The 144,179-nt window shown below is 41.6% G+C and overlaps 8 protein-coding genes and 1 long non-coding RNA gene across 10 annotated transcripts; 5 read left to right on the top strand and 4 right to left on the bottom strand.

Annotated features, from left to right (window-relative positions):
- The first annotated feature begins 26,668 nt into the window (after positions 1-26,668).
- On the top strand, positions 26,669-29,035 carry gadd45gip1 (growth arrest and DNA-damage-inducible, gamma interacting protein 1). The gene is made up of 2 exons (XM_044051503.1): positions 26,669-27,076; positions 28,343-29,035. The coding sequence occupies exons 1-2, from the start codon at positions 26,700-26,702 to the stop codon at positions 28,632-28,634; spliced, it is 669 nt and encodes a 222-aa protein (XP_043907438.1). The 5' UTR covers positions 26,669-26,699; the 3' UTR covers positions 28,635-29,035.
- Positions 29,036-29,311: 276 nt separating this feature from the next.
- Positions 29,312-47,800, bottom strand: zgc:158403 (tetratricopeptide repeat protein 39A). Its single transcript, XM_044051501.1, has 18 exons — positions 47,524-47,800; positions 47,140-47,244; positions 46,574-46,705; positions 44,731-44,774; positions 41,763-41,830; positions 39,802-39,866; positions 37,695-37,794; positions 37,554-37,619; positions 37,354-37,462; positions 37,192-37,259; positions 35,665-35,724; positions 35,170-35,331; positions 34,986-35,077; positions 33,938-34,058; positions 33,741-33,852; positions 32,915-33,029; positions 31,609-31,725; positions 29,312-30,202 (listed from the first exon to the last, which is right to left on the bottom strand). Exons 1-18 carry the CDS (start codon positions 47,622-47,624, stop codon positions 30,094-30,096), a joined length of 1,746 nt encoding a protein of 581 aa, XP_043907436.1. The 5' UTR covers positions 47,625-47,800; the 3' UTR covers positions 29,312-30,093.
- Positions 47,801-51,699: 3,899 nt separating this feature from the next.
- On the bottom strand, positions 51,700-57,949 carry tspan35 (tetraspanin 35). Its single transcript, XM_044051855.1, has 8 exons — positions 57,703-57,949; positions 53,974-54,051; positions 53,250-53,465; positions 52,584-52,658; positions 52,386-52,493; positions 52,155-52,292; positions 51,983-52,072; positions 51,700-51,878 (listed from the first exon to the last, which is right to left on the bottom strand). Exons 2-8 carry the CDS (start codon positions 54,028-54,030, stop codon positions 51,819-51,821), a joined length of 744 nt encoding a protein of 247 aa, XP_043907790.1. The 5' UTR covers positions 54,031-54,051; positions 57,703-57,949; the 3' UTR covers positions 51,700-51,818.
- Positions 57,310-57,918, top strand: LOC122785864. Its single transcript, XR_006362359.1, has 2 exons — positions 57,310-57,403; positions 57,504-57,918. It is a non-coding gene; the product is annotated as an uncharacterized LOC122785864 (long non-coding RNA).
- A 4,418-nt stretch (positions 57,950-62,367) lies between the features above and the next one.
- Positions 62,368-68,631, bottom strand: znf653 (zinc finger protein 653). The gene is made up of 10 exons (XM_044051867.1): positions 68,247-68,631; positions 67,296-67,336; positions 66,734-67,054; positions 66,112-66,605; positions 65,480-65,657; positions 65,079-65,157; positions 64,835-64,952; positions 64,632-64,746; positions 63,967-64,066; positions 62,368-63,811 (listed from the first exon to the last, which is right to left on the bottom strand). Exons 1-10 carry the CDS (start codon positions 68,540-68,542, stop codon positions 63,634-63,636), a joined length of 1,920 nt encoding a protein of 639 aa, XP_043907802.1. The 5' UTR covers positions 68,543-68,631; the 3' UTR covers positions 62,368-63,633.
- A 1,432-nt stretch (positions 68,632-70,063) lies between these two features.
- On the top strand, positions 70,064-73,980 carry rpain (RPA interacting protein). 2 transcript variants are annotated; one of them, XM_044050042.1, is made up of 7 exons: positions 70,068-70,270; positions 70,416-70,607; positions 70,782-70,854; positions 71,477-71,588; positions 71,757-71,820; positions 73,257-73,397; positions 73,862-73,980. In XM_044050042.1, the coding sequence occupies exons 1-7, from the start codon at positions 70,199-70,201 to the stop codon at positions 73,889-73,891; spliced, it is 684 nt and encodes a 227-aa protein (XP_043905977.1). In that variant the 5' UTR covers positions 70,068-70,198; the 3' UTR covers positions 73,892-73,980. The 2 variants fall into 2 exon arrangements, with proteins under 2 accessions (XP_043905976.1, XP_043905977.1); XM_044050041.1 differs by lacking the exon at positions 73,862-73,980 and having other exon boundaries at positions 70,064-70,270; positions 73,257-73,855.
- A 632-nt stretch (positions 73,981-74,612) lies between these two features.
- LOC122785709 (26S proteasome non-ATPase regulatory subunit 11A) lies at positions 74,613-81,676 on the top strand. The gene is made up of 13 exons (XM_044051624.1): positions 74,613-74,728; positions 75,418-75,519; positions 76,360-76,556; positions 76,971-77,028; positions 77,158-77,352; positions 77,435-77,579; positions 77,775-77,835; positions 78,630-78,692; positions 78,805-78,930; positions 79,088-79,123; positions 79,249-79,300; positions 79,993-80,136; positions 80,413-81,676. Exons 1-12 carry the CDS (start codon positions 74,638-74,640, stop codon positions 80,133-80,135), a joined length of 1,269 nt encoding a protein of 422 aa, XP_043907559.1. The 5' UTR covers positions 74,613-74,637; the 3' UTR covers position 80,136; positions 80,413-81,676.
- Positions 81,677-84,172: 2,496 nt separating this feature from the next.
- On the top strand, positions 84,173-89,754 carry LOC122784738 (homeobox protein Dlx3b-like). Its single transcript, XM_044050064.1, has 3 exons — positions 84,173-84,751; positions 86,878-87,062; positions 89,200-89,754. The coding sequence occupies exons 1-3, from the start codon at positions 84,388-84,390 to the stop codon at positions 89,650-89,652; spliced, it is 1,002 nt and encodes a 333-aa protein (XP_043905999.1). The 5' UTR covers positions 84,173-84,387; the 3' UTR covers positions 89,653-89,754.
- Positions 89,755-108,136: 18,382 nt separating this feature from the next.
- On the bottom strand, positions 108,137-120,903 carry LOC122784839 (homeobox protein Dlx4a-like). Its single transcript, XM_044050210.1, has 3 exons — positions 120,114-120,903; positions 117,453-117,649; positions 108,137-110,150 (listed from the first exon to the last, which is right to left on the bottom strand). Exons 1-3 carry the CDS (start codon positions 120,439-120,441, stop codon positions 109,908-109,910), a joined length of 768 nt encoding a protein of 255 aa, XP_043906145.1. The 5' UTR covers positions 120,442-120,903; the 3' UTR covers positions 108,137-109,907.
- Between the last annotated feature and the right edge of the window lie 23,276 nt (positions 120,904-144,179).

The raw sequence follows: 144,179 nt of genomic DNA, 5'->3' as shown, positions 1-144,179 counted from the left end.
CTAATCTGACAACAACTAGGTGGTCCTCACATGCTCCAAGTGGTAATTTGTCGTAACAAATAAAAATAAAACCCAAAAGAATGATGATTCTGTGTGCATGGCACCATAATGGACGTGTTTTCAGAGGTTTCACCTGTAAAGTAGCTGTCAATCACCCCTATTATTTGCTTTATCATCTCTTCTCCAATAAATGGGATCATCATTTACAAGATTGACATTATGGTCTATTACAGGAGACATGGACCTAGTGATCGATGTTTACTTACATTATAAACTTATATGACTTCCATTCAAACTCCTCGTAACCAGTGCAGTCACCCTCTTATTTGCTATTCAATATACAGTATTTTCATTTCCTGGTCGGCTTCAGAAGAGACCCGGAAGACTATGTTCTTTTATTTTTTTATATTAAGTCTACGGCTTTGACTAAGAAATAATAGAAGTATATATATATATATATATATAAACAAATATATAGAAGCAGAGGAAAACAGCTGGTGAAATCCAGCTCAAAGAAATGGAATATTTCCCACTCGGAATGGTGCTCGACATGCTGAAAGGGGGACGTGTCTCCACCTTGTGTAGTGTAATTCCCCATCAGTGCTTCAAAGACAAGGACAGTAGTGAGATTAGGTTTAACTTCATATGGAAACGTACTGAACTCCACCAGTCCTGGACCTGGAGAGATTTCTGTTCATCAGAACTCAACACAAACCAAAACAAACTGAGACCCCAATGTCACATTTTCTGGACCATCGATTCAGTTGTTATGGAACGGTTTAGCGAAGATCATATCAAAAACACTGGCTCTTAATATCACGACAGCCCTCACATCCCTTAACCTTGGACACCGCTGAGGAACGACGCGACACAAACAAAAATGACGCTTTAGCTCCTGCAGATCCTGCTGGCAGGAAGTAAAAAAAGCCATCACCAAACACTGGTTCCAGAAGAACTGCCCCACTGCTGGCATGGTCGTTGATATTGTTAATTATCTACAGCTTTTAGAACAGATGACCCACTCGTTACGCCTCCAGAAAGAAACGGGAGAGGAAACGCTGGAGAAAATGCTGCAATTATTTAGCCAATAAATCACATCTTCCACAATCATGGCACGTGCGATGTGTTAGAACTGAGCTAAAAGACGTCAGGATTGATCACCCCGTGATGTCTTTGTGCATTTTTCATTGTCCCCGTATCTTGAAGGATATTCATGAATTAAAAAAGTAGAATACACTGTGTATCACAGCCATGACTGAGTCTGAAGGAAACTTTAGGAATGGTTTAAATTAGCAGTGCTCATGGGGTAAAAAAGTTTACCATGGCCTTAATAATATTCTGAATCATGTCCTCTGGTGGCACAAACAGGTTTTAATTACAAACTCTCATCCTCTGGGATACGTCCCACATATCTTTGATGAGTCAATCACTCAAATTATGCGGTGATTAGAAAACCAAGGGAAATTTCAGTCCCACTCCGAGAGCTCGAAGAAATTTTCCAACTGTACAAGCAAAAATATGTCGAAATATGTTGATATATCATCCCCCAAAAAAAAGCACATTACCGTTTCCTGTCTCATAATTTCTTAACTTTTCCTGACTTATGGTACCAAACGACAGCCATTTTCACATGCAGCGTACACAACGTGGAATCATGATGTCACAGCAGTTCAGAGGGTTATTTCCAAGCAGAACAAGAGCAAAAACACAGCAGAGGACAGAAACAGACAGACTGATCAATGAGGGGGAGAGAGAGAGACAGGGAGAGGGAGGGAGCATCTATCCTACCATCCACCATGACCTGGCAGAGAGGTCATAACACAGCTGCCACCTGTGCGCGGGGTCACTCTGCTTCTCCCACGCCATTCCACACACGCTTCCACGCCAGAATCCTCCTCCTGGGACTGCTGATAAATATTGAATTATATAAAACACGGTCAGTGACGGGGAGAAAACTTGGTCGGAGCTGTCTGATGCTACAGCATGAGTGATGGAGATGGTGTGTGTGTGTACACTGTTCGTATGCTCTGCGTGTGTGTGTGTGTGTGTGTGTGAGGACAGGGGACTCAGACACAGAAATGCCACCGAGCCCTCTCCAAGCAGCTGTGCCTCTTGCTTCACCGCTCCAACATGGCTACTGTCGCCATGTGTGGACTCACTGAGCCTCCAAACTCCGCACCAAACACACGCGCGAGGGCGCGCCGGTGCGAGACGGCGGGCGTCCTCGTATCGCTGCGCCGTGTATACGACCAAAACACTTTTCACAAGTCACATTGTCAGTCAAACACAACACTCTGGACCTGCTGTGCACTGCACTGATATACATGTTCCAGGAGGCCCCGGGCCAAGCTCAGATGTGTGAGCCAGGCGACTGAAGGGGCTTCCACAGGACACTCACCATGGCAGGTCACAGAGAGTGAAAACAACACTCGTTATGTGCAGCCGTTTTCTCCCTCACACTCCTTTTATCTGCTTCTTTATTCAATTCATTTGTTTGTGCCTGGTTACTTCAATTCATTAACTCTCCATAAAACAACAATAGACCTCGGGCAGGTTAGACCCCGGTTTGTGACTCAGTCGGAACAAGAGCCTCTCTGCGTGGAGTTTGTATGTTTTCTCTGATGGACTGGCGACCTGTCCATCAACCCTATGTCACCCCCGTGACTCTGATGTGGAGGATAAAGCGGTGAGTGAGTGAGACCTTGAGCAACCTAAACTCAGTACACAGGTCAATGAGATCTACTTTTCCCTAAGCAGGTCAAAAAACTCTCTATGTCAGTATCAGTGCTTTATTTTCAATTATAAATATTAATCCACAGTGTTGCACTTGTTTTAAAGCCACAATCTGAACCGATCTGACTTAAGCTGTGTTTCCATCACGGTACAGTCGGGTTTGGTCCACTATGGTACGGCACAGGCTTGCGTTACGACCGAGAATAGTAAACTATACTTATACGTAAGATATGTGAGGTCGTACCAGCGATGCAACACAGCAGAAAACAATGGCGGCAGTTCGTTGGAATCTTCGTCTTCTTAGTAGTAGAGCGCTATTTCAAGTTGCATCAACTGCCAATGGGATATTTACACTGATTGCAAGGGTTGTGGGAGGAGCCAAACGGAAGAGTGCCATAAATGGAACGGTCACGGCTGGATATTGTGGTTCTATTTCTAATGGAAATGCAAAACAAATATATATATATATATATATATATATATATATATATATATATATATATATATATGTATATATATATATATATATATATATATATAAGTTAAATAAACTCTATCGTATTAATTCATTCAGTGAAGCTGGTCATCTCCTAGTTGCCTAGTAACGACGGACTCAACAGGACCACGACTGTATCTGGTGTGTGTTTTTTTAGAAGCTGCATGCACGTGAACGGCCCCTTAGTCAGCCGCGAGTGAACTTGTGCAGCAGTGGTTCGACTCTAACGGTCAAAGTCCAAACACAATTTTAACAGCGCGCCTGCGTGTCAACACTACATGTAAATAAATACAACAGATGTTCTAAACACAGCGGCATGTGAAAATATACAATACATACATGCAAAGAAAAGTATAACATCTATCAGTCAATAATGCCATTGTATATCACTGCAAACCACAGAGCTCGCGTTTCCACTGACGTTATTCAGCTACACGTCCGCCCGTCTAAAATCCCATGTTGCAGAAGGAGTTTAACCACTTTTTGGCAGAAATGATCAGAAATGAGAAAATGAGATTAATGACAGTGATTCCCTGGTTAAGTTTAGGCACAAAGAAGGATCATTTCTCTTTTTCTCATGGCATTAATAACAAACCACAGAGTTAATGCGATGAGGACATCATGCTCTTCTGTGTCAGGAGCCCATCACACCCTTCATTCTCCTCCATGCACAAGCATCGCACGACATCTGTGATCTTTTAACCCCAAAACTCCGCGGAGGTCGATGGGTTAAGTCTTCAGGTCAGAATGTGACGGTGAATTAAAGTCGATATAAACGCGCGTTCCAATGTGTCACTCCTCGTTTGTGGAACGCTCTGCGTCCGACTGATTCAATTGACTCCGCTCGAGACTCTGTTATTTATTTAGACAAGCTCTTTAGTTGCCTGGTGGCGAGGTTTTTGTTTTGTTATGTTTTGTTTTTTATGGGATGTATTTTAATCGCGTTACTTTCATTTGTCCTTGTCTTGTCTTACGCCACTCTGCACTTTTATTGTGAAAGAACTCCACTGAACAGTGCCGTTGAAATAAAGTTTACTTACGTGGACATGTTATAGTGAGACATTGGCTAAAACAATATCATTCCTTTTATTTCTGAAATGAATGGATTCATTTATCATCTATAAGCAGTAAATGTGTAATAAAAGGTTTGTGTAGTAGAGCTGAAGGTAGTTTTCTTTGGTCCTCTTGTTCTCCTGCATCATTGCACACGTTGCGTGTGTGTGTTGCACTAATCATGTTTTGTTGTCGGTCAATGAGAGAAGACAAGTGCCCGAGTACAATGTGGACCCTAACCCTGCCCGAATAACAGAAAGAAAGAAAGAAAGAAAGAAGGAAAGAAAGAAAGAAAGAAAGAAAGAGTTTCCTGTTGCACATTGACATCAGGTCGTATGTCCTCTGCTCGCCGTGTCCATGTGAACCACGGCTGGATCTGCTGCTGATGAGCGGCGTAAACACGAGGGAAAGTCACTTTCTTCTGTGGCGTAAACAGTTAGTCATTCTCACATGAGGACGGCATTACTGTGGACTTTATTTAGTCACGCCTATTATGGAGAATAAAAAGAAATGTCTGAGAGTAAAATTGGGTTTGTCCCTTTGTTTGAGTTCTGTTCTCAATCCAATGGAACGGTGGGTTTTATCTGATGCATTGTATCCACTGGATCAATCCGCCTGCCTGCGGCGCTGCTGCCAACACGTGATGCCGTCTCCCTGCTTGTCTCACTGCGTTCTCTGTCTGGTGTCTTACTTTAGTACAATTTTGTGAGAAATCCCTTTCATTTCACCAGTGTTGCTTTGACCAGTTTACTTTTCTTCATACACGTCCGGCTCTATTGTTCTGTGTGAAGTGTCTTTTTTATCTCATGCCAGAAAGAGGATTTTTCCATTTCTATACAAGTTTTAGTGGACAATAAAGTAATCTGAATCTGAATCTAATTCACTAATCGGTCGACGAGCGGCGCCAGTAGAGCTGCAGTTCTCTTCAAACTTGACCCGAGCTCTAGAGAATACGAGTCGAGCCCGACCCGAACACGTCAGCCTTTCTATTTTATTTCTGTCTGAACCTGATTTAAACTCGGTGCGGTTGATGTATAAGCCACCCTGATGTTTGCGTTCCCCTCTCCGGTTATCGTGGTTACTGTTTACAGAGACGTACTGTGTAAATGACCATCAACATGCACAGAGATATAAAATATAAGTTGTGACACACGTTCTCAGGCCCAGCCGGCAGGACCTGACCAAACCCAGTCCACCAGGATGTCTATGATCTAATGCAGTGTTTCACGAACCTTTTCAAAGATAAACGACTGCGGCCTTGTTTAAGTTGTTGATGTTATTTCCATTTAAGTCTGTTTTTGCTTTCATTTATTTGATTTGATCTGTTTTTATTATGTTTTTTAACCATAATCTTTTGATTTATTTTAGTTGATTTTGATGCATCTTATTGCATCAAAATCAACTAATATATATATATGTATGTATATATATATATATGTATGTATATATATATATATATATATATATATATATATATATATATATATATACATATATATATATATATATATATATATATATACATATATATATATATATATACATATATATATATATATATATATATATATATATATATATATATATATATATAATATATAATGTATACATTATAGAGTGTCTAAGAACCTGGTTATTCTGCTGTTTGACAGAATAAAAGCTTTCTGTCCCCACCCACCCCTGCACTGCTGATGCACACACACAAACGCTCCCTCCCTCAGCCAGGTCTGATGTTCTTGCTTGACAGAGCCCATATCCTGACATGTATAAATAATGTGCCATCACTGCCGTTTCACAAAGACCAAGCGGAGGCAAAGAGAACGACATCAGCAACAAAGTAAAAGTAAAACACTGCAGCTTTGAGAAAATGTACGTGGAAATGTTTGTTTTAACTTGGCACCGTGTCTATATACAGTACACTGTAGATTTCTGCTGTGGAAACACACAAACATGACACACATGAAATAAAAACATGAAATAAAAACACTGTAGGTGCCTCAGGTCACTTTATGCCCGTGGGAGCTCTGTGTGTACGAGTTCATTACCAGGCCCTGACAGCTTGTGAAGGAGAAAGTCATCATTAATGTTGCATGTATTCCCCAGTGGTGATTCCATGTGTTTAACACACAGAGTGGGTGATTGTAGGACAGTGAGAGTGAGAGTGAGAGTGAGAGTGCAGCGGGGAAAGTTGGGGAGGTGTGAGACGAGTGGCAATCACAGGCCCAGTTAGGGTGTGATGGCCTGCTCCAAGGACACACTTGGCACCGATCCTTGTTTTAAGGGAATTTATAAAGCTCTATAGTGTGACACACCCCCCACCCACCCCCCTTCATCCGTCCGTGCCCTCCTCCTCCTCCTCCTCCTCCATCCATACATCCATTGCTTGTTTCAGTCATGATTGAGCCCTGTTTTAATCTCACCAACGGCCTCAGTGGAGCCTGAAAGAGCAGGGAGTGGGCTCACTGCCGACATGACCCCCACTTAGACTGAAACTCTCTCTCTCTGGCTCACACACACACTGGAGTTCACGCATAGAGTCCGTCAACTCTCAGCTCTTCTACCTGACACATTTCTGCCTCCTCCTCTCCTCTCCTCGTCTCCTCCTCTCCTCAAAGTGTAACTACACCAGATTCCTCGCGCACACTCACACGGACAGGTAAAGAGCTCACACGCTGGATGGTTTCCAGTGAAGAGTCTGATACAGTTACTTATTACATATTTCTTTTGTAAACACAATCAAAAAGTGAGGCCTCTCCACGCGGTCAAAACAAACATTAGCAGTCAAACTGCAGAACGAACAGACTCCAGAACTCTGCTGCTTGTTTATTTACAGTTGACTTTAAGCTCCTCCTCCTCCTCCTTGTATACAAAGCACTACACTGCCAAGTCCCTTGTTAGCTTTATGTACCGCAAAAGAACACTGCGATCGTCCACTGCTGGTTTATTAAAGGTTCTCCACAACGGTGGAAAGAAGATCGCACCACTAAACATGGGAGCACGCTATCTTAGATATCAGGGAAGATATTTTTAAAACAACTTATCTTTTTACTCTAGTCTTCAACTCGCTCCTTTTTATTCCATCCTGTGTTGTGTTTTATTTGCATTTTTAGTTGCATTTTAAAGTTAAAACAGGGTTTAAACCTCTTGTGTTGTGTTGTATTGTTGTATTAACTTTTTATTTTTTTATTGTGAAGCACTTTGACCTGCAATCAATAAAAAAAATTAAAAAGTGTATTATTCATTATAGAGCAGCCTCTCCTAACATTTACTGTTCTCTGTACATTCCCTGTGAGCAGAAAGGAATATTAATGATTCTACAAAAGGTATTTTTCCACATTTTTATACCTGTACTGTATACACTGTACATAACATGCTCATACCGTAACAATAATTGAACACATTGAAGCACGTTAGATATCTTTGGACGCATGTATGCAGCTAAATGTCGTCCATCTAAAGTTATTAGGTTTTATTTTGAAGTTGAAGACTGCACATTTAGCTTTTAAAAAAACACAAATCCATTAAACTGGTTTAGTTGTTTACAGCACACACAGCTGTCGTATGTCGTTATTTTTACACTCAGTGCTTCAATTTGAATATGAACGTGCAAATTAAAAGTACACCAAACGACCTTCTAATGTTAGAAAACACAAGAGCGCTTATTGACTCAAACTCTGCAGTAATAGAATATATAAAGTCTTACAGTCGTATCAATAATAGTCGAGTACAGGCTAATCCTAGGTGATGGGGAGGGAGCTGAAGGCCTCATAAAGGCTTGGGCCGGCCCTGCATACATACACTGAGTATAGACTGTGGCTGCACACGCACCTACACGTGCAGTCAGCCTGCAGCCCTCGTGCCATAAAGCGTATAGTTTTTCACTTTGACCTGAACAGACCTCAGTTCTCCTCGGCCAGAGTCGGAGCACACGGTGGATTTCTCATCGCCGTGCATCATTTTTCCCACTCGAGGCTAAATTTATGCTTGAGAGACAGGATACACTAAAACTCAGAAGTTTGCCCTCTCCCCCGCGCTCCCGTCGTAATTTGTCTGCCCACTGGTTTCACTTATTAAGTTTCAAAAGGTTTCTGGGCAACGTGGTTTGAGAAAGAGGGAAGGGGTGGTGGGGTGGGGTGGGGTGCCGAGGGGTGGGGGCCTGGCATTTTTTTGGCACACCGCTCTGCCTGGTTTGCCCAGACCGAGGAGGTTACCATGGCATCAGTAGGCACCTCATAAAGCAGACCATTGTTGGTCTGGTGCACTGTGTGTGTGCGTGCGCGGGTTTGTTTTTTAGTAGACACGGGGTCCCGAAACTGGTGCCCACTATACTTGTGGGATCCTCCGGCAGTGTGGGGTGAGACAAAGCGCCGCATCCCGCTCAGACATGATTGTAGGGTTCAGCCGGGATGTTAAGGTTAGGATAGGGCTCCACATTCGGTGTCAAAGTCAAAATAATTCAGGGAGGACACTTGGCAAAAAAGCTGTTAAGTTAATGTTTCTAGTTTATTCACTTTAAAATAATCCATAAATGACATATAATCTTTCTCCCTGATGTAGCAGATGTAGAGATGTACTCAGACCATGTTCTGGTCTTCTCTGCTTCAGCAGGACTCTTGTGTATTTAACGTGTGACCTTTGTTGTTTGGAATGACAGTGGCCAAAGTAGAAACCCTGAAAGTCAAAGGACTTTTTATATCGGGATTTTACAAGACACCAGCGTGCTTCAGGATTTTCCATTGACCGCCTCCTAGTGTATAACACAACACTGTGGAAGACATTATCTCCGATTTAACGGATCCGATGAGAGGCTTTGCCATTACATTTTGTCATTATCTTTCTTTCTTTTCTTTTTTTTCCTCCCTTTAGATTATTTGTCTATCATTTTGAAATCAAATGTTAACAAAAAGAAGAAAGAAAAGGAAGGTAAAAACACCCTTTTTCAAAATCCTATTCCTTGACAAGCTGCTTTATTCTGATCACTTCTCAACCTGTGTATTCATTGTTTCCTCGTGAGAAACACACACACACACACACACACACTAATTCAGTGTGCACATTGCAAATAAAGTGAACGAGCCCATTACTGTCCCTCACGTCATAATTTATTATCCTCAAACATAAAAGCAACGCCTTGCCAAAACTTCAAAAATCCAGAATGATCTGCACTTTTCCTTTCCGTGCAGATCTTTCATTGCAGCTAAAGAAACTTGCAACTCAAAGAATGGCCACCATAATTAGGAAACGAGCCCACAATCTAAAATAACCTGAGGGGGGAAAACAGAACCGTTTAATTTCCTTGTCTTTTCTACTCAGAGCCATTAACGGGCAGAGGGTAGTGGCTTTAATACACGTTTGTTTGTAATTGTTTCAGGTCCAGATTGCCCCAAACACTGAAGTTACTATGTGTGAAAATCTGGACACAATTTGTGGTTCCCTTAGAAAGAAAAAAAACCAAAAAAAAGAAGAAGTGAAAGGAGGGAAGGAAAGGAGCTATTTTCAGTTTCTAAAAGTTTTGCTGTGAGTTGAAAAACAACCTTTGACAGGTGTACGCTCTCTGGCTTACTGCGACCTTTGTGCTGGACACCAGTGAATGTGCACAGAGTTGTGAGCTGCAGATTAAAATGTGGAATTGAGACGCCACAGCCAGCGGCGAGGTGCAGCGCACTCTGCTGGTGTGTTTGGAGAACTGCACACACACTCATGCACGTGCAGCTCAGGGCAGTTTTTGGAGAAAACATGGTTTAAACAGCGCGTGTGTGTGTGTGTGTGTGTGTGTGTGTGCGCGCTTGACTAAAGTCTAACTAATGCATGACTCAGTGAGTCTGGATTAAATTAAATTAGAGCAGGATGTTTCCTGGACTTGTGTCGACAAACATTAAGAGATAATTAACACGTCACTAAAGCCCGTGCACGGTTACTTCATATAGACACGTGTTCCAAAACACACACACCTCTGATATCATATGCTCCACTGTATCCTCATAAATCATTCATTACCGTTATTAATGTCATTTAATGTGTGTGTTAATTGATGTAATTCCATGATCTGTTGTCCCCATGGATCCCAAACTTACAGTTTTAAGAAGGGGCTGAAAACATCTATTTTAAGGGAAACCTATGGTTTGTAATTAACCTCAGTGGTTGTTCCTCTTTCCTCTGATGATATTTTTTCCCATTTTCCTTTTTTTATCGCTTCTTACGTTGATGCAATTTCATGTACCCTTGCAGCACTTTATAAAAGATGCACGATAAATGAAATCATTACACTACACAGCAATAATAGACGCTCACAGCAGCCACTTTAACATGTGGCACAGGTGTTTGTGATCACATGAACCGCGGCTCCACTCCCAGCATGTAAAATGAGAACACTGTGACGGCGAGCCATCGCATACCCTGAAACTGAGGAAGCTAAATGGAATTCAGCCATCGTTAATTTGACGAGTTACACCTGTGCTGTCAAAATGTCTGCCGCGGAAAAGGGAAGGAGCGGCGCCGCGAACCTCTGTGTGCAGATCCATGTCTGTATAGCAGGGGTGTCAAACATGCGGCCCGGGGGCCAGAACCGGCCCGCCAGAGGCTCCAATCCGGCCCATAGGATGAATTTGTTAAAAATTTCACACTACGATTACAGTCTAAACGTAATGTCAAATACAATATTTTTCACTTCCAGATACCAGTGACTAAATGTTTGTGCCTTTATAGATGCAGATGTGATGTAAATAATAAGTTTAGGCTAATATTGTTGAAATTGCACTTATATTGCTCAAGAAATTTCATGTTTTGTAAAAACATCCGTCATTAAATATAAAACAAAGGAGAAAAAACAAAGGAGTTCTTGTTGTTCATAGGTTATTATGCTATTATTTTACTATTTTTACTGGTACGGCCCACTTGAGATCATATTGTGCTGTATGTGGCCCCTGAACAAAAATAAGTTTGACACCCCTGCTGTATAGGAATAAATAAACTCACTATAAAATAAATGTTGTTTTCCTCTCAGAGAGACTGATGGCTTTTTCTTATAAACTGATCACAGCTATTGAAATTGATGCATGTGGTAACCGCGAGTTAACATTTATTAACTGTCGACGACTCGCATACATTTTTAATGACACAATCATTTCTCAATGGTGAGCAGTTAATGACACATCGTGCATTAATTATCCATTGCTGTTGGTCCTTTGTTGTCAGTTGTCAGCAAAGTGAAGACGGCGACGGTGGACGTGAGACGTGCGAGCAACAAATCATGTGAACAAAAGTCGGACGGCTAATGACGCGCAATTACCCATATTATTTAGAACCAAGTTTATAATATATTACGTCTCTAATGATGACGGTTGATGCATTAGAACAGGAGCGTCAAACTCAAATTAGCCTGGTATTCATGTTGATATCTCACAGAATTTCAAAGTAAAAGCGCTTGTTTTGATAATGGAATGATGTTTTCTTCACAATAAAAACGTGAATAAATCTATTAATATTAAAAACAGAGAAATAAATTGAATTGAATAATGTAATTAAAACACCAAACAAGCTTATATATATATATGTATATATATATATATATATATATATATATATATATATATATATATATGTATGTATATATATATATGTATGTATATATATATATATATAAATATATATATATACATATATATGTATGTATATATATATATAAATATATATATATACACACACATATATATAGATATGTAATTTAATGTTACATAATGCAATAATTATAACTGAATAGTCATATTATTACTGTATATTTGTGTGATATTCTGTCTATATTCTGTGAGCTCACTGGCAGCAGTGCCTCAGTCACACTCGCTGTGTTTAAAGGAGAAGGAGGTTATTATAACATGATATTAAGTAATAATATAATAAGTAATAATAATCATTCAATAGAATGTTGAATTAAGTATTGTTTGGTCAGTGTTGTGACGACACAGCACAGGTTACAGATACTTCTGCTCAGAGCTGAGTTATAATAAACATGCCTGTGTGTGGATATGGGTTGGAGGCCACGCTCTGTTGTGGATGTTGCGGTGTAACGCAGGACATTTGCGCTGTAAACTGATTACTGACAGTTTGAGAGAAATCCACCCTGGTTGCCACAAAAAACACACACACAGTGAACAGTGTGTGTGTATTAATGTGGTTGCTGAGATTTTCTATCGCCACGACACTGTGTAATCACTTTCAACATCATAATTATGTCATGTTTTAAGGGAAAACATTGTCTAATCCATCTTCAATTACTTAAGTCATTGCGTAAATGTACTTGACCACCGCTGTTTATTTCACTTTGTTTTTACTGCGGCCTCACGTAGCATCTCGTTTGATTGGAAAACGAACAGCGATAACACTAAAACGGTAATAAATCTTACAGCATTCCTTAGAAACCACACACACACACACACATCTTGTTTTTATCCGTGCAAGCGCAAACACTACAAATCATGTGCTCTTTCCTTCGTTCTTTGGTGGAAAACCTACAGGGAAATCAAAGTTACTTCACGGTCCCGTGGTAACACAGCAGCACACTGTCCAAAATGATGAGTTCGACAACTAAAATATAGAGATGGGTACACACACACACGACAGCGGTGAAGGTTTTCTCCTGAAAGTGCTGCAATCTATTTGTCAATGAAAGTAAAACAGTGTGTTAGCATTTAAAATATGAGTTTGCTACCCCCAAACAAACGTGGTAAAAGTAATAGCATGATCCTTTGAAGGAGAGCTGATTAAAGAATGTTTTCCACTGGCGTGATGGTGCTAGAGCTATGTGAGCTTAGCAGAGCCGTGTCTGTCGTGGCTGAACACGTAGCACGAGTTGCTAATAATGCCGCTAACGTGAAAGCCATTGATGAGAGAGCAGCTCTGTCCAACCAAAACATCAGTAACGGGGAAGAACAACCCTTGTTTAGTTTGGGCCTTGTAGTGATTGAGCCCCAACACGTTTAGCTGGTGGTTTAATTGGCTCGCTCCTGTGATGGAAAGTTTGCGTCGCATGTTTTCATTGGCCGACGCTCGCGCCGCTGCTTGGAAAGTTTAACATTTCCCAACATCTAATGCATTTCAACGCAAGCACAGAAACAGACCGTCAATGCGGTGAAGGTGCGCTGACATGTCCGCGTTACTTTAGCGCTTGACGGTTGACAGGCCTGTTGGTTGGTATTGGAGCCATTAAAGGTTAGCAGAGCAGTGTAAATTAAAGCTAACTATGTAGCATGAGTTGCTAATGTTGTTTAAAGCTGAACTATGCATATTTTCTACCCTAATTTAACCGTCTGTTAGTGGAAAACCAGCCTTGCAAGATCAGGGCCACCGCCGACCCGGAGTCCTCAGACTGAGGAGGTCTTGCTAAGTCTTGGGCCAGGTTCCCGAAGGCAGTATAGTGATATTTTAGATGTTTATCATGGCAGAGCCGTGAAAACCGTTGTCATAGGAAGCAGGGAAGAGGAAACGACCACACACACGAGTCAACATCGGATTGAAGAACGCAGACGGTGCAAAATGGATGCCAAGCAGCATGGACATGGCTCCACGGCTCTGTTGAAACCAAATGCACATGGCCAGGAGAGGGGAGGGGAAGGGCAGGGGCAGGGGAGTGACAGTGAGGATAAAGTAGTAGACAATGGATGGATGTTTACGGTGCTGCTGTAAAAAAGATGTACTCCAAAAATATAGGGGGCGCTCTGGAGAGAGAAAGCCAAAAAAAAAAACACCCAGCCTTACAAAGTTCCATTTTAAGTGATGGTGAAAAAAATCTGAAACGTGATTTGATTGGCTGCCGCGTTTAAACATCTCTCAACACAAACGCGAAGCAATCGTTCCCACAATGCAGTTCGCCAGCGCTCGACGCCGCTCCGTTCAAAGCGAATGGGAAGCGCTTCAGTTGACGTGTGAATCAGCTGTAACTTGTATATGCAGCCACCTGGAACAGACTGTCTGAGGTGCCAAATACATGCCCTGTCTGGCCTGGGCAAGCCAGACTGCTCCGAGTGTCTGCATACGTGTGTGTGTGTGTGTGTGTGTGTGTGTGCGCTTGTTTGATCCTCTGCTGTTGTGCAGCATGTGGCTCACAGATTAATGCTTTAAATGAGACACTCTCCTGCTCTGAATGCCCCCTCTGTTTGCTTACAAGGCCCGGGTGAGACAGAGTGGAAGGATTTGAGAGGGTTTTTGTATCTCCCTCCTGCTCGAGGGGGGGGCATCCTATTATGCCTGAGAAGCTAAAGGGAGGGCTTGGTCACAAAGGGTTAAAACCTACGAGTGCCTTTTTCTGGCATAATGTGCAGAATTGGCTTCTTTTTTTTTTCCAAAGACATGTGGAAAACAGCTCCAAACAGATTTTTAGTTTCAGACAGGTGCCAGCACTGCCATCTGTTTTCAGTTTCACCTCCCTCTCTGTCTGCATGCTCTCAGCTGATCCCCTCCTCTCTCTACACTCCTGATTCATCCATCTCTCTCTCTCTCTCTCGCTCTCTCTTTCCACGATTCCACCAATCAGGTTTCGTTTGACACCCTCCCCATCATGTGCTGGCACTCACGCTTTATACCTGGAAGAAATCTAAAGTGGAGGGAAACCAAATCAAAGCGAAACGTGTATTAACTCTGAGTTTGACATCTTCGGAAAATACTGGGTTCTGAATGTGCAAGTACACACACACACACACACACACAGATGTATTTAGGGTGACGATTATTAAAGGGGTGAGATTGAGAGATGCAAGAAGGACGAGAGCTGGGAGAGTATGCATAAATAAAAGTGTGTATATATATATAGATATTTTGGAGAGGTTATTATGGTCGTTTGTAGTCAATGGAGGGTGAAAATAAAACGTGATAGAATATAAAACATGTTATTTTAGATTTTTATGACTCTATTTTATTGCTCTTTATTTGTTTCCTGTGCGATGCATTTGCACAGCACACACTTTGGTGAGTGTATGTTGAAATGAGTAAAGCATATTAAAATGCTGACGTCACCGTAGCTGTGAGTCCAGTGAAATAAAGCTGCTGGCAGCACACGTGGTATATTTCACTCAGCGTTCCTCGCGGTTTGTCGACAAACACGGTTAAAACAGTTCAAATGCAGTGAATGGAAGCAGCAACACTCGAGTCCACTGTTCTAAAAGTAAACAGAGTAAATTCCATTAGGAGTTTCTGGATTATGTTATGCATGTTAAAGAGTCACATTCACATTATTGAGTTTTGATCTGTTTGAATAGTACAACATTTCATTTCATTTCAATTTATTTCTATTTATAATCTTTCTCAGTCCTTATGTTAGGGAAATGTGATGTGAGCATAATTCTGTTTTTTATTATTTCATCTGGCTTTGAGAGACTATTGCACTTTATTTTACTGCATATTTTTAATTATAGGAACAAGCTGTGGCTCTGTCTTTTTTGACTACATTATTATTTAAACACCAGTTGTTTTTTAAATTTGAATTTTAGCTCATATTTAGCTGCAACTAACATTTATTTTGATTATTTTCCTGATTTATTAGTTAGTCATTTAGTCCATGAAATGTCTGAAAATGTTGATGGATTTATTCCAAATCTGAGGATGTGCCTTATTTTAAGTGATTTGAATGAAAATCAAAAAGCTTGTTTTAATTAGTAAAAAAAAAAAACAATAAAAAAACGATGAGTTGATTAATTTAGTCATTAATCAATAATGATTTTTGAATAATCGCTGCATGCCCAGCTCATATTATAAACTGTATGACAGGAGTTTGTCAGTCTGATCCTATTAGCATTTGTCTTGTGTTTCTTTGTTCTTAACATAATCTTATTATAGGATGTCAGTGTGTCTTGTTTCTTATGAGGCAAACACACACACACACACACTCATAAGTGACATCAGTCATCCTCTCCTTTATTAACTTTCTTATTTAAAAATATTTGTGTATGTGTTTAATATTTTGACGTTTGTGAAATTAAAATGAATGCAATTCTGAGTACATCTGTTTTATAAAAAAATAATAAAATATGAACACTTTAAAATAAGTTTCAATAACACAAACTCTTCCAAAAACGCTGCAGGATGAACGTCCCTGCACACGAGAGGGGAGGCAAGCTTCTCATTCTGGGCCTTTTCACATGTCATTCTGCACACAGGCCAGCTGCCTCACACACACACACACACACACACACACACACACACACACACCACAATAATGGCACTGATCCTCATACCTTCACTGTACTTTAAGTGTGTCAGGAAACTAAGACCAAAGAGCGAGAGTTGCCAGATGTGGAAACCTCCTGCACACGAATACTTTGTACCTCAGTACAAACCTGCTCCTGCATGAAATGTGCCGTGAGCACGTTGGTGAAAGTCATGTGTGCAACAGTCTCCGGTGGATTCCCAAACCTTAATAAGTCGAAGAAAAGTGGGAAAAAAACGGAATTTAATTTAAGCGCAAGCATGTTGCTTTTTTGGAAAAGATGCAACTCCTTGTGCAAAATATCAACTGCAGCGGCCAAGTGGATGACTTATGAAAATACATAAAAGTGAAAACAGATTGTTGGCTCCTCCGTCTGCAGTGTCCCCACGAGAAAAAAGGGGCCAAGGCTCATTTAAAGAGCGGCGCCTGAGCCGTGTCGCCCGGTCCAGAGATGCGAGGCCTTAACCTGGTGGTTTCTTCCTGGAACGAGGCGGCTGCTAATGAGCCCGTCAGGACAAAGGTGAGCTCTAAATGAGCGGAAAAGAAAAGTAAACAAGCCAGGTGACAAATGGCAAATCAAGCGGACATCAAGTAGCCTATGTGGAGATTCGGTCCAAACTTGCTCACAAGAAAACCAGCGAGTGTTGGTGTTGTAAAGAGTTGTTGAGGCCAAGAGTTTTTTGTTTTTGAGACTCTTATAGGGTGCAGGTGCTCTTTTCAAAGGCAGTCCACTCTGCCGGGGGCTTCTTGGCCGCTGTTGAATGTTGGCCTCCCAGGGTGTTTGTTTGGGTTCTCTTTTGTATGCTTGGTGCCTATGCCTGCTTGATACCTACTCCTCTTTTCTTCTGTTGTTTAAGTGCACGTCTCGAAGGTTTTCCAAAACTTATAGCTTGCCCGCAAAGAGTTCAGCTCAGTTTTTCCATTCACAAAACGAAAAGAAAGGCAAAGCGAAGGGAGACGTAAACACAAGTTCTCCGGCCTTTTATAGTCATGTCTTGGTTCAGGAAGGAAATGACTACATACAGTTGATTTTTTTTTTTTTTTATAAATCTATACGTTTGTGAGATCATCAGCTTATTCTCCTCGGGCAACCTCGCGAGTGAGGATCGTAATTAAAAGCAGCTTTTCCGTTTCACACTAAATTCAAATCATGTGTGCGATTTTGGCCGGCGAGCTCTCACTTTGTGCGTGTGTGTGTGTGTGTGTGAATTCATCAGCGTGTCAGACAGAGAGCCACGTTGTGCCAGGCAGCCCGGCAGCGCCGCTGCCACTCTGTGTGGTCAGGACACAGTGTGTCCTCTCAGCTGCTGTTTCAAATTCACAACTAACGTGACAGCAGCGTCCTCGCTCATTCACGGCGGCAGATGGCGGCGGGCTTGCTGCTCACGAGCGCGCGCCTCTGCCCATTTCTTTTTGGAGAGGCAGCTGTGCGAGGCAGAGCGCTTGCCCACTGCTGCGTCTGTCCGGCGTCACGTGCAGGCGACAGCGACGGCGGCAATTGAAATAAAACGTCAGAGAATCTCACAAATAAGAGAGGATGCTGCTCTCAGCCAAGGCCTGCGAATAATCTCGCATATCGCTCTATGTCACCAAGGCTAGGGCCAGTTTCATTGGAGAGTAATCCTTGAGATTATATCCCTGCATGGTGGACAATGAGCATATTGTTGTGATCCTGTTGCCGTATAAATCCAGCTCAGCACCATATGCAATAGACGGCAACGCTCTCTGGAGAGTTGCAGCAGTGAACAGCACACTGTCCAATCTCAGCAAAGCAATCTGTGCGTCTGAAAATATCTGCGCTTGACTCGGGGCAGCAGATCTCGCGGAGCGTTCTCTACGAAACGATCAGAGTTTCAGAGTTTGTTCTTAATCTCTTTCTGCTCATTGTTTGCTCCTCAGGATGATACAGAACGCTGCAGCGCGCAGGACCGCGGACGTCCAAGCCTCCTGGAGTGTAACACACGAACGCGATTTCAATTTTTATTCATAACCTCCAGTGCTTGCAGCGTGGATAGATTAAAAATGAGGATGGGGTGAAGCCATCTGTTTTGCACTAATATCAGAGAGACAGAGGAAGAAATCTGGAGGAGCCGAGGCTCATAAAGAAAACGCCAGACTCAGGCCAAATTGTCAGTCAGTCAGTAGATGAGATGTCATGCTAGCCAGACATGCTAGACAGGCGGGGCGGCGTTGCCCGAGGAGGAATCCTACCATTTAATGTTCCTCTGCAAACCCAGCTGATTCACCACTACACCATTCAGTCTAATAGGTTTTGTTCTGATGAATCACTCCAGGTTTCCTTAATGGGAAAGCCAAACACACTGCTCTAACACTGGGTGACAAGGGCACCTTGGGTTTGCAGATGTTCATGCAGATGACAGATGGCGCTGGCGCAGCTAAGGGAGCAACGGGGACGATGTCTGCGCCAGGCTGGTGCCACATGTACCAGCCCTCCCTCTTAAACGTCCCCTCTGTACCGCAGAGTCGCCCCCAATCCCAAAAATCCCGCCAAACGAGGGGGGGAGGAGCCGTGTCTGTGTGAACGTCTACCTGAATGACGACGTGACTCAGCAGCCTGCAGTTAGAGCTCAAGTCCACTGTCGAGCTCGGTTGTTACATCATTCAGTGACAAGAAAACAATATTGACATCATAACGTTCAAATTGCCAATATTTTCATCTAAATCTAAATGTAGGGTTTATGGCAGATTACCATCCATAATATGTCGTCGTTTAAGTTTGGTTTAGAGCTTTCTATGCGTCCTTGAGGTCAGGGCCTTGCTTCATTGAGGCCTCCCATCATGTTTCTACGGCAGCCTGAACGGACAAACCTGAGGCTGAGCATGTGTTTGGCTCTCTGAAGCAGAAGCCAATACACAAACAAAGAAGAACGACATGCTCTTTGGTATCCGAAGGTCACCCTACTTCTAAAATGGACTCTGAATTTCCCTCAACGAGGTAAAGAGCCAAAAGTGACACGCGGAAAATCACACAATTCGTTGGAAAAATGGAGAAATCATTCCCAAAACTCAAATTACAGCGCTAAGGAAATGCACATTTCCATATCCAAGACAAAGAACATAATATCTGTTATGTTTAACACGCAGGGCGTCTTAGAATGACACAGCACCACCTGTTGGACATGCTAATATTTGCACATTTTTCCCTGCAGAGGTCATTTTAGCCTCTTCTGTGGTGAAATGAACATGATATTTTACATACTCATGTCGCAGCTGATTCATTGTGCCAATAAATAAACATAAAAAATAATATTTGGGGAGGGCACGAGCATATAAGTCAAAGAGGAAGCAGCCTGTTTTAAGCATTAGTCACTATTTTATTTCATGTTCGGCCAATTCGGCGTATTTATTTTGTTTTTATCGGCTTTTATTGCTTTGAACTCACGTATATACCGCGCTGAGGATCGCTCTGTGTGAAGAGCCGTGTTCGACACACATCTACAGCTCGACAGGCCTGCCACATGCTAACCTCATTTTGATGGGACTTCTGTTTTTCAGGGTTAATTCCATCATTAGATCTGCCACCTTTCGGTGACTGCGGAACGAGGCAGAATGTGCCGAGATAATCTCTCCCCCCCCACCACCGAGGTGGAAATCTCTGGAAAATAAATGAAACTCCAGCCTTGCACATGTTTCTGTCATACTGTACCTCACCGCCCTATTAGTGGTCACTATACTCCAGTGATTTGGCAGCAGGAACGCATATTCACCGCCGCTGCACTGGGATTTTATAGCAACCAACGACATTTAACAGTAATACCGAGTGAAAGTGAAAACAGTCATGGCTCTGTTGACCAAGTGATAGAAGCAACACTGATACTCCAACTGTGTGTGTGTGTGTGTGGAGAAAGCAATAATCAATCTTTCACTTGACGAAAAAGAGGGATTTGATTTAAGTGTCATCTTTTCAGACCGATCGGGAGCCGCGGAGGCCCCACAGAGAAGAGGAGCGCGGCCGTGAGCAGGTACAGCTGATAGATAATTACCTCCATTCATCTTCACCCGACCCAGCCACTGTTTTTATGAAGGTGCAGGACCCAGGTTTGATGAATCTCCCCCTAAATTAGCAGTCACCGGTGGATGGAGAGCCTCCATCACGCTGTGTGCTCCCATTCATCATCTCATTAGGAAACCGGGGGCCGCGGGGCCCGACAACTTCCGCGGAGAAAGGAGAAACTACGAGCGCCGCCGCCGCCGCCGCCGCCGCGACTCAACATTTTATGGATGTAATCATGATTGTTTACAAATCTGTCAAATTGGGCACACGCACAGCTTTCATAAGCTGCAATCTGTTCAATTCCCAAGGCCGTGTGATCATTTAGGGAAGAAAAATCTTAACGTATCAGAGGAGTTTACTCTCCAGTGTTTACTACCGAGGGAATCCATCGCCATTACAGGCCGGGAACAAACGCCAAAGCTTTATGTATGTTTAAACAAACGTCTGTGTGTGTGTCTCTGTGTGTGTGTGTGTGTGTGTGTGTGTGTGTGTGTGTGTGTTCCTCCTCAGGTGTTTACATGAGCGTGACATATAAAGATTTGTGATGCAAGATAATTTGTTCAAATGCTACAGCCATTATGTGGCGGGAAGTGCAGTGGGACATCGGGGGAATCCCAGCCCGCCGTTTTTACTGCACTTTTTGCGGCAAAGTGAGCAGAAATAAAAGCTCTCTGGTGGTTACACTTACCCCCCCCCACACACACACACACACACGCGTCCATCCACCTCCACTCAATCTGCCCAGGTGGACAAATCTCCTGGAAAAAGCCACCCCTGCCATCGAAGACCAAACACAACAGCCCGGACTGGATCTCCATGTGCTACATCTATTAATGTGAAAAAAAAATCTGCAGCTCCCCACTGAACGCTCGCTATCCTCCTTTGCCCTCCACTTTCCCCTCACACACACACACACACACACACACACACATATCAACCCAACCACCACCACCAAACTCCACCACTCCAGCCCCCTTCATAAAACCGCTTACGCTGGCAATTCTGAATTGGGTTAAGTCCAAGTTTAACATTAGCGGGGGGGTTGTTGGAGTGTTTAAAAAGCAGCCTGTGGAGAACTGCAAGAGTGATCACAGCCGTGGCTTAAGCTCCAGTAAAAAAAAAAAAACACACTGCACAATCCTTATTACTTTGTTGTGAACATGACGGTCCTTTTTAAAACCGCACATTGTGAAACCAGTAATGCCACACAGACGTGTAGATTGTGTTGTTGAGGAGAGGAAGCTTAAGTTGTCTATGGGCAATTTACATCGCCGTTGCCAAGGACAACATTCGTTACTTCAGGATTATTAATTTCTGCGTGATGTTGCGGTGGAAAGCGGTCATTTATCAGCAGCACTGCAGGGACATGTCTCACCAAATTTTCTTCTCCTTTCTAGCCTTCATTCCCTCACTCGGTGGAGTATACAGCCACAGAGCGCTGCAGCGCTGTCATTACCAGGAAATGGAGATATTCTGGGGCTCAGCTCTCTCTTCTTTTTTTTTCTTTTTTATTATTATTTGGATTTCGTTCTCATCTCTTGTTCTGGGGGAAAAGAAATGCTGACAAATATTATTTTTGGTGCCAGATTCTGAGCAAAACCCCGTCATTGTTCGGGGCCAACAAAAGAGTGGTTCATTTAGACTCAATTTGTTATGATTTCTTCTTTGTGTCAACAAATAGTAACACTGGCTTGGCAAATTGCTGCAGAGCAAATACAGAACTGTGAGTGTAAGAGAGAGAGAGGGTGACAGAGTAAGAGTCGAAAGAGTCTACTATTATGAAAGGAAACCTCTTGATCATTTTTCACTCGCTTTGGTATAAAGTGTTCACAAAAAGGAACAAGTTAAAGTAGATTTCCACGTGGCATCCGTGGCTAAAGTATGTGTAAAATCTTGAAGTGTGATAACAGGATTAAAACGGCTGCAGCAAAAGAAAGGTCACTGATATGAGAGCAAACCTCCTGCAACTCCACAACAAATTCTGCCCGTGTTTATAAGAATGTGGAGACAGTTCAACTTTTATTGGATACTGGGTTTTTTGTGTCTTTAATTAGTGTTTTTTTATTGTAACGCAAATTTCCGCATGGTGGGACTAATAAACGATTCTTCTTCTTATCTTTTTCAATTTATATTGAAACGGTTTCACACATGCACAATGATAAAAATCTATATATTTTTTGATTGATTACACTTTTACACCATGAAAGATTTTTTATATTAAGCTGAACTGGCACATTTTTGTCGTCATTATAATAATTAATGATCAACTAAAATGGTTCATTTTAAAAAATGGAGGAAAAAACTGATTTAACAAAATGATGTTTCCTTTATATAGTTTAAAATTAAATTAAATTAAATTTAAGAGTTGTACAGTACTTGAAAACACGCTGCTTTAACACAAACATTTCCCAGTTTTGAGATGAATGAAGTGGCAAAAAATGTAAAAATGAATAAAGTAAAATTTCGAAAAGTGTAATATCTAGGGATCACAAAAAAGGAAAGAAGTAATTGAAAATATGGTAAATGCAAAAAACCTCAGTGAAGATTTAACAGTTATTATCATTATTGTGTTGTTTCTGATGAGAAATTGCTGGACAGTAGAAGTTTCCTAATTCACTGAGAGATCCTTTCTTCTTTCTCAGGAGGTTTCAAGTTTTCACACGACACTTTCATATTTGACCATAACTTGGACGAGACGTCTCATTCACAAACGTCTCCAACGTGATTTATCCCGGAGCACGAACTTTCCTCTGTCAGCAGACGAGTGTGAAAACAGCCACTCGGTGTCAAACTCAGCACTGAACTGTACTGTCCATCATTCTGACAGGAATGAAGCACAAACATCCACGTAAACTCCATCACAGAAGAAAATGCTGCAGGTTACTTCATGCAAGTGATCTTGAAACACATAATTGCAATTACTGCTGTTCATTTTATGGAAACTTTATTAGGGATGGGCATAAATATTTCATTATTTGCTTGATTATAAAAAGTCGCTCATGTGACTGTGACTCTTCGTAATATATTAAAAAATATGTATATTAATAAAGGCTTTTACTCAGTGGACTGCATGTGTGTTTACAAAAGTGATGAAATTTACCAGGGTCTTTGAATGCATCTCGTTAGCTGCTCGATTGAAATACCATTGAATATTTTTGAAAATTGCAATTACACATTAAGTTTAATCAAGATTTAATCATACTAATGGAGCTTTCTTTCTTTCTTTCTTTCTTTCCTCCCTCCTTCACCGTTGTTATTTAAGCCTAACTCGGATTAGTCATGCACGATGTTCTTGACACTCTCATTGAAACGTTGTGCTAACCCTAAGATTTATCTTACGTTTTACGCTCAGTAGCGCTAAAGCTCCACTCGTGCTACTAAACCACATCAGAAGTAGTGCAGTCATGATGACATCACTGACCGAGCGCCAGTCCAAAAACTATGGTGGGAAAGGAAATTGAGTGGAAGTAGTGATGGAAAACATGATGTTTCTGCTTCATCCAGCTGTTTTTACAAAGTTTTATAAAAACAGTTGTGACAATTATGCCGGCATGATTGCAGTTAGAACAAATAATCAGAGTCACATGACTGTGTAATAATTGTGACAGGCGCTGCTCTATGGACCACACCAAAACTGAAATGGCCAAGATGTTAAATATCAACACGACTTCATTTTATGGATCATGTATCAAGGTTTTTGCCAAGAACAGATGTAGCTTTGAACATCAGACTAACAAAGCTGCTCATCATCTAATGAATGTATTGTGTGACTTTTAAATAGACAAATGTGTCTTGTATTCAAACCACTGTCAAATGAGTTCACAGAATTCTGATTACGTTCCACACAACTCTGTGTTTCTCAGTATTGCAGTATTCACAGTGATTTTCCCACACTGCACACAGGAAGTGATTCATTTCATTTCAAGACAGACGGAGGCAACATTGCACTGGTAAAGTGAGACGACTGCAAACAGGTTGTAGTTTGATTGAAAACACAAAAACGTGACCAAGAAATCTTACAGAAGAGAATTTTACTGTCTTTCACACCTGCCCGCTCCTGCACTGCTGCTGTATACACACAAACGCTCCCTCGGTTAGGTCTGATAGTATTGCTTGGCAGAGGCCGTTCAGATGAAGGATGCAACATCAATACTAATATATTGAATACTATCAATACTAATATAACAATATTAAAAACACAAAAGGTTACGTGCTGCAGCTTTAAACCTGACCGCTGCAACAACAAATGTACTCTTCTATAATAATGACGAGCATCTGTGAACAGAGATGTTGTCGCAACGGAGTCATAATCCAGGTGAACATGTTCCATGTAACTTTCCTCAACACAAATTAACACACCACCCATCCCTCCTACTTACTCAGAAATAGACCTGTCATCTTGCCACCATCCCCTTATCGTCTAACTGCTAACAAGCCTATTTGCCTGTGACTGACGTTGATGCGGTCCCTAAAGCCCCGGGCTTGGCACCAGATCGCTCCTAAGCCACATTAAGCCTCTGTCATGCCCACCCCCTCCTCCAGTCTGCATGGTGCTACCCCTGCCATGGGAACCCTAAATCTTTAATGACGATGGAGAGCTCTGCGCGCTCCCACGGCACAAAAAGCGATGACATCTGTCTCTGGAAGTGCTGCACTTCAGAGCAGCCCCATTTGTTCTATCTCCGCTGCTTGAAAAGAAATTAAATATAAAAGTTGAGGGAGGGTGGAGGCTGCTTAAAGAGGAAGGAGGAGGTGGAGCTCAGGAGGTTAAAACAAAGATCCTTTCTTTCAAAGGTTTATTCCCTGTGCCCAGTGGTCCCTAAATGTTCAAAGAAGGTGTTAAAAGAGTCTTAGCTCCCCCACACACCCCCCACCTCCCCCCTTGCTCTGGCACTCTGGCTTCGTCCCACCTGCTCACAACTCCATCCAAGTCCATGAGGACGTTAAGTCAAACACATGCTCCCCAACTACTGCATCCATCTTCTGGAAGTCACTAATCATCCACGTACCCTTGAAGGGGATTAATTCGCTCGGCTGAAATGATTTTTGACCTTTGACCACCACAACACACGCATTACAACAAACAATAAATGAAAACGCAACTCACACAGAAACTATCACCGGAAGAAAAAGCATGTGTTAAAACTAGTTTCTTTCTTTCTCCATGACCCATTCAATCGATGATTAATTGATTCAGTTTGCACAAACTCGGTTGCCAGCACAACATCTTCAAAAATGTTAAGAATGTTAACCCATGAAAATAATTAATACCTCACATTAAAGAAACTGGACAATAGTGGTTGTGTATTTAAAGTGTAATACAGGACCGGCAGTCAATAGTTTTTGGGTTTTTTTTTTGGCAAATATCACATTTATGAGACTATAATACCACGACTAATGTTTATTTTGTGTTGCTATACAATATCGCTTTGATTTTGCATCCCCGATTAAATCCAACAAGAAAGCCACCAAAGCCTTTCAAATAACTGGTATATTTCTAACAGAAAAAGAAAAGTTACATATATCTAAATCCATAGATCACTTTTTGTACATATTACTTTTTGTTTGCTTGTATGTCTTTTCTATTTTATTGTGATCGCCCTGATTTTCTAACAATTCATGTATTTAATTTAGGTCTTTTTGTCTCTTGATATTACTTCACGTGTGCATCTGTATCGTTGACTGCACAAATTTAATTAAACTGAATTCTTTATGAAAATGTAATTTGTCAGACATGTTTGATTAAAGCTGGAAATAGAGGACGTCTGGTACTACAATCATTTGTAAATAGTGAATTTTGAAATAGTATTATTATTATTATTATTATTATTTTGGTGACATAAATGTATCTCACTGAAATGATCGATCGACAAATTCAGTCTTTAATTAAATCTTTCATGCTATTTTATCTAATAAACCAGGGTATGTGAAAGCGTGTAGAAAATGAAACAAATAACAAATAAATTAAATAATAATAATTAGAGTCATCTTATCTCTCGCTCCATTTTAACTTCAAGTGATCAATATTTCCTCAGGTGGTACTGGTATAAAACGTTTGAGAACCACTGCCTTATAGTATTTATGTTTTAAAGAATAAAAAGAAAGCACACGGTAAACTCACTCATTCAGCTGCCGTGTGGAGCAGGCACTGCGATAGTCACCTATGACTCTCTCCTTGGGGTCCTTCCTCTAATAGCCGATGAAGAAAGATGGCGGCATCCGTGCTGTGCAGGAGGACAGCAGCGTTACACAGAAGTTTCAAACACATTACCGCCTCTAACTGCGCAATTCTGCTGCAGACAGCCAAGTACAACCCCAGACCTTTGCGGCTAAACCTCAACGAGCCCTACGTACCGGATAAAGACAGCGCCAAGACCCCGGAATGGCAGAAGACAGCCAGGTACGACGCGAAGCTGTACGGTCGCTACGGCTCAGCTTCAGGCCTTGACCCCGCGAGACTGTGGCCGAGTCACGCACAGCTGGACGACATCATTACGGAGGAGAAAGAGTGGCAGCCTTCGTTAGAGGTGATGCTGAAGAACATAGAGCTCAAGGAGAAGGAGGAGACGGAGAAACGACAAGCAAAGTAAGTCGTGCTAACGTGGCTAACGTCAGTGCGTTCATTATCGGACAGTGAATTCGCACCAATTGCTTCTGTCACTCGTTTGAAACATTAAAAAAAGCCTCAGTTTCGTAAATATTACAAACTTACAAACGTTAAAGATCGTTTGTAGGATAAGTCAAGCCAGTTTTATTGACATAGCCCAACATCACAAACACTATGTGCTTCGGAGGGGGTTACAGTCTGTCCTTGACTCTCACACCAAGTGAGGGGAAAAACTCCACTGAAATCCTTACAGGGGAAAAATGGGCCAAACCATGGGCAGAATCAGGAGGGATCACTCTCCCAGGACACACTGACGTGCAGTAGCTGTCAATTGTACAGAAACAGGTTCAGTGGATTACAAACAAAACATCAAGAAAGAAAGAAAGAAAGAAAGACAGATCAGACCAGGAGCATTAAAAAAATAAATAATTAATGACATTTATCGTCATCATCACTGTTATCTTCACCTCTTGTCCAGGGTGTGATATCATGCCACTTGCCCCAACGCCCATCTGTGGTTGGTTCCAGCTCGTCATGTGACTCTCTTAAAGAGGGGTCAATACTTCAGTTTTGACCCAAACTATAAGGTGGTCTATTGAAGAATTAAATCACCATATCTGGTCTAATGTTTGTGCAAAGAATGGCTGTCATTGCTCCAATAACAAAACAATAACAAACTAACTCAATGATAACTCTTACTACATCTATGTTTGTCAAATGTAGAAATACTTAATGTTGCTTCATCTTCACCTGGCTTATTTTCTATGATAAAGCATTCATTCATTAATCTTCTACCACTTTATCCTCCACGTGAGGGTCAGGGGGGATGCTGGTGCCAATCCCAGCTGCCACCAGCACATTTGTTTTTAATTTCACTGCTATTGAGTCTTGATTAAATTAACTGGTTCTCTTATGTCAGACTTAAATCCATACTATCCCAATTAAACCAATCTGTAGTTTGAGAAATACTGAAAGTGTTTGTGTGTCTGAAAGAATAACAAATGTGAAGAGTTTGACCACACTGGCTGTTTGGCATTTTTTTTTTTACCTCATAGTGGCATTAGATGGCAAAGAAATGGAAGTACCAGTTACTACGGTTCATCTTGAGTAGGAACATGAATGTCTGTGCCAGATTTCATGGCGATTCATCCAATAGTTGTTAAAACATGTCTCTCAGAAGCCACAGTGGTGGACTGCACTGCGAAGTAACATCTGTTTTTCCCATCTTGTCTGTTTCCATTGCAGAGAGAGACTCATAGCAGCAAACATGGCCAAAATGCCCAAGATGGTGGCTGACTGGCGCAGAGGGAAGCGTGAAGCCAAACAGAAGCAAAAGGAGGACAAGGCTCGTCGTGAAAAGCTGCTGGCAGTAGCCAGAGAGCGCTTTGGCTACGCAGTGGACCCCCGCTCGCCCAAGTTCTTAGAAATGGTCGCCGAGATTGAAAAGGAAGATAAGAAGAAGAAGAAACTGATGAAACGCATGCTGAAAGAAGAGCAGGCGGCTGCTGCGGTCACACCTCCTGCTGCCACTTCTTAGTCTTGCACCAAGTCATTTCAGACACAAATAACAGTTGGGCCTCAGTCTGACGGTGTTTAATGAGATGGAAAGTGCATCACGTAACACAGCGGAGTGGGACAGTCGTTTAAGAGTAGATGAAGAACAGTCTGGTCCTGGTTTGGCGTCGGACGTCTAACGACCTGGATCCAAGAAAAGCTCTTGCATTTTCTTTTCCTCTGTAAAAAGGTTTATCTGAAATCGTTTTTCTTATTTTTGACACATTTGTCTGTCACTGAAATAAATTAATCTCTGTGAACTTTGCTTTTTGTCCTTAAGTTGGTTTTGAAATGAAGACAAACGTTGAAGGTACTGATTGGTGCTGTGGTGGAGACTGAAAAACATTTAATTAAACAATAAAATAAGCTGATTTTCACTTTGTAGATTTGGATATTATGATTATCCTGACCGCAATAGTTGTGCTTCATGATATTGTGATCATTTGAAAATTCTTTGAAATCTTAAAATGGCTCAAATCCAAATTAAAAAATCAAGAATCACCATAAAATAATTGGAAAGCTGCACCCGCCCACACCTTCTTATGGCCCTTCAAATTAAACCTGTCACGTTAGGAGATTTTTCACTTTTTCTCTCACTCTGAAAATGAAATATTTAGGATTTTCTCCATTCACAATTATCCTCCTTACAATGGAAATATTTAATGAAAAGACATTTACCTCATTTGCAGTTTGTGGTACGATTAAAACATAACAGACACTTGTGTACAGAATTTATTTGATAAAATGAAAGTGCACACACTTCTCCGGAACAGCCGCTGTTTTTCCACTGCATGTTTCACAGAATCGGTCTAACGGAGAGAGCGCAGGCTCATTAAATAACTAACACCAGCATCTATCTTGGTGTCTTAATATCAATATAATAATTATTTTGTATCAAATGTTTGTGCAGACGTGTGTGAAATACTATGGACATTCTTAACACCTTTAAAAAATCATATACACACACGTTAGTGAACAGTTGCTGAAGCAACAGTCATGTAAAATTATACATTTAATAAGTCTTTAAAATGACATTAATCAATCACTGATTTAGTGTCTGATTTTTAATCCATAAAATACAATGTTTCCTCTATATACACTCAAGTCTGTGTTGACTAACGGAAGACGGGTGAAATTCAAGGTGCCTTGAATTAAAATGTCTCCCTGCCACAGTTATTGTGAACATATTCCACTGCGAATATGCAGGTTGTACCTTTGTCGTGTGAGAGAGTGATAAAAAAAAAAAGAAAAAAAAAAGAAGGGAAAGTTTTAGCACTTCACCGGCACACAAGAGGGAACACCCAGTGTTCACTCGATGAAGGAGAAGGCGTACAAGTTACAGACTGGGTTTCGAGCAAGAAACAGCCTCCACTGACTGTGTGGGACGTGGAGGAGTCCAACTGTGAGACAAGAGCCTGTGCGGGGGCCGCAGAGACGTCTTCTTACAGATGAGAGTCCTCGTCTTCGCTGGGGTCGGCCTTGAGTTTGGCCAGAGCGGCGTGAACCCTGAACTGTGTCCGAGACTCCATGGAATAATCTTTGTAGTTGTGTCTGTGAGGCAAAGCAGAGGCAGTGATGGATTATTAATCTGTTTGTGATACAATATCACAACTACAGTATCTGCTGATTGTAGCTCATTTTAGACCTTTTAAAACTATGAAGCTGTTAAATTTGTGTGAAAAATATTCTCCTTCCATAAAGAAGAAATAAAAATCCCACAACTTGACTCCGCTAATCTGTGCATAGTGACGCATGCGATATGTAGGATTTTTGGATTGTATCGGATTTTATACAATTATGTGATATCAAGATATCAAGATGAGTGTCAGCTCATCCACAAATACTTCATGTCCCCACCCGCCCCTGCTCTGCTGCTGTATACACACAAATGCGCCCTCAGTCAGATCTGATAGTCACATTATTTCTAGAGGCAGAATAACAACATCCACACAGTATACACTGCAGCTTAAAGTCCAACAAAAGAACAAACAATCATCAGGTCTCCTGCCTCCTTCTGATCTTTTTCAGAACAAAAGAACAAAAAAATCATTTTGTTTCCCATAGATGCATAAAGCTTGAACAGAGGAGGACATAACAAGTGAAGGGGCTGAGCCCCCTTTACGGCCCCCCCATGGAGCTCGGTCTAAAAACCCCACAAACAAGCGTTCGTCTCCACTCGCGTGACGCTTTTCCTCTTCGCAACATATTCATAAAGGTGTATTTGCAGCTTTTATTTACCCAGTGAATTTAACGTCAAGCAATATAGACCATCATGCATTGCACTCGTGCTGAATGAAAACAAACCAGCAGACAGAAGCGAGGAAAGACAATAATGTTCATGTATGTGATGTGAAACTCTCTCCAGCAGGTGGCGTATTCTGCCAGAGAATTAAAACAAAATGATGTAGGTGCTGTTTACATTTATGTTACAGAGTTATAAATGGAAACATTCAAGGATAAATGATATAGAAGAATAAAAAGGGAATATTCTCAGATGCAGAAAAGACCTTCACTTAATAAAAAATGATATTTGTGACCGACACTACTGATATATTCATGTGCACAGTCAAGAAAGATGAAACCATCATCACCCTAATAGATGGAGGGACCTGCTGTACATTACCAGGCAGACAGCGACCTCTAGTGTTCCCTGGGCAAACTGTCAGCGTTGGCACAATAAACAGGAGCTGCGTGAAATACAGTCTGTGGTCTCGTTAAGTCGGAAAGCAGCTGAATAAGAGCTTAGTTTTCTGTCAGCAACAACATCCGCTGTCCATAAATGAGCTATAAATAAGTTATGATACAAGTCAAAGAAAATGGTTTTTCTTTAATTATTACTTTCATTTTCAACGTCATATATATGTATGTATATATATATGTATATATATACATATATATATATATATATATATATATATATATATATATATATATATATGTACACAGGAGTCACTTACTTGGCCTTGTGCAGTGCTTTAATGGCCTCGTCTCTTCTGCCTTGATCGATGTAGAGCAGACCGAGCTCCACCAGAGAGTTGGGCAGCAGGTAGTGGTCAAACTTGATCTTCTTTTCACTGAGCGCACACACACACACACACACACACACACACACACACACACACACACACACACACACACACACACACACACAGACACAGATGAACAGCTGAGTTTTCTATTTCCATGCACATCAGTGACTTGCACAAATACGTAATAATCAACTACTCAAGCACACAATAAATGACGGATGAACACAAGTTGAATAAAACGAGTGAACGAGTAAACACACACTTGAAGTGAACGTGTTTGCTGACAGAACTTCAACTGGACCTGTGTTCTAATATTCAGGCGTGCTGCTGCTGCTGCACGACGAGCACACCGGACAGAGCCAGAGCGGCACACGCTCATATTTACACCTATACTCTGTGTGTTATTCAGCATTCAGCTCCTGAACTACTGCCAAAACCTGTCAGTGGAAGCTCAGAGCTCACCTGAGAGCCTGTGGCTCACTGCTCTGTCTAAACAAACACATCATTTAGACAAGCACTGGATCATTTCCTTAACGGATAATCACCGCGTGCAGTAACAACAGCGCGTGTTTGCAACTCAGAAATCAACAACAATGAATAGAACTTATCAGTTTGGTCGAGTGAAGATACATTTGCATCCTTAATAACGGGTGATAGAACATAGAAAGAATAAGACTACATTTTACATTTATAGTATAATAAGACTTTCTGTTACACACATATATAAGCTTCTTTGGGCTTTTAATTACAATTGTCCACATTAATATTGACTTAATTTAAGATTCATTTCTTAGTTTTGTACATTCAAATATTTATTTTGCGTCATAAACTTGTTTTTACTGTGAAGGAAACGTTGTTCCATATCAAAACGAGCACTTTTACTTTGAAAGTCTGTGAAATATCACATCATGAATATCTTTATTGTGACATCATGATGGAAATTCTCTACACCCAGGTCATTTTAGTTTGACATCCATGTTTTGTTTTATTTGCAACGTGCATCAGACTAGTGCTGGGAAAATCAAACCCGACTGATCAGATCCACTTCCCCCTCTCAGTTTGCAGTTGCACACATTTCAGACATTAATTCCTTCATACATAATTAAACATAATTAATCTATTATTGTTTGTTTATTCAGTGATTACAAATGTATTTGATTTGAAAGATGTTTACAGGCTCCGTTTTTTGATTGACAGTATTATTTAACTCTGAGCAGAGTCTGCTGGAGCTCACCTGGCAAACACTTTTTTGAAGCTCTCCTCTGCATCCTGGAGCAAACCCAGGTTCCTGAAACAAAGACCCTTCAGCAGGTGGATCAGACACCGGTCATCCGCCGAAAACTCATTTTCTGTGTGAAGAGAGAGGGAGAGAGGGAGAGAAGGAGAGAGAGAGAGAGGGCGACTCCCATCATTCCATTTTCTACCACTTTAAATCACATATTTAAAGAGTGCTGGAAAACCACAATATATAACTTTCATGGCATTTTATTAGATGAATTAAATAAATCAGACTTTATTCATGTAGCACAAAGAGCTTTACGTGATGAAATCAAACCCATCGCAGCCACACGCAGACACAGACATGGTCTGTCAACTAAAAGCTGCCTCACCGTGAGTCCACAGACATGGGACATAAAACAGAGGGACATAAAAAGAGACAAGACAAAACCACAAGGAAACACTCATTAACGAGGTTGGACAAAAGGAACTCAAATCAGGGAAAAATAAAAGCTAAAAAAAAGCCAGAGGGCGTTAAAAGATGCACTAGTATTGGGGAGATTAAATTCAGTTAAGAAAATAAACAGATAAATTAGAGAATATAAAATAATAATAAATATTTTGATTGGTGAAATTGGTGAATTTTGTCAACAAGCCAGACTAAATAGGTGCATTTACTTTTGTGGGCCATGGTAACAACACGCTGTCTCACTGTGAGTTTTAGTTTCTGGGATAAAAGGAAGTCAAAGACATAAGAACCAGTGAAAGGACCATTGAATTGACTTATTATATCTGTAAGGAAAGGTTTCCGTGGTTACACGTGAGAGAAAATGTCGCATTACCGGGAGATTCCTGCAGAACGCGCTCCTCCTCCGTCAGAGTCTGCATCATGCCTTCCGTCAGCTCCGGTCGTTTCTTGATCATGCTGAAACCATTCCACATGTACATCATCTCCTGTAACAGAGCAGAAAACGATGTCCGACGGCTCCCAGAGACAAATGTGCCGCTGCAGACGGTGTGTGTGAGTGTGAAGGTTTACCAGCACTGGCACTGGTAGCCTGACCGGGCAGGCGGCCTTGTAACGTCTGGCTTTACGAATCGCAAACTTCTCAGTCGGCGGAGACTTCCCCGCTATCTTCTGCTTGAAGGCGGGTACTTGTCTAAAGACACAGGGAAATAATAACAAAGACACGTACTGTACATGAAACAAATAATACATGGACTCTGCTTCTGATACGATACCGATATTGATCCGATACAATATCAGCACGAATCATACATACTTTAATGACTTATTTTGTAGTGTGGAACGTTAGAATAGGCTTGACCAAGTCAAGTCAACGGACCTTTTTATCATTAACCAATGGGTTACATCAATTTCAACCTTCAACATAAGAATATTGGATTTTTGCCATGTTCATTTCATACAGTCTATGGTTAATTTCATCAGGGGGAAAGTACCAAGTGCTAATGTGGGGGTGTTTTCAGAGCACCCGTGTTTAACAGCGTGTCTTCAGAGAACACCCCCCTTGTTTTCACTATGTTGGATTAGCCCAACCCACACAGGGTGAGTGACTCCTCCCACAGGTAAACCCGTAGCCCAGGGACCGGCCCCGCAGACGTACTGAGCTCCGTGTGTGGGGCTTCAGGACACATTTAAAAACACACAAAGCTCTTGTCATGGCTGATTTCTGGGGTAGAATTAACAAACGGAGGCTGTTGAAAGTTGACAGGTGGCGCTGGTTTATGAAATAATGTTGTTTTAGCAGCTAGCCTCAGGATGAGCTAGCGTGGTGCTAACAGTCTATGTTCATACTACTGTCTCATTTATGCTCAAACGTTTTGATGGAGATCATTGTAGTCGGAACTCGGTATCACCCATTTTTTGGTCCACCTTAAATGGATTAAGCTATTTATTACCAACCCCTCTGTGACCTCTGAACTTCTGTGACCATTAGTGCGCGAGCAAGTCTCACCAGGTCAGTTAGCGGCTATACAGGTTAACAAAATGAAATCTGTAATATGTCAATCAACAAGTGTTTGGTCCATTTTTAACAGTGACCCTTTATGGCAGTGTGTGTATTTACCTAAAGAGTTGTACCTCGTCATCCCCAAAAGGCCTCGCCTCATCCTTAGGCAGCATGCTGAGGTATGCAGCTTTCATGTACACATACATGGCCTAATGGAGATAAGCACACACACACACTGAATTCACTCACCGTGTTTCCCAAAATACTTAGAGAGTTGTTTTGCATATTCACAGACGTGCACCTTGGACCAGTTGCTCTCCTGGCTCAGCAGGTCGGCGTAGAAGTACGCCATCTTCCACACACGCTTATAGGTGAAGCACCACATCAGCTCCCAGTAGCACATGTGGTGGAACTGCTTCCACGCCTGCTGGGCCTTGCAGCCGTCTTCAAAGAGTGCCACGGCCTGGTGAAACACGGCGTGTGTTAAAGCTGCTAGTCTCACGCTCGGGTCCTGTTCTGAGCCCCTCCCACCAGGTGAGCACCGACAGGTGACCCGAGGAAAGCTCCGCCCATACCCGCTCCATGTCAGACACTATTTTTTGGGTTGCTTGACCATGATTTACAGTTTGACACACAGCAGCTTAGCAGAACTGTGATCATTTGGTTACTTTTGGATTATATGATTATATTATTATATGAAAATAACATCATCACAGTAACTAAAGCAGGTTTTTAAAATGATAAATGTAATCAACATTTTAATCCGGAGTTTCCTGACACATTTCCTCAAACGTACCTCATCAATGTTCCCTTTGATCTCTTCAGTCCTGCCGGCAAAGAAGAGGAATATTGCTCCCTGGACAGAAAAAAAAACACAGCATTCATAAAGTCAGTGTACATGTCAAGGTAGTGTCTTCAGCTCTTATCGGTCTGTAAGAAGACTTTCTGTACGGCAATTACTCTGGACCGTGTTTGACCAAGATACTGTGCTTCCATTTCAGTCGGGTACACACTGTGTCAGAGCTGTGAGTTTATTCTCAGGGATGGGCTCTGGCATGTCGGCAAAAGGCGGAGTGGACGCTCTGAATGTACAAGAATGGGAGTCAAGTGAAGACCCATGGACTGCATATGGACATGCACATAGTCTTTACGCCGCACTGTGAAGCTTTAAAATTCACAATATGTCAGGTGTCGTGTCAAAAACAGACACCGGCTGTCAATCTCACTGGCGTGCCATTAATTTAACTTTTATAATACCAAGCGAGATGAGCCGATACCGACATGTGTCGCCACTGGACGAGTCGTGAGCGCGACACAAGAGTCAAAGCGAACAATGGCGACGTGTAGAGCAGTTCAAAAGACTTTGCGATCACGAGCGGTGAGATGTGACGTGATGGTATCAACAATGTTATATACGGCAGAAAAACATCAACCTGTCTTTCCTGCTCCTGTCACTAAGTCTTTCCTCTCAAGGCAAAGACGTTTGTACTCATGGAAAAGGCCGTTGGAAGACACAAAGCTAATATTGAACAATCTTTTCCATTTTGAACTCTCGAGCTTGCACTTCTCCCTCAGAACTGAACTGAAAGTAAGTGTTCAAATAAATCTGTGAAAAGTGATATCTACGGAGTTCCCCGCTGTTTGAACAGATCATCATTTTACAGATCGTGTCACTGAACAAAGAGGTGATCGTAATTGTTCACAGGTTTGTTCTGACTCAGCAAATCGTGAACGCCGCTGGGAGAATATTAGGTCGACCGCCGGCTCAATAAACAGCCCTAAAATGACAATTTGGCACGAGTAAATAAAATCAACACTAACCATCAACAGATTACCCTGAGGAACTTAACTATTGTGTTGACTGAAGAACAGACAAGAACCTTCTGTGGGCAAAAACCTGGCACAACAGCATCGCGCATGCTTTATTATCTAATAAATAATAATAATAATAATAACAATGATAAGCGTGCCGTCTATGTCACCTCCAAGGCTCCGTTGATATCTGATTTAACTTTCTATATTTAAAGCTAATAAATTACCTTCATTACCAGACATAAAAAGAGTCCATTCAAAAAGTTATGTAGTTCCTCCATGAATACAATTATGTTTTGTGCAATGTTGTTTTTATTTTCTGTTAAATTGTCAGCAGAAACAGACGTTTAGCTCCTGCGGTGGAATCGCACCCTAACAATTACCTAACACACATAATCCCTAGTCTCTAGTTGTGCATTTTAAGATTATTTGCCCTTGGTGGAGGTACGCACTCTCATCTGTTTGCCATTCCCGCTCATAAATACAGCACATTTTCCTTACTGACACTGACCCGTGGGTAGCGGAGCTGGAACGGTTTCAGCAGCTTCTCCGCTTCGGCGACCTCTCCCTCGCCTGTCCCTGAGAGGACAAGACAGAAGATGACACGATGGCTTCAGCAACAGTTTCTCTCTCTCTCACATGCACATAATGTGTGGCTGCGGTCCGGCTGTACCTAGTATGAACGTGAGAAAGGTGTAGTAGCAGAGCAGCAGCAGCGCACACAGCATGGAGCGCAGGTTCATTCCGGTGGCGCCGTCATGCAGCAGGGACAGACCATATTCCTAGAACAGCGGCACGTGAGCACAAACGTGAGGCGATGTGCACGCGAGCGTGTCGTTGTGCAATTTGAGACAAGAGGAACATGCATCTCACCTTTTCTCCTGAAAAACCTGCAAACTCCAACAACCGCAGTAACCGCGGAGGGAACAGAGACAGCGTCTGTGGATAAATGAGATCTAATGAAGAGTGTTTGTGTCACACGCACACACACACACACACATTTTGATTACATACCAGATTAAAAGCCCCTATTCCAAATGCTATTCCTCCCTCTAAGTGAACGTGGCTGGGTCCTTTGAGGTAGGTGTTGGATTTGACTAAGCCGTGTAGTTCCCTGGATGAAAGAAGCACTCAGTCACTATAACAACCCAAAAATCACACTTCCCTGGTAATTGTTGGGAGATTAACCCACATTTATAGGATCGTTAAGTATTTTTAACTGATCTACAGTTCAGCATTGTTCGGCTTGATTCTTCCTGTGACGACACTCTGACCAATCAGTGACCACGTCACGCACGGCACCTACTGAGCAGGTACTAAAACAAGTACCTGGTACCAGGTTACTATGCTAGTGGAAAGGCCATTATACTCTGTTGTACAGTACAAACTGTTCACATGCAGATTCTAAAAAGGCCTGAAAACCAAGGCTGCAGCAATTATTCAATTAATAAAATCCAAGCTAATGTTAAATGTGAATGTTCTTTGCTCCATATAACAAATAAATCATGTAGACATTTGAGAACATCGTCAATTCCAGGTTTGCGAAACACCGACAGACATTTTTCAACATTTTCGAGAAACTCCTCGACAGATTAATCGATTATGAAAATAATCCTTAGTTGGAGCAGAAACTTTCCATTTGGGAATTTGGGAAGTATTCCAAATGGGAAACTTTCCATGGGAACTAGTATAGGAATTAGTGTGAATTCATGGGAATCACCGAGTCTGTCATAAAACACATACATTTGGATTTGTCATAAGCAGACACGTGTGCAAAATGAAACAATTATAAAACATGACGCAGATTCCTTTGTATAGATAGAGACACACACACACACACACACACATACAAATGGATTCAAATTATTCAAAATATTGTATATTTGCTCATTAAACTTTAATACCATAGATCAAATATCTAAAAGATTATGCAACAGTATATTATTGACCAACTATATTGACTATATCCCAATGGTCAATTCCCATAAATTCTGATTTTTGAAAATGAGGTTGTGCTACAGTGGTGCCTGTCGTTACTATGGAAACAAATCCTGGAAGCTGCTGGGATGAATGAATTAGCTGCAGCTTCACTGAATTCAGCAAAAGAAAAACTAAAGAAAGAAACTCTAAAACTAAACTCTGCTAATGTGGATTGTCCCCTTCACCACCTGATTCTGTAGCTTTGTCTGGATGAGGCAGGTTGAGAGTTCATAGTTTGAGCCCGAGTAACTGGAAAGTACTGAAAGTTGAGATAGAAAAACTGGTGCATCACAACACACGGATGCAGCTGCACATTTCAACAGACCAGCGACTGTGACCTACTTCTTCAGCAGGTCGCAACGGCGTCCCTCTTGTTTGTTTCCACCTCCCCTGAAAATAGTTCATGCAAAAGACGCTGCATGTGAACAGCTCCTAAGAGCCGCTTCGATGTATCCTACATTTCCCATGATGCATCATTTAAATGCCCAGGTTGTAAGAAACAAGATGTGACTGCAGATGTTAACAAATGGAGGAGTGATCCACACACAGGGATCTACGTTGGCCTTCACACACCAGCCTGTTATTTTAATAAAAATAAAAATACATAAAAAACGCCTTTTTCTAAAGCTACGAAAACCAAACAACTGTTAAAAAACACTTACGGCTAATATATTCAATTTCTGCCAATAAAACCCTTCTAACTGTTACACAAGAGACTAGAATCGATTATTTATTCTTTTTGTTCATAAAATGTAAGAACATGTTGAATAATGCCGATCAGTTTCTCAAATGTCTTTTCAGTTTCTTTTTTTTTTTTTTGTCAAATGGAGCAAAAGAAACTAGAAAATATTCACATTTAAGAAGCTGAAAAATCACAACGCTTGTATTAACTGTTAAAAAAACCAACTCTAAAACCGATTAATTGATGATCAAAATAGTTAACGATCGATTAATCGAATCATCCTACACACTGGTGCTTTATGCCCATGTTTGTTTGGTTTTTTTTAAGCCAATATTTCAGTTTGTAACAGAATGTACAACAAATGTAACCTAACCACATTGATAAATACTGACTAAAAGATACGGATGCTCATTTCCATGTCACCGCAGCGACACTCTTGTTTCCTCGATGATTACTTACTTGTAAATCAAGTAGCTGTTTCGCACTTTGATCCCTCCTTTGATGAAACTCACCATGTTCTCATCCTGCAAGAAAAACAAACACTACACTAAATGAGGAAGTGCACAGACAGGAATGGTTTTTATTCCTTCTTTGCATTTGCTCCGTCGTATTTAAAGGTTACAGTATATGTTCAGCATTATTTGCATTACTGAGTCACTCCCTGTGAAACACTGGCCCTGGTCTCTGATCAGCAGCGCTGCAAACATGACAAACTAACACAATCTGCACTGTGGCGTCTTTTCAGAGAAACAAACACACACTATAGTGACAACTTGTGAATTTATAGTCCATCAGCTACACACACTCATTCATTCTAAAGCAGGGGTGTCAAACTCATTTTTGTTCAGGGGCCACATACAGCACAATTTGATCTCAAGGGGGCCGGACCAGTAAAAATAGTAAAATAATAGCATAATAACCTATGAACAACACTTTGATTTACATTTAATGAAGGATATTTTTACAAAACATGAAATTTCTTGAGAAATATAAGTGCAATTTCAACAATATCATGCCTAAATGTACTATTTACACAGCACACTGGATCTATAAAGGCACAAACATTTAGTCACGGGTATCTGGAGAATTTGACATTACGTTTAGATTAGTGTGAAATTTTAACAAATTCATCCTGTGGGCCGATTGGACCCTCTGGCGGGCCGGCTCTGGCCCCCGGGCCGTATGTTTGACACCCCTGTTCTAATGGCACTCATCGTGTTATTTCAGGGCTACAGTGACTTTAGTTTAAAACACAGTTACTGAGGCCAATAAGTCACAAAAACACTGCAGGGCAGCAAACTGAAATCTGAACTAGTTCATGTGAATAACCTGAAAATGCTGCCTAGCTACATATCTACCTGGAATTTACTGCCACAGGAGGTTTACTTTTGATTTATTGATTTTTTTACACTGAAATGCAAAACTATCTTTTCAAAAACTGAAAATAGAACAATTTATTGCATTGCGTCTTGATTGGGAATCAAATTAAATACAAAGACAACGTTATATTTTTTGACTCATTTAAGAATCATTTGAGTACTTCAAAATCAAAAGGAAAAACAAAGTCTATTTTTATTTTTTTAGAAATGTTGAACACAGAGAAGGAGAAGAATTCTCACCATCTCTCGACTTCATTTATTTATTTCTCTTCCTGACTTTAATCCCCAGTCTTTCGTTTCCAGTTGCACACGTCTACAATCAGCTGCCTGAGTCACACTGACCGACTCTCCTTCTCATTAAACACCATAAAAATAAAATAAGGCTTTAAAGTCGACCCTTGATTAATTCCCCTACTAAACATATCTTTTCTTTTACCATTCATTTTTAAAGACTTTAAAGCATATTTCTTACTCATTAATCCCAATTATCCTGATATGACATCTTCACATTGTGACTAATTAGTTCTTTATGTATTGTTGGCTCTCTGTAGGGCATCTTATTTCAGTTGTGCCTCTGGCTGTGTGTTTGGGGGAACTCTTTTATTGAGCACCAGTCAAACCACACCTTTCTGAGAACACAGAGGGAGGGAGGGAGGGCGGAGTAATGGCTGACAAATGCTGTATCTATTGACTTTAATGCAGTTTAAGTGTTGATTCCTCGATTTTATTTTCTACACACTCTGCTCAAAATCCCTCCGCTTCACCGTGATCACGTGCCCTGGTTTATACAGTAGAAGTACCACCAGAGCAACACCTACCACAGTTTGAGAACCATGGCTCTTGTCTACAAGCCTCTTTTAAAACCCCATTTACTGTACATACATGTTACCAAATATAAAAACACACTTTATCTTTATTCCGTAGGATATTTTCTTAAAAGTAAACATTTGAGACAAACTGGATGTGGTTGAGACTAAAAGGGTTCATTTTGTAATGTGTGTGTGTGTGTGTGTGTGTGTGTGTGTGTGTGTCAAACTGTACCTGTAGAAAGGTGAGAGCAGCTCTTTGGAGTTGGCATTCAGCGAAACACACTTCAGCGTGAAGCTGCACTGCAAGAACACAAACACAAACGTTACTTAAAGAAACACTTAGAGGGAGCAGCCATCTGTCAAGAGCTGCTCAGTTTCCCCACAGTGTCAAGAGCTGCTCTGTATCAAGATCGCCACAAAATCCCTCCTTTACTTTTATCATGTGCGATAAAGCACAACATGCATTTACATTTCTTTTCTTTGGTGTCTTCGACCTGATGCTCTCACTTTCATATGAGCAGATTATAGCTGACGTATGTCCGGAAAATATGATATCATGACGTAAAATGACCGTAATTTGTCACCAGAGATTGGGTGAACGTGTGAAATACTGGCCTCACTGATAACTAGAGCTGGGTAAAACTCCGCTCAGCAAGCCTTCCCAACTTAAGTCTGACATCTGGATTTAAAACAACACAGAGCTGGATAAAACCAAAGTGGTTTGCAAGATCTGCCAAGCGCAGGTCAGTTATTGTAGAAGTACTACAAACCTCAGAAACCACTTGACAAGGTATCACACCGCGCTAACGTTAGCTTCCGACAACAAGCTGTCCGAAACTGAGGGAATCACGATAACGGAGGCCATCGCAACTTTTGTTTGCAAAGATTTACGCCCGTACTCGGAGAGTGTAAAACGACGGCTTCTAGCAGCTCGTTCAGGCGCGGCGTAAACATCTGACTGAAACTGTTCTCCCCATGATGTTTACATCACACGTGTGTGTGTTGTGTGTTTGTATTTTGTAACACAGTTGAGCCATTTTCATTATTCAAGAGCAGATTGGATCGAACGTGATTCATCGATTCAAGACTTTATGAATCGAAATCAAACACTGATCAATACCAGACCTAAAAGACCTCAGTATCCACTTTCAAAAAGAGGATTTTCAGCCAAGGTCAGGTCTCTCTCACCTTGTCAAAATATAATAAACTAATTCAATTTCTCCCAGAATCCACACACACAGTTACAACTTACAATCATCTACAAATAACTGCAGTTAGAGGACAACTGTGTCACTGGGCACCAATGAGCTTATCTACACTTTTTGTATGTTCTCACAATCGTAGCACTTGTTCTAGACAAACTCGCCATGGCTCTAGAAGCCGTCACAAACCCGGAAAATAATGTTACAATTTTACTTTCAATCCGTGAGTATTTGAGGCGGAGCTATGAGGATATCCTGGTGTGTGTTATGGTTCTCGCCAGTGGAATTTAATCTCAGCTCCTGCAGCTTTAGGGCAGACGAGAACATAAAAGACGACACATCGCGTGCCTGTGTGTCTTTGACGTAAGATCTCCTATCTAATGAAGACGTTCGTCATGTCTCTGCGCGTAACTGCACACATGCCATCATAGTTATGCACCGGGCGCTCTGAGAGGACGGACGCAACAGCAGCAGCTATCAGAGATAACTTGCACTACAACTTGCACCACAGGGAAAGTGGAGAAAATGGGGAAGGAATGGCGGCGATCAGGAGGAAGATGGAGGGAGTGACAGTTGAAGTCAAACAGGGAACAGAGTGGAGGAGATGGAACAGCTGGGAAGACTCAATGAGGTGATTGTGACTGGCCTCAAGATTAAGCATCAGACCAACGCCAGGGCGGCTGCGGCAGCGGACAACCGGTCGTAGAAGCCTGATGAATCGGAAATCAAATCTGTGGAGAAGTTGAGTTCCTGGCCGGCAGAGACATCAACGTGGATTTCAGCAATGTGGAAGTATGTCACCTCCTACCCCGGAGGAAAGAGTCTGGAACACGGGCTGTCGTGCTGAGATCCACGAACAGCGCGACACATTCATGACGGCACTGCTGAAGCTCAAAGGCTCGGACGTCTACACCCACGGGAATCTCACCAAAAAGAACGCTGACATCGCCAGAAAAGCACGTCAGCTGAAGAAAGGGGGCACGATACAACACACCTGGACGGCAAACTGCAGAATCTACGTTAAAACAAATGCATCTACACCAGATGAAGTCAAAACAATGCAAATCAGGAGTGAGGACGAGCTGGAGGAATACAACAACTAAGGTATGGCTCACGAACACTCCATAACCACAGCCCAGCAAAGGTCAAAGGTCATTACACAGACTAAAAAGATGTGAACCACGCCTTAACAGATCCAAATGAAAGTATTGACCCGGATAATCACCTCTACTGTAGCATGACTGAGAAAATGCCAGTGCTACACTGAAGATCAATTCAACGAGTGCATTGAGATGGATGGGAAACTGTCACTCATTCACTTCAATAGCAGGAGCCAATACACCAACTTCGACCACATTAAAGAATACCGACAACACTTCAAAAATACCTTCAACATCACTGCGGTGTCGGAAACGTGGATTTAATGAAGACAAAGGCGCAGATTTTTGCCTGGATGGATACAAGCTTGTCTATGTTAACAGAAGAAACAAAGGTGGAGGAGGAGTGGCCTGTTCATTGACAATAACATCGAGTATGACATATGTACATAATATGTCTGAAGAAACGTCAGAAACGAGATACAAACGATATAGGAACAAACTAAATAGCATCCTGATTCTAAACGATGTGATCAAAAACAAAAACCTACCTGAGCAAGATAAAACTCCATACTCTTGTATTTTATACTGTTGCAATAAAGCATTCTCTTCTCCCCGCCCCGCGTATTTCGCCTCCTCACAGTTTACTCCGGTGTGGCATGTTCACATTGCTGACACAACACACAGTTTTATGTGCTGCCGTGTTTGCGTACAAACGGGAGACGTTGACTCAGCAGGTGAAGAATAACTTGTGAGTCAACAAAGGAGTTGACAACACCAAACAATCACCATTAACCCGTTTAGATGTACAGTAGGAGATAACTCACTGAAGGACAGTGGAATTCTTTCAGGGATTTGTCAACATTTGAGTGTTTGTGTGCTTTCATGAAACATCTTTTACCTTCGGTGAGCGATTCCCCCTCGGACTTATTTTTCCGTCTGAACCTGGAACATCAAACAACAGTTTGGCATCAACACATCATCCGCCTCAGTGACCACGTCTTCATAATCGCGCACAAATTACAGGCTGAGCGTTCACTGCTTTCACTATCTCCACTGACACTCGTGTCATGATGACACAGTCAAATTGGCCGTGTGATTAGAGAAGAGAGATGTAAATGAGAGGTGTTTAGAAGAAAGATATGCCTTTTTTAATTCTCGTGCACAGACTTCAACCTGTTCCAAGCTCAAATTCAAGGTCGTTTTTACAGCTTTTACAGCATTTTACACCTCGGATAAATGATAGATTTTTACAAATACATCCATACTCATCATTAAGGTCAAAATATTGATATTTTAACAAACAAATGAACAAATGAAGGCGCTCTAAAGGAAACAGTTCCTGCCAGTTTCACTCACCGAGCGAGGGAAATGATGAGGACAGACAGGTGAAAGACGAGGACAGGTGAATGATGAGGACAGACAGGTGAAAGATGAAGACAGACAGGTGAATGATGAGGACAGAAGGTGAGCACAGGTGAATGATTAGGTGAATGATGAGGACAGACAGATGAATGATGAGGACAGACAGGTGAGGACAGGTGAATGATTAGGTGAATGATGAGGACAGGTGAAAGCATGAGGATAGACAGGTGAATGATGAGGACAGACAGGTGAAAGATGAGGACAGACAGGTGAATGATGAGGATAGACAGGTGAATGATGAAGACAGACAGGTGAATGATGACGACAGACAGGTGAATGACGAGGGACAGACAGGTGAAAGGTGAGGACAGACAGGAAAATGATGATGACAGACAGGTGAATGATGAGGACAGACAGGTGGAATGGATGAGGACAGACAGGTAAAAGATGAGGACAGACAGGTGAAAGATGAGGACAGGCAGTTGAATGATGAAGTCAGACAGGTGAAAGATAAGGACAGACCGGGTGAATGATAAGGACAGGTGAATGATGAGGACAGACAGGTGAATGATGAGGACAGGTGAATGAGACAGGTGAAGGACATACAGGATGAGGAAAGACAGGTGAAAGATGAGGACAGACAGGATAGATGATGAAGACAGACAGGTGAATGATGAGTAGACAGGTGAATGATGACAGACAGGTGGAATGATGAAGACAGACAGGTGATGATGAGGACAGACAGGTGATGAGGACAGGTGAATGATGGACAGACAGGTGAATGATGAAGGAGACAGGTGAATGATGAGGACAGACAGGTGAAGATGAGGACAGAATGAAGATGAGGACAGACGGTGAAAGATGAGGACAGACAGTGATGATGACAGACAGGTGAAAGGTGAGGACAGACAGTTGAATGATGAGAACAGACAGGTGAAAGATGAGGATAGACAGGTGAAAGATGAGGACAGACAGGTGAATGATGAGGACAGGTGAATGATGAGGACAGGTGAATGATGAGGACAGACAGGTGAATGATGAGGACAGACAGGTGATGTTGAGAAAGACAGGTAAAAAGATGAGGACAGACAGGTGAAAGATGAGGACAGGCAGTTGAATGATGAAATCAGACAGGTGAAAGATAAGGACAGACCGGTGAATGATAAGGACAGGTGAATGATGAGGACAGACAGGTGAATGATGAGGACAGGTAAATGTTGAGGACAGACAGGTGAATGATTAGGTGAATAATGATTCTTTTTTTATCTTCAAAATAACTGCATCTACACTTAACACACTGGACCTTTAAGTGACTTGTTTTATTTCTCCTATTCCTGTGCACCCCTGCTCCACATGTGAGATGGACTGGACCCTCTTACCTCTGACACACCTCCTGGGCACTCTTCATGGTATTTCCCGCATTGGTGATGTCATCATGCTGGAAGGTCATCATGGCCTGCATCTCCAGCACGGTGGCGTAGATGAGCGCGTGGTACATGCTCTCGTTCACTCTGAGACGGAAACATTGAGTTACGTCGTCAGCGTCATGCAGAGCTGCTGTATTACCAAAGCAAAAACGTCATCTTTCGTCTCCCTATCTCCTCTTTTACGGCTCACTGTCTTATGTCTTAGTGTTTATTTTGCAGGGCTGCCATTTCCTTGGTTGTTCAACCAGTCGGCCTTTGGGCGTCAGCTTCAGCAAACACATAATATCCTGGAGGACTGAAAGCCTGCCTGTGACTCAACCCCTGTGTCTCGGCTGACAGGAAACGCACACTTCGCAGCTCACACACCACACAGTTTTCTTACCGCAAGCGGAGGCCAAAATACTGCTGACATCATTATATTAAAACACACAAACACACAAACACGCTGCACTGTGGATGGGCTCACAATAAAGACACCAGTGTGCAAAGACCTCTGTGGAGACCAGTCTGTGTGTTACCTTGGCTGCAGCCTCTCCAGACTCTCACTGAAGTGGTTGTTGAGGAAGAGATCCAGCGCCTCCATACACTCATCCAGGCTCTCTTTCAGGGTCATCGGTGAGGACCTGCCCCCAAAAAAATATTATTAATTAAAAGAATTAATATGAATAAATAACTAATGTGTTGATCACTGCACAGCACACTCCCTGTTTATGCATTTGTTTATGAAACTCTGTGCAGTAAGAGCTGCTGCAGGAAGTTTCATGTTTGCCGCAGAAAAACAGAAAATGATATTGCACATTATTAATGCTGCTGACACTGAAGTTTTTATTTAATATATTATTTCCTGCGACAAGGTCAGACTTCTCACGAGCCAAAGAATCCCCAGTTGTGTGTGAACTCACTTTTCTGCCGCACTTGCGCCTTTCCCATTGGACATGTTCATCCTCGTGCCTCCAACACCTGTTGGAAGCTCCGCAGTTCTCCCGGAAAAAACAAGACGCATTCAGCGCGCGCACCGAGAGGAGGAGGAAGACAAAAGTAAACTAAACAACAACAACAACACCTGCCGAGCCTCCAAAGCTGGAGCTGACATGAATTGACCAAGGTTTCTCCTCTCTGGCTCAAGTCAAGGGGGAAGTGCTCCTGTGGCGGATGACAGCGTGAGACCGCATGCGCTCGTGAGAGTTTTGATCCAGCAGCGTGAGTGTGCGCAATAGAGACGCAGCAACTGACTCCTCCTCCGTGACACCAGTGCCACGCACACATCACACAGCAGGGTCAGAGGACACTGGGCTGATAACAGAGAAGTTTGTCGTGAACAACAATAATAATAATAATAATAATAATAGATTTTAAATTTAAATTGACTCTGTGCAATGACAAACAATATGACACAAATAAATAACTACTATCAATTACATGTGTGTCAAGGTTAAAGCTCCAGTATGTAACTTCTGCTTGTGCAGTTTTTCTGTATAAATCTAATTTTAAGCTCCATTCATAGTTTTGTTGTCCACAGTGTTTCAGATGCCGCTGCCTCGTCATTATTAAAGTGGAAAAGTCTGGTTGCTTTTTTTGTTTTTGTTTTTTCTCCCCCTACAGGTCCATATTTTTATGACCCCACTCTAAACACCGTTGTGAAACCTCACGACTGACGCTGCCCCATCACTTCCCCTTCTCCAGGCCATGTGCATGTGTTTTCACAAACCATGGCGCCATGTTGGACTCCATGTTGCATGCTTCTGGGTTTTTCAAAAAAAACTGGTCTGATATTTACTGGTGTGTGTCAGTGCCTCTTCCTCACATCATTCTGTTATTTTCTGCTTCTTTTTCATCAGCTCCACCAATGACGAACATCGAGAATAACACAATCGCTGCCTTGATCTTATCGCCGGTACCTGGTTTGATACTTGATACCTGTTGTGAATGTGTGAAGTTGCTGTGAAGCAATTTCAAGACTGGAGAGCGGTGGCAGGGTTAGGGTTTAACCATCACAATGGCTGATCCAGCATAGTTCTGCTTTAAGGTCACAGAACAAAGCAGTTTCTATGAGTGTACAGTAAATCATAAAGTCATAACTTTATGATTTACACCACGTCAGTTAGGTCATAATGACGCACAAAAAAACAAGTTGCTTTAACCTTATTTAATAATGTAACGAATAGTGGTTGACGTCATCCACCATGATTTGGAACGTGTCACTTGTTGTTGGTTCACTGTGAGTTAGTGTTAGTGTTGCTCTCATCCATGGTCTTCTCCACTGAACCCTCAGAAAACACTGAAGCACACAAGCACACAGCAAATACCACCAAACCAAATAAGCCCTCGCCAAGCGCAGTGCAAACACAGTGTGCGACCAAATACGTCTGCAAACACGCAAGTCACGCAAAAAAAGTGACGAGTCACACAATCGTGTCGAAACGAAGATTTCATTTTCTATTTTCTCCGCCTCCACGTTAGCATCTTCATATACAGTACGAGTTCGTCTACTGTGTGCATGTGCAGTGTTTCGTGACATAGTTGGTGTCATAAAGTCCTTTTCCATTCATACTCTTCAGTGCATGCGCCATATTGTGCTGATGTAAATATTACATAATAATTCATTAAGTTTTAGTTTCAATATTGGAGATTAAACTGGTTTATGATTGTTTGACACAGTACCTACCTACACAAGCTGCTGCTGCTAAAGTAAATGAAAAAGATGACAATCATGTTTCATGTGTTTATTTATATTCCATAATGTTGACAGTACTTGGATTTATAGAGCAAGATGCACGAGAAATAAATGTGTAATGTAATATTGCACCATAGTTATCTGCATACAGAGACGTGTAAGGCTATTAGACATCGGGAGAAAAAGGAAATTATAAGACACAATGACGAAGAGAGTTGAAAGTTTGGGTAGAAATTAAAAATAAAAAGAGGAAGATGGAGGAGGATGGAATCCCGTTGTCATCACAGAAGGGAAAGTTCGCTGCAGGTGGAGGAATTCCTCTGTCGTCATCCTGCACAAGAAAGGGAGATACTGCTGAGACAAAGAACGACAGACCAACCAGCCTCCTGCCAGTGATGTAACAGGGTTTCTTACAAGTTCTTCTCCAAAAACATGTGCACATTGGACCATCACCTGTCAAGAGAGCAGACAGTCTTCAGGGTCAGGTTTTTCTATGAGCGGCCATGTCCTTGTTGTCAACCAACTGCAAGAAAGGGCAAACAAATCCAAGATCCCGCTGTGTTTTACCCTTGTTGACCACGAGTGGGGCTGTTAAAACCACCCTTCAAGGCACTGACAAACCAAGCGTTGATCTCATGTGTGATCTGTGCACTGGTGCCACTTCCACCCCGAATCTCCATGGGGACAGTGACAAAAAAGAAGGCGGGACAAGGTGACAACGTCTCGCCAAAGGTTCAAAGGTCTTCACCTGGTGCCTTCAGGATCCACTGGGAAAACAGAGGCATGTCAGAGGAATATCATCGGATCTTTGGAGATGATGTCATCGTTTACACAACGTAACTGTAAAACTACTGGACTGACACAGTGTGCTGTAGCGCCTCCATGTGGTTGAACTGTGACACTACAACTGTCCTGAGGACATCCGCGTGGAAAACTCTGTTGACTGATTCTCTTTTTTTTTAAACCTCTTCCATTATATTTAAGAGCATTTTAATTTTTACCAGCAAAGCTGTCAAATACAATACAACAAACTTTTTATATTTTTATATCAAGTACCACCTGAGAAAATGTTGAGCCGTATTACTAACATCGTTATCGCCAACGTTAAAATACAGTGGTGTAAACAGTAGAACAGTATTTCTAATTTTCCTCCACCAGAGGACGCCCACGCACCACCGTTTGAGAACCTACTGCAGTGAGTGTTCTTATTCTCTGACTTTCTCTCATGAAGTCAAGTACACTGACCTCAGTGAGGTCACATGACCTCGCCTGGCTACTGTTCTTGGTCAGTTTGCAGTCAGACACCGTGGTAGAATGTAAATGTTATTTATCACGACACAGGTGTTCATTTCATTTGTATCGCACAATAATGAACCAAATATGTACTGAGATCAACGTTCTTGACAGAGGTGACGTAAAATAATTTGTATTTGTTTGCATGGACTGTGTGTTTCCGTCATTGTATCATCTGTCCAACATTTGCATTAAACAAACACTGTTTCATTTGATTTAATCATGTTTTATAATTATAGTCTGTATTCAGTTCACTCCTTTGTTCATGTGATGTCATATTACTATTTATTTCATCATCAATGTATTTATTTATTCATGTTTTTACTGAGTAAACTCCCCTTTTTCAGTATACTGTACAGTATGCAACCTCTTGACTCTCATTGTCAGCTTTGTCCCACCAGGTGGCGCCCTTAGCTGCTTCTACGGGTTTGTTTGGACATTTTTTGTATTCTGAATTGTAAGTTTTGTACTTATTTAATTTGAACTGTTACTGACCAGCTGTTTTCAGCAGGTTTTCTATTATTGAAATTATTGAAGACTGATGGAAATAATTTGATTTAAATGAAACTAAATAAAACATGGCACTAAATGTGCTTTACTTTATCACACTCTGAAGGTTACACACGTCATTCTTGCCAGATTATACGCAGTGGACGTCGAGCAAATGCTCTTTTAAATGCAGTTATTCAAACATAATGATATAAAGCAAACATCTACATATCTAAAGGTCATGGAATAATGCATTCAGCTCATATTAATCTCTGATAATAGTTACAGGCAGGTATCAAATAACCGACTCACAAGTAAACAACAACACACTTTTATCATCCACGTGTTTAAATGGATTCCTCCGTTCTTCTTCCCGCTGCTAACAAAGAAAACAAAACTCACCAGCATCTAGAAATATCTTAAACTTTATTTTAAAATTGATCACCGTACAACACACACACACAAACAATCAATCACGTCTGTTGCTATTTTTTTCTTTTTTAAAGCTGCATTAAAGCAACAGTCAACGAACATTCAGTAGTTATCATGTCATTTCTAATCATTACCGTCGACTGTGGTTCAAACACACAGTGCGTAGTCTACTGTATAAAGTATAGTATACGTCATCTACTGGATTTAAATATCGTACAAAATAGAAGTTGTTATGCCGTTAAGTATCTGTGATTGCACATGATGATGAGACAGTGACTGTCTTCAGTGATGAGGGGAATCTCTTTGTTGTCAGGCACTTGTGGATTTTATTCTGCAGTAAAGGGTCATGGAGACGATCATGGCGCAGATCTGCGGAGAACAAACCCCCCCCGAAAACAAGTCATTAGTCGTCATGGAACCCTAACCCTGATGCACTTTGACCTCACTTCACATGGTTATAGACGAGGTCATACCTCCAGAGCTGCAATGCCCAGTGCCACGCCAACGATGACCACCGTGTTGTTATCAATCAGGTCCAAGATCTTTGGGAAGCAGCCGGCGATCTGAGGGAAATACAGCGACATTATTGGATCCTGCACATCTGGGTGTTGTTCTTGTTTTGACTGTACATATGAACGTCCATACCGGCAAACTTTCAGCCACTGGCAGACTGCATGTGGAATTTTTGCCTGGACAGCACTGCGGTGGGTACTGGTTGGCGTTGTTGACATAATATGGCGAGTCGGTGAAGTCTGTATGGTTGTAGAATCCACAGCACTTTAACTAACGTGGAACAACACAGAGGGAGCAAAAGTTACACGAAAGCACCGGAGCGATGGTTAAAGTGGAGATGGACTGTTCTCTGCAGGCGTGTACCGTGTTCATCGTCGTGTCCCACAGTCCTGTGACGTCCGGATTACGCCCATAGTCTGCCTTGATGTTCTTAACTGCTGCCGTGCCGAGCTTTTCGAGCAGCTCGTCGGCCTGAAATTACAAGCACGTGGTGAACCTTTGCGTCCATCCATGAGTCAGAGATTAACAGCGACAGTGATGAATTCACTGTCGAAAACCTACCAAAGGCCTGAACACCAGGATCACCACTGCACCTGCAACCTCCGCGATGAAGACCAGAAGGACGATGATAAAAAACTGTGGAACAGATCACAACGCTTTTCAGTTCATGGGAACAGGACTGTGAAAGAAACACGTGTGTGAGAGCTGGAGTTAACTGGATTAATATTAGTATGTGGAATCTACAGCCATGTGTACACTCAAAGATCTTATCAGTAAAGTAGTTCACACGTTTTTGGGGTGTGTTTTAACACAAGTGTTAAAAGCACATCCTTGTTTTAAACCTGCAACATGTTGTGACCAACATTGATCTCTTCCTGGTAATAACCAGGTGCTTTGAGGCCAAAACACGACCACATTCATGACCGGGAAATGGATGTTATCGCCCCTCATTTCCTCATTTCCACGCAAATGTCCGTACACATGTAAATAGGTAACACAGACTCACACGTGTCTGCAAATAGGCTTAGAAATACTGTCCACCAACATTTTGAAAAGTAAACTCTTGCCCAATCCCATATCTCATTTGTGGGCCCCGCCCTTGCTCTTATTTCTCTATAGTGGAGACATGTTAGAGAATGGAGTGGATCTGTTGTCTCATTTGTTTAATCTGTATGAAACAAACCCTGTGTGTGTGTGTGTGTGTGTGTAAGAGTCTCAACAACGTACCAGCAGCAGCATACACCTGCTCTCTTTAACAGCTCCGCAGCAGCCGAGGAAGCCGATAACAACCAGCAGCGCTCCGAGTGCAATCAACAGGTAGCCCACGTTGAGCACCTGACTGAGCTCTGCCGGCGCGTTTTCAATCGCCCCGAGGAAACCGAGGATTGAGCCACTGTCCACCTTCACCCAGATCCCTACAGCCAGGATCCCAACGCCCGCCAGCTGGTGTGGAGGGACAGAGGAGAGGGCACTTTTCAATATTCTGCATGGGCATGTTTGTGATAAGTCACACACTGAATATAAGATTTCCAATGATGGTTTTTGGTTTTGTGACCTCAGATTGACCTCTGTCATATAGAACTACTCACTATTTTATATAACTAGGGACGGGAATCGGTCAAAATCACTGGATCAGATATCGTTACGATAAAAATGTAAAATCTGAGTCATGTTTGGGCTGTTGATTTCTTCTTTTTGGGAGAAAAATATTAGTTTCACAGTTGGAGAATGATGTCTTTGGGATGACTCAGCACAAATGTGTTGTTAACAGCTTCATAGTTGGTCTAAAATGACTAGATACCGGTGCTCTCTCTCTCCATATATGATATAGGAGAACTTAACTATGTCACTAAATGCTACACACTGGTCATTTAAATCAAACTCAGTCTTAAACAATGCAGTGAATGATCTCATTCTTATGTCACAAGAATGAGATCACGTTAAAACTTACAAATATGATGCCATTGAAAACAAACATCATGGCTTTGAGGAATCCAAAACATCCCATTTTTGCGTTGTCTTGTTGAACCTGCAGAGGGGGGAAAAAAAAAAGAAAAGAAACGCAGTAAACCCAGGAACAGGTTTTTCTCATATACATTTATAACATGTGCCATTTTTCTCTCTTTGTATTTTTAAACCAACAACAAACACACTGCTCCACACGTGTGTTACATTCATTATCCTGCTGTCTCTGCACTAAGTCAGGTGACAAACGACTGTTGTGTTGTCTCTGTGGGGGGGGCGGGGCAGAGAACAGGAAAAACACCTGCCTCTTTTCTCAGCACTGCACCTTTTACCATCTGAAAGCCTTAAACTTATCTCGTTCAAACATTGCGAGTGCTCAGCATTTCAAATCGGAGGACGTCGACTGTTTACACACACTTGAACTTTTAATAAGGTACTAAGGTGAGAGCTGAGGAAGTAATGCTGCTTACTGGAAAGTAAGGAAGGCGCATTAGTCTGACTGAGAACTACTGAACAATAAACTTTTAATTCTACAGTCAAACTGAAAAATGAAAGTGGCTTATACAGTACGACTGAAATATAAAGAGACAAAGAGTCCAGTGAGTACATTTACATAAAAACTCTGTGGTCACCTAAAGCCGATCCCATCACTACAGATACAACAGGTGCATTATAACATGAACATGTTGTTGCTGTTGTTATTTGTGAATATTCGTGTCCCTCATTAGAACAGACTTTGTCAAACAATATCATTGAAGCATCAACCTGATGAACAACTGGGTTTGTTTGTTTTTTAAAGCAGAAGAAGAAGAAGAAGACCCGAGTTCGAGCCCCGGTTGGAGCATGGAGTTTGCATGTTCTCCCTGTGTGTGTGTGTGTGTGTGTGGGTTTTCTCCAGGTTCTTCCTCCCACAGTCCAACAACATGCAACATGGGGATTAGGTGAATTGGACGCTCTAAAGTGACTGCTTGTCTCTATGTGGCCCTGTGATGGACTGGCAAACTGTCCAGGCTGTGCATAACTGACTATATGCACCTTCTGGTTCTCAATAAGACAGTGAATGGATATCTGCAGAGTGTTTATCGAAGCGTTATAGAATGAAGCAGAGGCTGTGTACAGAGGGATGCAGCAGTGTCCTCACAACACTGTCATTTAAACGCCTTTTTCATTTTAGGCCATTTAAAATCCCTCAGGGCTAACTACTTAAACTTTTAACCACTAATGTTACCTTCACATTTCTTTAAGTCCAAGTTTCCCCCTTGAGTCTGACACTCACACAAACCTTTTCCACATGACTAATTAAAAAAAAACATCAGTAACAGGTCATCCTTCTCACAAATCCACTTTACTTCCTGGTCCTGGTCTGTTAATGGTTCCGTTCCCGTCAGAGAGACACTTTATGAATAAATCCTCAATTATAGCTCTTGTGTGTCTTGTGTTTTCTGAGTGAGACTTGGCAAAAGATCCGTGTCCCCGGTTTTGTTACGTCTGTACTTTGAGACCCGAGGGCCAGGGAGGAGGTCTCTCTGCATGGGCCTTTTTTTAGATCTTGGACAATGAGCACTTGGGTTTCTCGTTCCATTCATCAATTACACTGTGTTTCATTATGTTTTCAATGTTTTCTTATTCCCTTCATATCATTTTTCAATTGCATTCACGTGTGCGGTGCTAAACACATAAGAGCGGACACACCGCTGCCCCTGGTTTTACACATGGCTTGAATTTCAACAGACAAAAACACTAAAATGGTCTCACATCTGAAATTACACCACCACTAGAACGTTTTCTGCAGAATTTGATCAACGAGCATCGTTGCCAACTCCTGCCGACGTGCAGTCGATCACCATTCCGTCTCATTTATTACTGGATAAAGTGTCTTATGTTCCATTGGGATCCGATGGAAAATGAGTCTAGTGTAAATGTTGAAGAGCGGCGCGTTCGCCATAAAAACTTTAAAAAAATGAGACAGCTAATTCCTTTTCTCATCTCTGTTCCTCTATTAAACTAATTTAGCAGCTTCCTCTCATTCTTTGTTCAGCCGCTAGAAAAAAAAACAAAAAAACAAACAAAAAACTCTTTGTCCTTACGTCGGAACAAATACACGCCTGTATACAAATTCTTATCATTTCCAAAAATGTAACCACATAATATTTTAGCCAAATACCAGTTTGGCTTTTGTTGGGAGAGTTCTCCTAAACCGGTACGTCCTCTGATCAAAGTTTCGTTTTTCTGCTACTTTATTTAAGTTTCACAGACCACGGAATGTTGATTTTTAGGCTGTGGTCTCTTGTCATTTTCTCATTCTGTGTCAGGTCACAGGTCACCCTTCTTCTGGAGACATCAGGTCTTAGGCCCAACAATATTTACCTTGTCCATCCTTCCTTTCGTCAAGTCTATAGCAAATGAACACAACTCTGTCGCTCACTTATCAACTCTCAAACATCCATAAACTGTCCATATTGCATGGCAACCAAAGCTTGGGCGTCCAATCACTTTTCTTTACAATTAACAAAACAAAACAGAGAGACGCTCATTATTTCTCTCTAATTAATCTAAGTAATCAGCCGACATTCGTGAACTAGTATGAGGCCAGCGTCCTCGTTCCTCTGCTAATATGTTCCGGCTAACTAAAACCTCTGAGCAATACTTGTTTCTTTAGATTACAGAATATTTCAAACCTGAGATATGTGGTATTCATGATGTGAAAGCATCTTCACCGCTCTGATAAATGATCACCACGGCAGATCAACTGTCCTCATGTGTTGGGGGTGAAGAGCCACCTGGTGAACAGGCCTTTCTATCACCTCGAGTGTTTTAGTGCCTTGCGAGTACTAAATAAATGTATTATCACTATTTTACAGCCACTATTGTTACTTCAAGGCTGTCACCTCCACACATTTGTTTTCTCTCTCTCTCTCTGAGTGCCTCCCAGACGGGGAACAATGCTCTTTGTTTGGTAGAAACAAAACAAATTGTTATTCCCAGTGACAATGACTGAGCAGAACCACATAGCAACAGGTGGTCTCCCTTCATACTGCCTTTCAACTATCACATATAGAGTATCTTTTATTCATCCACTCACTTTCCTCAAATGTCTGCTCAGACAAACGTGTCAAATGAACCAAAACAGGAAGTCGCAGCTTATTTTGTCAGCTTGCACTGATCCGGTAAAGCTGCTTGTCATCATCAAGTTAATCATACATTTCAAAACTGGAATGAAACAGAGCAGTTCCTTGCCTCGACTCCCCCATACGCGCTTTCCCACTTGTCCGCGGTCAATGATTGCACTCTGACACTAACAAGTCAGCCTGGTGATGTATTAACAAGCTGGAGTCACATGCAGAGCTCAAGCTGACCAAGCAGTGACTGACAAAAGGATCCAGGTGCCCTGAAAACATCGGATTAAGCTCTTGTTGGTGGGTAACACACTTTACACCATGTAGAGTGTTGGTTCCTCCGATTAACAGAACGTCTCTGTGAATTCTCTCTGTGACTAACTTCTACTTCGAATCACAGGCAGGACACATCTCAAAGGACACCATTGAGAGGAATAATTGCAGGCAGGTCTCAGGAGAGACAAAGCATCATTGTTGGATGGATGGATCTCTCGCTGCACTGCCCCGGCACATGAAAAATAACCGCCAAGAAAACAAAACAAAGGGAAAAAACAAACTCACAAGAGCACAAGTTTCACTTCAGTTGGTCTTTTTCTTACCTTTTTTACGGGAGAAATCCAAGGATACGCTCCGATGCTGGGCAACTGTTTAGAGTCTCCACCTTCACTGTGGTGATGGAAGCTGTTGCTGTGGGAGTGGACTGACTGTGAGATAACAGGAGCACAGGGGCGTGTTCCACTTCTGTCGTCTGAAACTGACCAACACTACACTTCCCCTGGCTTTGTCACTCCGTGAGATAAAAGAGATCTGTTGCAGCTCACTGCTCTTATTTTTGGAGTCCTGGCTGGTTTATAAGTAGTGAAAAGGAGGGGAGGGAGCACAGGTGGGCGTCAACCAAAGCAACTGAGTGATATCACATATCACCATGGAGCTGTACCGGTCGCTCCTGGGGGAGCGAGGGACTGGAAAGCAAGAGTGTGAAAGGCAGCGAAATCACCTGCACGCGCCTACACCAACATGCAACTGTGCCACTTAGGTGTTAATTTGAAAATAGTTTGTAAATATGTCATGATAATGAGATGATTCGATACTCGGGAAAGCACTCGGAGAGCATGAAACGCCTCACAAAGGACGCTCAGTGTCAAAACAACACAGGGTGATCTGACTTTAATCTAATAATAACTCCTTTCCTGGGTCATAACCCTAACCCTACATCCCCACAACAGACAGACACTCAAACAGCGACAGAAACAGAACCTTCTTGGCAGAGGTTGTTAATATTTAGGCCAAATCCAAACCCACAAACCAATTAAGGAAAGAACAAGAGGGCAGAGTTTAAATCTAATCACCAGTGCCGACGCAAGCTTTTATGGGGAACTAGGCAGAATTTGATTTGGGGGGCGCTTTTCCACTACATGGTACCGGCACGGCTCGACTCAGCCGAACTGAGCCGATACTAAGATATGACAAACAATGCCGAACTGTAGCTCCGTTAAAAAGACTTCGAAATCCTGAAAACATGCGTTAATCTCCAACATTTAGCAAGGAAATGTCTAAACGTCCGGTGTATTTAGCTGCCGCCGTGTCTGCGTCAGACGGAGTCTGTGCTCCGGTCATGGAGGAGGTACTGAACAAATCTTTTTAATAAACTGATTCTAATGATTCAGTTACACTGAAAACAACCACTTCACAAGTCACTATAGTTTTTGTGTCGCGTATAATACTAAGTCACAGCAGTTTCATGCAGTCGTGCCATGATGACTCCGCCCACGTTGAGGAGGTACTATATTGTAATGGAACACGAACTGTAGAGCCATGCCGGGACTATATAGTGGAAAGGCTCATTAAAAGGGACATTTTGACAGCCCTCTTTACCGCCTCTACTTTTATGGGGTTCCACAAGGGTCAGTCTTAGGACCACTAAACATTTATCAACATTATTTTACATTTAACAAGGGAATAAATATGATTTGGTCTTTTACTATTTGAATTAAATTTACTTTTTTTTTTTTTTTTAAAGTAACCCATGAGGAAAGTTTGACTCATTTTGGACATTGATATTTGCTTTAATAGTCATATCAATAGCATTTATTAATCCAGCTTTTTATCTCTTGTGCCACAAAAGGCTGCGACCTACAATGACGGTTGTTTGACATTAGAAGGGCCTCTCTCCCCGAGCTGAACAAAGACTAACCATGACCATTAAAGCCAGGAAGGTTCAGCAGTGTTCCGTGTACCGGGCAGCAGGTAACATAAAAGAATTGGTTGTTTGCTGTGATGACGTGTTGAAGGTGTGCTCGTTTGCTCAAACCGCAGCGAGGCAGGACAATCTTAGATAATTACACTAACAAATAGGGAGGCTGCAGCTCATTTAAAACATGCCCATGATGGCACACGTGTACATGCAAAGCTCAACATTATCACTCAGAGATTCAAATAGCTTTAAAGAGTGGATTAATGTCCACATTCTATTAACTTGTGTTATAGCTTCTACCTGGTCACTGTGGTCCAGTCAGTATTCACAGATTATCTTTCGTTTTAGTTGCTGCTTGCATACAAACAATAAGTAACATATCAGCCCTTTAACATTTATTAATATCTTATTTTGCATGACCATATTCTATACCATTAACTAAGACAGTTCCCCCACAATAATCTGTTTATTGATAGTATTTAGGGGAGTTATTGTTTATGAATTATGATCTAAATAAGCTATGCTGAGTATAGGACTTCCAATAAATAAATGTGGTCTATTCTTATAGAACAAAACAAAATGACAGGGTTAATAATGTTTGAACAACTCTAGATTTAAGCGTATGCTCTCTATGCTGAAATGAGGTCTTGCTCATTTTAATTCTCGAGTAGTTTGACTCCAACATGTTCCCTTTCATATAGTTAAAAGTGATTTATAACGATATAAACAACTCGTCCTATATATCAAGTTCACGCTGTATAGATTTTGGTTGCTTCATTTCCATAGTGAAAATTGCAATTGTCAATATCTTCAATCGCTGTGAAAATACACGTTTATCATTTATTTTACGGTCTTTCTGCTGCCACCATGTGACAGGATCATCTGACATGAATGGTAATGTCATCATTTACATGCAGTCCAATCCAACATCATTTGTTAAAGCACTTCCAAGCAACCGCAGTGAACCGACGTGCTGTGCGGAATCATAAAAGACAGAATAAATCAAAGGCATCAAACCACAACAAAGTAAACAGACATAAAGCATAGATAGCAAAATAATAGGAATAATGTGAATAATTTAAACAGGCCATTGAAAAGAGAAGATGAGTTTTAATAAGAGATTTAAAAATTGTGCAAAGGCAGATAATTCCACTGTTTATGGACCACAACAGTAAACGCCTGGTCGCCTGTGAGCTTGTAGGACAGGGCAGGGCCATTCAGGGATTTAAAGACAAAAAAGAAACTGTATTGTCTTTATTTTGGCCGGCTGGCAAAAGCATGAGAGCCTTAAACTGACCGAGTCCATTTCAGTCGTATATTCGTGCGTTGGCATCGTGTTCCCTTTGTGTCCTTCTGCTTTTAAATACAAATGCATGGTACTGTACACATGCAAATAATGTTGTCACGCCTCGACTCAAACACTCGACTGGATTTCTTCATCTTCCATAACGAGAGGAGTTTTGTCAGGTGGTGTTTCCACAGGTCATTTTCACAGTTTCACAGATTCTCAGATGTTGACCTCATTTTTTTCTTCTTACGTATGATTTCTAATCTCCTTGAGAGTGACGAGTGGAAAACAGAATGAAGAAACAGCAAAATAATAAAGAAAGAGCCGATAAGAAAAGCCCCGCGATGGGTGCGTCCGAAATGTAAATAAAGAAAAGAAGAGCGGAAACAACGACTCGATTAATCGATTAGTAATCGATGACTAAATGACAAATTTGAAGCTTTTTCATGCTTAAAACAAGATTTCAGATTTTTGACGCTTCTTAAATGTGAATATTTTCTGGTTTCTTTGCTCCATATAAACAAAGAAATCATTAAAAACTGAATCATTTTGGACATTTGAGAACATCATTTCCGGGTTTGACAAACACTGATTAACATTTTATGGACCAAACCATTGAAAACAATCAACAGATGTAATCGATTATCAAAATAATCGGTATTTGACACTCTTAAAAAAAAAAAATCATCATTTCAAATATTAACTTTAGACAGCTTAACTCCGTTATCTGATGCCACTCGAGTCTAAATATACAGAAAGCGACATTCAGAGATATAGTGTGTATGGTGTCATTTCATGAGTAAGTGTCATGCCTTCTCTTACTTTATATGCACGCCCACACTTACCCACACCCAACGTGTTCAAACGCCACAGAGTACATTACGTAAGAGGCAAGAACCCATCGCATATGCATATTATTAACCATTTCTGTCACACAAATGCAATTCAGAGCAAGCAGTCAAACATTTGTCACAATCTTATAGTTGAGTGATTCATCAGACGGATGTGTATCGAAAACACAGCCAGGAAGACAAGAAAAAGGACAAGAGGGGAGTAAGAGTGAAGTCTTCCTGAGAAAAGTGTCACTGTAAACTCACAGTGTTTCTCATCAGCGCCTGTGTGTGAGTCAGGACTGCTGGAATGGTTAAAAACAAACACAGAAGAGATACACACTCAGTCTTCAGACCCACACAGCAGATGCTCATTTCTGGACTGACGTAAACGAAAGAGGCAACATTTGACACATGACGGGTCGTGTGATGGAGAGGACATCACAGACACACACACACACACACATTCCTCTCAGGACACTGCATTGTCTTCAGTCTGTTTGGACAGTGTCATCCACACGCCATAATACCTAAACCTTCACAGTTAGATCATCCTTTATTATTAAAGGTGGTAAAGGATGTATGAGCTGTAACATGGAAGTTATGACACATTTAGAAAAACTGAGCAACGGATTGTTGATTTGAGACAAGAAGAAAAAAAAAAGCTTGTTTTTTTTTATGGCAAGGTGTCGTTTGAGCTGCTGTCAGTGACATCCTTCTGCTGGATTGCGTGATAAATAACTCTCAGCGGTCTGGACTGTTTGCTCTGTGGCACGGATCGATCAATCTCACAACTCTAACAGTCGAGGTAGCAAAAAGAAGTTTGTCAAACGAGAAGCAAGAAGTCCACATAGAGGTGGTGCTCTCTGCTCGCGAGGTCCACCGTCACGTCGGATATGAGTGGTTTCAACCTGTTAATGTAAACATAGCTTGAAATAAAGTTCACACACTATTCCCTGGTCAACATTTTAATTCTTCACACTGACACGAGTTAACACAAGGACACTGTAAATGGTCATTCTGTCAGAGGTGCACATGGGCTTGGAGACTCTTTGAGTGCCGAGTTGTTCGTGTTACTGGCAGACGTCCTCTCATTAATGTTCTCAAACAAGATGCTGTGGAGACTGGTCTGGTCTGCACAGACCACAGTGGACATAGGAACGATGACATTCTAGTGGACACGGAAGAATGGCCCGGGCCTAAAGCTGCATGACCCACACAAAAGGTCAGTCTCCTTATCGAAGGATGATCCATGTGTAAGACACAGGAATAAAGACACAGCCCTGCATTTTAGCTCATATCTATATATGAACATTTGCTCCTGTGTACTCAAACACACAAGAGTGGCTGACTATTGTTAATAGTTTTAAACATCATGATGTATTTGTGAAGTTATAGTAAATAAAAAGGCTGTTGTGATGAATGTTCACTAATGCATTTGAGGAATATAATTACATCTTTGATATGATTGGTCAGTGAAGCACAACCTGTAACCAGGCACAGTTTTACATATTGGCCTCCTTTAAATCTGGCATTAAAAAGCACTTACTGTGATCCAAACACAATCTGATAGCACCTGACCACTTGTAAGTACAGGACACACTGAGGATGGATTGTTATCTGATCTGCCAAACCACTTCGGGAGGTGGTCGGAGATGGATTGTGACCACACTGAGCAGAAGTGTAAATGCAGCGAGTCTGTGACGCAGTATTCTGCTGCTGGACATTTTTGCAGAAGAAGAGGGGGGAGGTGACATAAGGGTGGGGCGATCGTGGTCAGATAGCAAAAGGATGCGGACACTGGAGACGCATGTTCATACCAGATGTGAATGCATGTGGTGAAGCACTATCTGATCACACGATGCAGTGTGAAGGTAATAAACTTCAGCACCAGTTCCTCTTATTACAGCTCCGACACGTGTAAGAGCTGCTGAGCTTGGTAATGTTTGCTTTTTTTAGCCACGATTGAACTAGCGTAGTTCAGGAGACTGGTCAGTTGGACATCATTAATGTGCAGTAGACTAAGCAGTGTCCTGCACAGCTGTCAAAGTGGCTCACTCTTGCACTTGTCCACGGTTTGGTGGACAGTCCTGGACGTCCTGGACATGAGAGGCAAGACAACCCCACTGTAGGAAAGTCTCTCCCTTCACTGGAAGTCTTCCTTCGGGTTCCTGGGGGCCAAAACTGTAGCTTCGGTCAGCAGTCGAGTCAGGCATAATCAGGTGGCCTGTTTATCTGGGTGGCTCTTCAGCTTGTGGAATTTAACACTTTCCAGCTTCTCAAACCTCTTGTCACAGAACTCACAGGTGAAGTTGTAGTGGGCTTCTGAAGTGTGTTTCTTCATGTGCCAGTTCAGAGACGCACGCTGGCGACACTGGTAGCCACAGATTTCACATCTTACAGGCGACATGGGTGAAGATGGAGGAACACAGAAGAGAAGAGGAAGTGTTTAACGTTATTATTCGAATTCAACGTTCGTCAAAGTAAAAATCCCTATTTGTGTTAACTGAACAATCGAGTGTTGTGTGATCGATGTTGATTGGTGACGTACTGAAGTGGCGTTTCCCCCGTGTGCGTCCGCCTGTGAACCTCCAGGTGATTCTTACGCTTAAACGATTTTCCACACGTCTCACAGATGAAATCTCTCACTCCTGTCAAATAAGATCCAGTTACATTTTATTTGCAGAGCACCAAACACATTATCTGAAGGACAAGTCTTATGAATATTGGATCCAAACTTTCAGTGCAGATTATGCATCGATCCGCTTTCTTTCTGAACTTGCATATCTTCCAGCACATGGGATCCATGTGACATTTGAAAGTGCGGAATTATCCATCAACATAAACAACAATTTACAAATTAAAATCAACAAATTTATTGTGAGTGCAAATACTGAAATGCCTGAATGCTGACCGGCTGACACTGGATACTTACACATAAAATAGCAATAAAATAATAATTTCTATATTATAGTAGATCAGGTATAAGAACATTAACACATAATTTACCGTAATGGCTTGGTTTCATTCCTTAAAATCTATCGTACATACTTTACAGCAAATTCAAACTTAATTACATAACTGAAAATAAAAAAACATGGTTTTATATGACCTTTCTCCCTGCAGTACTGTCAGGAACCACTAGGGGGCCACAGCTCTATGGTGATCACCTAAAACTTGCATTCAGAGAGGTGAGAAACTGGCACAACAGCTCACCTGAGTGGATGATCATATGGCGATGCAGGTGATTTGAAAGGTAAAACTTTTTCCCACAGCCTGGATGAGTGCAAACCTTGGTCCTCCCTTTCCTGTGAACTAGGTTCACGTGATTCTAAAGTGAATGAAACAAAGGAAATGTCCTTTCAGTCATCAGATCAACAAACTGAAGCATGAAGCGGGAACAAATGCTGTTATTGTACCTGAAAGCTGCTAATGGCTACATAAACTTGACTGCAGCCCTCGTAAGGACAGTGGAACATCTTGAGCATCCCGTCAGCCTCGATGACTGGGCCTCGTCTGCTCCTCTTTGACCTGACACTGGAAAAAACAAAAGACAATAGCTGGATAAAAGAGGGAAGACTATGCCTGCAGAGCTCCGAGTTCACACATCCTCAATTTCACTTCTTCTGTGACTACATTATGTAGAGTATGAGCACAACAGACCTGCTCCGCTGCAGTTCTCTGTCACTACTCAGCTCTAGAGAGTCATCTGTGGGCTGCAGCAGCTGTTTGTCACTCAGACCTGTAAAAAAAGAAATATAGCAAAAACCGTATTATATCAAGACTCAAGGAGAGACACTTGGCATTAAAACACATCCTGCATGTGTGTCTCCTCTGACCACATGAGATCAGCTTCCCACAGTCTGCGAGTTTCTGTTCTCAGTGGTCATACATTTTAATATAATAATAGGAATTAATAAATACATTCATCATTGTCCACTTGTGATGGGATCGCTCAGGACAGACCATAATACCTGGTCAGAACAGGGGCCTAGAATCCCTTTCGGGCAATTGCATTTCTATGTGCCTTTGCATTTCATAGACATCTGCTGAACGTAGCACACCTGTCATGGAGTCTTCATCCTCTGCCGTCCTGATTTTTGAGTCGCAAGCGCAAACCTGATTGTAGGCGACGCCCCCGATGACAGTGCATGTGACTTCCTCCATGTCTCCACCACCCACATTGAGCTGGATTCCCTCCGACGCGAGCGCCTCATAACTGGAGCCGGTGATGATAATTAACTGAGAAAGAAAACGAAAAAAAAAGTCAGAACATCTGAAGTGTTCTGTGTACTCATACCTCTTTTATCTAGTTCTACTGTTGACGGTAATATCACTCTACCTCTTACAACTCTAGTACGTAACTTTTAAACATAAACAAATGGCTTGTGCACACAGGAAGTGATTTTTTTTATGTCAAGACAGACGGAGGCAACAGCAACATTGTGCAGATTAAAAGAGACGACTGCAAACAGGATGGAGTATGACTGAAAACACAAAGAAGGGCCCACAAAAAGTTTCAGGAGTAAATTCTACTACTCAGTATACTCAGTTGTTCACCTTCTTGTCTCCACCTGTCCCTGCACTGCCAGGATCTCAGTCTCTGAGACACAAACTCACCTGAGTCAGGTCTGATAGTCTTCCCATTTTCAAATGAGGACGCATACAAACAATGTTAGATACTCATTCCACCGACCTGTGAGCCTTCCAAAGCCGCCCTCTGCTCAGGTATCTCACAGTTGCTCACCACCGTCTGCACAGTCTCGGGGTCAAACAGCTCACTCTGCTCCTGCACGGACGCTGGGACTGTCTGAGCACTCAGCTCCAAAGAGCCACTCAAGGTCTGTGACAGCACCGGGTCCTCATCTGTCTTCTCCTGTTTGTCAGCTAAGGCTGTTGTCATGGTAACACAATCATAATTATCTGGTGTAGTCCTTATTTCTTCCTCTACCCCAGCATCACTGTCTTGTCCCAGATCCTCAGCCTCTCCTTCTGAGGGAATGGAGTGAAATGCTGAAGAGGGGGAGCCTTGTTGTTGCTCCATCTCCATCTCCCACACAGCCTGCCCTATAAGTGGAACATCCCTGGAAGGAGCCTCTGAACTGGACTGGAGGTTTAGAGCTGCATCTTCTTTGATTGGGCTTGTGGTTGTTTGATGTTCCTCAGGAACATCCACGTTTTCATCCACATCTACAGAAAAGCAAATGATTAAAATAACATGTCAATTACGAGCAGCTGGTGTACATTAAACGTCACATGAGATTAATAACACAAGCAAAGAATAAGTCAGTTCAAGTTATAAAGTTTTTAATCTGCACCTTTGAATTGTTTGTGAGTCTCGTTTCTCTTCCTCCTGCTCTCTGTGCCTTTAGCTGCAACCAATTCTGTCTTTTCAGCATTGTCATCGCTGTTGACACCCTCGTCCTCCTCCTCCTCCTGCTCTGATTCACTTGCCTCCCTTGGAGGTGAGAAAAGGTACTGCACAAACGAGTGGTTTGATTCACATTGCCAGAGAGCAGCAGTGGAGAAATTGGGCTGAGGCTCTAGAGCTTTGAGCTGTGGCTCGTGGGGACAGGAGTGGCAGTGATCCTGGTACCAACACACCAGGCTCTGGAGGTTTGACACTCGCTCCCTCCTGCCTGGGAGACAAGACAAATTGTTATATATCATATTAATAGTTGACCCTCAGTGTAACAATGTAGTAGATATAAAGCACCTCCGTAAGACTTACTTGCATCAATTTATTCATTTGTTGATAATTTTGAGCAACAGATATTTTCTGGCTGTTAAAAATTTAACAATTTAAGTACTTAAAAGAGCCAGCTATAAAATGCCACATGTGAATGCTTTTGGGAAATATCGGTTTATGGTTCCACTCACCTTTTTTCTGTTTCACTGAGACCTCAGGAGCAATCTTCTTCCTGTAATGCACAGTTATATCATTTGGAAACATAAAACAACACAGTTTGGTGAAAAAATTGCAAACAGTAGTTGATGGTCATAATAATAATAATATAATAATAATAATAATAATAATAATAATAATAATTATGGTGACAAATGTAATTTATAGAGCACAACAGATAAAACACACAGGTCCTAAAATCAGCCGAGTAAATAAAATAATCAGTTTTCATAGAAATGGGTTAAAAGTATTTGTAAAATAAATATGGTGCAAGGGGGCAGGGATATGATGAATCATAAAAATTAGGGCAAACGTTCCAATACAGGTACAAATTCAAAAGGGACTTAAAGGCATCCCTGAGTGTGCTGACCCAATCTCCTTGGGCTGGACATTCCAGAGTCTCAAGGCCCTGACTACAAATTTTAGATCGCTATCAGTCTGATACAGTCTTTTACCCCTTAGTACCAGTGTACTGATGCATAACCAGTCATTAAAAAAATTTAATTGTCCACCAATTTTTCTGACATGTGAAGCCCTCACTCACATAAGGTTAATGGATCTTTCATTTATAACTCTTTCAAACATTCAATCCAGTGATTTTGACCCAGATACTGAATGTCAAATAAGGTCATCCCTAATAATAATAATAACAACATTACAGGAGACTACCCACATCATGTCAAATATGTGTACAGTGTATATTAAATATATATTATGTAATATATTCTACTGGTGACAATAAGATAAGAAACGTTGACATTTCAACTATAAATGAATGCAGACAACACGCAAACGTGTGCACATTTCGCTCCACCAGAAAACGTTTAAACTCAAAATTGACTATGAGAGGACCTCACATCCTGTCATTGATGTGTTCCGTTCTAATGTACAGTTGAGTATGTAATAATACAGTGTCCATAGCCTACCCGCTGTATTTCTGCTGGTATTTTTCTCCATATGTAGAGTTGAGCAGGATCAGATACTCTGCCAATCCCGCATCACTCAGGCTGGTCCGTCTGCGGAGCTCACTCCACAGCTTATGTGACTCTCCCAGGTAAACCCTCCGCACGTCGTACTTCTTTCGGGATTCGAGGCGTCTCTGAGCCCGGTCAGAGTCTGTGAGTCTGGGTCGTCCTCTGCAGCGCCTCAAAATACCTCTGACTTGTTCCCCAGCTTGGTCGGCGTCCAGGGAACTCTCCAACTCTGTCGGGCTATGCGCCATCTTGGCCACAACAGCTGGTGTTACGGAGCGGAAGTTGTATCAGACCTCACAGGAAGTAACAGTAGAAGTACTTTTGTTTCATGGTCTTTCGATCATAAGTAGACGGTTATAAGCCTTGCTCGCTGTAGCGCACAGTCTTGTTGTAAATGTGTGCATGTCGTTATGCGTCAAAACAGCGAGGAATGTTCACCGTACGAGGTGAAGACTGGCGGAACGATACAATAATGAATATGTGTGACACGGACCGCAGTCGCACGAACACCAATGTGCAACATGAAAATAGAGATGGGAAACTTGAGCCTGTTCAACTTTATCAATGATATATTTACAAAACATTGATTTATATAAACTTAATTTGGTCAAATAAAAATGTGGGAACGTGTGCCGCGGAATGTCTGTATACTTCATATATACTGTATGTTCATATATACTGTATTTTATTTTATTGTATTGAATTTGATTCAGAATGTGATAGTTAAGGTAGTGGTGGAATCACTGCATGCAGAGTCAATTGAATAATTAATTCAAATAATCAACAAAGCCTTGGGTTCATGACATGTTTTAATCCAGAAGCACACATAGTTCACTCTCCCAGTTCTTTAATATAGAAACATGAAATCTAATGGCAAGTTTAGGATAATGTGTCCTGTCTCACTGTTTTCATTTGAAAATCTACAGCACTACACCTTTGAACAATGAAAGCAGAATAATGAAGATAATCAAGATGGACAATGACTAATTTATAGAGGAATTCTACACTTTTTCCAAACAAAGGTATTTTTTCATATAAAAATATAGTATTCTCCTTTATATCCTGACAAGTGTCTATTAAGTGTGACATGTGCACCAAAGTGGAAATTGATTAAAGCTCATGAGGCTACTATTGAATGCAGTATAAATATTTGCCTATTCTGGGAAACTACAAGTGTGACATTCTTCAGATGAGAATAAATTAATGAAATAAAGATGACAGTCAGTCATGTGATTTGTGTGTGTGTGTGTATCTTCAGAAGAGATGGACAGAGATGGACAATTTACTGGAAAGACGACCATGTAAACAGCCTCCATCAATCAGGCCTCAGTGGTGCAGTGGGTGTGTGGATGAGTGACATCGGTGAGGTGTTGATAGTACATACTGTCAGTGTTTACATTTAGACATAAATGTGTAGTCTAATGTAGTCATCAAAAAGCAAAGCATCACAGCTTTAATCTTCCTGATTTTGCAGCATGTTACTACGATTAGAGGACATCAGATAGATTCAACCAGCTGCCTTATATGGAGGCGCCACACAAAAGTCACACAATCTTTGTAGTTTAATTACAAAACAAACGGGTCCCAGATGGTTTACGGTCACTGAAGTCAGTATTGATAACGTGTCAGTACCTCATACAACCCTGAACTGCACCTTTATTGGTGCCCATTACATATTTATAACTGTCTACGATGTTTAAATTAACTTTGTCAAGTTTTTACGCAGGTCAATGAAAAAGAACTACACAACCCATCATGCAATTCACGTTAGTGCTTATTAACTTCCGGGGCGCTCTGTTATAAGATGAAATGTTTTGGTTCTGTCAACTCCTCCCAACTTTAGCCTGGGTTTGGGTCCGTGTATTTGTGTATAGGCGACTTTTGAATTGTTAGCAGTGTCACCAATGGACGCAATGCACAAACACCGTGCACTTTATAAAGGAACGACACCACCATGGAAAGAAACGTATCGGAAGGTGAGACATGAAACGTAAACATGCCAGTTAGCTAGCAAGCATGTCGGGGCCACCGAAGCATTTGTGTATATTTAGCACTGAGCTGTTTGTGATCTGTCTTTCTCCCGTGTCTGTGTACGTGTCTCCCGTGGCCGTGTCTCACCAGCGCTGCGTGGACAGGTTGAAAAACAGCCGGTCCAGGCTGCTGGAGAGGTACCGTCAGACGGGAGAGAGTCCGCAGCGCAGCGGCTCCGGGGCCTCCATCATCGTCCAGGAGGTGATGGAGGAAGAGTGGAGCGCCCTTCAGTCAGAGGACCGGAGACTGCCCTCCCTATGGGGGCCGGAGGGCATTACAGAGGTCGGTCTCTCTCTCCAGTCTCTATAAACCGCTATATAAATGTCTAATGTTTTAGTACAATTAAGTAGCTTAGACACAAACAGTCCACGAATGTTCCAGTGACAAAGACTTGTCATCATTTGTAGGTTGAGGTTCCATCTCATTGTATGTCCTCCTCTTTTTCTGAAAAAACAGATGTTCAGTGTTATGAAAGAATATGACGAGCTGGCAGTCCTGGAAGAAATCCAACAAGAGCTCATGTCTCAAGGTAACATGTTTCTGTAATCTAAATCCTGTCTGTCTTTTCCATTTCTGTCAGTTCAAACGCTAATTAATTAATTGTTTACCGCTTTATCCTCCACCTGAGGGCTGCGGGTAGCTTCGGACTGGGTCTTTTTGGTGCAAGGCAACAGTGCTAGCCACTATTCCACCGTGACACAAATGTAAAAGTTGACTGCAAGGATAAGAATTCTTCCATACTCATATTGGAGTACTACGTACAAAACTGTTAGGTTCACATTCTTAATTTCTTCAAGAAAAATTGCAAATAGATATTTTACTGAGATCATTCAGCTTGTCCACATGGGTCACATAACTGTAAGGATTATATTTGGGTTGGGAAATAGCATAGGTTTATGATGATGATATCACAAGATGGCAAGAATTCTGCAATTATATATTTAAAAAATCTTAACCATGCATTTATTTCTCCCCATAAATCGTAAAGTGCAGGTGTGCTAATCACGCTCCACCAGTATCACAGTCTGATTCACTGGAAAATCTGCTTCAAGTTCTGTATTGTTAATTAAAATATTGATATTTACAGTCAATAGTAATTGAATTGATCAAGTGTGTTTTGAGCTTGATGTCATTGTTCTCCCTTTCTTTAGAAATGTCTATTATTGATGAGTATGAGAGAAACCTGCTGTTTGAACAGCAGTACATCTCGTCTGTTGTGGAAGGGATGGAAGAGATGCATATTATTTGCCCCATGTGTCGCGCGTGAGTCAAATACTTTCCTATTACTCCAAAATGTATTGACAAAGGTAGTTTATCACGTTTGTATATATGAATTAAGAACACATTATTTAAATTGAAGAAACTAATTTATAAGTCTGAACCAAAAGGTTGTCAGTGTTTATGACTCAACATGTGTTTCATGTCTTTTAGGAACAATTTAAATATCAACAGCCATTTTATCTCCTGTCCCTGTGGAGTGTACATCAACACTAAGGTATGTTTTTGTAAACTTTCACCATATGATTAAAAAATTGTTTTCTTTATACATAAAAAGTAACAGTGAAGGTGCCATAATGCTGAGTATGTACATCTCAGTTTGCAGTTAACCAGATATCTGTACCCCTCCTGGAAGCACACCTGCTGACAAAATCACACATGGAACAAATGTTTTGACATCCTGGTGTACGTTTGCCTTGGTGATCTGATATTTGGTTTGCTGAATGTTAATTGTAGTTTGAATATGTATATGTCTTTGTTGTGTAACTGTTAAGCTAAAATCACATTACAAACAGGAACTGTTATTGGCTGACATGGAGTCAGATATAGCTGTAAACAGTAGTGATGCACGATATTGGCTTTAAAATAGATTATCGGATATTGGCAGACACAGAGCTGCCAATATGACTCATGAGTACAACAGTAGGCTAAATAGGCCTCTACCTCCTTAACTATTATTTTTGGTAACGATTATTTATTTTGCTCAATGAAGAAAATGTATATCTACATCTGCTGCAGGATGAGCAGGCAAAATATTGTGTTAATTTCACTACAGAAGAGACAAAACAACCTCTGCAGTTGGGCACAGGGAAAAACGTTTATGTATTGGTATCAGTTATCGGCCCAAGCACTCCCAATATATATCGGATATTGGCAGAAGGTGTAATATTGTGCATCCTGAGTAAATGGTAAGGGATGCCAGTATCAGAACCTTGATACTTTGCTAATATCAGTCTAATCTATTGTGTTTATCTCTTTTAAACAACTCTGCTATTACTACAACATTTGTGCTGATGCATTTATTACCATCTAGCAAGTTTGAATGACTAAGGCCAAGCTGCACTCACAGCACCCTCTGCTGGACCCCAGGGGGATTTTTTAAGATGGTCTGGTTTGCTTGTAGGCTATCAAGTTAGAACTTTCCTCCCCAGGTTTGAACAGATGTCAGAGCTTGGGATGAAAAGTGACATTCCTACTACCTTCAAAAAACATGGTGCTTTAACTGACAGACATTTATCATTCACATTCTTGTCACATGATGGTGGTGCCAATATTTTTTCTTCTTTACAGCACGTTGTCTGTGTTTAGTGAAGCACTTACAGCATACTTTTGCATTGGGTTTTCCCCTTTTTTCCTCCCAATAGCCTTTCCAGTGAGTACTAGCTGGCCACTTGCAACTCATCCCCATAAACAGCTGTAAACCTCTTGCATTTATCTGTATTTCAAAACCATCTTGCATGATTATCCCAGAAATGGATGATAATGACATGACTTAGTCAAAATGTGCTATCATGATTTTTGCTTGCATTGTGTAGAGAATAAAAGATCATGTAGTGACTCGGCTTAGAGTCTGTAAACTGTGTTGAAAGAATAACATTCACCTAATTTATGGCCCCAGCTTAAATCCACCGCTGTTGTACGTCTTCTGTTTAGAAACGTAACATAACTCCAGACGTCCTGCGCCATCTGCTAGAGTCCCGGGTGTCAGAGCACATGGAAGACTGTCTCCACAACCCTGTTTTCTCTGTAGCTGCAAACACTGACAGCACTTCAAACCTGATGATCAGCTGCAAGGTACAGCAAAGTCTGCCAAGTCACCTGGGGATTTCACGGGGTGGTGGACAATATAACATAAAGGTAGAACAAACATGGAGGAGAGTTAATGTGACCCACAACCTGGTAATTTTAAACAGGAGGGGGAAATTTCTGGAGGCCCGTGATGGAACACAATTACAGCACCAGTGTGTAGGATTTAGTGACATCTAGGGGTGAAGTTGTATATTAAAACCCTCTTTCTTTTGTTTCACGCTCCCCAAGAGAAACAATGGTGGCGTTCAGGTAGCATTAGAACATATAAACCCTCCCCTTAGCCACTGTACAAACTGAACTGATTTTGAAATAAAAAATGAAAGTGTATTTTTAATTTCGTACCACTCAGACATAAATGAATAAAATTGCATTCCGCACATTTTCAGTTGCAGTACTGGTGTTGCCATTTGTCTTCACTGTCTTCACAAATCTACTTCCTCTGTTTGCAGGTTTGTGACTATTTGTCCATCGTCCTGTGAACGCACACACAGCTATCATGAGTGACTCCGCTCGTGAGATTTCATTTTGAGTATTTTGTACTCTGTATGTTTTGTTTTGTGAAATAAAGACTATATTTTTTAAATATTCGATGTGTTTATGTGGTTTATTATCAATCGTATTCATCAATGAAACATAAAAAAGCATGTATACAAAAGTGCAAATAAATTACACTTCAAAAGTAGATTATTTTGGTTGTGCTGATTTAGATTTTTGTTGTTAATGATTTTTAGAGTAGCAATGCTTTATAATTAGGTTTTTAAATGCAGAACACATGTCACTAGAACCAACTTAATTTTAACTGTCTCAACATGATCCCCTTTGATTCCACGAAAACGTGGGTATATTTTGTAGCTGCACAATTTTTTTTCCCAGGGTTGGATGTGAGAAAATATTGCTGTGAGCATTTCACACAGATGTGAATGACAGCCACTCACACATTCTGTCTCAATCTGAGCTCATCAAAGTCATAGGCGCCGTTTATCTGCAGCAGCTAAACCAAGCAAGTGGTCTAACCCTAACCCTTACCACAAAAAGTAATCTGTTACTGTAAACTCGTTACCCACAGTAGTGTTCGCCTCATTTCACCGGCTGTCGTTGTAGTAGTAGTAGGCTTTGTGAAGGATATACCCGCATTTACCTGTAGGGGTCGGTATTATCCCGAACATGTGAACAATCTGACCGGAAAACAGCCGGCCAGAGTGGAACGGAGGCTGGTAGAGGAAAGATGGCAGCCGCGGCAGTGGCTGAGTTTCAGAGAGCACAGTCTCTTCTTGGAACAGACAGGGATGCCTCTATCGACATCCTTCATTCAATAGGTAAATATAGTCGACATAATGTGGTCATAGAAAGAATAATATTTCTAACCGGCCCAGAGATGTATGCTTTACATCCCCAAACGTGGAGCAGTTGAGTTAGCAACCTTTGCTTTTAGCCCGTTAGCAGCTAAGCTATGTTAGCTAGCTCAGTGCTGGCCGACTCCTTTTTCTCGTTGCTTGCACAGTGAGTCAGCAGCAGTGGCTAGCCGGTTAGCATCATACTGGCTAGCTTGACAGCCACGCTAACGTTAGCTTCACAGGCTCATTCATTTAACGCGAACTTGACTGATAGCTGGCTAGTTAACGTTCGCACGCAGCCAATATTGTTAGCATGTACTATTCGTCTTGTTACAAGTCAGGGCAACAAGGGAATTAATGTGACACTAAATAGGCTCTCTAATGTTACTTTCTTTGTCATGGCAGTTAGCTCATGCCCACGTATCATTTGACAGTGTTTGCTTTTAGTCATCTATAGACATGGAGCTGTCATTGTCTTCTGTTGTTTAATTTGACACTTCATATATTACACGGCTAGTTTGGCTACCTGCCTGGCTGCTTGCCATCCTACCTAGCATGTTGGTGATACAATTTGACGTAACGCTAGTTGTCAGAGACGGAAGGGATGCGTGTATCATCAGCGTTATTAATGTCAGCACAAACTAGCTTACATTCCCGTGTGTTTGCTGTAGTGAAGCGGGACATCCAGGACAGCGATGAGGAGGCGGTGCGTGTTAAAGAGCAGAGCATCTTGGAGTTGGGTGCTCTGCTGGCCAAGACAGGACAGGCTGCAGGTAAGAACATGTTCATGTGCTCAAATCACACATAAAGCTATTTGTCATACTGATTATATAAATGTAATTGTTAAACTCAACTGAAGCTACGCAGCTTTTACTCCAATCACGACTCCTGACTCCAAGTATGTATTGTTCAGTGACTGATCCAGCTTTTGTATACTGTATCTTGTGTAATGACAAACATATTCAATTAACTAACAGGTGTCTTTGTGATCATAATTGCCTTAATTAAGGTTTTTCTTGTTTATAGAAACAGGAAGAGATGTATAAAAAAACAATTAGCAATGTAAACTTGCACTGTTCATCTTGCTTTTGTTATTATTTTCATCTATTTTTATTGACATGGACCTTTGTGTCTGAAATTAAGTTAACTGAATACTTCTCTTGGTAGCAAACCTGCTGCACATGTTCAGTTTCACTTTCACCAGTTGTCCTGTTTATGTGATGGTGTGATAGATAATTCTGCACCGTTTTCATGGTTGATGGTGTCACACCTCAGCAGCTGCATTCCTGCTGTTGGTGCTAGATCAAGTTTCTATTTCACTCCCCCTTTATGTTTATAATTTTAACTAAGCTGTTAATTTCTGAAGCAATGAAAGTAGATGTATGGTGATTGGCTGTCAACAGATGAAATATGGAGAGCAGCTGGTGAAACTTGGTGTCTTTTAGATCAAAGTTACGAATGTGTCAGTTATTAAGTCTTGACCCTCTTTTGACTACTCTTTGATAATCCTACCTGCTGAAACTGGATTTTTGCTTTCACCAACCATGGTGGCAGAATAACCACAAGTCTTTTTTTTAATTAATTAAATATTTCTTCTCCTGTCTCCTTCTCAGAGCTTGGGGGTCTGCTGAAGTATGTACGCCCCTTCCTCAACTCCATCTCCAAGGCCAAGGCAGCTCGGCTGGTCCGCTCCCTGCTTGACCTCTTCCTGGACATGGAGGCTGCCACAGGTCAGGAGGTTGAGCTTTGTCTGGAGTGCATAGAGTGGGCCAAGGCTGAGAAGAGGACCTTCCTCAGACAGGCACTCGAGGTGAGACTGTGTACTCGTATGATTGTGTATCAAATGATACCATCTGTCAGTCACACTGGCGTCCTCTGAATCGGAACATAATTTACAAAATTGACATAATGGGCTATTGAAGAAGACCTCAGACTAGTTATTAAGATCATTAACTCCTCAAAAAATGTTCACTCAGCCCATCAGTCTACAAATGGTCAACTCAACATTTACTGAATAACTATAAAATTCACTGTTATTAGGGGTTTTTGTAATAGTTTGCAGCCCTTCTAGTTTGTGTTAAATAGGTTTCCAGGCTTCCAACTTTGAAATCGGTTCAAACTTTTAAGTTAGGACTACTGTATATACTCTCAGTGCCAACAAGTCAAGTCCAAACAAGTTGAAGTTATGGGTTCTGATATGTTTGTTGTTTTCCTTTCCCCTCAGGCTCGTCTCATTTCGTTGTATTTTGACACAAAGTGCTACCAGGAGGCACTACAACTTGGTGAGCGTTCAATCTCTTGAAGTAGTTTTTCTTTTTACAATAATTTTTCTAATGGGAATTTTAGGGCTGAGAGATCAGTAAACATGCTGAAGTTATTATGTTAACTGCTTTCTTCCTTCTCCCTCTTAGGTTCCCAGTTGCTTCAGGAGCTGAAGAAGATGGACGACAAGGCCTTGCTGGTTGAGGTTCAGCTGTTGGAGAGTAAGACATACCACGCACTCAGCAACCTTCCCAAGGCCCGCGCTGCTCTTACCTCTGCCAGGACGACCGCCAATGCCATCTACTGCCCGCCCAAACTACAAGCAGCTTTAGACATGCAGTCAGGTACAATATAAATATTTTACATTAAATGGACATTTATGTTGCCTGTCATTTACCGTGTGTGTGTGTTTGGTTGTGTCCTCAGGGATCATTCACGCAGCAGAGGAGAAAGACTGGAAGACCGCATACTCCTACTTCTATGAGGCCTTTGAGGGCTACGATTCTATTGACAGCCCCCGAGCCATTACAGCCCTAAAATACATGCTGCTCTGCAAAATCATGCTCAATGCGTAAGTGGAGTGTATACACAAACATGACAATCTGTATGATGACTACAACACTGCCAGTATGATCATTTTATTCTCAGAATGTAATGATAGTGGTTATGTTTTGTAACTGTTGTGTAACTTTTTAACAATTTGCCAGTTTGAAGTAAAATAAGATTTCATTATGAATGACCCTTTAACTGTTTGTTTTTTTTTCAGGCCAGAGGATGTACAGGCTCTCATCAGTGGAAAGTTAGCTCTCCGGTATGCTGGAAGACAGGTATTATTACCCTTCATTTCCTTAAATTTACATTTGAATTTTAAGTTTGTGACTGTGGTTGTCCAGGTAGAGTATCTTGGATTATGTCCACATTGTTGTCATTTCATAGGACACTCATGAAACAAAAGACAGGTGTCAGTGTGAGACAAATATAAACATGTGTTTCCAAAAAGCTTATGATTACAATTACCTGGCATGTCTTTAAAGGCAGAGGAGCCTCACTATTGATGTTACAGTGTAAAAAAAAAGAGTTTATTACAACCACATCCACTGTGTAGTATTCCCCCAATTTATCCTGGACTCTGTCAGAATGGATGGCTCTCTTCTCTGGCATTAAATCCATCAATTTTTTGTGGGCATTGAACTTAAGCCTCAGTCTTTTAGAAAGTGTACAATGAATCAATGTATATTTAAGGGTTTTACCTAGATGTTGTTTTAAAACAAGTCATTTTGAAACACTTAGACAAGAAACTGGCATGAAATGAGAAGCCTGCTCTTATTTTTCATTTCCTCAGATTTTTGTTTTGCGATTTTTGTTTTGTTGTTGATGATGAAAAAACCAAAAATACTGGAGGAAAGGCGTTCTTAACACCCTGTAGATCATAGAGGTTGCCATAGAAATGGAATACACTTCTGGCTAGTGAGCTATGTGGAAATGTATAAGCATATTATCTGTAGCAATAGGAGCTGAGAGCTAGAGCTCACAATAAAAGGGTAGTTTTGATAAATTCAGATTCTTTTGATGAAAGTGTTCATCCACTGCCATACGGTATAACCCTTTTTCTCTTCTACAGACAGACTCACTGAAATGTGTAGCACTAGCCAGCAAGAACCGGTCACTCGCGGACTTTGAAAAGGTTTGTGTCTGGAATTTGATGCCTTATGCTCTCATTGTTGACTGTGGCCAAAATATAGTTGTTTAGCAGCACAGAATTTAACTTGTAATGTTCTGTTTCCGCCATCTTCAAGGCACTTACAGAGTACAAAGCTGAGCTGAGGGATGACCCCATCATCAGCACCCATCTGACCAAGCTGTATGACAACCTGCTGGAGCAGAATCTCATCAGGGTCATCGAACCTTTCTCCAGGGTCCAGGTAAACTTCCTCCCACCTGTTTGTAATCAACGTGGTACAAAACTTTACTCAAAATATGGAGATCCGTAATTATAAGTGCACACACACGTTTGCTCAGAATACTGGTATTATACTTGTGGGCTTGATTATTGTGCTTGTCCATCTTTTTTCCCCGCAGATAGCACACATTTCCTCCCTCATTAAACTTTCTAAGGTAAGATTTTGCCCTTTTCATTTCATGTTTCCTTTTTTTTTAATCATACATGAGCTGCTTGGTTTTAGTCATTCCTAAAAGTTTCTGCTGTAAAGTACAGTACTTTACTTGTGTCTGACTTTCAGGGAGACGTGGAGAGGAAATTATCACAGATGATCCTGGATGAGAAGTTTCACGGTGCGTAATCTGCAGTTCAATATGACCAGTGTGCCAGCTTTACTGCACATATAAACACTTCATGAAGAGTTAGGGTTCTTTGTTGTAAATAATAGTGTTTATTATAGAGCTCCGGTAGCTGACGCCACAAAATCCCATCATGCAACATCAAGAACATCATGGACGTGCAAGCACACTGGACTATAATGTAAAGCGTTGCTGTATTTTCAGACACACTATGACATTCTATTTGACAAAGTTAGGGGCACGATCCTTGTAAGATAAGTTTCTGCCAACTTGGAAGCGAATGTGGGTGTCAGCTTCAGCATCATTACAAACTCCAATGCTAATTAACTTAAAGATGTTGTTTATTTTATGTGCTTTTATTGTGACGTGTAAGTGTTCCCTGGAATAGAGTTGAAGATGTCGTAATGCAGCATGTCTGGAATAATGTCCATACTTGTGCAAAGCACCCCGGGGGTGTTGTAAAGATCACATATATTCCGTCTGTCAGGTTATGTCATATATTGCACAATCTCATTTTCTCTTCTGCTCTATAGTAACTGCATTCCACTCAGCTTGAAATGTCACTTATATTTAGAGGTTTAGTTGTAGTTGCTTTGTGCCATTAGACTTCAAATGCTGTGTTCTGACGTCTATGATATGACTCTTGGCTTTCCCTTCACCTTGTCTTGCTTTATCCACACTGACAGGTATTTTGGACCAAGGTGAAGGCGTGCTGATTGTTTTTGATGAGCCAGTGGTGGACAAGACATACGAGGCAGCTCTGGAGACCATTCAGAACATGAGCAAAGTGGTAGACTCGCTCTACAACAAAGCCAAGAAGCTAACATAAGGTAAGCCGGACACAGAACTAATAGTGTGTGTGTGTGTGTGAATGCGATGGGTTGGACTCCCATATTTTGTCAAGTTGGCATTTGTTTTGTAGTAAAATTGATGGAAATCATCACCAAAATCTTCTCCCTTGGGTCATAACCTACAGAAACTCCCCCCAGAAAGTTATTTATGAGCTATGCTGTTCAAACCTAAAACGTACGCTCCTTGATGGAGTTAGGGAAGCAGAAATTCTGTGAGGATGAGTTTTCAACCCGTCTTCCGTCTTTCTCCTGCAGAAAGAGTGAAACCGCCTGTCCTCCTGTTCAGTGTGACGAGGGCCAGTCTGACCTCCGTCAATCTTTCACTTCAACCCTGGGAGACACAGTGGGCGTGTAGGAGAACGTGGAGATTACAAACACTCAACAATCCAGCAAGCAAATAAACCAGCTGACCAACTGAACTAACAAACCAACAGGACAACAAAGTGACAGGGTGGACGACACACGAAGCTCCTCCCACTCCTCCCTCAGCCCTCCACTCTCCCTTCCTCCTGTCACTGTCGCCTCCTTCCCATCTGACTGGGGGTTGATCTGGCACAAAGTGCTCCCCCCATGGACAAATCCTGGCACTGCGCCCCTTCTTCTCTTCTCCCACCACTGGTTTCTGTTGTATGTAAAACTGGACAAGCAACCCCTTCACCACCACTACCTTCCCCTCCCCCCCCCACCCGTTTCTGCACTGGCCATCAGGGAATCTTGTAAAATAACAATAAAGAATACATATACAGTACTTATACATACATGATATTGTAAAAAAAAAAGAAGAAGAAAAGAAAGAGAAGATCCGCTGTCACTTGGTTGATTTGTCCCTCACCTGATTCTTTAATTGTTCTGTTCAACGTGCCAACAGGCCTGAATGTGAATGTTTGAAAGTCTCTGGTTTTCAGCGGCTCTGAAGTAATCAATCAACAGACAGACTAGACTCCCCCCACACACACACATAGGCGACCACACGCCCCTCCCCTTCCCTCCCCTCCCCTCCTCATCCCAACCTTCCGGCGACCTTTGTGGTCTCACCCAAATCATAAGGCATTCTGGGATTTGTGGACCATACAGGGAATTTGCTCTCTATCCACTCGGGACCATGCCACAATGAGCAGAGGGCACTCATCACCACACGGGGGGGACTCCCATACACCCCTCCACCACCCCCTTTTTTTCTCCCACTTCCTGTTTGTACATAACAGTTGCCAAGCATCATCCAAGGCCTGATTATAGTCACACTGCCCCCTCACTCTGTCTTTCATTCTTTTTCTCTTTTGTAACGAGTAAAGAACAGAATAAATCTTGCCACCGAGAGCTTGGTCAGTCACACAAAGTGCTTTTTGATGCTCGAGGTGTGACTGCAGAGAGAACTCTTGTTCTGGGAATTGAGAAGGGTGGGTTTCACTGAAGAAAACCAAGCTGTACATTTTTGGGAACTTAATTTTGCAAGGACTCAAGGGTTTACTGTATATGACAAGAGAGAAAAACAAACGCTAATAAAAAAAAATTAAATCTGCGAGTGTTGTGATTTAAGGATCCTGGAATTGAAAACCAGTTAGGAAATGTTTCTTCCTTTTTTTTTTTTTATTCTTGCAGCTCAGTTAAACAGTTTAGTTTCTCTTGTACTCGGTTGCCTGTCGATGCTCACATGCTAGATCTTTGATTACCAACCAGAGACACGTCATGCGTCGAATGGATTTAAAGTAATTCAACTCATTTAAACTGAAGTAACTGATTCAAAAGGAAAAGTCTACATATGCTGAGTCTGGTGGGACATCACAACAACAGCTGCTTTGTAAAGAATCTTTAACACACATTTATAGATTGGTTGCAAAAACAATTCCTCTGGTTTCAGCATCTTAAAAGCGTGTTAGAATCACTGTGGTGGCCTTCAGACACCAGAGAGGATGTTATTTTGTTTGCATAGTAAGATTTCACACTTCTGTAGAAACATGACAGAAGATGGCAGCCTTCATAAGTCCCTTGCCTAAAACTCTTAAAAATATTAAAAACTTTTTTTATGTTAAGTTAGTAAAGACAAATATACTCATGGGTAATATTGTATATAAAAAAATTGCAAAATAAAACCCTCCTAAATGTTACACACTGGACCTTTTAAAAGTTTTCTTTTTCTTTATTTAATAGAGGAACAAGTTACCCAATAACTGGTTTGTAGTAAAAATAAAAATAAGACACTCAAGGGCAACTTGATCATAAGATTTGGGAAATAAAATACATTTTTCTACTAATTGGTTAACTGATAATTAAAAAAAAGGTTAATAGTTTCAGCTCGAGGTGAAAATGTTTGAAAACTATGGAGCAAGAACGGAAGGCTCAACCACGACATTACCTAATCATGTTTTTCTGCTAAATCTATGATGCAAAGTTAAAGCTGTGGTACGAACATGTGGTGATTTTTTGCTCTGCCTTTGTTTAGTCTTGGTGAAAAGGAACAATGTTGCATTATTTTAATGCCGCGTCTTTCATCTCTCTCAAGCAACATCATGAGACTCGTGTGTGTGTGTGTGTGCACCACAGACAAGACGGTGCAGGGGCGTTGATCCTGTCAGACTGCCGAACCACTGGGTCGTGACTGTGTTTTCAGTCGCACTCCCACCTGTTTACAGTCGTCTCACTTTACCGGCGCTATGTTGCTGTTGCCTCCGTTTGCCTTGACATAAAAAAAATCGCTTCCTGTGTGCAGTGTGCGAATGATGACAGGTGACACAAGACGTAAACACTACACTAAACAGAGAGAGTCCTGTGAACCTGACAGGCTTAATCAGCATTGTGTGAACTCATTTGACAATAGGTTTGAATAATGGACACTTGTTTATAATAAAATAAGTGATGCACTAAAAGTTTAAAGATAAGACATGTGACATTTCTGCACTTCAGATCTATTGCACAACTCAAAAACATATGGGACTAATGTCATATAGTGTACTAACGTGTATTTCTGTAACTGATGGCATCGTTTTGGTCACTTTTTTATGATGTCATCTGCTTTAACGTTTGGGGCAAACCCCCTTAAGTCACGTGGATAGATGTTCAGTGGCTATTAATGTGAAGGGAACAATTCCCATGATCCCGCACAGCTTCCATGTGGGATCATCAAACGAGACTTCCGAGGTAAATGGAACGCAGCATTTCGTACTGTGCCTTTAAAGGCTAAAGAGTCCAGTGTGACAAGATTTAAGTGAAACTATTTCCATTTGGCAGAAAAGGAACAATAATGTATTTATTAGATGCTTTTTTTTGTTGTCTTCTCTATCGAGGCCACCATGTTGAACCAACAACCGAACACTATTTGAGTTTTAATAATAACTTTAAGGCTACCATTAGGTTCTCCTCTACGCTTGTGAGGGCGTGGTGAGATGATATATTCGTCTGCAACAACACACTGTACCTTTAACAGCAGATCTTATACAGTTTTCACAGAAACTAAAGCTGCAGAACAACACACTTCAAGGAAGTTTTGCCTGCGTGGGCATCACAGAGTGTTTTCTTTATCTGTGGTCTCTCTCCAGTGGGTTCTGCCTCTTTTGCCTGGTGCATGGTGGGAGAAGCCCGAGGCCCCAACAATCCTTAATTCACTGTAAATAACTATAACACTTGGCTCTGGCATCTGCATTTGAATGGGCGCAAAGCTGATGCGTAAACACTGCTTATCACGACACCATTATGCGCAGCTCTGCGGCTCCATGGCGAAATCTCTGTTTTGGGGGAAGATTCCCGGAAGTTATTTAAAGGATTCCACATAACACTTATGTCCAAGTCGATGTTAGCAGGACCACTTTATGGCTTTGCCAAGAGTTCCAAGTGTTGGAGCGATCTGGTTCATGAGGAGAGGCTTTACATGGAGGTTAGTGTGGGGAGCAGAGGGAGCCAGACAGGCGACAGTCAGCGCTGTCTTGGCCTCAGGGCAGAGGCAGGGAGAGAGCGGGCGAACCAATGAGAAGGAGACATCCACTCCCCTCAGTCCTGCCCGGCTTGGCTCAGCTCGGCGCACCCTGTAATTAGGAGCTCTAGTTGGGTTGGGCGCCGCCACCGTGGACAGCCTGGCTGCTGCTGCTGCTGCTGCTGCGTCAAGGGAGTTTGGGAAAGCCAGCAGCTCCACCACTGCGTGAGGATCTCTGAAGAGCAAGCTCCAGGCGAAGCAACGAAACATCAAAGACAGAAAGGAAGGAAGGAAGAAAGAAAGAAAGAAAGAAAGAAGTCGAGAAAATGAACGGGCAGCCCTCACCTGTCTTCGAGGACAAGAAGCCCGCGCTCCCCGTGGCTGTGAACTCCTCCATCTCAGCGGCTACCAAGGATTCCCCGACCCTGCCGGAGTCCTCATCCACAGACATGGGCTTCTACAGCGGCCAGAGCGCGCTCCACGGCGCGCAGGATTTTTACGCGGCGCAGCAGCCGTACGCGGCCCAGCACATGAACCCGTACGCGTACCATCACCACTACAACCTGAACGGGATGGGACCCGGCGGCGCGTACCCCGTCGGCAAAGCTGAGTACGCGTATCCGCACGCAGCGTACAGGGAACACGCCGCGTTCAGCAGCAGGGAGGCGCAGGCAGTCATGCAGGACAGTGGTGAGTTACTATGGAACTGTTTGAACGTGTTTTGTCTTGGATCAGTTTCACTGGTTCATAATTATTTAGTTTCATTGAATGAAGACGCACGCGCACTGTCACGCCGTCACCTCTCCATCTTTGTCTGAAAGCTCCTCTTACACCTGAGGGTCACTTTTTTTTAATAATTAAAAGATTATATAAGCAAATCAATAAGTTGTTTTTTTAGGATGTTTAGAAAGTCACAATCAATTAAAACACAAACTCACTTTTATTTCTTATTTCTACTAAATGTATTTTTATAGAATAAAAACATAAATCCTTCTGCCTTGTTAATAATAATAATAATAATAATAATAATAATAATGATATAAGATTCACAAATATTAAATACTTTATGTTCTTAGGAATATAAAACCAGGGTTCAGTCACAATCACAATCATTTTTAAAACTACATTTTTTTTTTAAAAAAAAAGACAGAACATTTTTATTTTGGATTTTTTGCTGTCCATGTGATGTTTATTCTCTCTCTCTCTGTACTTAAAAAGTTCAAAAACTGAATGTGAACTTTGAGAGGATACGCCTGTGGTGCCGCTTCAGGTTTTATGTGACACAGAGACAGTTAAATGTCTGTCATTTCTAAATGTGTCTTTGCATCCAAGAAAAGTCAAGACTGGAGAATGTAACGCGTCTGTTAACACTGTTGATGTTTTTGAAATCTTCTCTGAGATTTCATTATGACAGATCAGGTCTCAAAAGCCTTGAGGATTAATTCTTAAGCTTCACCTCAGGACGACTGACAAACTGATTTATTTACACTCACGTTGCTCATGCACACTATAGATTATGTCAAAATAAATATACTAATGCCATGTTTAGGGAAGGTAATCCCCTCAATATTACAGAATATCAACACTGTAAAGGTGTTACAGGAAGAGAAAGGTCAACGCCGTGGACAGCAGACATTATTTTGACTCTTACTTCCCCTTTGAGAACGGCCACACTTTGTTTTTTTTCCCCCTTCTTCTCCTTCTTCTTCTCTTGGCTCTTTTTAACCCGAGCTTGGAAGGTGTCTCTGTGCAAACCGCAGAGGGAAAAAACAAACTCGACAGACTGGTGTGCTGTTTTTGACATTCCAGTTGGGAGTTGACTCCTGGAAATGGCCTCGGGGGACTTTGGCCCACAGCCACGCACATCAGGTGTCATGACACGTCAGTCAGCCTTGGCCTTTGAATCATCCAACACAGGACGGCTCCTTATCACGCAAGGCCCGTGGCCACGCCCTGACAAACACATAAATAAACACAATGAACACGATTTGCATAGCTATTCTCGTTGGACAGATTTGGACAGAAACCTTACCCGTTACATGAGCCGCAGCTCGGTCAAGAGCCTCAAAAAGGAGGATCTGCCTCATTAGGACCAAGCTTTAGTCCCATGAGGACTACTGTTCCTAACAAGGTCCTTGTTTATACCAGAAAAGCTACTAGAGAGGCAACAAAATGAGTACATTCACACACACACACACACACTAAAACAGAAGCTCTTTACTTTTACAATTTGGTATTGCTTGCAACTCTTGTAATGTTTATCTCTTAACACGGCCCTTAACCCCAATAAAAATATGATTTAAAAAAAACATATATATGTTACATATTCAGTCAAAAATGAGTGCAAAAACACTGCTCAGTGAATAATGTATGTGATGGAAAGGGTTGGTTGTATCTCCAAAGGAAGAGGAAAAAAGGGTTGGATACAAGAATAACAACATAAAGAGCATAAAGAGGGAAGGATGTATACAAGTGGGCCTCCAGGCTACATGAAAAGCACCTATAAATCTCTGTCTCCCTCCCCGGCTGTGGGAGACACTCTGACCAAAATTATAAGTTCAGAGTGCTGGCGGAATTTCTTTGAAATTTCGGGGTTGTAGCGGCCGTGGCTATTTTTACGCTGCGTCTGCGCACAGACGTGCCCTGTAGGGACTCAACACAAGTTCACGCCACTGCTTGCAAGGAAAGTGCTGCCGTTTGTTTGAATTGTGGACGACTGGCAGCACGGAGGGCAAAGTTCTGGCCGTGAAGTCTCCACAAACACCACAGGGTTTTTGTCGAGGTGTAACATGGTTTCCTCCGTTTTCCTCTCGCAGTGAAAGAAGAGCCAGAAATGGAGGTCCGGATGGTGAATGGGAAGCCCAAGAAGGTGCGCAAGCCCCGCACCATCTACTCCAGCTACCAGCTGGCAGTCCTGCAGAGGAGATTCCAGTCCGCCCAGTACCTGGCTCTGCCTGAGCGAGCAGAGCTGGCAGCTCAGCTGGGCCTCACGCAGACGCAGGTGAGACTGCAGGGACACGGCATCCTTCTCTGTTCAGTGAAAACGACGCGCTTAATTAAAGTGTTGCTGTACAGGATTCAAATGAAGAAATGAAGTCGCCACCAAAGGGACTTGGAGTGACGAGAGCTGGAAGCAGATGAAGTGTAATCACAGCGAGCGTCTTTATATTTAAATGATATCATTTCACAAATACGTCAAGCCTGTGCGCACGATGACTTAACAAATAACACGTTTAATTGAGTTGGCACCGAAAGCGGCCGAACTAAGATTTCAGGCACCCAAAGAAGCCCGAGCACCAGCTTAATTGGTTTAATTAAACGAGATGAAAGCGGCTGAGGTTTGTGTCTCAGACAGTTTGAAATGCAGTGTCTGAAAGGTTAAGATGGGACTTTCAGTGACAGTCGGAGCCAGCTGTCGCCTCGATTTTAAATGTTAGTTTTAAGTGTCACTTGATGTGGAAGGTGTGTTTGGTGGTAGTCAACTAAACTGCAACGAAACATGACAAGTTTGATTGTTTAAATAGTGATTCTTATGGTTTTAGAGGGTTTTTTTTTTCAATAATGAAAACAAGCTTTCGGATTCTTCAGCCTCTGAAATGGGAACATTTTCAGATTTCTTTGCTCCGTTTGACAAAGAATTCATTAAAACTGAAAAGTGTTGGTTCGCCTGAGAACATCATTTCCAACATGCATCAAATCAAAGCACTTTACATAGAAAAGTCAGGTGACTTGAAGTGAAACTGCCGCAAAAAACTACATGAGAAGCTGAGGGTACGATACGATAACATACGAAGGATTGAGTGTGTTTTTAGTATCAGACTTATCAGTTTGGACATTACAAAGTACCTTAGATTAAAGATTATAATACTGTATAATCTAAAATACTTTATGATCTTACTTTTGGCACAAACAGCCGTGTAGGTCGTCTTGACTGTGTTGACACGGATCAGTTATTCGTGTTAACAAGCATTTGCACAGGCGTTCCTAATAAAGTGGCTGTGAGTGAAAGACATCCTAAAGACATTTAAGTGAGTCAACGTCTCTTTTACGGATTATATAGAAATATCAGAATAACACTTGTGTACAAAGCAACGCCTTAAATATCTAATTGGAATATATTTAATTAAAGCAATGACAAAAAAGAAGAGGGTGAATGTAATTTGGCAGAGCTGTGAGCAGCTTCTATTATGTCATGCCAGTTTACACAGTCATGCTTTTATAATTTCCCACCACAAGAATTACCTTGGCTCAAGTGGTACAAAAATCTCGCTGCGCGGGTTGTTTTATCGCCGCTGTAAATCATTGCTCAGTATTGTGCTTAAGAAAACAAAGGCAGCAATTATGTCACTTATTGTGAGGCACTTGTCAGTTTGGTATTGTTTATACAAATCGTGGCATCATGATCGCCGCGTTTCAAGGAGATCATTCGTCGTGTTGCTGCTGCTCATCGACTGTAATGAGATTATTTGAAACGTCACAGTTAAATAAATCAGTGTCATCCTTCGATGTAACCTGTCGATGAAACAGCGCCGTTCATTCAGGGATTGATGATGAACGTTTGTCCAGTTTTCAGTCAGCAATGACTTCTGGGGGAAAAAGTGTGTCATGTTATTCTATATAAATATAAAATACTGAGTCTTTTCACTGCACATGGCTGATAAATGTGTAGAAACCTTTGCTTGTCGCAGATTCTTCACAGTGTGCAACCTTTGGTGATTTTTATGGCCGATGTCCCGTTCCTCATGTCCACGGGCTGGCATCTTTGTGGACAGAAATGATGTCACATTTGTGAGCTCAGTCCTCTGTCAAGCAAAACTATCAGACCTGACTGAGGGAGAGTGGCCAGGTTTTCGTAGCAGGAGAATTCACTTCTGAAACTTGACATGGATTCTTCTTTCAGTCGTACTCCAACCAGTTTGCAGTCTTACTTTGTTAGTGCGACGTTTCTGTTGACATAAAAGAATAAGTTCCCATGTTTAGCACAGAAATGTCAAGATCAAGACACCATTATACTGAAAAACCACTCGGCTTAATCAGCTTTATGTGAATCATTCAACAATGGCTGGGATGTAAGAGGCATTGTTTAAGATTAAAGGCAACACATTACAGTTTTAAGGTGATGTATTTCTTCCCTCCAGGTTAAAATCTGGTTCCAGAACCGTCGCTCCAAGTTTAAGAAGCTCTACAAGAACGGAGAGTTTCCACTCGGAGAAATGTCTCTTGAACACAGTCCAGACGCCAGCGATTCCATGGCCTGCAACTCTCCTCCATCCCCAGCTGTGTGGGAAAACAGCAGCAACAGTAACAACAACAACAACAGCAGCGGCAGCAGCAACAACAACAACAACAACAGCGGCGGCAACACAAACAGCAACGGCATCAAGAATACTGCAATGCTGGAGCCTGCCAGCAGGGTGCAGGCTCCCTATCAGCCTCCAGTTGAGTCCTCGCCCACCTACATGGGGGAGTTTACACACCAGAACTGGTACCAGCAGCAGGCTACGCATCTAAGTCTGCAGCCTTCGGGGCCGACGCACCACGCGGCATCGACGGCGCCGTCAGCCGCACAGAGCATGGGCGCTGTTTATTGAAACACGGACTCAAGCGGAGCGGGGGCGGAGCAGGGGCGGGGTGTTTCCGGGACCAGAGTCGCGACAGTTATCGTCAGACACGAGACACGTGGCTGTAAAAAACAGGCTTTTCTACAGTAAAAAAAGAAGCACCGGCCTCATTTGAAGCAGCGTAGAGTGAGCGACGTTAGGTTTTTTTTATTTGAAATCACTGATAATATTTTGTATATTTAATATTTTAAACATGACCATATTTATGTCAAAAATCCGAGTCCGTTTCTCTCTCTCTCGTGTGTGTGTGTGTGTGTGTGTGTGTGTGTGTGTGTTGTAGGACGGCCTCCTTTAAACTGAGTACTACTGAAATCCACCAGTACATGAACGCAGCAACACAGCAGCATGGGAAACCTCTTAAGACGTGAATGGATTAAAGTAGAAAACATAATGTGACCACTAAACGGTTTAAGCTTTAAAGCATCAGAGAGTTTTCTCAATGCCACATTTTAACTTCCACAAATAAACATTATTATGAATAACACAAACAAACAGTGTTTTTATATATATTTATTTATTTCCTCTCCCAGACAGTAGCAGAGTTAAGGTTAAACTGGGACTGGTGACCTTTCCATTCCATTCACCCTGTGTCAGCTGGGATTGGCTAAAGCGGTAGACAATGAATGAATGAATGAATGAACAAATGAATAAATGAAAAGGGGAACTCTTAACGATCTTTGGGGAGTTGCTTTAACACTTTGTAAATCTCTGAAGGTCCAGTGTGTAACATGTAGGAGGTTTCACTGGCTGAAACTGAATATACAACCTCTATGCATGTTTGTATAAGTTTATAATAACTTATAAATAATAATATAAAACTATAACTTATAAAATAAATAAAAATCATTTGGGATCTCACCTCTTATATGTGCTTTAGGCAAAGGCCTTGGCTTTACGGAGGCGGTCATGTTTCTACAGAAGCCCTGAATGGACAAAACTACATCAGCAACAACTTTCTGCTTTGGTAAAAGGCCATCGTAGTTTCCTGGGGGAGGAGTCTCAACATCAGTCACTCATTCTTACACACTGGCCCTTTAAGTGCTTGGTAAACTGGAGCTGAAGCCTGCAAACAAATGAGTTTACCGGGCGCTAAACTCTGCTAGCTGTAGTTGCATTGCATTGTGGGTAACGTAGGCCAAGGTGTCATGCAAAGGACGATGCAGAAGAAAATACATTTGTCAAAGTGCAATTCCAGTAATGGCACAAGAGTGTGTTTAACGTCTTTCACAGCACACAACAACACCGCTCACACGTGTCCATTGTCCTCAGTGGGAAAGATTACTGTTGACATTCATCTCATTGAAGGTAGTGACATAAATCAACTCCACCTTTGATTGGCAGTGACAGGGATGAGACACGCAGGTTTGTACGTGAATACTCTGGATATAACACACACCACAGAGGCCAGGAAGTGTCCTCTGATGTCCCGTACGTCTCTGTCTGAGCTCCAACAGAGACTGAAGACAGAAATATGAAAGACATCAGTGTGCGTGCTGTGTTCGACTCTTTACTGACACTGTTGTCCTGACAATTAGAGACATTAACTGTTAAATGAGTCAAGAAAAGTTGCTCCTGGCAGGATTTTGTTTTTTAACCCACATTTTAATTTAATTTACCTTTTTTTTTTGTAGATGATTAGACTTTAGAGGTGGACTTTACATTTTTTATGACGACACTACGTGAACATCTGTTACAAAACTATATCCCAGGGCCAGTGACGTGCATCTGACGTGCATGTTGTTGGGGTTGCAGTAGAGAAGGACAACGACATCTTGTCTGATTTACACACGATATACTGTACGTTTAACAAAATGTGATCATTCTCTTTCTGTCCCTTTGATTTAAAACATGGATTACATCCTCAAATGTACCTATAACGATTCAGCCTGAGCAACTCATTGTCTTCAGTCAATCATTTACAAAAAAAACATTAATTATTATTATATTTAAGTTTGTATTGTTAGTTTTTTTTTTTGTATTATTTATTTGCTTTTAAATGTTCAAAATTTAGTCAAAAACTTTTTTATCGAACACTCGGCGCTCCCTCTTTCTTAACTGTGTTCCCCTAAAGTGACAGAACTCAGGTTCAAGACAAGCCGTAGAACAGTCTTCATTTAAAGTAAATCTGATCTTCACGTTTAAAGTTGTTGCCGTGGCCACAGATACTGTAAGAAAGTGACTGTAAACGCTGGAAAATAACGTTTACATGTTGTGATACTAACGCGCTTGTACTCAGGTCTTTTATTTATGGAGTCAAATGTAAATCCAGAGCGACGCAACAGCCCTTCAAGAATTTGTGTTTGAGAAAGTTGTGCAACAAAAAACACCAATAAAATGTCTATATTTGAATTGGCTTCCAAGGTATTGCTTCCTGCGTGTATTGACACGCAAACACAGTAAACACACACACACACACAGAGTTGATAGTGTGCTGACGGTGCTTTTCTGGAGAGCTTGTCACAGTGAGTCAGACAACAGATACAGGTTGCACCCATCTATATATTACACACACACACACACACACACACACACACACAGTGCGTGTAAAGGAGTTTGTGGGAGGTGACAGTGCAGCAGACACTCTGGAGTCTCTGGATACTAATAACACACCGCTGACACTGAGAGAAGGGTGTACACTGCTTTCATGTGGCACACGGTTGGAAAAAGGAAGACAAGTGTGTGTGTGTGTGTGTATACACAGTCACAATGTGGGGACATGTCCTCCTTATGGAGGCAAAACGCAAATCCCCACTATGTAAATTTACTGCTTATCCGGAGTGAAGCCATGTTTTGGAGTTAGGTTTTGGTTCATTTCGAGTTAAAATGCTCTGAAGACCGAGACAGTGTGTGTGTGCTCTTTTCTCTTTCTCTTCAAGGCTTCACACAAAGTAAAAAAAGATCTTGGTCCAAGTTGGTTAACATAGCGAGCTGGGCCAGAGCTGCTCAGACACATGTGCAGTAAAATGTGGCTTTAAAATGATAACAACTTCAAATAAAATGCTAATTAAAATGTGAAAAGAGTATATTTTAACACTGCCTGGGTTAATGCTATCAAATCCATGGACTTAAACCCGGGTTTGATAAGCTGGAATGTGTTTAATTGGCATTCACTCATAAGACAAATTACTTTGCACAACACATGGATATTTATTTTTCTCCAATCACAATAACTGGGGATCCAATTCCTGGGTGAACATGTTTATGTTGTTTGTCCTTTGGAATAGTTAGAATTAGAATTACACTTGTTTTATTTGCATGCACATAACAAATAACGATTATTTTCATAATCGATTAATTGTTTGGTCCATAAAATATCAGAAAACCTTACAAAATGTTTGTCAAACGTAGAAATGATGATGTTCTCAAATCTTCTTGTTTTTATCCACAAACCATAATGATTCACTTTTAATGATTTCTTTGTTATCCAGAGCAAAGAAATGAAGAAAATATTCACATTTAAGCTTAACACCATCGGAAAGATTGTTTTGATCATGAAAAAAGCTTCAAAATCGATTGTCAAAATAGTTGTCGATTAATAATGGATTAATTATTTCAGCTCTACTGTACATGCACACTAATTAGCGATTGTGAATGTGACCTCTGCATTTAACCCATTCTTTTCACACACACACAAACCGGGCACAGGATCAGTGGATATTAATTATCTGTGCCTTGCTCAGGGGCGCCCAAGCCCTTGGCCTGTCCAAGGATTTAAAGCGGTACAAGCCCAATTCCTTCCCACTTGGCCACAGCTGATGCCCTGGCCATTAGTCAACACATACATGTTTGTAGTGAACCTTTTACAACTTGGAGCAATTAATTGTGTTGTTTTTTCTGCCTTCAATTTATCTTTTTCAGGACCATTTTTGTGGGTTCACCCAGATTAAAAAAAAATCCCTGACAGAGGCTTAAGTGAATGTAATGTCCTGAAAAGTCCTGGACTCACGTGTGTGTGTGTGTGTGTGTGTGTGTGTGACTAATTGCACTCCAGGCTGTGTCAACCAACCAAACCTACAGGTTTGGTCACAAAACATGAGATAGATACCAGGATGTTCACGTCTCTTTGTGACCTTGTTTGAGCTCAGCGTGAACGTGCAAACCCAGCAGTTCAGGTGACAGAAATCCTACGCGACATCCGTCTGTCCCTCCTTTATGTTGCCCATTCTGAAAATATCTGCGAGTCACAGTCTGAAATGCTCGGGAGACTCCGATCGTTTCAAGGTTTCCGGTCGCAGCTGTAGCGCGACAGCTTCACTCAGCATCTCTTACATGGGGAGTAAACTCCGACTCCAGGTTCGTCCGGCCCCATCTCTCCGGAGTTTGAGTTTCTCCTCCCGCTGAAAGGTTATAAGTTAATGTTTGTGTGTGATCGTGTTTCATGTCTAGATCCACATGAGTCACTGGGGATTGTTCATTTGTTTAAAGGAAAAAGCAATCATCACGTCTGTGCACAGTCACTTGTATGGATGTGGCACTTTTTGGTTTTCAATGTATTTGTGTGACTTAAGCAGAAAAGAACGCACAGCTTTCAAAACCCTTTATTTTAGCTACTGCATATTCTACCGATATTTGCAACGATAGCCTTGAAACTCTCACAAACACCACATAGACTTCAAAAAATTGACGTTAAACATTACTTATTCAATCTATATATTACCAGGGTGTGGTGACTCGTGTGGATTTTATATTATGACTTTAATTTGTCCTCAAACTACTTCCGAGACTGTGTCACCCAAGATGTGGCGTCACCCGGCTGTTGACCCAGTCTGCAGCAAAATAATCCACAGAAGCTTCACTATATAGCTGCATTCAGGCATGCTATGACCTCTGGAGATCCTCCGTAGATCCTTCCTGGTCCAGATTACTAATCTAGTCTTCGGTTAATGTCGGAGTAATCTGGTGTTTAAACACACAAGGAGGAACTCCAGAGGATCCACAGCGAGTGTCCTTCCTCCCAGACGTCCAGAGGTTCTCTTGCTCAACCACCATGTTCATCATATGTGAACAGAATGTTACTTCACTCACTTTAGAAGTATTTTTAAATGTCACATTGAAACCTTTTCTGTACAGAGAAGTTTACGGGAAAGTAAAATAATCCATAACAAGCTCTGTCAGATTATACCCCCAAAACAACAAGAGTAACACAAACCTTACTCTTCAATGGAACTTGTTCTACTTTGGCCATGAGCACATAGTTTAAAGCGCAGCACACAGCTGTGGACTGATGTTTCCTGAGGGTTTGTAATTTACAGGGGCTTGTAAATTACTTAACAGGAAAATGCAGTTTGACGAGTAAAGAAATCTGACTTTGGAACATTATCATATTCAGTTTACCTGAAGTGAGCAGAGTGTGGAGCCACAGTAGGACACCTTCCATGTTTGTTTAGACTCTTCCCTTCCTGTGCTGAGCCCTCAGCTTCCAGGTGTCAGAGAAGAATGTATGTGAACATCACAGAGAGGCAGACAGAGAGGGCAACAGGGGCTTGTAGCGACCTGTGACTGGCACAACACAGGAAAAAACGGTTTTCACCTACACCACAGTGGGTTTCTAACAGATTAACCGGTATCCTATAATCACACAACAAACAGCAGTGCCATTAAACACACACACACACACACACCAGACGGATTGTGTGACTTTGAATCGTACACGGGTTTGATTCCTGTTATGACTGCTTCAGTCACTGTGTCCAAGCATGTGGCGAAAAACAAACGCCCGCTCATCTGTATCACGGTGAGACGTCGGATGACATATGGACGAGGGTGAGCTGAGGCGACAGTTTTACTCCTCTGCAGACTGAAGTCGGCGAGACGAGGCGATGACATCAACTGCCGCAAGCTGAGTGGAGAGGAAAACTTAGCACAGGGAGGAAAGTTAATAACAATGTCATGAAAGATTCGGCGCTGACGTTAGCTTCCTTTCGCTGCCTCCAGCCATGAGCTGCACAACATGCTCAGACCGATACTTGTTTTTGATAACCGATACTAAGGCCAGTACCTGGATTTTGCACAAAGGGAATGCCAACTGGGAATGTTTCGTGTCATGTAAAAGGCCAAATTACATGCCCCTAATTAATGTTAATTACTCAACATCTCCAGTCTGATCAAAAAGGCTCAGAGGCATCTTTTCCTATTGAGGACGCTGGAACTCGACCAACTCCCACAGACGCTGCTTATCAATTTATATCTCTCCCATTGAGCGTTTTCTGATTTACGGCTGTATAGTCTTGTTCTCCAGAGAGGGAAAGAGTGACATCCACTTGACAGAAGTCTTCCCATTAGTCCCTGAACTGAACTTAGACCCCATTCAGACCTGGTATTCAAGATTCAAGACCATGTAAGTAACAATCCAACATCCAAGTGCAGGTTTAAATTCTCCCAATCCGTCCTGAGATCTGATCACAAAAGACCACTATGTGAGGTGGTTTGAAAAGAGACCGCCTTGTCAGCTGACGTCCTCTGAGCCACAGACGTTTTTGTAGTCACCCCTGCGATAATAACACAGTTGATTAAAATCTTCCATGTTATGTTCATGCTTTCAATTTCATGTTACTGTAGCGCAAGTGGAGCTTTGATTCACACACTCTCTTTTTTCCCCCCTCTCTCTCTCTCTACCTGTCACTCACACACACACATCGCTAACACATCTGTACAATCAGACTCCTAACAACCATGTTACAGACATTACATCAGTGTGTATTTGAATAAAGGGCGAGGGAAGCCGTCTCCTACCTCATGCGTTGGCAGGGGATTATCCAGAACACATTTCATTGGCAGGTGTGGACAGTCGTATTTGTTCCCTGTCCATCAGCTCACTGAGGACGGATGCTGAACGAGGTCCATGGTCACTTCAGTGGTTGTTGCCTCATGGTCATGATTGTAAAGCCCATCGAATTTGTGAATTTGGGCTGTAGACACAACAGGGTAGTGGCTAGCACTGTTGCCTCACGGCATGAACGTCTCTGGTATGAATCCCGGTTCTGTGTGGATGGGTTTTCTTCAGGTGCTTCACCTGAGACTGAGTATCTGTTTGTCTGGATGTTGGTGACTTGTCCAGGATGTACCACACCTTTCATCCTCTGTCACCTGGGATTGGCTCCAACTCCCTGCAACCCTCATGTGGAGAATAAAGAAGTAGGCAAAGGATGATTGAATGATTTTTGTTTTGTCTGAGAAGGATCTCAGTCATGCACGACACAGTATCTTCAGGAGTGTGTGGAGCACCGTGATGTCACAGGAAACGGTCTCTATGAACCGCCTTGCTGGCAGCCTAAAGATAATTGGTGCTGGACTTAACTGCACACTTTAAATCCAGGGAGAGGACATTATTCTGGACATCTTCAACCTCCTGAATACTCCAGAGAGCCACTGAAAGGACTCAATCTGGCTTTGTGACATACATTCAACTCTAGGGTCTAGAGCTGTTGTCACAGGCACAACGTTCCTGATACCAAACCCGAGTAGAGTCGAGCAGTGCTAGAACTGTATAATGACTTTCCCGTGGGTTCCCATCGCTCCGTCTTCTTCTGGTCACTGTGACCATGTTTCATAGCAGCGACTCACCTCCGCTGTCTCTCTGGATCTGTGGGGTTCTGGTGAAATGTAAAATTCTGACCAGTATCACCAGAATATATCGGTCGTGCTGTGACGTGTAGTGTATCATGCATCCCCACATGTGCATGCTCGTTCCCACACACACACTGGCAGAGCCCCGCAGTACCTCAGTTGCACTTAAAAACTAAGCACGTATGTGTTTTCGCGCCGCATGGGTCGACTTTAACGAGCAGATTTAAAGTGACCCCCACTGTTCACGACTTGTTTTAATTAAGGCTTTTTCTCCATGTGTCTCTGTCTCCGTCTCTCTCTCTCTCTGTCTCTCAATACGTTTCATTCTATGGATGTCTCGCTCTCTCAGCTTTCTTCTCGTCAGGGGGTCACATGCTGTCATCTGCCCAGTAGCAAGTTGTGAAGTCTTAGGTTTTTATAGTTTTGGCATTTTTGTCCTCACGCAAACTCCAACATCTCCTATTCAACTTCCATATGCCTGCTTTTAATTTGTCTACATAAAAACAAAAATGCACTCTGAAATACACGGATACACAGACCCTGAACGTCGCCTTTCACCTCGGTATTCTAAATATCAGAATGTGCATTAACACTGTTTATGAGCATCTTGAACAGGCGTAAAAGTAAATGAGTTCAGATATTAAAAGACATACAGTGTGTATGGATAGGTCGATGCTGTGTATCGGTCTAAAAACAAGTTATATAATAATACGTTAATAACAGGGAACTGGTTTTACTGTTGGGGTAGATCTATGTGTTTTGATTTACTTAAGCTATGAAACACCTTAAACTACAAAATGACTTTCATAACACATTACTGACCGCTATAAATCTTATATAGGTAATTATTATAGCACTAGTATGTTGAATTAAGGGTGGCCTCTATCACCAGAAATGCAATACACTGTATGCAATTATGTTTTTATGTCATTATTTTCACTTGAAAATAAACAATTATTGTGTTTTCTTTACTTAAGAACAAACTCTTTACATTATGTTTGCAAAAATATATTCAGTTCACCGCAACTTAACTCCAGATCACTGTAAATCAGCATCACACACTAGTAACTAGTAACTGCGCTTTGATTATAGTTGTGACTGTTTATTTAATGACAATCACAGAGACCAAAAAATCAATGCTCAACTGTCTAAGAGTCATTTATTTAACTGAAGCGAGCAAGGTTTGCATCCACAGACAGACCGGTTCAAGAACCCAGAGAGCACGCGAGGCAAAAGCCAGCAAACATGAAACAAACCTGGAACGGAATGTTCAACTGTAACTTCACCTCTCAGTGTGACAGAGGCTGGAGGTGAACGCCGCGTTTACATGGCAGTTGGTTGATGAGCAGGAGCAGGAACGTATAGGTGAGCCGCGCCCAGCCATCAGCAGCAGGAACAGACAGACAGGCTGCGGTGGCAGGGCCCGTAACACATGAGAACCAGTTCAGGAGAATCTGCAAAATGTTTGGTATGGTATCGGCTTTTTTGAAGCCCTTAAAGATTATATTTTTTAATCTCAAAATGCCGCTCTTGCATTTTTGTGTACGTAACCAATATGTGATCACACAGGGAAACTGCTGTTTCTGTGCGGATAAAAAAGCCTGAGGCTAAATTCAGATTACCTGTCACATTGTTCAATTCCAATTCAAATCTAAAACGTTACAAATCAGACTTGACAGCTCACGTTATCTGAACACGACGGCCCTCTCAAAGAGCATTCACCTTAACTTACCTTTACAATACCTTTTTGTGCTTGTTGTCTTCAACAACAGCAGCTCGTGAGAACAGCGCTCTCCTCCATCGTTGTTTGATTTCACTTGATGACTTTCATCCATGTTCATGGCCACATATCAGATATATATCTGATCTTGGACCACATACTGATTTGAAAGCCAGAATAGGCGATCACATCGGTGTGTCCTCGCGGCCCTGAAAAACATCGGATCTGAGTCACATGAATGTCGACACGTGGACCATCCTTGTTTTCCGTGATGAACACTCTGATCTTGTCGTCCTTCCTTGACCTCATGACGCTTTCCTTATTGGTCAAAGAATAGAAGATAGGACAGACTTTTACGCACCAATTCATGGAGAATTATCCACTAAAGCCTTTGATTATGTGTTCGCTGCACGCGGTGAGAGTTTCACTTGCACACACTGTCCTGTATATGTGCTTCTTTATATGTATAACATGACGTTGACTTCACCTGTCGTGTCAAAGTCCCGCTGACGCACAATCAATATCATTAACCAAAAACTCAAAAACTGTCAACCCCTGAACACAGAGAGAGAGAGAGCGAGAGAATAATAACATGCTAATATGTCAGACATCACTTGACTTATAACATCAAATGAACTGATTTCCTGTTTCCTGTCTGCAAACATAGAAGAAACCAACCACCAGGGTGTGATAGAGCTGCTTTGGCTTCACTGTTGGAGAGCTTGTCATGCCATACATCTTTCTATACGGTGTGTGGCCTGCAGTAATGTACTGGTGACAGACAGAGAGTGGGAAGTGTATGAAGACGCAGCGTCACAGTTTGTTCCTCTCTGCTGTTAGACTGTAAAACAAAGCCAATTTCATTTTGACAATGTGTATATCAGTGCAATATCTAACTAACCCTGGAGTTCATAATGCTTTTTAATACTTTTCTCTTTTTACAATCAGTGCTGTTCTTTCCCTGCAGTGGAACACATATATCATATACTCTCACAGAAGCCATTTTCCTGCATTTAATGATTTTCTTTTAATACTTTTATTATTCCATTAGACCACACCCCTCTCACACCTCATTTGCTGTACGTGTAGCTGCTTGTGTCCTCTTTAGCGTGTACACCCTGCTGTAAGGTGACGTTGAGTGTTGTGGAAAGTTGCGCATAGATCCGTCCAACCATTCTCTACCGCTTTGTCCTCCCCGGGATGGTTGAGGACACTTGAGGACCAACCCCTGATTCACGTTGGTTTTTGAACGTCTTTTGTCCGACTCGGCGTTTAGCCTCCGTAGCGTTTCTTAGGGCGCCACGTCCGCCGTTAGCGCAGCTTCTGCTGTATCTGCCCAGCTGTAACCTGATTTTCCCGCTCATAAAAACAAAATTCTAAATAAACATTTCCTCCCACAAACGTCTCAACCCAGAGTAAAAACAAAGAGAAATGTAAATACCAGCAGAGGGCAGCGTCACTGCCGTTAAAAACACCACCACACGCCTCTAGTGCCTCATTAAAAATGATTGACAGGGATTCATTCTGGATTAGTTGTGTTTCTTTAGGAGAATGCTGCGTACAGGGCTTGTACAGTAATGTCTTAATTTTATTTTTGGACGTGAACCGGCTTCACCACTTACTCCTCGTCTTCTCCACACGTCTTCAGATGGACCGTCGTCGGACACCGGATGTCCTGCTCTGTTTGGACGCACCAAGCTGCTGCGGTTGGAAGCGACCGTGCTGCACTTACATGTGGTGTGACAGGGAGCCGCGCTAAAGTGGCGTTTTAAGTGTTTCACAAGAAAATGGGCTTCAGCGATGTTAGTGGACAGTGTGGCAAATTATCTCATTACTTTCCACATCCATCTCCAGCAAGCATTAGCACACACAGCCACTTCGCTGAGCTGGGTCTTGTCCAGACAGCCGGTCCGATGGTGGCGTCATTCTGTCAGGAATACTGAGCATACCAGCGGAGTGAAGGGGGGAAAAAGTGTAATGCCAAACATATGACAGTTGGATTGTTTTCCTGATGCCATGAACTCGTTAACTCATCTGTCTGGATGAAACCGAATCCCTGCTGTTCTGCAGCTGCTGCTTTAAAACACACTTGCTTATATATTGACTCATAGACCATCATTTAAATCCCTTAGAATGAAGTGCTTATTGGTGAAATTTGTATCTTTCCGATCACCGTCACACATTAAGATTCCCCTCTGAATTTAGCAGCAACTGAACAAACGCACACAATCTGTATTCCGCTGAAGTCACAGGTTTAACGGTGTCAGACCGAGTGATGATGAGGAACAAGAAGCAGAAACAAAGACAGAAGTTGTTCTCAAACAGCTTTTACCTCGTTTCATTTCACTCACGAACATTTTCTTTGAAATGTTTCTTTGACCTTGCATTGTAAACCTTGTAAACTCACAATTTTATGCAAATGATTTGACTCGCTGTAAATAAATACAAAGATAGTTGGATAGCACCACATTAAAAACAAATTAAATGAATAAATACATTTGATAATTTATTCCTTTTGGTTACATATATTTATACATATACAGCACAAAGGAACTATGTTCACCGAGTATCTACAGTTGCCTTTTTAAACAGAGGTTCTTATCAGGACACAACACAACATCAGCGGGGAGAAACCTTTGTTACCTTTGTTCTTTGTGGCATCTTCCTACTGCTGTGTCTTTACACCAAAAGAGGAACTGCTATAGGGACATAAAATGTGTCTGTTAAACTTTAGGCTTATTTTTAACAATCATAGAGGAAACTTTTTCACCGCTTCTAACTGGACCATTTTAAAAGTTGTATGTCACTTTCTGCAGCTTATCTGTGTGAGGCCCGTTACTTTCTTTTTTTTTGTTTTCGTCCTCTTTCACCTTCTTCTCAGCAAACTGTTTGTGTTGTGTTTATGTTCCAGCAGCCCCCGTCGGGCTTCCATCACTTCATTAGGACAATACGACATGTCTGAAGTCTGAGAAGCAAAGTATTCCATAAAAGTCTACGGTGTGAACTTTGCCAGAGGCAACAGGATGCTGCTGCTGCTGCTGCTGCTGCTCCATGTCAGGGCCTTGAGATGAGATGCCCAATCTAAAAATAAAAATATATATGCTATTATGTGAATTGTGTGTGTATATTTCAGGTCAGCTGATTTCATGACAAAATGTTCAGGTTCCCCAACATGTTGTGTATTTCCCTTTAAAAAGACGACGGCCAACTGTTTCCACAAGATTTTAGGGGAAGAGGAAGTAAGTTTCCCATGTGAGGACAACAGTGTATGAGGTATTTAACTGCTACACTCAGCTCCATTCTTCATGGTAAGTGACTGAATGTACACCTAAGCTACAAAAGCTATAAAAGTGTACTCCAGCACATCAACTGATAATACCATTTATGAAAATGCTTCAGTGTTTGCATTACCATTTATGGATTTATTTTTTTAAGTTTATTTTTTGGGCATTTTAAAGCCCTTAATTAATAGCGCAGTGTAGAGAAAGACAGGAAATGGGGAAGCAGAGAGAGGGAATGACTTTTTTGTCAAATTTTGGACGACATACTAAACTATGACTTTTTTGTCAAATTCTGGTAAGCATACTAAACTAAATGGGGAAGCAGAGAGAGGGAATTACTTTTTTGTCAAATTTTGGACGACATACTAGATTAAGACTTTTTTGTCAAATTCTGGCCGACATAGAAAACTATGACTTTTTTGTCAAATTTTGAACGACATAGAAAACTAGGACTTTTTTGTCACATTTTAACTATGACATTTTTAATGCATTGTGGATCTCATACTTCAACTATGACTTTGTCACATTTTGGACGATATACTAAACTATGACTTTTTTTGTCAAATTTTGGATGACATTCTAAACTATGACTTTTTTTGTCAAATTTCGGATGACATACTAAAGTATGACTTTTTTGTCACATTTTGGACGACATACTAAACCCTGGCTTTTTTTCAATGCCTGATATGGGTTATGAACCTGGATTGTCTGGAGAGGACTGGGTCTCTTCGAGAGAATGTTATTTCAACATAGACCGGCTGCTCTACCAAGTGAGCTAAACTCCTGCTCTTTTCATTTCAGTTTTGGAAGACAAATCAAACTATGTCATCTTGTCACATTTTGGGCGACATACTAAACTATGACTCTTTTGTCACATTTTGGACGACATACTAAACTATGTGATTGGGATTCGAACCCACAATGTTTTGAGTAGCAATGGAACTTCCTTGTCCACCAGACTATCTTCAGCGCTGGTGATTATCATCACATGAAATAAGTTAATTCGTGAAGGATCAAACAGTTTGTCCACGTTCTTAAAGAGGCCTGGATGTGCCAATTAATGCTGTGTTTGGGTTTGTATCTGTGTCATTACCTCATCGATGAAGCCTTAAATGTCCATAACATTCAGTTCAGCCACTGCTATTGTTTTCTTGAACTCTACAAAGCGGAAAGGCGCTTCCGTTGACTAATTAAGTCACTGGCAATTCTCATCACTCCTGTAAACAGCAGCGCCTCCTAGCTCCCGGCACTAGAGTCCGGGCACATCCGGTGACGTACTTACAACGGTAGAAGAAGAACAACAACTCTCTTTGTAGTTGCTGAGCACATCGGTTGAGAACAAGTTGAAAAAAGGTTCAGTGAGTGTTTGCTCTGTTCTGGGTTGTGATAAACAAGACACTCCACAAGCTCCCCGCCAATGAGCAAAGAAAAGCTCAGTGGATATCTCTAATATTTGAAGGGAATATCCCTGCTACATTTTCCAAATAAGAGACATTTACGTCGGCTCGTTTGCAGCGAATAGAAGGTTTTTGACCATAAAAACGACTTCATGTTTGTAAATACACCTCCATATCTCACATATAAGCGAGATAGGACCATGCTATGGCCTCTTTAAACTTTAACATTTTGGTCAACATACTAAACTATGAGTTTTTTATGTGACATATTAATTTGGGACTCACTTTTTTGGATAACCATAGTTCTCCCCAGTGTCTTGGTTCTGCAGTGTCTTCATGGCAGTACTGAAACAGGAACTGCAATAGACAAAAGTCGTCTGATTTGGGGATTTGGGATTTTCTATGATGTCATCCCCTCGCCTGTCATTTCTTACCAGTTAAAGCTGTCATACGTGGCTAACCCTAACCCAAATATAAACAAATGTGTGCTGCATTCAAAGCGTTGTCAAATGAGTTCCACACAATGCTCGACACGACTCTCTCCATGTGTGACTCTCTTTGTGTGTCTGTGGTGACATTCCCGCTACACGCAGCACATTTTATGCCATGACTGAGCAGGCAAGGTTTCCTTTTCCAAGCAGCTCCAAGTTTCCATACGAACAGGTACGTTTCTGAAGCACCGTACAAACAAATATCACAAGATAGGTTTGCTCACTCTCTCTCTCTCACTCACTCACTCTTTGTGTTTGTGTGTGTGTTTGTTTGTATGACAGTGGGGTGGAGCGGGAGAGACAAAAGTAGGTCATAGAGACCGCACTGTTTGGTAATTACCCAGAAGTCCACACGCCCCGTGTGACTTCTATCACCCCGATAGAGGTTGTGCACTGGAGCTCTAATAACACTCAGAGTATAAAAGAAAAATAACAAAATTAACAAACAAAAAGCGAGTGTTTTTACAACTATGTGGCAACTAGAATGGATATTTTTCTCTGTTCTGGACTAAACTCTAAAGACATTTGTACGTAAAAATCCCAGAAAATCAGCACTTTCTTAAATAGACCGACGAGCCTGTCTGTCACCGACAACCGTGTCACGCTCAAAGTCACAGACCTCACCTTTCTTCGCCATTATTACAAACGTCTTATGTCTACATGCCTTTTGGATTGCTGCCATGTGATCGCATGTGAGTGGCTGATTATATTTCCTTTAACAAGCAGTTGAACTGGTGAGTCTACAGATATGGTGATGACTGTCAATGGAAAGACAGTCATTTGCATATTATAGGACACAACTGTACGTTAGAGTACACAAATGTGTGGTTCACAATGTAAAGTCTGCGTGTTTGTTTAGGTGTGAGCTCTCTCTCTGTGTAACTATCCTCCCGAAACACAAATAAAAAACACTCTACCTTTGCTTTCATCAACACCCAGGTGGCATCACATTGTGTTTTGTTTTTCTGAGGTGCTGTACGACTGAATGCTAAAACTTAAAGTAGCTGCTGCTCCACCTGGTTGATGTAAAAGACCTGGCTCTGCACCTCATCCTTCAGCATCTGGACTCCCAAGGAACCTACACCAGGATCCTGTTTGTGGACTTCAGCTCTGTCCTCAACACTCTCCTCCCTGTTCTTCCAGCTTAATGTGCCAGGCTCCACCTGCAGGTGGATCACAGACTTCCTGTCTGACCCCCCGGACCTGCAGCACTGGATCCTCGCTTCTGTTGACTAATTTAGTCACTGGCAATTCTCACCACTCCTGTAAACAGCAGCGCCTCCTAGCTTCCGGGCAGGAGGCGCCCGGAAGCTAGGAGCGCCTCTGCTCTACAGGGTTGTAGAGCAGTGTTTCTCAATCTCGGTCCCGGGGACCCACTGCCCTGCATGTTTCCTTGCTCCAACACACCTGATTCAAATAAATGGGTCGTTATGAGGCTTTCTGCAGAGCTTGATGATGAGCCGACCATTTGAATCAGGTGAAACATCTAAAACATCAGGAGCAGGATTGAGAAACCCTGCTAAAGACCCAGGACATATAAAAGCCGTGTTTTCACTGAGTGGAACGGTACATATTTTTTTTGTGTTTCCATTAGGACATCCTTCCCTTAAAGTAAAATGGTACGGCGCGGTCTGGGTGGAGCTAGACCTAGACAGTTAAGTTGACTCCATGCAAAGCCTTTTGTCTGCAGAAGTGCAGCACATGAACCGCATTGAGATGCAGATCCTCCTGAGCTCACCCCCCTCCAAGATGAGCCTGACGATGGCAGTGTCGTCAGCTACATCCCCAAGACAGCGTAGCAGAGGATGAGGAAGTATGAACATTGTTCACGTCTACACTTCAAGTCCATCCTCACCTCCTCCATCACTGTCTGGGGACGGAGGACGCGTGCAGGCGGCAGCTCATCATTTGCTCAGAGGAGAACGTGATTGGCTGCGATCTGCCGTTCCCTCCAGGAACTGTTCTCATCTAGGACTCAGAACAGGGCAGTTTAGTTTCTGACGTGTTTTCCTTTAGATGGTGTCATGCAAATAAATTCTTTGTGGTTTAGGAAAGCAAACTTCACAACAGACACTGTGGTGACATCTCCACCCATAGACAAACACACAAATTGTCCTTCATGTGTCATCTCCATTGAACTGTAATCCCGGTATTATGTTGTTGTTTGCCTTTGAAGAGTCGGTCTTCTTCAAGATAACATGACATGTTCCCATTTAGAGGAAAACAGACAATAAAGAAAGACACTTTCCCCCTATGGCAAGGTGCACCAGGCTCATGCTCCTCCTCCTCCTTGATTTACAGACGTGCATAAAAGTTAACTTTTTACATTAATACAATGTTGTTTTTCAAAAGGATAAATGTCAACAAATATGAATTTGAGCGGAAAAATTCTTCACGTTGTGAACATAGCAAATGGCTACATCGTCAGTTTCCAATTACATTTTGACTTTGTGACTTTTCAAAGCGCTGGAGATTCATCTGTCCTGCTGGGAACTCCTAACATTTCTATTATTGGACAGAACACCCAACGTATTCTAAGTGCATATGTTGGGGTGAAGGCGTTCAACAGTCAGTACTGTTCCACTAATGGAAGCGAAATACGCTTACATTACATGTATGAAATGTACAGTGTACACAGTCTATCGTACAATCGTCTACACAATACAAGACACAGACCACCCAGGCAGTTTTATTGTTTTGTTTTCTATTCTTTTAAGCTCCATCTTCCATCTACAGTTCCTCTGCCAGGAACAAAAAACTCACGAGTGTGCAAAAAAACACTTGTGAGTGTGCTCACGAGTGTTTTTTTTTTGTTTAATTTGATCTCATTTAAGAGTTGCAGACTGAGTCACTGTCGTTCATTTAAGAACAACTGTGGAAACCCTCGCATGTACCTGCCTGAGTTTAACCCACTGAGGAGACAGAAAAGTCAGGCCCAGCTGTATTTGAAACAATGTTCTTCCACTTAAAAAGAGAAGTCTTCAATCCATCACCAATGAAACAAACCATCGTCCTGTTCAGTATACAGAGTAGTCTATCCTGCTACAGAAACTAGCCACAAACAGCATCATACAGCAATGTATCTAAACATTCTTGTACATGAATTAGTTGTGAAAGGATTAGCCCTCACTAATCCAGTTTGATGTAATTCCATCCTTTTCCTTTTGGGCCCAGTTTAGAAAGATATTCCCTTGACTGACAATTAAAGATAATTACAGCGCTGGAGTGAAAGCTTTATTTAACAAGCTGTGTCCTAAATTACCTATAATTGATGTGGTCATTTTATAAAATCATTGACGATGTTTGAGGACTCTTTCTGCTTTTCCAGATGTTTGCCAGGCCAAAGATGTGACCTGCTTCTTCTGATTTATGACTTCAGAATAAATGGCTCCAGGCAACTCCAAAGAACAAATATGATCTTTTAGCGAGTCATTACTGAGCGACTCATTTGGACCCATTTGGATGGCAGCTGCTCAATGCTAAACAAACCTAGACTGGATATAATTTGAATAAATAAAAACAAACAGGTTGGCAGCTGTATAGCTGTTTTTTTTTATTTCAAGGGTGCATCCTGACCAAAGTTAATATATTATAAAGTAAAGAAGTTTCCTGTTTCAGGTCTCGGGAGGACAATATTTACCAAAGGGGCTTGGGAAACACAGAGACCATCTTTAAAATCCACTGGAGGATATAAAGAAAAACAATCCCAACCGTAGAAGCACAATTAATGAAATCTTGCTGCGTAACATGGAAACATGCCTGCACCTCATAGTCAATTATGTATTGCCCAAACCTCCAAAGCCATTAAAAACAGCTTTTCTGGGGACAAAAGTGAAGGATAATGAGTTCATGTGTGAGGCACAATTATTATAATTTTGTCATTTATATCAATTATGAGAACTGCAATAGCAGCACATCAGTTCTGTACGAGCTGGCTTCATATCTGACATATTTTTATATGTAAAACAATAAAAAAGAAGAATGTGTGGCACTGTCTGATTGGTTTGATCTTATTTTAGATCTTTTATTACAATGGCAAAATACACACACATATAAAATCTGATTCAATTAAGACTTAATGATACAATAAAGTAGCTGTGTCCATTCTGTGCCTTTTTTCCCCCCATATACACTTAAAAAAGGGATTCATCAGCACTGTAGAATGTTTGCTTGTCCTCTAGTGGCTCCTCATGGGTCAGGCGGCTACACAGAACCATTATAGTGTTACACAAGACCCAGTCAGAATTCACTGGATACACAAAATCAACAGAAGTGTACGTTTTTGTTAGTTATTTAATTTGATCTCTTTTAACAGTTGCAAACCAAAGTGTTCTCTGGATCAGAGAAGTCGATTTAAGAACAATCGCGGTGAAAGAAGCAGTGAAAACCCTCACATGTACCTGCCCGAGTGTAACCCGCTGAAAAGACAGAACCAAACAAAACAAACAAACAAACAAACAAACAAACGCACAAAACAAAACTGATGAGGCTGCAGGGGGTAACGTCAGCTTCGAGTTGTAGCTTTGTTCAAAAGTCTAAAGCTGCTCTGGAGGCAGAGACGTCAGAAGGAGCGACATATTCTTCCTCTTACAAAGAAGAAGTTGAATCCTTGAATCAATAGGCAACAAACAAACAAACAAACAAACAAACAAACCGCTGTCCTGTCCTGCTGCAGCAGCCTGGACAGTAACCTACAGTTTATTTGAATTCATCTAAATGTGAATTATTTCCATGTTGTCTTGTGGCACAGTGACATTCATCTCGACATGAAAGGACATGAACATATTCCTCTGGTTTGCAGGGAGAGGCTCATTGGGAAGGAACAATTTAATGAACAGCCACCAGGGGGCCGCACCGCTCGTTGCAAAACAAACTTCATTTGAATGGAAGTCTACGGGGAAATGACTCTACTTCTCTCTCGATAACATCGCTAAACGAGTTAATGGCCTCAATTTGTAGTTTCAGGTGTTCTTCGATAACACACGATGCTAATTTTGTAAATCATGTTCGGATGGCACTGTGCAATAACCAACTGATTATATGCATGTCACTTACAACTTCCACTAAAATATAAGTCAAACCCTTAACTTCCACTCAATCACCGCTGCGGGGAAACTTGGAATATTTTTTTCCGATATCAATCTAAAATGTTGTGTTTTCATAGTTGTTTTAGTAGTTAGCCCTGAGGGATTCAACATGGTCTACAATGAAACATGTGTCTAAATGCCACAGCTAAATACTTCTGCAGACACCGAACATCTCTGGCTGACAGTTTATTCAAAAAAAGAAAACCAGGAAGTGACCGTGCATGTAGTCAACTGAAGGCGACGCCGGTGAACTTCCCGTTTCAAAAACGTGACAGAGCGCTGGTCAAATCCTGAGGCTTCAAAGCAGGAGTTTGTTTTGCAACTGCAAGTCTACGTCCATTTTTACACAAGGTCTATGGTTTACCTCACAAGAACCAATGGGTTCTCTCTTATATCCAGCACATGTCATTGCTCGTGTCCATAGGTCATTTAAACGTCAATTTTGACTGGTAATATTTTGAATCAAATTAAAAATGCTAATAGCTGTCCATATATTAGAATAATATACAATTTAGCTGCTCCATTTCCCCTCGTCTTCAGGGCTTCCCGTTGACTGCACTACCTTCTTTACCATTTTTGCCTCCAGAGTTGCTAAACGGTCTGTGCGCCTAAAACAGCTCCAGTCAGATTGCTGCCATAAATCCATCATTTGTCCTGCTGGTGTCGCTGTGTCCTCCAATCTGTCACATCATCTGAGTCCTAGGCATTGAGTCCTGCTGGTGTCCAGGATACCAGTGTCCAAAATTGTTCATATATCCTCCGGAGTGCACCGGGGCGCCTTTGGACGCCATGTTGATGTCCCACAGGGAGCAAGGGGAGGAGGAGGACGGTGGAGGCGGGGCTAGGTGGTCGCCCTCAGGGCCGCACGGTCCGTTCTTCATGATCTTCTTGTATTTAGATCTCTTGTTTTGGAACCATATTTTCACCTGAGAGACAAGGAGAGGGACAGCGTTGAGAGGTGATCAACGCAACAGTATCTGCGGCTTATCTTTGACAGTTGACAGTGGACTGGAGACAGCAAAGCGAGCGGAGAGAGCGAGGACAAGACGAGACAAGACAAGAGACGGCAGCGGTGCAACTGGGACATACCACGAACATACGAGGCAGCCACTGAAAAAGGAAGCCAAAGCAAATGAAATGGTAGAGTCCATTTTTTAGCTCTGGATAATAACACAGTACATGAACCTGAATATTTCCATGAAACTATGGAAAACATAAATCTCAGTAGGATATACTCACTTTTGTATAATTTTTACTTGATTATAAAATGTTACAGCACAACAATAGTATCAGTATAACAGACTAAAAGTCCCATTAATAAAGCATTAGTGCAGAAATGCCGGTACACGTGGAACACCCTGATTCCCTGGAACATAGAGTAAGTCTGTAATTAAAGCATAGCGACGTTGGTGTCGTAGAGTTCAACGCGGTGAATAAGACGTAAACACAATGAATAGACCAAATGACTAGGTCATTGAGACGTGTTATTGTTGTATGTTGTTGATATGATTGGCATGTTCTCTGTTTCTAGTGTGTTGGCAAATTGAGCGTCAAATTACACAAATGTGCCTCGCGGGCACCCGCTGACTTTAGCAGGATCAAGTGAATGACGAGAAATACGACACACTCAGCGAACGATACAGGTTTAACTGCAGCGGAGAGAAGAAAATGCAAATGCCCAAAGGACTGGTACTCAAGAGAGGAAGATAAAAGAGCAAAAGAAAGAAGAGAAAACACTCTTGGGAATTATTACACTGGGGCTTTATGGGTTTTTATCAAAGTGGTTTATGAAATTTAATGTATTCTATAAAAACACGACTTTCAAACTGTTTTACTTGAAAAGATTTCACGCGGCCAAGACGCCATGCCGAGTGAAATTTGACATTTAATATGACGCCTATTGTTCCTCTGTATGTGCTGACGTTAGGTGGCAAAAAACATCGCAATTACGCCACACAAATTGCTTTAATCTGGAGAGTAAATTGCACTTCACTCACTTTTTCCAGTTTTTAAATGACACTGTTAAAATTAAAATCATATCTAAATAAAAAAAAAGTGACAGCCACAATGACTGCAGTGTAATAATTATTAGTACCTGGATTGACACAACAACAGGCGAGTACACAAGCTCAAAGAAAGGCGAGTATGTGCAGCGCGGGTTATGAGGCCAGCTGTCAATCAACAGCACGTTAAGTTAATGCGGCCTCACTGAGAGAATTTCAGCCGTAATTATTGGTTTCATATTCCAGCAGCAACACGGAGCTGACAGTTTGCCTGAGAGTGTGGCTAATGACACTGACAGCAGGGGAGGAGGGTGGCGGAGAGGCAGGCCAGGTGCCACCCTGTGTGTGTGTGTGTGTGTGTGTGTGTGTGAGAAAGAGAGTGAAGTATCCGCCCATGATTTGCATTGCGAGTATGTATTTAAAGACATTAAACCAAAAATCACTCAGCGCTGTTCCGTGAAGTTCATCAGAAATGAATCGTTTCGCGTCAACGTCCATTTGGTGATTTGTGTGTGTGTGTGTGTGTGTGTGTATGTGTGTCCAGGTATTACTAATGTTGTGGGGACCTAAACCTGTTTACACAGTCACATTATGGGGACTTGTCTTCCTTGTGGGGACAAAAAGCAAGTCCCCATAACGTAAATTACTACATTTTAAGGTGAAGGTATGTTTTAAGGTTAGGCTGAGATTGAGATTAGGGTTAGGGTTAGGATTAGGATTAGGATTAGGCCAGTAGTAATTGTGGTTATGGTTAGAGTAAGTCTCCAGGAAATGAATGTAAGTCAATGCAATGTCCCCTCATGTCATGAATGTCGAACATGAGTGTGTGTGTGTGTGTGTGTTTCAGGGGAAAATGTTGGAATTGTGCTACGTGCGATTTCTCAGCTGCGTCTGGGAACATTAAGAGATTTCAATGGAAAGCGGTCAGTGGTTGGCCGGCGGCCTAATGGCGTGAGGGCAGGATAGAGATGTGGTGCATGATCACTATCTCATGCTGTGTGTGTGTGTGTGTGAGTGTATGTTTCCACGTGACATTTGAAATAAAGCCAATTCATAATGAACCATAATGTTTGTCTAAAGCTGCCGTGTGTTACTTTGGAACAAACAAATGTCTTTGTACATTCAGACCACTGTCAAAGCAGCGACACATAAATCTCTCTCTGTTTCTCAGTGTCGCCGTGTTTAGAACTCCGCGGCTCAAAAAACTCCAGTCATTCAGCTTCTTGCCCCCGCCTGCCCCTGCCCTGCTGCTGTATACACACAAACGCCCCCTCAATCAGGTCTGATAGTATTGCTTGACGGATGGACACGGCATACAAATAATGTTATATCAATTCTGTTTACTGAGACCAAAATAAAGAGACCAAAGTTATGCACTGTAGCTTCAGGGATTAGAGGAAAACCTGAAGGTTTGAGGGAATAAATTAAATAAAAAGAAAAGAAAGGATTGAGGTTAGTCTGTAAAACACTATTCGGATGGGATTCGTTTTACATGAGTGGGTGGAGTCATGTCATTTTACCACAGGACATTTGTAATATTAAAGGCTAAATGGAAGTAAAGCTACTACAAGTGGGAGGAGTAAATCGATTTACACACCGCCGTCACCTCATGTTGTCATGTGTGTATGAAACCTAAAGCAACCAGACGTCCTCTTTTCACCTTGTTGGTTCAGAATGGCGTCCATCATACGCCGAAAACCCCCGAGGTGTCCGACCACCTAGTGTGAAACTGAATGCTTGACTCTAAATCTGCTTAAAAATGACTTGTTAACAGGGTATGAAGGAATATTATATGCTCTATTCGCACAGGATTAGTATAACCTGGATTAATTATTCCGGAGGTAAAAGTTGCCATAATCTTTACCGATATTGTCCGGTATAGAGTTTCAGTCTGGAAAAACTATAGGTGACACTTCCACAAAATGCTACCGACAGATCCCACCCCCTTTCGTCAGTCCTCTTGTCAAAGCTCCGCCCCCCCAAAAAAACACAGGAAGTTGTTGTCTGTCGTGGAATTCCGCACGGACGTTCTCTGCCACCTCTACCTTGCTAACTTCGGGCTACGGTCTCTGCCTCATGGACAGGGCGTGTCTATAATTGCACTTGATTTGTGTTCAAATTTAATATAAGTCAAGGTTTAAAACATGACAGAGCATTATCACATCAGAGGTGGGACGGACATATCTTGTTTACAAGTTGACGTGACCAAAAAGCGATGAAAAACGCAGTGAACGTGATCACATGATCTCTCACGAGCATCGTCCCTGCCACACAGGTTAGCCACATGTGGTTCGTTTCAGTATTTGCTCTTGTTTGTTTCCTTACAGTAGAGCGCCTGAATGCTCGGGCAGCCCATGGCCAAGAGGAAAGGACTCGGGCTTGTAACTGGAGGGTCACGGGTTTAAATACGGGCAGGTATCAAGGGTTGGGGTGCTACTGAGCAAGCATTGCAGAGCTCACTAATCACTAATTGGTGTGTGTGCAGAAAATAACTCATTCTAAATGTACCTAGAGTTCAATGTTTCTACACAAGTCTTTGATTTTTTTCACATGGATGCTGAGGTTTAAATAAAATGAGAGTTGTTTTCCCCCGAAACATTGTGTCTATTGACAATCAAAGCAACAATAAACAGTTAATATCACATTTTTAAAGGATATCGACTAATCACCGTTATCATCAAAATCCAGATAATATCTCCCACTTCTGCTCTTTATCCTATTGTCAGGATGAAACTGTTAAACGTGTAAATAGTTTACAGGATTAATATTTACAGACACTTTGTGTTAAACGCGTATCACAGAGCAAACAATATTTCATGGTGATACTTTTAGGGCTAAACCACAAAAATATAACATTTATATTAAAACAATTGGAGTGTGTGGTCAATATGAGTTTATATAATATTCCGTCATGATATACTCATGATGATGTGTCACATATTTTCAAATTAAAAGTGCTTGTTTTCTTATGGAACGATATATACTTCACACAATGAATAAATCTAAACATTAAAAACAGAAATAAAATGATAATTAAAAACTGTAATTAAAACACAAAACAAACTCAATTAACAATAATAATATTATAATAATATTGATCTTTAGTATAATATTCTATTACCTCACTGTGTTTAAAGGAAGAGGAGATCGAGGGTCATGTTTTCATTATAACATGATATTAAGTAATGGGCCACATGTAATCGATTGGGGGGGCCATATGTGGTCCACGGTCCACCAGTTTGACACCTCTGAGTCATCAGTCAAATTTGATGAGAAAAAATGACAAAGTTTGACCTCGCTCTGCATTTAAAACAAATGAAACAAACACACAGGTACATCCACCGACCGCTGACCCGCATAAAAACACACCGCGGCACTAAATATGAAATCAAACATGCACAAAAGAACTCATGTGCCGCTTGGATTTATGTGTTTTCGTGAGCCGTGACTTCCTGGAATCTGGAAACATAATTCTGGGGATACTGGATTTGCTCCAGGAGTCTAGACTGTCAAATGATCTGTAAAAACCAGTTTGCACCAGTAATTAAGACTCAGTTTCAAAGCAAAACCATGTCTTTTCAGGCAAACTGAGGGGAACCCGTTTGAAGTCTCCACATTTCTAAAAAACAGTAACAAAAACAAAGCGCACACATTCTCTGTGAGGGGGGAGTGGCCGTGTTTGATGTAACACAGCTCAGGTGATCGTCCAATTAAATAATGCACCAGTGCAATTGGAAGAATGCAGACACACAGTAACCTGCGTTCAAAGCCACAAAAATGTGTCTGCGCTCCCCAAAGACACACAGATCACAGATCACTCACACAACTACTCGTTTCTTTCTTTCACCAAATATAAAAAGAGAAGGAATAGATGAAAACAATGCTGTCGTTCGGGAAGCCTGACTCGCTGCAGACCACAGCTCAAACCACCACAATGGGCAACGGCAGATGAATGGATCATCTCTTACTGCCAGTGTAAACAGAGCTGCAGCGGTTCATTCAAACAGGATTACGACTGTGCATCGTGTACACACACATACACACACACACACGCAGTATATCATATTTCAGATGAGGTATTCCCAATCTGATGTTTTCTCTGTGTCAAATTTGTTTGTTGCTCCAAGACAAGATAAGATAAGATGAGATAAGATAAGATAAGACAAGATAAGACAAGATAAGATAAGATAAGATAAGATAAGATAAGATAAGATAAGATAAGATAAGATAAGATAAGATAAGATAAGACAAGATAAGATAAGATAAGACAAGACAAGATAAGATAAGATAAGATAAGATAATCCTTCATTAGTCCCACAATTGTGAAACGTATGATGTTACAGCAGCAAAGGCAGTAAAGGTATCGGTAATAAATAATAATAAACATGCATTTTTACATCTATAAATGTAGAATTATAGAACGATATTGACTATTAACATAAAAAAATAGAATAAAATAGAAGTTAAATGACCAAATATATACATTATGAGTGTGATATCATTAATAATGTCACATGTTATTAATTCACATGGCCAATCAAACAATTTAAAATATGATATTACTTGATATGAATGTGCAGCGACCACAATTCAAACTGAGATGTGTGAATGAAACGCGTCGTAACAGAAAACTAAAGGTCGTTTGCCTGCTTCTCTGCTTCTGTCGACCTTTTATTATTTTAGCATGTGTTTATGTTTGTCTTATGTTGATTTAATTGCCCTGTTCTTGTCCCGTCTTCTGCCACTTGTATTGTAAAGTTTACTCCCTTTTTATTTTGTTACAGACGTCTGCTAAAGCTAAGCATGTCCCAGTTAACACCATCTCATTTATAAAAATGTTTTTTTTGTCACGGTATATCTGTATTTAAATAACATCAACAATAAATGGATTCATTTTTAAATCATTTTAGGTTGATAATCAATAACAATCTATTGACCTAACATCATTCTAAATATCTATAAATAAACGTGGAAATTAACATTTTCACTGCACTACATACTTTTTTTTATCCTACTGTATAAACAATCATATAACCCTTCACCAACAGTCTATGCCGTCATATGTTTATATAATAGTCATTTGGTATAGCTAGAACAATTACTCAATTAATTGTCGACTATTTTGATCATCGATTCATCGGTTTGAAGCTTTTTGTCATGATTAAAAAAAGATTTCGGATTGTTTCAGCTTCAGCTTCTTGAACGCTTTCTGACATTTCATGGACCAAACGATTAATTGTGAAAATAATTGTCAGATGAATCGATTATGAAAATGATCGTTAGTTGCAGCTGTAATCTAATCTAATCTAATCCATCTATCTATCTATGAAATAAATACTACAAGATAAAATACTGACACTTCAAAAGACGGGTTTGTTCATAGTGATGCAATCTGATTGATTATATTATTATAACAATAATTAGCCTTTGCCACACACACACACACACACACACACACTTCTGCTGTTCTTGTCGTGACTTTGCTTTGCTTTGTATTTCAGGGCTGATTTCATGACAAACAATCACTGACTACATTTCACGTGACATTTAATGACGGGCTTTTCTCTCAGTAAATGTCAGGATCTAATTACACCCAGAAGTAAATGTGTGACACCTGTGAGTAAGAATGCACCGCTGCCTGTTCGGCCTTTTATCTTTGCCCTTTTTCCTGGAAAGGAAAACTTGAATTGCAAATGCAGTGATACTATGAAAACACGTGGGGGCATTCGGGGAGTGTGGACCAAGCGTGAGCATTTTCCACACGCAGACGTTAGAGCGAGTGCTATATGTTTATCTATATAATGCCACACATTCCAGTGACGGCTTGGGCGACGCCCACTCTGTCGGCCGTATGGAAAATTAGGGTGAGGTGATTCGAACACGCCCTAATCGCTTTGATCACATTAGAAATGTTTCCACTTCGCTTCACGGCGACACTTTTTTTCTTGTCATATAATATTTTCCTTTCAAAAATGATAAAAAGAATGAGTTGGTTATAATTGGGTATATATATATATATTATATGTTAATATTGTACATTTCTAGACACTTGGACACTTTATAACGAGGCATTTTATTGTTACTTACTTTCTTTCATTTGGTAACAGGAACAAGAAATATGATTGTGTATGTGACAATTAAAACTTATCTTATTATTAACCTTTAAGAGCAGATTCCACATGGGTGTCTATTGTATTATTGTGTGTGTATTATCCACGGTGTTACCTGGGTCTGCGTCAGGCCCAGTTTGGCTGCCAGGTCAGCCCTCTCAGGCAGCGCGAGGTACTGGGTTTGCTGGAAGCGCTGATTGAGGGCCTGAAGCTGTAGACTGGAGTAAATGGTCCGAGGCTTCCTGATCTTCTTTCCCTTCCCGTTGAGCCTCACCTCCCCATTCTCTATCACCGTGGTGGGCTTCTCGTGCTCTGGAGAGAAAAGCAGGGGAGAGGTTTAAAATGTCAATATCAGGATTTCAATCTGGACTAGAGTCTGATTTCAGCATGAGAGCGACTGTGTGTGGGTTCTAGCTTTCAAACTTGGACCCTGTGAATTTAATACTCTGCTGCTGTCAACTCCAGAGAAGAAAAGCTGTAGGCACATGAGCTGGAATTCCATAAACCGAGCGCCATTATGACACATTTATTGCACTAAAATGAACATGCATGACATTCGAAAGGCGCTAAGAAGATAAATCCTCTTTGTCCCCTCTCACCACTGATTCAGCCACATGAACGTTACCCAGCCCGAAGGTTTTTCCCCTTCCACTTCTACATTTCCCTCCCCCGTTTAAAAGAAAGCTATACGACTCTCTGTATGTTATAGCCCACACTGATTGTTGTTATGACATGAGCTCATAGCCTGCAGTGGCAGGAGAGAACAGCTGTGGACAAGCCAAGGCCCCACAAGATGCTCACATTGTGTAACTGAGCTGCAGCTCATGCAAGCGGACAGCGCTGAGATGCACTGGTCCTGGAGGAGACGAGCCAAACACAGGAGCTCGGACAAATGCTAAGGACGAGAATGTGAGGAGGGATTTAAACTCTGACGCTTGATTCACTGAGTAATGATCTGTTCGGTTTCGATGAACCGTTATGCAGAAATGTGCTGAAGTGGCGTCTTTTCTCATTCGCACCAAAGCAGAGAATACACGAATAACCATGAAGCTTTCACACTAAGAATATTCTCACAAGAATTCTGTAAATATCAGAACATATATGAAGTGTAATGATGCAGGATGTATTTAGTAGAACTTTAAATCTCATGTAGAGACATGGAAGTGCTGCATGTGTGACTTTTATTTATGTCGGCAGTAAAAATAAAACCTGTATACGTATTTACAAGCATATACAAACACGGACTGGTGTTAAATCAGTTAAATTTAACTCAACCGTTTACTGTATTGGAGTGAATGTGTGTGTGTGTGTGTGTGTGTGTGTGTCCATTTCTTGGTTGCTTTTTGTTGAGACAAAATGATGTTCAACAAAGATAAATGAAGATAAACTACAATGGATGTGGATTCATGGGCCCGGGTTTATAAAACCCCAAATCTAACATTTAGGTTCAGAAAAACTGTTCATTTGTTTCTGCAAAGACAGAAGGAGCAAAAGGAAATGGACAACTTTATAAAACAAAGATGACGGCCTGCAGGAAAGTTGTATTTTTTTTTAAATTAAAAGTGGAAACAAAATGTGTAAAAAATTATTATAATTGTTATTATTATTATTATTATTATTATTATTATTATTATTATTATTGTTAGGGGTACATCGGCATCTGTTAAGAAAATAGTTGATGTAACTTATAATGAAGATGTAAAAAAGAATGCCTTTTATTTTTCTTATTTAATGTAGATTTATCCTCTTTTCACAGATCCTTTTATTTTGGTTGATTCGTTTCCGTGGGATTTAATTATGATATTTAATTACGTATTATTATTATGACATATGTATATATACATAATAAATTCTTATACTGTTTTGTTATCACATTTACAGTGAATGTTTTAAACAGTGTTGACCTGCATTTGAATCTGTATTTTCTTTTTATATAAAAAAGTTCTGTATTTTTTTTATCAAATATAACTGTATATATAATTATATTTTGGTTAAATTATCATCATCATTATTATTATTATTGTTATTATTATTATTATTAGTATTATTTATGATGAGAGGCCTTGAAGCGTGTAGGCAGCAGATCTATGTCCTCCAGTGTGTCTGCACTTATTTGGGAGATGATGGGATTGGATGAGGATTTGGGTTTTGGACTCGCTGCGGGACACCACAGAGCCGGCTTCGGCTGCTTCTTGTGGAGAGTCACAGTCGGCGCAGGCCTTTTAAATAAACTTAACTCATCTTCGGTTCAACCCCAAAGTATACACCAAACACGACGCTGCGGCAGACCTGTGTGTGGATCCAATTACTCAACACCAGCGTGGTTTATCTCCGTGTTTTCTTTTCTGGTTATTAACGCACATGGGTTATTTGTGATGGACGTGAAGGAGAATTTTGTTGTTTTGGTTTGGTTTGTTCTGTTTGTTTGTTTGTTTGTTTGTTTGTTTGTTTTTCACGCCAGTGCGTAATTAAGTTCCCCGTTAGACTGGTCCTCTCTCTCTCACACACACACACAGTCATTAGAGAAGCATCTCTGAGTTTTTACCACCACCTTCTGTAATTAACTACTAGTTTAACATCATTCAATTAAAGCAAGGATTGACATGTTGTTGTTCTTTGTTCCCTTTGTTATCACACACATATCACATGTGTTAATGCAGACTTATATTATTATATTATTATATTATAGCAAATATGACCAACAAAGCAACACAAACAGAATAGAACCAAAACATAGTGTTGCATTATGTTAAAAACAAGCAAGTGTAAAACCTACCGGTGTCTTCTAGTCTGGTGTGTCCCAGCGCGCCTCCGTGGCCCCCGTGCTGGTACGGCAGGTAGGCCCCGGGGTGGTGCGCGCTCACGGGGCTGTGGTAGGGCGGGTATCCCAGCGGGCGACCATACGAGGACGCACCGGGCGCGAAGGGGCCGTCGTGCTGCGCTGGTCCGACCGCGTGCAGACCGTGGACCGGATAATGATTGTGGGACAAACCGGGGGAGTGCTGCTGGTGTCCGGGGTAGCTGTGGCCGCCAAACTCCAAAAACGCGGATTTTGACGGATCGGGCGGAACCAAAGTGTCCGATATTGAGCTCATAGTCATCATTGGGCTGAGGGACAGTGATGTGGAGGGAAATAAAAGGGAGTCATGCAGCTATGAGCTCCGGGCGGGACTCATAATTTTAAAAAAATGGGGAAAAAAAAAGCACACACACACACACACACACACAACATCAATACAAGCCAAAAAAAAGTGAGATAAATTATAAACTTTCAAAAGAAGTGCTTGAGTTTCCCTAAAGCAGCTGCATGGATGTCTGAGTGCGCGCGTGGAGAAGTTTAGGTGCGTTTACGCATCGCTACATCGCGGCTGAGGCTCCACGCGCAAAACCTTTAAAACCAAGACGTCCAACACAAAGTGACGCGCGCGCAGCCAACTTTTCACCCACACACACACACACACACAAAAACAACGCCGAAAAGTGTTTCTCCTTCCTTCTTTTTCCACCCTCAGTCTCTCGGTGACTGCTGCTGTTTCCCCCGCCGCTCTGTGAGGCTGCGTCCTTCCCCTCCCTGCCTTCTTCTATCTGCACCAAACATTCTCTCCTCTGCCTCCACTTGTCACGCGCGGCGCGCTCATTGGCTGCAGCGCCTCGCCGTGTCACACAAATCACAATCTGCGCCGCGGTTTGGAGAAAAGAAAGATCACGGGCCTTAATAACAATAATAATAATAACAATAATAATAATAATGATAATAATAATAATAATAATAACAACAACAACAATAATAATAATAATATTCAACAGGAGAGACCTCAAAGGTGATGAACTGTTCCGTGTAATAAATCACGGAGAGAAATAAAACAAAAATAATAAAACACATGCAATTAAGTAATGTAATTCCACATGAATTAATAACACAAAATAACGACCAAACAAATCATATAACATTACGTTTGCGACTTCGACTAATTACACTGGGTTACCATTACAGGAGGAAGTAAACGAGTGCTTGTGGCCTTTCAGTCACTTGATCACAGCTATTAGTATCATCACACCGAGTGTTACGACAGGCCTGCAGGCGTTATCTAATCACAATCGCATAAAACTAAAGAATAAACACACTTTTATTTTTGGAAATGATATACTCATAAACACAAACCGCACATGGCTCCCAATGCTGCTGCGTGGGTTGTTAAAAAGAAAGGGCCACGACAGGTTTTATGGCCTTTAAATATGTTATAGACACGTGCAGAATAACATTAAAGGCAAAACATCACATCATGTATGCGCACTTACTAATTCAAATGCCGGCTGACATATATGAACAATATGCGCTCATAAAGCAGAATCTCACACGCGCTCGTGGTGCCACGCGGGACACAGCAAACACAACTCCTCTGGAGTAAAAGAAAAGAATAAAGCTGTGATTTTTTTTCACTGCAGCTCATCATCCTCATCCTCCTCATCCTCATCATCAACAGAACTAACCCCGTCATATATCCATATGTAGGATTTTAATACGAACAATTATCTCCAGATTTTATTAACTTAATGTAAACAAGCGCACCGTGGACGCATCGTTACACTCATTTTAAATCTGAAGTCTGTGAGTTCAGATGACGTCATGTTGCTGCTCATCTGTAGAACATTATTGTTATTATTATTATTATTATTATTATTATTATTATTGTTATTGTTGTTGTTGTTGAAGGACAATTTCCAATGTGTTTGTGGCCTACTTTACTTTACTCTCTAACTACACAGAGCACATTGTTTCATATAACATGCACATTTGACTTTGAATTGACTTGAATTGTTAAAAATTGAAATGAAAGAAAAAACCCAAATTGCTTGGTTTTAAAAGGGAAACCTCTGAACTAAATTCTAAGCAAAACAGTTGAACTCACTTTATTTTACATTTACATGCAGTTTATGATATGATTCATTTTTTGGTTTGTAACACACACACACACACACAACATCACAGGATTTTATTAACTGGATTTTCTGATTACAGCCATTACTTCTTGGGTCAAATTCAAATAACAATAATAAGATTAAAATGTCACTTAAAAAGTTATTTAACTACTTATAAAATCACATTTTTAAAAATCACATGAAGATGGATGTCAACAAAAATGTATGATTAAACTGGAAATGAGTGATAAAATATAATACTGGAAATATTCCTAATAATATTAATAATGTTCAGAAGATGGCAGTGTTTTCTTGATGCTATTCTTTATTGTTCTTATTTTTTTGTAGTATGCTACCTTTAAACATTATTGTTGTATTTTATACACAGACAATAAACCATTTCCATTGGTACAAACACATTGAAAGTCTTATGTTTATCTGTTACAGTATTAAGCTATAAACCATTTATTCTGCTCATAAATTCTAATGGAGCAGTTAAAGTAAAATATTACCTACAGTTTAGCGCCTCCTAACTCTTCCACCTGGAGCTGCTACATGACACTCTATAACCTCACAGTCACAGGGGAGATGAGCACCTTTGAATTATTTAATAATATTTTTAATGTCAGACTTATGGAATGGGATATTTGTGATAACGTGAAGTACTGGCTCTTTTTTTACGTGAGTAAAACATCTGAATGCATGTTCTTCCTCCACCAGGTTAAAGTCAGGCTATGGAGACATTTTTATATTGGCCCCCGGGGCCCCTCTCCACTCACTAATCCCCGTTTTGACAGCAGAGTCTTTGAAGACTCTGCTGTCACTCTGGCCTTCAAGGTGTTGTGTACACACACACACACACACACACACACACACACACACACACACACACTTTTTCCTATGTTTAACCCTTTGGAGTCTAGGATTACTTTGATGGTTTTTACCACATCAAAAATATGCCATGCCATTTTCTGGTACTCATCCCCCCCCTCCAGCATATATGACGAGACCATTAATTTGTCACTTTGACATAGTACATGAACACACCACACTGAAAACCACCAAAGAAAAACAAAAAAAAAAACAACATTATTTTTCTGTAAAAATCACAAACATTTGTAATGTGATTTTTCAGTGTGTGTGTGTGTGTGTGTGAGAGAACGTAAATGAACTATTAATATAAAATGATCGCCATGAAAACACAGTTGGGTTATTTAGACATCAACACGTTTGTCATGCCAACTGAGAATTAGAATAATCATAATAATTTGAGCCTACTGTAGACAGTGACCTTAAGACAGACAGACAGACAGACAGACAGGGCTGACACACAGACACACAGACCGAGAGAGAAAGAGAGAGAGCAGAGTAAGAGATGTTTTGGCATGTTTCTTTCTTGTTTCTTTTCTCTTGCCTGCAGGATTTGGCTTATTATACCAACAGGGTGATGTGTGGAGAGTTATTACACATCCCCAGCCCGCGCTGCAGCTTTCATCTGCAGCCAACATTCCTCCAGTCCCTGACTTCACCTAGGTGAGCGCCGGGCACACCCTCCTCGCTGTGTCAATGCTGTTATTTAGTGGCACACAATCTTGTTAAATCGTTGAATTTACCTTCTTCCTTCCCCACTCCACAGACTGGAAGGTGAAGCAGCCAGTTGGCAGCGCTGGGAGCAGTGCAACATGGGAACACATTAATGTGCTCTTAAAATCCAATTGTGCAAGTCTGAAAATTTTCTTTGGCGTTTAGGCCCAGGGGTTCTTCAACCATTTTCACATTTACTTCAGTCTTAGTTTTGGGAGAGGTACCGGAATATTCTTCCCCTGAAATCATTTAAAACGAAAAGCATCATTGTGACTTTGAGGACAGAATCCTCGCTTTTACTCTAGTCCACTACATCTCTGTGAGGACAAATTCAAGGCGTAACATAAGCTAATGATTGCCCTCAAACAAGCCCACTGATTTGTTGCCCTGCAGGGAGGCAATTTGTCATCTGGGCTTTAAGGGGGAGATAAGTTACTGTCCGGCAACAAGAGATGGAGCTCACGTACAGTAGCTTGTGGGAGCATGTGCAGGTCAGTTTACAGCTTCAGGGCGGAAGAAAGAAAGAAAGAAAGAAAGAAAGAGAGGATGACAGAGAGGATGACAGACGGATGGAGGCAGATAAAAATCCAAATCCCATTAAAATAACAAAACCACTTATGAGTGAATCATATATTGGTAAGTATACTGAGGCTTTTCAAACCACATAGGTGAGCCACATTGTTGTGCTTGGCATGAACACACACCTGTTGCCTGAAATACTGTGGAGCAGCAAACGTGTACAAATCCACAGCTGAGAACGTGAGACGAGGATAACGTTGAATGGTCGGCGCCATCCTTCGGCTACATGTTGGCTAACTTCCAGTGCAGCGCTGCAGTTAGCGTTCGCCTCCCTCCTCCCATCATCAGTGTGAGGCGAGGCGTTTATCCAGGGACAAAGAGTCCGACCTCACCTCACAGAGAAACGCCTCTTTGCGGAGTTCTGGCTCCCGTTCTTGGAATGGTTTGTCTTATGGAGCATTCACACCAAATTTGAAGCATTGTGTTTTTTTTTTCTCTCGCATGATTCATGTTGATGAATCATCTTCACTTGTGATACTCGCGAGCAAGCACAACTGGCAACGATCCACCTGGGGTTACGCTAAAGTTAACAACTAACCAACAACTGTGCGCACAACAACTTGAATCAAGTAACACGCCCAGTTTCAGGAGTTTATCCTCACTTTTCCATTACACAGTTCGAGCACTACTTGGCTCTACGCGACTCAACTCTACTCGTCATTTTCCATTACTTACTGTATAAAATCTCCTGTGGGCGGAGTCGTCATAGCACGGCTGCATGAAACTGCCATTTTATATGTTAGTATCGCCGTAGCTCGCTTGGAACCTCACCAGAGCATGTGCTAAAAAAAAAAGAAAAAGCACCAGGTACCAGGTCCCATCGCTAATGGAAGTGTGATCACCCTTCAGTACATCCTCTCTAATCCCAGCATCAGGAGCATCAGCACCCGGGAACCAGGAAGTTCAGAGACGGTTTAACACCCACAAGGCGTCATGCTTTTGAACTGCTGACCCCTCCCCCAAAAAAAGAATAATTTTTTAACTTTAACTTTTTTTATTCTGCGGTCAATTCATTTATATTTACTTTTTTGTTTTTGTATTTCATTGCTATTCACTTTACAACTCATCTCATATTATAGACTGTAGTATAGTTTTGGGTCCCAAAGCGCGGATAAATGAGTGGAATCTTAGATCCAAAGAATCTGGGAAACATGTACAGTATGAACACGTCTTCCAGGAAAAGAAACAGCTCCACAGTTACAAGTGTTTAGTGTGACCTGCTTTTTACACTTGAACGACTCTCTTAAATCTGGAGTGGAACCATCATTTATGTCACTGGAAAAACCCACTGGTATTTATTCTACTATTTCATGTCGACAAATATCAGATCTATTACACCGTGTTTATGCTTGATCAGTGATCACTGCGAGAACTACAGCAGTATTTAACGCATACATTAACTGGAGTATTCAGCGCTGACAGCAAGTTTAAGTCGTTAAATGTTTTAGTGAACGACGGCTTTTCACTCGACACACAGCGTCATTATCGTTATGTCAATGTCGTGTTCAATACTCCAGCTCTGTGCTGATTTTCACTCAAGTGGTGATGGAAACATCTGCCCTGAGCTGTTAAACACTGTGTTTGCCAGCTCATTGCCAACTAGTGTCTGCCTGGTATTTGGCCTCTGTGGCGTAAATAGCTGCCACTTCCTGCTGAGTGTGAAGTGAATGAGCTCAAAGACACTACAATGGTGTGCAGGGCAGAAGGAACAGCGTGAGACATGTTTACACAGCACATTCTTATGTGACCATCCATCCATTTTCCACTACTTTATCCTCCACATGAGGGTCGCGGAGGTTGCCGTGCCCGTCTCAGCTGACATAGGGAAATAGGCGTGGCCACATAGAGACAAACAACCATCCACTCTCACACTCACACCTACAGTCAATTGAATGTTTTTGTTCTGTGGGAGGAAACCTGGAGAAAACCCACTCGCACACAGGAAGATCTTATTTGACCAGTTGCTCACAATACAGAGTGTAGACCTGTTCATACTGTCCATTCACAGTTTTTGGTTTTTGGTACAGTACAGTAGGGTTGTACACTACTGTACCAAGTCGAACCTTTCCACACGTTTTTCTACATTTTTGTGAAGAAAATACATTCCAAAACAACAGTATAGTAAATTATATTTAGGGACTATAACCGGCGGGCCACACGACGGTGTAGTGGTTAGCACTCTCGCCTTGCAGCGAGAAGACCCGGGTTCGAGCCCCGGTTGGAACAAGGGCCTTTCTGCATGGAGTTTGCATGTTCTCCCCGTGTGTGCGTGGGTTCTCTCCGGGTTCTCCGGCTTCCTCCCACAGTCCAAAAACATGCAATGTGGGGATTAGGTGAATTGGACACTCTAAATTGACCGTGAGTGTGAATGGTTGTTTGTCTCTATCTGTGTGTGGCCCTGCGATGGACTGGCCAACTGTCCAGGGTGTACCCCGCCTATTGCCCGATGTAGCTGAGATTGGCACAGCACCCCCCGCGACCCTCTGGTGGAGGATAAAGCGGTTAGATGATGACTGACTGACTTTTCTCATCTATACTTCTCCGGCCTACATATCCTGGGCTAGCAGTCCTTCCCAATGGATACCATGTCCTTTACTTTTCAAAACAACAACAGTAAAGCAATGTAAAGAAAACAGCCTCTCACAGCTGATAAGGACCAATCAGGAGGTGAACTCAGCTAACTCCATCTGCCCCTGAAGAGCTCTGTTTCTGTCCACCCAGCCACTCTGTGTCACCACACCAATATTTGACCTCATTATGTTGTGTTTGTTTTGTTGTGCAGTCACACACATTGACAACAACAACTACAGTCTTTTTGTTTTGACACTGCCCGGTATATTCTGGATGAAGCGCACACATTGAGTTCACCGTGTTTTGTCATTTGATTGTTGTGTTCATTTGTTTTCTACTTCGTTTGACTTGCCGTGCCTGAAGTCCAGCCCTACAATGACACACCCAAGGACACATCCGCATTTAGACCGGCGGAGCTGGGAATCAAACCCACAACCTTCCAGTTAAAAGATGCCTTACTCTACCACTGAGTCACCATCGGTCTACATGTAGTTGTAGCTTTTCTGCAGGTATCCCTGATTTAAGTCTGCTGGATGCCTCGCTGCGCACTATGAGCACAGAGAAGCGCCTGGAGGAAGAGAAACAGGCCTGAACCTTTTTTTAGACCATAGAAAACTCATCGTGATGACAGTGACACACATCATGAAAGAAACCCATGCCTGTGTGTACCTCTGCAAGGTGAGGTGAGGCGAGCGGTGAGGCAGAAGCTGCCTGTGCGCTTTCTCTGCTAAGGCTGTAATTATGGCGTGCCATTATGGAGTGCAGAACAAAGGCGAGCCCTGCAGCAGCAGTAGAGCAGGGGATGTACTGCTGCCTCTATTCACGCTGCAGTTAATAACAATACTCCTGAATGCACTGCAGACAGCATGGCGTCAACCCTCCCACATGTGTCTCCTTGCGTGTGTGTGTGTGTGTGCGTGTACAAAAGACACAGTGTAGGGAGGGAAGAGGGTGTGTGTGTGTGTGTGTGTGTGTGAGTGTGTGAGACAAAAAGACAACAAAGAAAGAAGGAAATTTTGAGGACAAGTTAAAGTTTAAAGTCGCCTGTTTGTTCTGAAGATGCTGCAAGTCAGGTTTACACAGCTGAGATTGACCTCAGAATGTGCCAATCATCCACTTACTTTGAAGTTACCAGTTTAATGACTCTTATGATAATCAACTGACAACTTTGATCATAGAAGACTAGAACTATTCTGCAGCCAACAGATTTACTAATTTACTGTGTGTAATCATCTAAAAGAAGGTGTGAAAATCTGACCAAAACGTGTTTAAAATGTGACTCACGGGGAGTAGATGGGTCACTTTTAATTCAGTGTGTGTCTTTTTGGGGATGAAAAGTCACATCATCATCCACAATGTCAGCATCCACTGTTGGACACCACTAGTGTCTTTTCAACAACAAAAAGGGTGTGACTTATACCTGGATGACAGGTGAACTTTCATTGCACTCACATTAGCAGATTTTCCCACTGAGGTGACTCTGATATTTGGACACAGAAATCAGACCATCAAATCCCGCTGTTCAGTTCAACTTGTGCCACTTCAGTATGTGGTCTTATACCAAATATCAGTCACATGGCCATGTGCCATGAGTGAGGAAAGTCACTGGAATTGGAATTCATGCAGCTTTTTGCCTTAAAGTTTGCCCTGAGCGTCAAGTTCATTGACCTGCACTCAACCAAACAATGGAGGCAAATACTCGCCATTTCAGAGGACAGTCATGTTCCCATGAAATGATCTGCCATCAATGTTACCATGGTGCCTCGATATAGCTGCCACATGGACCTTCAAAGTTGAAGCAGCCCTACCTCATAGAGGATAGACCCACATCCACGGTCTCTGGGCTTCTTTCAGGGCTTCCAGTGACCTGGTCCCCCATGGTGGTTGAGAAAAATGTTTGTGTGCATCAGCACATGCTTTCTGAGCTAGGGTAAGGTCGTTTTAACCATTTATATCTCAAGGTCTAAACAATGTAACCTGGACTACACCAGTATTGTTGTTTCTCTTTGCAGATGGGACCGGGGCAAAGCCTATTTTGAGGTTCCTCTCAATGGAATATATCCAGTTCCACCAGCAATCTATCATGAGTCATTAAGCAGAATCAGGGTGGACCTCAACTGGTATAGTGACAAAGAGGTCTTTGGTGAATGTCAGCTCCACCTTGGTTAACTAGGTAAACAGGCAGGTTAGGGCACGAGAAAAAAACCATAGATGTTAGCATAGCTCAAGACATTATAATATCGCAGGTCTTTTCTTGGAAGAGTGGATATCTTCTCAAAAAGATAATCGCAAAAACGGCACAGCGTTATTAACAGGGACTATGTCAAATCTTTATATTTATTTTATACTTATCGTAATGAACCGCCCAGGTCTGTTTGCGACAGTGAAACAAGTCCAAATTAAATGTCATTTATGGTGGAGATTATGACAGTATTTGCTGATTAAAGGCTTCCACAATATGACAATTATTTCAGCACATAAGCGTTCATGCTTCATACTTCAGTCAGCCCATTAGTTTTAGTTAAATCATTTCTCTTTAGATACATCCATGGTAATCACTGTACACTTTTTGATCTGATCTGTAAAAAACACAGCAGCATAAGTAGACTTGGTTTTCTGGGAATACATGAGGAATTCAAGCATTCAAGCAGTGTCGACAATGCTGATATTTTAAGTAATACTGGAATTACTACTGACCAACGTATGAACTTAACAGTTGACTCAAGAAAATGAGATGAAAGAACAGATGATAGCAGTCTCAGCAGCTGTGTTCTCAGATCTTTCTCTTATCCTCCACTTGACCCAAACTATTTATGAAACAAATTAAACTAATCTATGAACACTGAAAACATGGCTGGGGGAAAGTGTTGCGTGCCTTTAATGTTCCATCACACAGCTGACAGAGAGACCAGAGGCAGCGACTCTTGAGTCTCTGAAGCAACTGATGTGAGACCTTAATATTACATGGGTCCTCTTAATAGAGTGTGACATGTTGCACCACCATTCATGAGGTTCTTAAACAAATATAGACCCAATAGTAAAACTTCAGAAATCAATCTATAGAATGAAAAAAACAAGTTTAATATGGGTTTAAATATCCCACAGCAAATTTGGGGATTAGGTAAATTGGACACTCTAAATTGACCATAGGTGTGAGAGTGTGAGTGGATGGTGTTAAGAACTAAGCTTCGTCCCAAATGCCCGAGGCTAGAAACAAGAGAAGGGTTTTAAAGAGCTTTATTGACTCCTTTAACCAGCAAGCACAAGGGGAGCTGGAACAGTTCAGAAAAAAAGCTAAATGCTAAGCTAAACTTGATCTTAAATAACTGAAGTGGCACAGACGCTGACAACACACGTAAGACGCTCTGGCAACAGGAAGTGGAGTATATATAGGGAGTGAGGGTAGGGAACACCAGGTGAAAGGAATCAGGTAATCAGACGAGACACAGAACAAGGCAGACAAGGTGTTTACAGGAAGTAGAGAAAACCCCTTACCAAAATAAAACAGGAAGTGACACTGAACTAAAAGTAGCTAACACAACTGACGGTGCATGACAGATGGTTGTTTGTCTCTATGTGGCCTTGTGATGGAGTGGCGATCTGTCCAGGGTGTGACCCCTTTGGAGGAAACGCTCATGTGGAGGATAAAGCGGATCAAAATGGATGGATGGAAATAGCTGCCTGCTGGTTCCACTTTCTTGCAAGCCCTTGTGTTGGCCTATGTCTGGACATCAAATGAAAGCATTTACCAACCTCCTCTAAAGCCCTGTTTCAATCATGGTACAGTCCAGTTTGGTACAGTATGGTATGGTTTAGAACAGTCAACTGAAAACAGTACCTTTTCTTGGTAGGTGGGGTGTGCAGTGCAGACACGATGGCTGTGTCAGTGACATACAATGGAGCAGCTCATTTTTGTTGGGCTCATTTTGTGGCTGTTTGTTTTAAAAAAAGACGTAAAGCTTTGAATGAGAATGAGAAGAAACACCATTCGCAAGGGAGGGATATTTTTTGTCTCAATCATCTGACTGTCGTAGGTCTACGGTTCACCTGCTAACGTACCGTACCATTACTCTGGTACCCCAAGGGAAGGGTACCAAAAAATGGAATGGTTGGAGCCGGATATTTTGGTACTATTCCTAATGGAAACACAAATGCATACCGAACCGCTCCACTCGGTGGAAACACGCGATTTGGTATGCGACGGGCTGAATCCAGCATTGGTAGACTCCAGGCTATGGTAGGTCTCAGTAGGGTTCTCACCAGGTGGTGGACCTGAACTGCTGACGATAAGTTTCTGAACAGATGTCGGACTTTGTCGCCAGGGCCTGTTTCGGGTCAGTGTAAGAATGAGCACCTTCCTCATCTATGTCAAGCAGTGACGTGAGTCAACAAACAACAAAGTCAGACTTGTTGTTTTTAATAAGGAAGTTGGAATTGTCTGGGTTTGATTGGTTGACTGGTTGAGGTGGTGTGCTTTGACTGGTCAGTGAAATGGTTTGTTTGATTTGTAACAGGGAAAAACGACATATGCACCCTCCCTTGACCCACTGCAACTGTGGTGTGTCTGTGTGCATGCTACTGGCATCTGTGTGTGTTTCTGCACTGCATCTGCCAACAGAAAGAGAGAGAGAGAGGTGTGCATGGATACCTACTACCTGACAGGGCTGAAGCAGAATCTGTCTGCAATCATTTACACATCTAGAGTATAAATATCACAATATTTTAGATTTACTTTAAATAGATAGATTTTTCATTTTGTGTACACATGTTTGTTCACCTGTGAACAAAAGGAGTTTACTAATCCAACAATTAGTTTGAGAACTTTCCTGCATGTCACCTCTGCTAAGCCACTTCAAAACAGTGAAATACCTCATAATTAACATTATTACTACTGTGTTTTGAAGTGGTTCTGGGAACGAAGCCAGAATTAAATCCTCCTGTTTTGCTCATACAGAGGCCTTGGAGCCGTTTGGTGCGGACACATAAAGGATTTGCATACGATGATGTGTAACGCAAACCTGGAAACGTTGGTGGAGGCCTCCTTTCTTCTGCTTTAAGATTTGCATGTACCTAATGTCAAGTTGACACTTTTGTTTGGCAGAAATAGAGATACAAGGTTGTTGTTAAGCATTTCCTGGTAATGAATGTGATCAGGGTGAGTCACAGGGAACAAGAAATTTGTGGTTAGGTTATCGGCACAGAAAGCAACTGGTTAGGGCCAGGAAAAGATAATGGTTTTTAACTCATAGCATACTGTACATGCCCTCTTGACAAAAACTCATGTGTTACTAAGTAAAGTTTCATTTATATGGAACTTGAAAATGCAATTACAAAGGGCAGCAGAACACATAAAACAACAAATATTTACAAACATTTTAATAATAGACAGGGAGGATTATCTGTAAAAAGGTGTTTTTTTACAAAGGATGTGCCATGCATAGCAACATTCTGCAATAAATCTTCTCATGTTTGGTCTCGAACTGGCTTTGAAATGAGATCGATTGTTTGGTGGATGTTTCTTGCCACCACCAACTCCAGGGAGTTTGTTTATAAGAATAATTTTAAATAATGCCCAGAAGTATGTTTGTATAAGTTGTTTTATAGCTTTAGTTTTCATAGCCTGAAAAAGCCTTCGTAAAAACCTATGTACTAGGAAAGGCTGCTGCCGCCATGTTTTCTACACAAATCTAAACACACAAACCAGATACTGTACGTGCTATGCTATGTGGAGGCCTGTGTTTCTTATAATCTGCAGTATCACCATTAGATGTCCCTCATTTTTACACTGTACCTTTAAAGTTAAACAGTTTATCAACATTTCACATTTAAACACGTTTTGTACAAAATGTGAACACTTCTCATGGTTTGCAGACATAAAGTAGTAATTATTTTTTCTGGAGTACCAAGCTGAGGGGCAATTATGGTTCATTCAAAGTCCAGTAAACCAGAAGAAAATGGGTCTAAACATACTCAGAACCCTATTGAGAAAAAAAGACTGGAACACGGACACAAGGGTAGAAGATGAATTAACATGGACAAAGGGAAAGAGAGACAGAGTGGCTAAGGGACTGGAGACAACGAGAAGCAGGTGTGACATATTAGGGCAGGTGCAGGTAATCAAACACAGGATGGCTGGAGTTGAGGACACTTGAAATGAGACACAATGTGACCATAAATACAAGTCTAAAATTAAAGGCAACTTAACTACAAATTGTCCAGTTTTCTTATGGGAATCATAAGATCAGAAATGTTTTCCACATGTTGATCTGCCCTGCTTCTCTGATGATGATGTGCACACGGGTCCAGAACAGCACCCAAAGGCCAGCAGGTGTCCAGTGGGCAGGTATAGCAGAGCAAGCTGCAGCCTGGGTGCTTTTCCACTTTCAGGAGGATAAGAACACCCCAGTGTCCCAGTGAGGAGCTGGGACAAGCAGGAGATGAGTCAGAAGACGAATGGGTATGAGAGGCCCTAACCCTTCCACCTCCGCAGGTGAGTTAGCACCTTTAGCACAGATATTATCACCCTGGAGTAACGAAAAGCAGCTGACTCATTGCTGTTACTCAGCTAAGGGCAAGAGGGCATAATAGGGACACCTTCATGGTGGTCTGAGGTGACAATGCTACTTCCTAGGCTAAATGTGCTAGCAGTTGAGACCTAAACCCAAAAAAGAATGAACATGCCATTCTCAGTTCTATCTATCTATCTGCAGCTCTCCACATGGTTCCCCCATTGCCTCATTTGGGGACGTGGATGAAAACACTGAGGCTGTAGCCATAAATGCTACAGGTTTCACTTGGTCCAAGACCTATGTTAAGTGGACCATAGTTCAGTTCCTTAGTTCACATCAGAAGTGTCTCATCACGTTTCAAGGTTCAGGTCACCTTGTCTAAACAAGGCTGGTGTAAACACACCCTTCCATTATATAATTATATTATAAGCACACTGACAATATTCATTGCAGTGGCTAACATTAGTGGCGTTAGCATTTTGCAAAGTAAACACCCAGCTTCATCTTCCTCTACTAATTTCCCATCAAATTTTGGCCGGTCACTTCGTCGTGGGTTGAATTTGGGCGACCGTTTGTTTATCTTAATAAGGCCATTGTGACATTTCACGGTCAATGATCGGAAATTAGGCAGCAACTTTGTTTGAACAAACTTTACATAAGTGTCAGTGGACAAAAGCATCAAGGCGTTCTAATACAGCGTTCAGTGCAGGTTTCATGTCACTTGATCTGTGTCGTGTGGGTGCAGCCAAATAGCCTGAAGTAGCATGTGGAGAAACAGGCATGAAACCGCTTCATCACAACGAAAATGTTTTGTTGATCATTTACAGTGCGACTCAGTGGCAGCTGGTGAGATTTTCTTTGGGGGATTTAATGTTAAAGTGAGTTTTCAGTTACGTTGTCACCATGTATCACCTGTCAAAGCAGGGTTCAGCTCTCAAACGCTGTTGTTTTTTGAGACTTAATTGAGTTTTCTTGCTCCATCGCTGCGGCTCGTTCTCTCTCCCTCCCTCTTTCACTCAGCAAGGCTCCATCAACTCTCTCTCACTCACTTCGTGTGTCGACTTTCTTGCTATGAGGCAACAATACTTGTCACTGCACCACCATGTGTCCCCTTAATAGCAGTTTGTTCTCCTTGATTCTCATCCTCATTCTTTTATCCCTCTCTTCAGTCTCACTTAAATCACAACCAAAGATTTCAGCACCCCAGACAGGAAGTACATCAGACAATATAGAGCAGTGTTTCCCAACAGGTGTGTTGGAGCAGGGCAACATCTAAAACATGCAGGGCAGTGTTCCTTGAGGACCAGGGGTGAAAAACACTGATATAGAGCATTTCAAATCCACATTTTTACTGCAGATTATACATTTTACTCACAAACTGTTTAATATTTACTGTTATTTATACACGTGTACATATAAATACAGGCATATATGAAAAAAGTCACCCTAGTACCACCTATTGACCAGCTGCCACTAGTATGACCAATCATGCTGTCACATACTCTTCCAATTTGTTATGGTGTGACATAACTCAGCAGAGTAGAGTGTACTGTGTCGTGTATTTATATATTCATATAAAAATTAGATTTGGAAAATGAGTGCTTATGTACAGCATGATTTATATTTAGTGGCAAAGCTTAATTGTCCTCTGTTGTATTGATTTATTACGTTTAATTTGGCGTGTATTTGTCAAGTGCAATGTGACATTTTCCCTGCTTATGTCAAAACAGGTGTATTCAGTATTGTGACCACAGCAGTAAACAGCCATGCTTTGATCAGGAGTGTAATATGCAAATACATAATAGCTTGGAAAACTAGTGTCAACAACATACCAGGCAGGTGAAGAGGGATGGAGAGTATGCAGAAACAAATGAAATGAAAGGTGTGAGCGGCATAATTGCTCTTACGCTTTTTTGAACTGGCACAGGGTGAATGTTGTAAGGTAACTTTTCTTCATCTGCCACCAGATACAGTATTTACTCATTTGTGATACCACACATCCTCAAAAACATACTAATCCTTCCAGGTTGGACGCCTTCTGCTTCTGACATGATGCCACAATCTTCAAGTTCATCAGATGCAATGGCCAATGAGTAGCATTCTTTTTGAAATTTATTTCATTTTCGCTCCTAAGGTGTGCGCACACAGGTGACTTTTAGGCGTGCTGACTTAAATGTTTTTATGACGCACTCCCTGAAAGGCATCGCAGCGACTAACAATGTACATTTGTGTGTGTTTCTGAATGAGCACACGTGTCCACTAGGTTACTAGTATATATGTGTGAATGAAAGTTGTTGGTTCAGTGTGTGGATGTTTGCACGCGTGTCCTCAGTGAGTTGCCAGAGGGGTGGGGCAGGCGTGTCCGTGTTGAGGAGCAGATTCAATTAATTGTTCTGAAGAATAGAAGAAGAGGAGATGTACATTCCACTGCATGGTGTGTTGAAGTGCTGAAAGATCACATACAATAGGTGCAATTACGCTCATGACAGTGTTGAACGCGGTTTATTTTCATAAATACTCATCTGCTGTACACTGCATTTACAGGACTTAAGCGAGTGTGACCATATAATGTTTACATGTGTACATGCAGAGGGAGGCTTTGTTTGCACTCATGTCACTTGACACTAAAGGTGTCATATGAAAATGTAAAAGAAAATGTATACAGTCTAATTCCTTACACGCTGTTCCTTTAAATGCAAGTGACGACGTTTAAAGCTTATACGTGGCCAATGTTGTAGCAATATTATGTGTGTGTGTGAGCGTGTGTGGGGAGATGTGTAACTGGATCTCAAAAGAGTGTACGTGTGTGTGATAATAAACCAACAATGTATGATTGGTGCACAAATAATACTTTTCCAATTAGCTGATGACTACATACAGACTTAGTGCATTTATCACCACTCAGTGGCAGCAGCAGGCACTTTTAGTTGGCGTGCGTGTGTTTATGGAAGTGGTGAGAGTTACAATGTTCATTGTATGCATCTCATAGCTGATACTCCAAGCTCCTTTCCCCTAAAGTAACCCAGCAAAATGAAACTGATCATCCTTCCTTGTTCCCAGTCTTGACAGCTCCTCGGCAAGGAAAGTAGCTATTGGCTGTAACTAAATGACGTCATCACCTAATTTGCAAAATTGTATGTAACTGTAATGGACACTGTAGGAGAGAGGAATAACGTTGTGGAATAGACAAAAGAAAAACATCCGAAATATGTTTTAGTCAATTCTTGTTTTTTTATGTCACAATCAGAACGAGTGTTGCTGATGTCGAAACATTTAACACGGCAGTCGATTGATTTTCTTTCCCGAAACCTTGTTCTTTTCAATAAACAAGAAAAAAACTACGCTAAACTCAACAATTACAAGAAATGGAGGGAGTTTGCAATAGAGCTTCAGTTGGTGTGTGTAAATCCAGCTTCAAAATAGTTTTCATTGACATTCGCTGTGAGCTGCTGCTGTGTGCGTCATCATTTCAAATGAACCTTTAGAATGATATGTACTTTCACGTCAGAGTCTTCAAAAGTCTTTAGTAACACCATAAAAAGTCACTAGATTTGACTTTTTGAAAAAGAGTCACTAGAGGGCTTTGAATATCGCGATAAAGCTGCTAAGTTGGCAACACTCCTTGTTCCAGCGGTACCAACATGTATTTTCAGCACTTTTTCAAAAGGACCATAAGGACGACTGTTCACACCAGGCAATTAAAATACATTCTGGATGCATCTCCTGTGATTGCATATTGTATATGGGTTCATCCATCCTGTACAGATGTGTCTGTTGTCAACATGTGTCAGTGTGACTGACAAGGAGAGACAGAGAGAGAGAGAAAAGTGTTTATCATGCCTTACCCTAGCGTGTACTCATATCTGTTAGTGTGTAAAAGATTCTGCAAAAGCACACTGATATTAGAGAGTAAATCTGTTCTAATACAAGGTCTTTCAAAAATGGGAAAAACTGTATGTTCAGTTTTACAATAGCGTTTAAAGGCGACATAGACCGGAAGCTCCAATTAACGCTGCGTTTGTGTGTGTGTATCTGCGTCATTACCTCGTTTATGAAACCCTAAAGTTTCAGAACAAACAGTTCAGCCACTGCTGAGAAAATAGTACTGTATTGTTTTCCTGGGCTCTGTGAAGCGGATCGGCACTTCCTTAATTTGATGTCGTCATCAGAAATCCTCACCACTCCTCTCACCACCGTAGCGCCTCCTGGTGCGGGCACTATAGTCCGGGCACATCCAGTTGCGTACATTCAACCGCAGAAGAAGAAGAACTACTCTCGTTGTAGCTGCTGAGATGCAGAGCATCCACCGTGCCAGAGGGGGAGCTGTGTATCTGAGAGCTGGCCTATCTATTACGTCACTTCTAGGTACCTGGCCAATCACAGGACAGTGGGAAAGCTCTCGTTGGCTGGCCAATCACAACACAGTCCACGTTCTGGGGGTCTGAAACAGCGTGGCTGACGAGAGCGTCAGCGAGGAGATATTTTGATCGGCTCGTTTGCAGCGACTAGGAGGTTTTTAACCATGAACACAAGTTCATATATGTAAGTACACCTCCATAACTAACATATATGTGCGATACAAGCATTCCATGTCGGCTTTAAATGCACAGTATGTCATTTCTGCAGAAATGGGATCTCTCACAATCTATGTAATAACAAAACACCTTGAGAGGCATTTAGAGTATTTAAAGGTATGTTATTTATGGTGAATTTCACAGCCAAACTCAATGTAGAACATAGAAGCAGCTCTTCAAAGTGTATGTCGTCATTAAAAGACCACCGCTTGTTACCTTCAGTGGCAATACAGATTTCTATGGATTTAAAGAGTGTTGGAAAATGTTGGCTAAAGTAAGTACACTTTGTCATGTTTAGATATTTTAATGTAGACATGTGACATATCATATCTTTAAAATCAGCTGACTGTCATGGGTGGAGTCGGTATAGCTCTACCCTGGCTGTTGTTGGGGGAACCAATGTGATTGTGATGAATTTTGAACGTTAAGATTTAAACTCAAATCGGGGCACCAGTCCTCTCAATGTGATGCTGTGATGCTATGCTAGGCTCAGTTACGTTACCAAGTCCTTGAAATATGCAAAGGTGTCTTTTAGAGGTGCTGTCTGTTGGTCCAGGACCTGTAGGACCTGTGTCTGCCGCTCAGGTTCCTCCTTACTAAGTTAGCTAGTTGGAGTTAACTTGGCTCTGGGTCGTTGGTTGATCCTTAGGCAGGCTCTGGTGTCACTGCGTCTGATGGGAGGATACGGTACAACTTCAGTTGAAGATGATGATGATGTCTGTGTTATTCCTCCACCCAGAAGGGCAGAGGAGAGTAGAGGAGTCTCCGTCCTTCAGTGAGATGTTGATGAGAAGAAGAGCGTGAAGACGAGGGGAAACCTGGTTTCTGTATTGTTTGTGACACACGGGGTCAAATGTCAGAAAGTGACCACTGAGGTGGTTTTCACACTGGTATGTGAAAGATAAGAGATCTTTATAGACTGAGTTTTATGAGCCTCTTTGTCAAAAGGCCATGTGGTCTCCGTCCAAGACGCATGTGACTCCATGTTGAATGAGCTGATACTGGTAACCTTAGGGAAAGGGTGCAAAAAAAATGGAACAGTCAGGGCTGGTTATTTTATAAAATATATGTACCGTACTGAACCAAACCTTGAACCACAGCTTAAAAGAAAACAAAGAACTGAACTTCCCAACGACAGACTCCACATATTAAGGTGTGTGTGTGTGCTGCGCTCAGTAGTCATGGATCTTGCATGCGTCTGTTCTCTCACTCTTCTCTCAGCCCACTCAAGTAACAGACGTCGAGCCAAGAGAAACAGACTGTTGAGCTTTGACAGTCGGCGATCGTTTCTCGTTTCGTTCCCTCTCCCTGTTGCCTTTCCTCCTTCTCCTCACGTTGTCTCTTTTTTCGCTCACACACATAAACAAACATATGCGCATGCACGCGCTGTGCTGTGGACGGATGATGAATACCCCTGTGTGGACGGACTGAATTAAAAACAACATTAATGAGAAAGCTCTAATTGCCGTCATTTATCAGCCTGTCCAGAGTTGAACTCTGAGGCTCGCAGATCAGATACAAACCGACCCATTCCCATACTGTTAAAACTGAGTGAGTTTCATTTTTCTCAAATGCAGTTATCTATTACTCTGCTCTACCTTCATCCGTAACTTTTAACGTAAATGGTCAAGGTCAAGGTTGCCGTGACCTCAAGAGAGTCCTCTCCCAAATGGCACGTAGCTACAACATCATTGGAAAAAAGGAGTGCTTTCAAAATGGTCTCGGATGTACTTGTCCTCCGCCGGCTCAACTGGAAGAAGGACTTTGTTCAATGTGATCATTTGTTGCGATGTGGAAGCACGAGGAAGTCAAAAGCTTGATTTATGCTCAGTTACGTAACACTTTTGAATAGACAGAAAACAGAAAAAGGTGTTGCTTCACACATTCCTCACCCAGCACACACCTGTAGAATCTTCTTGTGCCATAGACCACGTGTTGGTTTGGTAGTCACCACCATTTCTAAAGAGATATGTCATCCTCACCTGTCAGTACATCTGCTCCCTGTTGCTCCTTGCACTTTTGTCCTCTTGTAAAAAAGAAATGGAATGTTAAATTATGTCAAATTAGAGAAAAGTTTTTCCTTTTCGTTGTGCCATGAATGAAACGTTGATAAAAGGATTTTTCGGCTACAGACAGAAACGACGATGATCGACTCGCTGCCTTGATAGAGTTGCCACGTTAAGACTTAACCTCCCACCCCGACACATGAGTCAATAGATATGAACTTGATTAGTTCCATGGAGCATCAAAAGAAAACCAGCTTGATTTTGAATATGAATCTTGATTTTGTCCACAATTAACTGACTCATAATAACGTGATGGCTTCTCAACTGCATAATATAAGCTGCTTAATTACAGCAAATGATTTAAAGAGTCGCAAATTATATGAACTAATGTAATGTTCTTTTAGACACTTAGAGAGGACATAATGTATCCCAGTAGTGAAATTAAATCCCACACATTTAATTATGCTCACTTATATATGTAGGGACACAGAAATGTAGATAAAACTTTTATATCACTATTGATTTTGTAAAAGTCCTGTTTTTAAGTGAGACTCTGGTTAGTTGGTGACTGGACAAACCAACAACAATAGAAAAACAATAAAATAATAGAACACAGTAAGTACCAATAGACAAAGAACCGAGCAAAAGGCTGCAATTATTATTCATTCATCTGTTCAAAGCAGATGTGGTTGTGAGAAACTATTTTCTTTATTCTGCGTTGATAATGGGATGAAGAATTATACTGTGGAAACATCTTGGTTGAAATGTGTTAAAAAAAAGTGTGTGTGTCTCATGTGTGAACAACATGCCATGCAGGTAAAGGAACACACCTTTTTTTTTTTTAATAGGAGCGCTCATCCAAAATGCGTGTGATCATAATTATAGTTTATGTATTAAAATGCTAGTGATGCTTCAGTTGCCATGGCGATTGACCTACTCACAATAAAAACAGAGCTGATGCAACACTGTCACCCACAATTAACATTTCTATGCTACTAATTTGTCCCGACAGTTACGTCATTCCTCTGAGGATTAGGTTTCGTGGGTGTTCTTTTTCCATGATGTGAGTATGCGGTGGGGTCACATGGTGGTTGAGTGGCGAGCACTGTTACCTCACGGCAAGGTCAGTGTGATTGAGGGCGTTTCTGTGTGGAGTTTGCATGTTCTCCCTGTGTGCTGCGTGAGTGCGGCTTCAGCTTCCTCCCACAGTCCAAAAACATGCAGATTGGAGATTAGGTTAAGTGGACACTCTAAATTGACCGTTGGTGTGAACGTGAGAGTGAATGGTTGTTTGGCCCTAAAATGGACTGGTGACCTGTCAGCTGGGATTGGCTCCACCCCCCTGTGATTGTCCTGTGAAGGAAGAAGTGGTAGAAATGAGTGTGTATGCAATAGATCGATAATAGTAAATGGTCTTTATTCAAAGCCCTTTTCGAGTCTTGATGGCTCCTCAAAGTACACTTTTGACGACCCACTCTACCACTAAACCACCGTTGGCCCAACTGTGTAATTTGACTGTGGTATAGTCTAAAGAGCAACCAGGGTCACTCGTAGGTAGTTTGCTAACCAGAAGAACCAAGAACCAGAACCAATGACTGTAAAGAAAACACATTATTCCTATAATGACTTTTCAGCATCTTCAGCATTTTTACAGCCTCCCAACAAAGTCTGCCATGTAATGGGAGTCTTTGACCAATCACAGGGCAGCTCAGTGAGAGCAGGAGCTCTGTGTGCTTCATAATAACAGAATTATTATACACTCTGTACCCGTTTCAAAGTATATTTTCATTGTTTTAAACCTGGTGTTTTGATGATTACTATAGGCATTTACATTATTCATGGAAATTCTCACAAGTCAGCAGCAGCTCAGCTCAGCTAGTGTGGCTCTGAGACTCTTGAGTGAAGTCATGTGACTTCGATGTCAATCATTTACTGAAACAGTGTCCAGAAATTGGGAGTAGAAGACGTGGTGGTCACGTATACCTGCAAAAGCATGAAGCAGATGATTCTTAATCTGTAATTAAGAATGCTTCAACTCTGTAATCCTGGAGTTCTCTGATCTCTTAATTCAGTAATGTATGCAGAAAGAGAGACTTATTATCTTTCTTTGTCTTCTTCTCTTAATCCCTCAAGTTATGTTTTTGTTCATGTCTATCTTTCTTGTCTGATCTCAGGGTGAAGGGTGTGCGTGTGTGTAAAACAAATGCCAATCATTCGGATGTCTTATTCCCAGGTCCATCATTAAATTGAAGATTTGCTTCATGAGCCTTTAATTAGTCTTTTCACTGAAACTGAGATTAACGACGTTTAACACGCAAGTCAGTCAGCACATTACCAACAACAAATAACACCAGAAAACAACCATAGCAAAAGGATATTATTCATTTATTATGTTCATTAAAGCAGCTGCAGTTCACAGGAACACGTTTTTATAGGTTCTGCACCGACTAAAGGATGTTATCTGGCGCTACTGATGCCATGTGTGTCTTCCGCCTTCTTTCGTCCCACATGACATAAAATGCAACACTCACACACAGTGTGGGAATGTCCCCGCAGACAAAGAAAACAAAACAGAAAGAGTCGCATGGAACCTTTCACAGGCGACTTGGAGGACACACTAACCGTCAGATTTCAGCAGACTGAAAGACAGGTTTCCAACAGCGCTGAACTGTAGATCACAATCCTAAACACGTGGGTTAATCTCCAACAACTACCAGGGAAACCTCTATATTTAATAGAGCAGTGATGACTCCGCCCACGTTATGTAGGTACTTTTTTTGCAGTGGAGACCTAACCGAATCGTGCCGAGGCGAGTAGAGCCGGTGGAAATACGCCATAAGAGTGAGAGTTTAAAGGGCGAACAAACATTGCCATCATTGTTTTGATTGATATTCCCACTACTTCCTGTTGTTTTCGTCTTCTGACGCTATTTCCTGTGTCCCACCAACTCTTTCTCATTGGCTGTTGCCAATGCAGTTGGGTTATTCGAAACTACACCGCTCACACACTAGCAGATTTCTGTGCCAACTCGCCATGCCGACTGTCCCAAACTAGTGCTGACTGGCGCAGACTCACCTGTGAATTGTGGGTAAAATCAGCTTAAGTCAATCGCTCGCGTCATGTTTCCAGCAGTGGAGAGAGAAAGACGACGAAGCAACACCTCCGGCGTTTATAACAGGGGAAGGATTCTGGGACAATGAGCCTCGCGATGATCAAACATGAGTGTGACAGAAACTTATACCAGTGAAGCAAGCGTGAATTCAAAGAAAGTCAATGACAGAATTTGAATGCAGTAGCTGGTCTTGGCCACACACACCAATTAGTGATAGTGAATTTGGCCTCTGCATTTAACCCTTCCTTATTACACACCAGTAGTGAACACACACAAGTCAGACACAGGAGCAGTGGGCAGCAATGGGGGATTGGGTGCCTTGCTCAGAGATTGAACCAGCGACCTTCCAGTTATAAGCCCAAGATCCATGATCTGCCCGGAGTGTGAAGGCAGGGGACAGCACAACCAGAGAGTAATGGCTGAGCCTCAGCTTGGGTGAACCACCCTCTTGAACCTGGGATCTCAATGCCTTACACTGACCTAAAACAACAGATAACATTTAAAGTTCTGCTTAGTTTAGTTATCCTGTTAGTTTAAAGTCACGTTAAGTTCTTGTCATTTTTGGTGTGGGTTTGATTTTCACTTCCCCTTTTATTTTGGTAAATGTCATGTCTTCCTGTCTCCTAGTTTCCTCACTTGTTTTGACACATCTCGCCTAATTCCTTCATGCACTTCACCTGGTGATCCTTAAGTAACCACTCGCACCTGCCCTTGATTCCCTCTCCCCTATATAGTGTCCCCAGTCCTTTGTCTTTGGCCAGTGTGTCGTTTATGCTCCTGGAGTTCACGTCAGGTGCCAAGTTTGTTCTCCTTCTGTAAAGAAGTGATTTTGTTTTCATCTAGTATAGTCTAGTTTAGTTTTTCCTTCTGAAAACAAGTGACGTGCATTTGGGTCCAAGCAGTGTTTTCACCGTTCCTAACAAATAGATACCCACATACCCTCGTTATTACCTGGTTTATGGGTTTAGTTACTTTGACAATGGCTTG

This window comes from Solea senegalensis, linkage group LG19, assembly GCF_019176455.1.
Source record: "Solea senegalensis isolate Sse05_10M linkage group LG19, IFAPA_SoseM_1, whole genome shotgun sequence".
Taxonomy (NCBI): domain Eukaryota; kingdom Metazoa; phylum Chordata; class Actinopteri; order Pleuronectiformes; family Soleidae; genus Solea; species Solea senegalensis.
Note: the sequence above shows the minus strand (reverse complement) of the source record. Positions and strands in the feature narration are given on the sequence as shown.

Bases quoted from the DNA above. Each gene is read 5' to 3' on its own strand.
- LOC122785709 (XM_044051624.1), top strand. From the start codon at position 74,638: ATGGCAGCCGCGGCAGTGGCTGAGTTTCAGAGAGCACAGTCTCTTCTT. The intron at 74,729-75,417 runs GTAAATATAGTC...TGTTTGCTGTAG, and splicing joins CGACATCCTTCATTCAATAG to TGAAGCGGGACATCCAGGAC. The intron at 77,836-78,629 runs GTATTATTACCC...TCTCTTCTACAG, and splicing joins TCCGGTATGCTGGAAGACAG to ACAGACTCACTGAAATGTGT.
- zgc:158403 (XM_044051501.1), bottom strand. From the start codon at position 47,624: ATGCGTCTTGTTTTTTCCGGGAGAACTGCGGAGCTTCCAACAGGTGTT. The intron at 37,795-39,801 runs GTAAGTAATCAT...TCTTTCATCCAG, and splicing joins AACAGCTACTTGATTTACAA to GGAACTACACGGCTTAGTCA. The intron at 33,853-33,937 runs GTAAACCTTCAC...GCTCTGTTACAG, and splicing joins GGCTACCAGTGCCAGTGCTG to GAGATGATGTACATGTGGAA.
- LOC122784839 (XM_044050210.1), bottom strand. From the start codon at position 120,441: ATGATGACTATGAGCTCAATATCGGACACTTTGGTTCCGCCCGATCCG. The intron at 117,650-120,113 runs GTAGGTTTTACA...TTTTCTCTCCAG, and splicing joins CACCAGACTAGAAGACACCG to AGCACGAGAAGCCCACCACG. The intron at 110,151-117,452 runs GTAACACCGTGG...CTTGTCTCTCAG, and splicing joins TGGGCCTGACGCAGACCCAG to GTGAAAATATGGTTCCAAAA.
- znf653 (XM_044051867.1), bottom strand. From the start codon at position 68,542: ATGGCGCATAGCCCGACAGAGTTGGAGAGTTCCCTGGACGCCGACCAA. The intron at 65,158-65,479 runs GTGTGCTACGTT...CTTTTTTTACAG, and splicing joins GGATGAAGACTCCATGACAG to GTCTGAGTGACAAACAGCTG. The intron at 64,067-64,631 runs GTGAGCTGTTGT...CTTATTTGACAG, and splicing joins CCATATGATCATCCACTCAG to GAGTGAGAGATTTCATCTGT.
- tspan35 (XM_044051855.1), bottom strand. From the start codon at position 54,030: ATGGGATGTTTTGGATTCCTCAAAGCCATGATGTTTGTTTTCAATGGC. The intron at 53,466-53,973 runs GTAAGTTTTAAC...CCTCCACACCAG, and splicing joins TTTTCAATGGCATCATATTT to CTGGCGGGCGTTGGGATCCT. The intron at 52,293-52,385 runs GTACACGCCTGC...GTTCCACGTTAG, and splicing joins GGGACACGACGATGAACACG to TTAAAGTGCTGTGGATTCTA.
- gadd45gip1 (XM_044051503.1), top strand. From the start codon at position 26,700: ATGGCGGCATCCGTGCTGTGCAGGAGGACAGCAGCGTTACACAGAAGT. The intron at 27,077-28,342 runs GTAAGTCGTGCT...TTTCCATTGCAG, and splicing joins ACGGAGAAACGACAAGCAAA to AGAGAGACTCATAGCAGCAA.
- rpain (XM_044050041.1), top strand. From the start codon at position 70,199: ATGGACGCAATGCACAAACACCGTGCACTTTATAAAGGAACGACACCA. The intron at 70,855-71,476 runs GTAACATGTTTC...CCCTTTCTTTAG, and splicing joins ACAAGAGCTCATGTCTCAAG to AAATGTCTATTATTGATGAG. The intron at 71,821-73,256 runs GTATGTTTTTGT...TCTTCTGTTTAG, and splicing joins GAGTGTACATCAACACTAAG to AAACGTAACATAACTCCAGA.
- LOC122784738 (XM_044050064.1), top strand. From the start codon at position 84,388: ATGAACGGGCAGCCCTCACCTGTCTTCGAGGACAAGAAGCCCGCGCTC. The intron at 84,752-86,877 runs GTGAGTTACTAT...TTCCTCTCGCAG, and splicing joins GGCAGTCATGCAGGACAGTG to TGAAAGAAGAGCCAGAAATG. The intron at 87,063-89,199 runs GTGAGACTGCAG...TCTTCCCTCCAG, and splicing joins TGGGCCTCACGCAGACGCAG to GTTAAAATCTGGTTCCAGAA.